Raw genomic sequence first — 137,902 nt, forward strand, 5'->3', positions numbered from 1 at the left:
CTCCTACCACGTGGGTTCCAGAAAATCAAACTCAGGTTGTCAGGATTGGTGGCAACTGCTTTTCCCTGCTGAGGGACCTCAGTGCCTTTATACAATTTTATCTTAAGATTTATTTAGGCTGGGTATGGTGACACACATCTTTAATCTCAGCACTTGGGAGGCAGAGGCAGGAGGATCTCTCTAAGTTTTGAGGTAGGTCTGTACCTGCCTGATGCATACAGAAGCTGGAAGAGGGTACCGAGAAGGTACAGATAGTTGTAAGCCACTGTAAGGATCCAAACCTGGGTCTTCTGCAAGAACAGCCGGTGTTCTCAGCCATCGGGCCTGCCCTCTCTCCAGAGCCTCCACGGTGATTTTAAACGAGTGTATTTCCTCTCCTATCCATGTCTACAAATCATGACTTAACTTTTTCTATTAGACATAGTTTGAAATATAAGGTGCTTGTTTGTTTCTTGTAGTTCGAAAGTTCTTTCACACACACACACACACAAACACACACACACACACACACATGAACAGGAAGAAATTGAGGGAGGTATGCAGGCTTGTGTCAGCTGCCTGGTGATATACATAGGCAGCTCTCTAGGAAACGGAGGGATATAATTTTACAAGCAACTAGCGGTTATGTCTGCCTGCCTCTCTTTTCCTCACCTCCCATTTTTCCTCTTCTCCTTCTCCCTCTCCCTCTTTGTCTGCCTCTCTCTCTCTCTCCTCTGTCCGATCAATGAAGGGCAGGAGTTTGTCAGTCATTGGCATTTCCCGTAGACAATGTGCCACAGGAGGGCGAGCAGGTTCTTCAAGGAATGAAGAGGACAAGGACTGAATGTGCCACATACATCTGCTGCTCATCTGGCTGGACTCAGAGTCAGGAAATCCTTGAGAGGGTAGAGCTGGGCCAGAGAAGGGGCCCTCTCTGGATGTGAGGTCACATAACTGGAAACAGCCCAGAACAGTTGGATATTTGAACTGAGCGAGGGTGGAGCAACGTTGTAAGTAGGGGACTTACAACAGCCTGTTTGTATTTTAAATCGAAAGACCGTTTGTGCATTCTTGGGAACTTTTTTTTTTTTTTTTTTTGAGCTTGTATGTAGCAGGTATGGGAATAGGGAAACTGAGGCAATTGTGAAGATACAGAATTCCCAAACTCACGATTGACAACTATGAGGTGTGAGGCTTCACATCAGTTGATCTTGAGCCTCTGAGCACACGCAGGTCAGGGGTGTGGAGACAAGAAGGGAAGAAAAAACGGAGGTCTAATTTTTCACCGAGGAAAGTGCCACCAATCAAGAGAGGAAACTCAGGCAATTTCAGTTCGCTTCTGTTTGAGACTCCACGGAGCACCAAGGCAGGGAAGAAAAGGAGCTGATCTGTGTGTGTGGACCTTAGCAATAAAGCCAGTGCTAGACCTTGGGAGTTGCCAGTGTTCCTGTTATGTGGTGGGTGGGTGGGACTTCAGCAGACATCCATGATGGAGCGATTGAGGGAGACTGCAGCAAAGAGCCTATAGAAGTCACCTGGAGGGACATCAAGCACCGGCCCTTCCTTGTTATTCCTTTGTAAGTCTTTAATTGCTAGGTCAAGTGCGTCTTTGTCCATTTTCGCTACCTGCTTATTTTTTTCTTTACTGGTCCCCTGGATCAGCCATGGTCTGTGTGCTGTGTGAAAGCTGTAAACACACTGAGGTTAAGTGTACAGCGGTCGCCTGCAGGAACGCCAACAGCAGCCTGAGTGCTTCTCTAACATTCTAATTACAAATTGCAGGGGTTGGCTGTGGGCAAAGAGGCAGGCTGCAGGCCTGACTCTACCAGCTCAGTGGGGAGGCGTGTGATTAGCATGTACAAAGTCCTGGGTTCAATCCCCAGAATGACCATAAAAAAGAAAAAGAACAACAACAAAAAAAAAAAAGAAAGAAAGAAAGAAAAAGAGATGGTTGAGGGGCGGGCTCGATGGCTCAGTGGTTAAGTCCACATACTGAGCTCACAGAGAATCAAAGTCAGAAAGGATTGACAACCACTTGTCACTCCAGGTCCACATCTGTGACCTCTTCTAACACCTGTGCTATGTGCACACACTCACGGACACATAAATAATTTAAATAATTTAATATATATTTTTTCTGAGATAGGGTTTCTTTGTGTAGCCCTGGCTGTCCTGGAACTTGCTCTGTAGACCAGGCTGGCCTTGAACTCACACAGATCTACCTGCCTCTGCCTCTGGAGTGCTGGGATTAAAGGCATGAGTTCACCACCAATACCACTGCCTGGCTAAATGAAACAAAAAAAAAAGGTGGCAGCTTAAAACAGAGATCTAGAATTGCGATGTCCAATCTGGTAGCTGCTAGCTACTACTTAATTAGGCCTGATGGTATAACTCAGTGGTCTGAGCCTTGATCAGTATGTACTAGACCCTAAGTCTGACCTTCTGCACAGCAAAAACAAATAGCAGAACTTAAATACATAATTCATTTTACTTTTTAGTGGAACTAGCCACTCACCCCACTCTCTCTTGAGATGGGGCCCCATATATGTCATTCTGGCCTTAAACTCCCATGATGAGTTTGGGTTCCTGACCTTCTTTCTTTCACCTCTCATTACTAGTTTTAAGCATGTCACCTACCACACCTGGTTTATGCAGTAAAGAATGTTAAACTTGGGACTTCATGCATGAGAGGCAAAACGCGTTATAACACTGCCCAGCCCACAAGCTAGCCGTGCTTTCAAGTGCTAAATAATCACGTGCTTATTGTATTGAACGGATGACCGTTTCTCCGGCTAACAGTGTGGGTCCATGGGTCCGATCACCTGGTCTGCACAGTGCCGCATGTTCCGAATGTAACGCTATCAGAGTGTTTGTGTTTCCGATGCAGAGCTGGGAGACACCTCTAGATGCTCTCTTTCCTGTGGATTTTTCTGAATGTCTATAACGGCTTTTTGAAGAGCAAATATGAGGGAGAAATAGAAATGGTAGCAGAACGTTAGACCAGGGTCAGCTATTCTAGGCGCACATGTGAAGGGGAAAGCAGAGGGTGTGCAAGGCTTGGCGGGCACACACCTGTAACCCCAGCATTCCTGAAGCTGAGACAGAGGGATCACCGCAAGCTAGCCCCTGCCTCAAAATGACAGCCAGTTTCGAGTTCTGAAGAAGTGTAACACTTCACTAGGGAAAATGTGCAGAAAACAAGGGGGAAGCGCTAACATCCTCACAGTACAAAGCCAGCCTAAATATAGCGAAGTCAGCTACACACAAAGTTCAAGGCCAGCCTAGATGACTTGTCAGAACCCTGCTTCAGACAATCGAAAGCAGGCTGGTGCTGTCGTTCAGCACCTATGAGTCCTGGGTTCTGCATAAAAATGGTCTTGGTGTTGACTCTGTAGACCCAGCACTCAGAAGGCGATGGATCAAAAACCTCATCATCTTTGCTACATATGCAGGTCGTCCTGGGATACAAGAGACTGTCTCAAAACAAAACAGTCAGGAATATAACAGTGTTATGGTACCTCGAGTTTATTCTCAGCAAACACAAAGATAAAAACATAACTCTTATACTTCAACAAACTTTAGTACACCTCTTAGTAGCTAGTAGGGACTGTAGTCTACAATGAGAGACAACGCTGAAGACAAGACATGGCCACTGCCCTGAAGGATTATAGATCAAGGGCTCTTCACATCTAAGTACAGCCTAGGGGCTTGGGGAGATGACTCAGAGGCGAGGGCCAGTGGCTGCTCTTCTTTCAGAAGACCTGAGTTCCAGTCTACATCCGCAGGACGGCTCGAAACCACCTGAAACCCCAATCCCAAGGGCACAGGAACCCTCTCCTGGTCTCTGAAGGACTATAGGCAAGCGGTGCACAGACACACATGCCACACATAAAAATAAAAGATTAAAAACGGTTTTCTTTAAAGTACAGCTTAAAAGGGATGTGATCTGATTATCCACTGATGGGTATCTTACCAGTCGGCTGCAGAAGGTTTGTATTCCGAGTGTCTACCATCGTGCCTGAGAAAGCATGGCGGTACGCTTCTTTTAGACTTAGCACTCCAGAGGCAGGGACCGGCACATCTCTGAGTTTGAGGCAACCTCAGTCTACTGGACTACCAGGGCTACACAGAGAAAGAAGCCCTATCTCAGAAGAAAGAAACAAGCGAACAACCCTAAGCTTAATATAAAGGCACAATGGAAATTTAATTTTTCCTCAGCTAAAACTGACATATCAGAATAGAATCTTGATGGTGGATAAGACCAATAAAAATAACTTTAAATTTACATTTTATTTTCATCCTCTTTCAACCAGATTAATTACACTCAGTGTGACTGTGTTTTGAAGGTGATTTTTTTTTTTTTAAATCATTTTCTTGTGACAGGGTCTTGGATTAGGTGGCATGGTGTTCACTAGGTAGCCCAAGCAGACATTGTATTTGAGGTAATCTGCTCTTCAAGTTCCAGAATATTGGGATTACAGAGATACATTATCTCATTCTGCTTTATGAAAGTTACTTTTCTTGTTTGCCTGCTTGTCGGTTGAAACAGTCTTAGACAGCCCAACCTGGCCTCACCTCCAGCTCAGTAAGTAGCCAAAATTAGCATACACACACACACACACACACACACACAATATATATATGTATGTATTTTATGTATGTTAATGATATACAATATGTAATTATATGTAATATTATATATATTAACATTGTTGCAGATAAGACCTAGACATTATTAACTGGAGTCCTGGACTGAATAAAAAGACTAGGCAGGCAGCAGCTTGAAGAGATGGCTCAATGATTAGGAGCATTTGCTGTTCTAGCAGAAGGTCTAAGTTCAAATCTCAGCACCCAAGTCCAGTGGTTCACAAATGCCAGGAACTCTAGCTTCAGAAATCCAAGTCCTCTGCAGACTTCCAAGGGGACCTGAATATGCATGAGCTCGCGAGCGCGCTCGCGCGCACACACACACACACACACACATACACACACACACACACACATACACACACACAAGCACGTGCACATACACAGGTGGTAGTGCATGCCTTTAAAACCCACAATGGAGAGGCAGGAGCAGGAAGCAGGCCAGCCTGCTGGTCATCATAGTGAGACTCCTCTGCCTCAAAAAAAAAAAAAAAAAAAAAAAAAAAAGAGGAAGGAAGGCTCCGGAGAGATTGCTCATCTGTTAAGAGCACTAACTGTTCTTCCAGAGAACCTGGGTTTTATTCCAAACGGAGACTCACACTCTAGTTCCAAGGTTTCGGACACCCTCTTCTGGACTCCTAGCGGGAACCAGAAACACAGTAGTGCAGAGACACTCACCGGCAAAACACTCAGACATAAGAAAAAAAGGATGCCACGCGCTGCGCTTGATTATGCTTTGCTCCCTCCTTTGAATTTAAGGAAAGCTGAGGCCTCTTGCTCTGCTTACCAAGACTGTCTTCATCACCTCCACAGCCTGCATCACTGTATCACAGGGAACTCTAACAAAATAATAACAAAAGCCAGAGACAGGGGCTTGCCTTCAAGCATGCTGATCTGAATCTGATTCCCAGGACCCATATGGTAGAAGGAAAATACCAGGTTCACACTTGTGGTCTGTCTTCTGCTGGAGTGCACCAACACACACGAAATAAATGTGTATAAAAATGTGTGTATATATATATATATATATATATATATATATATATATATGTACACACACACATACATACGTATGTATGGCTTGGCAAATTTTTAAGTGTCTATCTCCTCTCTCCCCACTTGAAGAGTTTTTGTTTGTTTTTCCTAAGATGAAGGGAAAAATGGGAAACACAAAACCAGGGTCTCTGGGAGTGAACTGAAGATTTAATAAAGGCTAAGGGAGACGGCCTAACTCTCAGGACTTATGTGTCCCACGGCCTGGACTGATAACTGGCTCTCCTTAGCCCTCACCGGAGGTGCACTTACACACCGACAAAAGAGCCGGAGACCTCACTAAGAATGAGTCTGAAGCAATTAGAAGGGAACACCTTCCACAGTTAGAGTAAGAGCAACTTCCAGGAACTCGGCAGATGTCGGAGCTTCCGGGGGCTCTGGCCTTTCTTGTTCTCACCTTGGTCTCTCCTTTTTTCCACTTTCAGAAAATGTGTAAGCACAGTTTTTCCCCCACTCAACTCGTGGGAAATGTCTCAATTGCACTGTAGAGTAAGAGAATTCTAGGAATAGGCAGGCCTCCACAAAACCTCAAGAGTACTTCTATGGAACGGAGCAAACCTTGGCATTTGACACCACTGACCCGAGGCATAGAGACAGATCTTAAAGGGCCACTCTGGTGGGTTTTCAACATCCCATTTCCCCTAAATTCACCTCAAGTCTCCCAGCTGCTTTCTCACAAAGCAGAACTTTAGGAGACTGGTCTGTGCTCTAACCAGATAAAAAAAGATTAATGGGTGCTTCCTCCATTATCCTTAGGAGGGGATTTAGTAGCGGTCGCCCGGCCCCGTAGAAGTCACCCAGCAGTCCCTGCAGACCCTAACGTCCAAGCTCTTAGATTTCTATGCACTCCCTTGGGCCTTGGGGCAGAATTCCCATTCTCTGCCTCGCCATCTCCCTGGAATTTTCCACTGCAGCTGCCTCCGCTCCCAGACACCCCTCCCTGGGCAAAATTCCCGGCTCCCTCCGCCTCCCCTTCCCTAATCACACCTCATTCCCACCCCCAGCCTTGAGGCCCAGCCCACAGTCCAACCCACTCCCCACGGTCCGTCCCACACCTCTTTGCCACCCTGGTGGTCCCATTTAGAGAAACGGGAAGTTTGGCCCTTTATGAGAGGGTAAACTAGAGGGTCCCAATCTCCTTCCTAGACCAGAGTGAAAAGACAGTGGTGGGGTTCGTCCCCTGTGGGGCGGGAGTGGGGGGAGTGGCCCGCTTCACATCCCCTTATAAGGCAGGGCAAGCAGTTAGGATCTTGGATTGGCTGATTCAAATGAGCATTCCACCTGGCAACAGGGTTTCTATTGGCTCTCGGGAAAAACAGGAGGAAGGTGGATGGAGGTTGTTGGTGGCGGTGATTGGAGGGGGGAGGGGAGTGGAGGTGACCGGAGTTGAGGGCGGTTACCAGGGCAACAGGGTAAGAGCCCAGCAGGGTGTCCGAGACAGCAGGCGGGGCTGGGAGGTGGAGTAGAAGGCAGAGGAAAAAAAGAAGGCGGGAGGCAAAGGAAAGAGACCAACCCAGAGGGAGCGAGATGAGTGGGGGAGGGCTAATGGGGGGGTGTAATGGGGGGATGGAGATAAATGAATCAAGAGAGGGTACAGAGATGGAATATGGTGAGAGATTGCTAAAGACATCAGTCACTGAAGTCTGAGAAGCACATTGAAAAGGGGAAATGGAAAGATCTCAGAGAAAAGGTGGACCGAATCCTGCCAGGAAAAACCAGGGTGGGGCGCCAAGATTTAAGAGTCCAAGAAACCGAATTAAGAGTCAGAGAAACCAGGAGATGTGTACAAGGGACCAAACGACGGTGTGTTGACATGCTCACATGCTAAATGATGATGGAAGATCAACAATGGCTTTTCTTCTTTTCTAAATTTTTTTTTTTTTGGAGGGGGCCAAGATGTTGGCCAGGATGTCCTCAAACTAATGGCAATCCTCCTGCCTCAGCTTCCCAAGTGCTGAATAGGTCATCTGACTAAAGGTGATGATTCTTATTAAGGACATAAAAATGATTTGGAAAAGGTGAGGGATAATGATAACAGATAACACACGTACACCAAAGACAATCTTTTCCCAAAGCCCCGCCTTCTTCTTCATCCACCCTCCAGGCCCGTCTCTTTCTGAAATTCCAGGGTTCTCAAAATGATCTAAAGATGCCTAACCTAGGGGCGAGGCGCTGAGGATAAATGCAGTAGGGTGTGGCAGGAACTGGACCGGTGTGTGCCAAGAAGGCCAACTGAATTTAGAAAGACTGGGAGAAGACAGCAGCCTAGGAGGGAGAAGAGCAACCGGAGGGAAAACGTGAAAGGACGAGAGAGTTGAAAATAAGCTAAGTTTACAGGGCCAGGTGACTGAGTCAGGTAAGATAACAGTGTTGTCTGGGAAAAAGTAAACCGAGACACAAGAGATGTAGATGGTTGTAAGGGAGGGGTCTCGGTCTTTATGAAGAGAGGTGAAGAGAAATAGCAGGACCAAGGCAATTGAGTGAGGTGAGACAGGTAAAAAGAAGAGAAGAATAAAGAGGCAGAAGAGACCATCAGAGGGCCCCCCTCACATCATAGGAAAGAGACGGGAAGGAACCCGCCAAGGACCACAAATGTCAAATCCAGCCGAGAGGCCCAGGCTGTCCTTTGTACTCTCACTTTCCTCCTCAAGGCCACCTTAGAGCAGGCGGACAAGAGCGAGAAATGGAAATGGCTCAGCAAGCCTTCTTCCCCTTCTTTTCAGCTTTTGGTTTCTCAGATACCTGCCCAGCCTCTACATCTGCTCCCCCACCCCCACCCCGCCCTTTAGCAAAATCTCGGGGCTTTGAGGAGGTCAGCAGGAGTCTGGCCACCTCTCCAGCCCGCCCCCAGGAGCCAGACTCCAGCTCGCAGGCAGTAGGCTGGCATTTGGAACGGTGTCTCCCCGCTGGAACCCCACCCCTTCCCACCTCCTCGCCCCACTCCGCTCTCTCCCGAGCCGTCAGTCTCTCCATTTCCCCCCCTCCCGGTCTCGTCCTTCCTCCCGTCCCGCTCGCTCTCCCGCCCTTCGCTTTCATCCTCCTATCCCCACCACTCCAACCTCCTCTTTCATCCCCCTCCCCTCTCCTCTCCTCCCCGCTCCCGCCTGCCCCACCCCTGGGAAGCCCCTCCCGTCGGGCAGCGCCGCCTTAAAAGCGGGTTCCCTTCCCGGGGGCGGCAGCGGCTGGTCGGCGGCAGCTCTGCTGGTGCGGGGGCGGCGAGCAAGACCGAGCGACCGCGACCGGAGCGCGCCGGCCACCGCCCGCATCATCCTCCCGCCCACCCTCCGGACGGCCGCAGCCCTGCGGGTCTCCGCTCGGGACCCACCCCCGCCCCACCCCGCGCGCCTCTGTCGCCTCTTGCAGCGAGCCAGCTTGCCGAGCGGCCGTCGCTGCCGCTGCCGCCGCCGCCACCGCGCCAAGTTCCGGCCGCGGCCACCCTCCGCCGTCCAGGGCTCCTCCGCCTCGGCTCCGGGACCCCGGCTCCCCGCCAGCCCCGGCCCCGGCACCATGTCGGAGAAGAGCGTGGAGGCAGCGGCCGAGCTGAGCGCCAAGGTACGGGCAGGGGCGGCGGCGGCTCGGCACCCGGGCGGCCCCGGGATCGGCACGGTCCTTCGCGCCCGGTCGCCCCCGACGGCCCCGAGCGGCCTTGGCGCCCGGTCCCCGCGGACCCCGCTGCGCCCTCCCCCCCGCTCGGAGCCCGGCGCTGCCTACCCCGCTCGGCCCCGCCGGCGCCCTCTAGCGGCCCAGCGAGCCGTGGCTCGGGGCCTCGCCGCCCGGCCTGCGCCCGGCCTCGCCATCCCCACCCCTCTCGTGCCCCGCCGCGCCCGCCTCGGCCCGGTGCGCCCTCCCGTCGGACAGTGGCGCCTCTCGCTTCCCGGGGCCCCATGTCCGAGCCGCGGCTCCAGGTCTCTTTCCACTATGACCTCACCTTTCCTCTGCTAAGCGGTTTGGGATCCTCAAGTGTAAACAGGACTCTCCCGGGAGGCTACTCCTCGGCTCCTCCCCTCGCCGCCCGACCGTCTGTCCTCGTCCCCGGAGGGCTGCGCCTCTCCTGCACCCCCCTTTTTTTTTTGTGCCAGTTCTCATTTGTTCTTCCTCTCCTACCGACTTCCAATTTTCTCCTTATCGCCTCCCCTTATGTCGAATTTCTAAAAAAAAAAAACAAAACAAAAAAACCAGAGAGGTGGCGAGAATAGCCTTCGAAAAAGACCGAATCTCATCATCGCCTGACCATACGTCAAGCTGTCTTTGCTCTCAGCAGCTGCCTTTCCCGGCCTCATCCCTTTGCCCTTGTCTCTCTTTCAGCCTTCCTCTAATTTCCCCAGGGAAACTGCTGAGTGTCGCTTAGGGAAATTAATGCGGCCAGGCTTGGGGGCTGGGAGCCCAGTCTGTGGGGGGGGGGGTCAGTATAGTTCTCGAGGTCCAAGTGGAAGGGGGGAGCTAATAGAATGAAAGTCAGTGGGAGAGGGGACATGTGAGATCTGATAAGGTGTGCCTGTGTGGCCCTCCGGTGGGTTGTGCGGTGGTGGCATGTGACTTCACTGAGTAGGCGTCTTTGTATGTCTGAGATCCAGCGAGTGTGTGGGACTGCCCGTGTTAGTTACATGTGTGCGTGTAGAGACTGAGATGTCCTGGAGGCATGTTGTTGCTTTGTGAATACCGAGTGGCTACACTGTGCTCCTAAGAGAGTGTGCCAGAATGCCCAAACATTGGGCCATGCGTCTCCAGTGTGTGGGAGGCCCCCTGCAGAGTCGGAGTTAGCCCTGGGTCAGCTTGTGTACCCCTGTAGAGGCCAGAGAGCTCTGTAGCAGCTCGGGGCAGGTCACATACCCTCTTGGAAAAAGATCAGGGAAGGACAGTGACCAGGACAGGACCCAGGAGGAGAGGGGCCAACCCTGTGGACTTTGGTCTCTGGTATTCTCCCTCCCTTCACCCCTCCATCAACCCCAATAGAAAACTCAGGCCAAGGCCTGGATCAGGCTAAGCTGACTTAGTCCCTGCCTGGCCTGGGATGTAAGAGAAAGCTCACCTGGGAGTTCAAGTGCCAGACCCACCATGTGACAGAGAAGTGACAACAAATCAGAATGAGGAAACCGGCCTGGTGTGAAAGGGTCAAGTGTTTTGTGCTCTTCCTGAAGGGAGTGGAGTGTCTCCAGGCCAGTCATTTGGTACCAGATCCCTCGTCTACCTCAGTCTTGTTCTAGAAAGGACACATCCTTCTGGGGTGATCTACTTATGAAAACTCCGACCCAGTTGGGATCGTCACACAAGAGTTGCATACTAAGAGTAGATAAGATTGTAGGAGAAGGGGGCCCCTGCCAAGGAGGAGTAGAGTCTGCACCAGGAAGGCCAGTGTGTCCAGTGGGTAACACTGCGTAGAATTTGACTTCAAGCACCTGCTGGGCTTTTGGAGTGAAGGCAGACAGGCTGGTGGGAGGGGCCCTGGACAGGTAACTCCTTCCTTCCGCTGCACGGAGGTCCTACATGCAGGGGACTCTGAGACTAGTTAGGTTGGGGCTAGAAGCCGGTGGGGGAACACAGGCTGATATCTCCATATCCCTGTGCTGTTCATCCAAGTAGGAACCGGTGGATGAGGGAGACACCACGGGGAAACAAAGACCTTAGAAGAAGAAGGAGAAGCTGGGAGGGATGCCCAGGAGAGAGAGTACTTAGAGTGAGGTAGACAAAAGGCAGAGCAGGGCAAGCAGAGAGGCTGAGGAGGTGGGGCATCCAAGCTGCCAGCAGATGGGGGATTTGCTTTGTGGAGCTGAACTCTTAAGCCAGGGGACGATTGGAAGAACTTGATGGGGTGGGAGCCCCAGCTACTCTGGCCATTTTATCAGGGTCCTGGGGACAAAAGTCTCTGGTATCGGCCAATCTAAGGACCCGAGGACTGTTGTGGTTCAATCAGTGGCCACCTTCACTTAATACCTTTGACCTAGCTGACTTGGAGGGACTCAGGGCTGTGTATCATCCCTGCTGATAGAAAGGTGACCTTCTGTCTTGCAGGACCTGAAGGAGAAGAAGGACAAGGTGGAGGAGAAGGCCGGCCGGAAAGAACGGAAGAAAGAAGTTGTGGAGGTGTGATGGCTGCAGGGGGCAGATGACCCACACTTTGCCCAAACGTCCTTCCTTCCCTCCTACCTTCTGGGGGTGCTGGGGTCCGGCCATTCTCTTGACCTCTTCTCATTCCTTCCCTACTGAGGCCCCTAAGGCCTTTTATCACCCAGTGAGTAGCAGCACAGCCTGCTTGACGCTGCTCCTTGTCTTGGTCCCCACAGGAGGAGGAGAATGGAGCTGAAGAGGAGGAAGAAGAAACTGCTGAGGATGGAGAGGATGATGATGAAGGGGATGAAGAAGGTAGGGATAGTCAGGGAAGGCTAAGGCTGCAAAGTTGAGACTCAGAAAAAGCAGAGTCAGGGAGCCGTTGAAGGCTGGAAGCTGGGATTGGGGGTGGGGGTGGTTCTGTGCCTGGAGCCTCCCAACCTTCCTCGGTGACTTGTTTCTGGTTCCTCAGATGAGGAAGAAGAGGAGGAGGAGGATGAAGGCCCCGTGCGAAAGAGAACTGCAGAAGAGGAGGTTTGAGCTGGGTTGGAGCCTGGGGGGCTGTCAGGAATATAGCAGGGACTGGGTGGCCTTGGATTTGGACCTGGTACTTGTGGGTGGCATAGATGGGCAGGGGTTGGAGCAGCGCCAGCAAGAACAGCGAGGTCCCCTTTATACAGCTACTTCAACTCTTACCCTCTCCACAGGATGAAGCAGATCCCAAGAGGCAGAAGACAGAAAACGGGGCGTCGGCTTGAGCCCCTGCCCGTGGGCTTGGGGATGGGAGGCCCCTCAGGTCCTGGAGGTGGGGCAGGAACACACAAATCCAGCCCCACTTCTGGCTCCCTGCTCTGGCCCTGCCCCAGAGCTGTGACCCTTGTCCTTTGACCCCGCCTCTCATTTCCATCTCTTCAGACACTGCTCCTTCACCCTCACTGCCACTGGTCCAGCTCCCTACCCGCCTCATCCGAGCTCCCCAGCCGGCCCTCACTTGCCCTAGCATTCCTTGTTCTTCCCTGCCTTCCTCACCATCCATCTGTTCCAGTCCTTGCGAAGCCTCTCCTTCCCCTCTGCACCCGGAGCCTCTCAGCCTGCCCTTCTCTCTCCTGCCTGACCCCTGGGTCTCCCTCAGATTCCCTCCTCTCAGACAGCGCCAGGCCGGGGTGGGGCTGGGGTTGGGGCCAAGCCCCGAAGCTGCCCCCTCCCCTTTTTGTATAATTTAATAAAGAAACGGTCGCGCTTCTGTTTTTAACCGGTCTCCTGCTTTCCCACAGTCCGGTCAGTGCACGAAAGGGTGTAGAGGGCGTGGCTGACCTCATACCTAGATTAGAGAAGACATGGCCAGTCCTCAGAGTGGGAGCTCAAGGTCTTCCTCTGGGGGCTGACATGCGTCCTGTTTCGGGTTTGTGGGGATGTTTCTCCTCAGCCATGCACACTGTCACGTTAACTCGTTAACTCGTGTAAGATCTAGACACTGCTGAGCCCAGTGGAAAGCTACCAGCTCCATCGTGCTGAACCAGGCAGTCAGAAACAGGAAGTCCTGCCCCCAAGGTGGGAGAGGCTGGTAGGTCTAGGTCTCAGAGTTTGGAAAGAAGTCCCAGGCATGGGCAGGAGTGGAATCCTCGTTCACAGGGCAGCAATAGGCTCCAGAGTTATTAGGCCTGTCTCCTTGCTTCTGTCTTCATTTTCTCAGCTGGGCTGAGCTGAGGAGCAAGGTATTGGATTCCGCTAGTCTTCTGCCTCAGTTTCTCTTGTTTTGTGATAGTCTTACTATGCAGCCCTGGCTGGCCCGGAATTCATATAAAGCTGCCCGCCTCTGCCAACCAAGTACTGGAATTAAAGATATTTTTTCCTTTTTTTTTTTTTTTTTTTTTAAGTTTTGCTTTGTTGGCATAGGGTATACCTTTGTAGCCTGTGATGACGCTGAACTCACTGGCCCAAGCGAGCGAGCTTCAATTCACTCCACCTTCCAAAATCTAGACTTGCAGATACGTGCCACTGTTGGTGTCACCTTGGTCCCCATCTCCATAAACCCCCGGCCTTCATTGTTTTTTAGTACAGAGTCTTGGGGGGGGGGGTCTTTGAAGGTGGGCTGGAAAGACCGTTTAGCTGTATTAGTGCTTGTTGCTCTTCGGGAAGACCTGAGTTTGGTTTCCAGCATCCAGATCGAGCCCACCCTCCAGCTCCAAGAGATTTGACACACTCTTCAGAGCATTCACACGCTGGTGGTGAATTTATGTTTACAGACACGTAAATAAAAACAGACATTTCACACAGGTCCCCCATTGTCATCTTCCTGGAAGATGAAAAGCCACCCCACAATGCAAATAGCGCTAAGGACTAGGCAGCTTTTGCTTCAGAACCTTGGCAAGTTATGTCATGCTTGTGAGCCTCAGTTCCCTCATCTGTACAAAAAGTTTCACAAGTTGCTTTGTGGAAAATGTATATGGTTTGTAACAAGGTTAGCACCATGGGGCTACTATACTCCCACCAAGCCCTCACCCAGATCTGGTAACTTGTGGTATGTAGTATGGTGACACTTTTTGTGTACCTGTCCAAGAGATGCTGAACGCCTAGGGAGGCAGTCTGAAGGGGCAGTGACATTTTTTTTTTTTTTTTTTTTTTGCGAAGTTAATGGAAAAGAGCGCGAGTCAAGAAGAAACTGTGAGGACAGTAGAGGAAGCTTAAAGTTACAGCTGTAGTTCAAGGCAGAAATGCTTGGCAGAGGGGGGTTGGGGGGAAGGACAGGGGAAGAGGTGAAGAGGGGGCGGTGGGGAGACCCGAGTCTGAGGAAGTAAACAAGGGGAGCGCCACCACAGAGATGGAGGGCTCGGCTGCTGGGAATCAGCCCCCTCATACTTTCCACTGCGAATCGAAACCCCCCTGCGCCTTGGGCTGGGGGGGCGGGCAGTGGGGAGAAGTAGAAGGGCTGGCTGGGCCTGGAGGAGCCGCTCAGAGATCCCAGCTGCCGTGGGCTTGCCTACACTCTGCTCTGGGCCCCAGCCCTGACCTCTGATCACTGCCCTGCTGACCCACTCGGGGTCCTCTTTACCCTGCATTCTTTTCCTCTGCCTCACCTCCCTCCTGTGGACCTTCTCTCTCTCTTTCTCCCAGGACCTTTTTCTGACCTCCCTTGGAGGGCTGGGGAAGTCTGGGTCATAGAGATGAGGGAGGATCAGTTCCTTGGCCTTTTGCTTCTGCAACTGTTTTGGGAAGCTCCAGGTAAGATGGGGAGTCTTGGACAAGCCAGCAGGGACCCCTGTGGTCTTTCTTTTTAGCTCTGTGGTGATCTTCAAATGCCTCTTATTGGGGGCGTGTGACGGGAGTTGAGATAGTGTTTCTTTGTGTTGCCCTGGCTGTCCTGGGACTGGTTCTGTAGACCAGGCTGGCCTTGAACTCATAGTGATCCACCTGCCTCTGCCTCCCTAGTGCTGGGATTAAAGGCATGCCCACCACTTTTTATAAGCGCAGTCCCTCCAATCCCAAAGGTGCCTCAGTCTCCCCTCAACAGGGAGAAATGATGTTTCTCTCTTAGGAATACCAAGGCTCTTCTCTGTTCTCAAATCTCTTGGCTCAATGCCCTGGCCTCTCTTTTGCTCCACTAGTTGTGTCTTCAGGGCCTGGGAAAGAGCTCTCCGTGGTGTGGGCCCAGGAGGGAGCTCCTGTCCATCTTCCCTGCAGCTTCAAATTTCCCCATCTGGATCCCAACTCTCTGCGAAGAGGAGGGGTCACCTGGCAACATCAACCAGACAGGTAGGAACTCCAAAGTTGGACAACAGCACTTCCCAACCCTGTCCTAATGGATAAAACCCTGTCCAAACTAGTTTTGTCCTCTTTGTCAGTTCCTCTAAAGCCAGTAGCTCAGTGTCCTCTGAAATGACATGGCCTTCCTGTAGATTTCTCTGAAGTCTGTTCCTCCCACATCAGCATCCTGTAGAACTCCACCGCTCCAGTAGCAGATGGTGATGAAGATCAACGGAAATGGGGACAGGGGTAGTTATGGGGGAGAGGGGAAACTGCTGACGGTCAAGAGATCTCTTAGGCGGGTTAACTTTATCCTCAAAGCAGGTTTGGAGTGCATCTTCTTCGTGGCCTTTTTCAAATTACCCCGGAACTCCTCAATCCTATTCTCTATCCCCAACCAGTGACCAACCCACTCCCATCCCGGCCCTTGACCTTCGCTCGGAGAAGCGGTCGTCTAGGAGACCCGCACCCAGGCTCTACACGGTGCTGAGCGTGCGTCCGGGAGGCCTGCGCAGCGGGAGGCAGCCCCTGCATCCGCACGTGCAGCTGGAGGAGCGCGGCTTCCAACGCGGGGACTTCTCTCTATGGTTGCGCCCAGCTCGGCGCGCCGACGCGGGCCAGTACCACGCTACCGTGCGCCTCCGGGACAGCGCCTTCTCCTGCAGTCTCCGCCTCCGCGTCGGCCAGGCCTCGAGTAGGTGGGGCCAGACAAAGAGAGAGGGCCTGGGAAGCAGATCCCTGCTTCCCTGGGGTAGGGAGAGCAGTGGTTAGGGTTGTGCTTTAGACACGGCCTGAGGACCTCCAGAAGCATAAAGAAAGGGACGACCCCCTGATGGCAGGATAGAAAGGCAGGGTGGAAAATGCCCCCTGAAACGGGAGCCTCTAGGTGGGGATGAGGGGGCTATGGAGAAATTGTGCCACCCCCCCCACACCTCCCTTTCCCCCCACCTACAGCGGGAGTGCTGTCCCTGGTAGAGGTAAAGATGGGGAAGCACCTCTCCTTCGGAGGGCTAGAGTGATTCATTTAAGACAGATGTAGCTCATCCTCAGGCCATATCTGCCCTAAAAAGAATAAGTCAAGCCAAGTAGAGGCAGGAGACCGTGGAAAGGAGACCCCGGTCTCTTTGGAGATCCACCCTTAAGCACCCTCTGTTTTCAAGAACTGAGTTGGAATGGGCGGCTGTGTGGAGAATCTGAAAGCAAAGTCCCTATTTCCTTGAGTTTTCAGCTTGGTTTGGCCGGCTGTGTTGAGAAAATATTTCCATCTAGTGGACTGATTTTTTTTTTTCTTTTTAAACTTCTGCGCAGTGATTGCCAGTCCCCCAGGAACCCTCAAACCGTCTGATTGGGTCATTTTGAACTGCTCCTTCAGTCGTCCCGACCGCCCAATCTCTGTGCACTGGTTCCAAGGCCAGAGCCAAGCACCTGTCCACAACTCACCCCGTCATTATTTAGCAGAAAGTTTCCTCTTCCTGCCCCAAGTCACCCCACTGGACTCGGGGACCTGGGGCTGTGTCCTCACCTACAGAGATGGCTTCAATGTCTCCATCACGTACAACCTCAAGGTTCTGGGTAACTCGTCTAAGCAGTCTTTACTCTTGACCACAACCTTCCTGCTCACCACCTCCCCTGACTCATGGGCCCCCAAAACGGTTTCTCACCTGCATGCTGTGTCAGTCACTCCAGGTGGCTTTGTCTCAGTGTCCAACCCATTTTCTCTCTGGGCATCGTTTAGCTGCTGTCTCTCTTACTTTTATTTATTTATTTATTTTCATTTTAGCGTGCCTTGGTGTTTTGCCTACATATATGTCTGTGGCAGAGTGTGGATCCCATGGTGCTTGATCTACAGACGCTTTGTGAGCCACCATGCGGGTGCTGGGAATTGAACTCAGGTCCTTTGGAAGAACGGCTGGTGCTCTAAACTGCCTCTTTTCTTTGTTTATCCCTTGGCTGTTCAGCCTTCTGATGGCCTTTGGGCTCTTGCTGCCTCAGTTTCTCTAGCTGGTCTGCTTTGTTCTGTTTCTTTCTGTGTTACAGCCAAATCCTTCCTTCACCCTTCTGCCTTCCTTCCTTGATGTCCCCACCTTCTATGACACTGCGTACCCTTGGTAATGACTTGGCTTTTCCTTTTCTCTCCAGGTCTGGAGCCCGTAGCCCCTTTGACAGTGTACACTGCTGAAGGTTCTAGGGTAGAGTTGCCCTGTCACTTACCCCCAAGTGTGGGGACGCCTTCTTCGCTCAGTGCCAAGTGGACTCCTCCTGGGGGAGGTCCCGAGCTCCTGGTGGCTGGAAAGAGTGGCAATTTTACCCTTCACCTTGAGGCTGTGGGTCTGGCGCAGGCTGGGACCTACACCTGTGCCATCCATCTGCAGGGGCAGCAGCTCAGTACCACTGTCACACTGGCAGTCCTCACAGGTCAGCCACAGGTGGGAATGGAATAGCTTCCATCTCAGAGGAGAAAGAACAGGGTGGGAGTGTCGGCTGGTCAGAGATGGTGTGTGTGTGTGTGTGTGTGTGTGTACGCACACACAAGTGTCACATGTGACGGACAGGTACATGTTTCTCAGCCTGTGTGTCGAGGTCACTGGACAAAATCTGTGGAGTTAAGCTCTCTCTGCCTACCTTTCTCTGGGTTCTAGGGTTTGCAGAGCAAGTACCTTCTTTCAGGTAGCTTAGGATGACCTTGAACTTCTGACCCTGTTGCTTCCAAGGCCCAGGTGCTGGGACTAGAGACATATAATGCACCTGTCAAATTATGAGTTGTTTTTTTTTTTTTTTTTAAATTTACCCTTGTGATAAAACAAAACCGAAACTGAAAATCTCCCCTTGAGTCACAAAATAAAAGTTCCGCTCTTCTCTCAGGGACTCCCCTTCTCTGAATTGCTGGAATGTCTGAGAAGCTAGAAACAAAGATGACAAATATTTGAAAAACATTGTTTTTTTTTTGAATAGCTAAAAGAATGAGGCATATATTCTCTAACCTCTGTCTGCTCTTGGCCTGGGGCTCAGTTAAAACTGAGGCAGTCGGCCTGGGTTTAGAAGGAAATTGACCAATCAATCCCTTGTCAGCAAATTATTTAGTGAATAGGGACTTTTTTTTTTTTTTAAAGACAGGATAAAACAAATAAGGCAACAACAAAAACAAACCAACCCCAGATCAGAAAGTAAATGTTCATTGATTGGCAGCTGTCAGCTGTGACGGACACATTTGCAGATAGTTACCTTCACCATTAACCAGCACCTTGTGGCAGAAGCTTAGCAACGTACATGGGAGCCAAGTGGGATGCTGCTGTAATCTTAGCACTTTGCAGGAGGACCAGAAACTGAAGCCTAGCTCCCACCATACATGGTGAGTTCAAGGCCAGCCTTGGCTACATGAGCTCCTGTCTCAAAACAAACAGACATTGGATACAGGAATGAGTAACTGACCTAACAAATAATGTTAACCCTTAACCCCCGACACACTGTCTTTTTCTTTCTTCTTTTTTTTAAAATAAGATTTATTTATTTATTTTATGTATGTGAGCACACTGTCTCTCTCTCTCTTCAGACACACCAGAAGAGGGCATCGGATCCCACTACAGATGGCTGTGAGCCACCATGTGGTTGCTGGGAATTGAGTTATTTTCTATAGCTCTATTTAGATATTGCATTGACTCAACCCCTCAGCTCCACAGGGAACCCATCTTTTCAAGTCATTCCTTGGCTGGCTTCATTTGGTGACTCCACTGCAACCCCACTCACTCCAAACCCTTTGCACCATTCAACAGTCACCAAAGCCCACCCATTCTTCTGCCTCTAGTGCTTTCGAGTGCGCTCGTGCTTTCGAGGCAGAGGTGGGTAGATCTCTGAGTTCAAGACCAGCCTAGTCCGCATAGTGAGTCCAGGACAGCCAGGGCTACACAGAGAAACCCTGTTTCAAAAAAAAAAAAAAAAAAAAAAAAAAAAAAAAAAAAAGACTGTGTGCAGGTGCTCAGGGGGAGAGGGACTGTCATTTCTGCTCTACAGAGAAGGAATGTTCAAGGTCACACCACCGCAAAAGGCTAGACTTAGGGTCTAAATGTGAAGGTTGGATACTTGTGTCACTAAGCGCCCCCCATACCTCAGTAGGGTCAAGGTCCTGCTACATTTGTCTGTTCCTACTGTCCTATCTCTAGTCAACTTGGAACGAGTTCTGTCAGTGGATCAATCAGTCGCTTACTTGTTCTGTAAACATTCAAGAAGCCATTGGAGCCTTCACCCAGAGGCACCACAAAGCTGGGGACACTGGTGTGAGCTAAGTGTTGGAGACAAAGGTGTCGGGAATACCGGGTGCTGATTCGCCTGACTGGGCGTTGACAGGCTGAGCAGTTTAGAAGAGAATATGCCTGTGAGTTGTGTGTTTCTGTGTGAGTATGCACACGTGGGTTGTCGCAAGGGGATGTGAGAACAGAGTGTTGGATCTCCTGGAAGCAGCCAGGTGTGGGTTCTGCGAACTGAATGTGGGTCCTTTGGAAGAGCAGTAAACCCTAATTTCTTAGTAAACCCTGATCCACCTCTCCATTTTATTTTATTTTAAAAATATATTTAATAAGCCAAGTGGTGGTAGCACATGCCTTTCACCCCAACACTGGGAGGCAGGGGCAGGCAGTTCTTTGAGTTTGAGGCCAGCCTGGTCTACAGAGTGAGTTTCAGGACAGCCAGGGCTACAGAGAGAAACCCCTTCCTGAAAAACAAACAGAAAGTATTTTATTATATATGTATTTTGCCTGCTTGTACATCTGTGTTCTGTACCTACAGAACTAGAAGAAGGCATTGGTCTCCTGGATCTGGAGTTACAGATAAGATTGAGCCGCCATGTGGGTGCTGGGAATCAAACCTGGGTCCTCTGGAAGAGCACCAAGTACTCTTACCCACTGAGCCATCTTTCCAACCTTATTTGATGTTTTAAAACAAGGTTTCATGTAGCTCAGGCTGACCTTAATTCACATCTTTAGCTCCTGATTTTCTTGTGTCTACACCAGTTTATGTGGTGCTGGGAACTGAACCCAGGGAGGGACCCATGCATTCTAGGAAAGTGTTCTGCTGGCTGAGGTACAACTCCAGCATGGATACTGTTTTTTCCTGTGGCCTTCAGCACCAGTCTGAGTTTGAATAATGTCTTGGGGGGCTGGGAACCTCTTGAACAGGGACACAAACTAGAGCGCAGGATTATAATGACTGTGGCCCGGTGGGACACTCCTGTAATCTCAGGATTTATGAGATGGAGGCAGGAGGGTCAGGAGTTAAAGGTTATATTTGGCTACATAGGAAGTTCAAGGCCAGCTTGAGCTAAGTGTGTCTCAAAAACACAAAACCAAACCAAAGATAAATGTAGTTGTGACCTATGACCTCTGCCCCCAAGGTTTCCCCAACCTGATCCCAAGTGAGAGTGAAGTGACAAGGGACGTGGATTACAAAATCGGTGACGGCTAAGGGGTCAAGGCCCTCATGAGTTCTCTTCCGTTTGATTATTTTTTCAGTGACTCCTAAAACCTTCGAGTTACCTGGCTCCCCAGGGAAGCTGTTATGTGAGGTTGTCCCAGCATCCGGAGGAGAGAGATTTGTGTGGCGCCCCCTGAACAATCTGTCCAGGAGTTCCCCGGGCCCTGTGCTGGAGGTGCAGAAAGCCAGGCTCCTTGCTGAGCAGTGGCAGTGTCAGCTGTACGAGGGCCAGAAGCTTCTTGGAGCAACAGTGTATATCCCAGAGTCCAGCTCAGGTCTGAGGTTTCAAACTCAGAACCTTCTCAGAATCATGTCCCCAACTCAGAAGCCTTCCAACACCCCCCCAACCCCCTGCTTATCTCCTACCCCACCTTACCCCTTCCATCAGGGACCTGATTTCCAGCTCTCTAGGTCTGACTTATTTCTGTCATTAATTAGCTGAATGATCCTGGACAAGTCCCTGGCCTCATTGTATCTGTAATGGATGAGGGTGTAACAAGGTATCCTTTCCTGTCTCCAACCCTGGATCTAATCTAATGCTTTCTTCACAGGTGCCCAGAGTGCTAGGAGAACCTCAGGTGACCTTAAAGGAGGCCCTCTCTTCCTCGTTCTCATCCTTGGTGCCCTCTCCCTGTTTCTTTTGGTGACTGGAGCCTTTGGCTTTCACCTGTGCAGAAGACAGGTGAGGTTCTCTGTCAGGCCTCAGAGTGCTGTGTGGGTGGGGCTGAAAGAAGGCCATGGGCCAAATGGGGAAGTCTGGAAAGGAAGCAGCAGAGCTCCGTGATTCTCCTGATTCTCCTTCGTCTTCCATTGTCCATTCTGTCTTTCCCCCACAGTTGCTATGGAGAAGATTTTCTGCCTTAGAGCATAGGATTCGTCCATCTCCGGCTCAGAGTAAGATAGAGGAGCGGGAGCGAGAACCAGAGACGGAGATGGAACAGGAGCCCGAGCCCGAGCCCCAGTCCGACCCCGAGCTGGAGCCAGAGCCCACACAGCTCTGACCTGGAGCTGAGGCAGCCAGCAGGTCTCAGCAGCTCCGCCAGCCCGAATAAACTCCCTGTCAGCAGCAAGCTGGAGTCTCTGCGTCTCCTTGTCTGGAAAGGTTCCTGTCTCTCCGAACCACTAGGGGCTCCCTTCTCTCTCTCTCCAGCCTCCCAACCTACTTTCTCCAGCCAGTCTTTCTCCTCATTCCCTTTTCTGTTGCTTGCCTCTTTGTTTCTTTCTCCGTTGTCCCCTTTCTATTAAGTAATCCGCCCCTCACCCCCAGAAAGCTCCAAAGAGCCCTCACGTCTGACCTTCGTAGCCCTTTCCCCATCTCGTACCCACATTGTTCTGACTCTTCTGGTCTCCTTTATGTTCGGGTCCCTTTGGCCCACATCAAGCTCAGCTGCACCCAGACCCCTGGTTACAGAAAAGGAAAGCCAAGGCAGGCGCGAGTGCTCACACAGGCGCGCGCATACACACACACACACACACACACACACACACACACACACACGCTCTCGAGCTTGCACCAGCCATATGAAGTCCAGGAGATGGGAGCCTCCTAATCTTTCTGGATAACCAGCTGACGTTGCTACCTCTGCCCCATCCCCCATGTTTGTCATCCGTGGGTGACTTTTCTGGCCCCAGGCATGACAACACACTGCCACCTAGTGGTCACTGCTCGTCACACCCCAGAGGAGGTCACTGGACCAACTGCTACAGTGCAGACATCTAACACACTGCAGCAGGCTAGGTGGGGCCAGGATGCAGGTGCTTCAGTATGGGCAGCCTTGACTGTGCTCCCAGCATCTGTCACGTGTCTGATGTAGCCTGCAGAAGAGGGACTAAATAACACACGCTTCAGGAAATAGTGCCCTGGTACTGGCAAGGTTATAATCCAAGTAAGACAAAGGAGAGGGCTTCAAACAAAGACCACATGCAGGGGGAGAAAAACCCCACAAGGACAGCTGTCTTGCCTGTGGGAGTCCTAAATCCTGGATTCTCATTCTATTTCTGTTGACGAGGCTCTTCCAAACCTCTTTGAATCTTTGTTTTCTAATCTATTAAGTGGGACAATGGCCAAGGCACAGAGGCGTGCAGCTGAAATCTCAGCTACTTGGGAGACTGACGCAGGAGGATTCCCTTGGGTTCAGGAGTGTTGGACCAACATGGCTAACATAGTGAGACCCCCATCTTTTAAAAGTAAAAACTGAATATGGAAGTACCCGTCTGTAATTCCAGCACATGGAAAAGTCACCTACTTAGTAAGTTTGAGGCCAGCTTAGATCACACCAGATCCTGACTCAAGAATATACTATACGGTGGGGGACTCCCAACACTCAGGAGGTAGAGGCAGGGAGATCTCTGTGAGTTTGAGGCCAGCCTGATCAACCTAGTGAGTTCTAGGATAGCCAAGGCTGCACAGAGACCCTATCTCAAAAACAAATATTATTTTAATAACTAGGCCAGTGGGTTGGAGCAGAGGGTAAATGGGCATGCCACAAGAGCTTCAAGAGCTTGGTGACCTGATTCACCAATGCCTGGACCGCAAGTAAAGGTGGAAGAAAGAAACCACCAGTTTTGCAACGTTGGTCCCTGAACTCCAAATGCATGCCCCGGCACCCATTTACATACACATCAGGCAGGCTCGTGCAAGTGTGTGTGCGCACGAGTGCACATGCTCAGCAAGCACAAGGACCTGAGTTTAGATCTCCAGCACCCTTATAAAAGTTAGGAGACTTCCGAAGACCCTTTAGGATGTTACTTTGCAGTGTGCTTGTCTCCGATCCTCCTTCCAGGGCCACTGGGTTTCCGCCTGTGACAACCCAAGAGTTCCAACTATGATTCCGAACCTCAGAACATCAGACTGTCTTAAGTGGCTGGGTATTCAGGCTTCATGGACTCCCATTTCCCTATGGCTCGGCACAAAATAATGGTGTCGCTTTTCATTCTTTGTCACCAAGTCTCTGGCCCCTGTGTCTCCATAGAGACAAGGATCTTCAAACCTCCTGTTTATGCTCAGGCACCAGTGTAGGGTGTTTGTCACAGCCGTGTCTCACCATGAGACTCCTGCAGGCTCCCTTCCTCTTGGGGGTCACTAGTTTACTCTCCTGTGAGAGCTAAAGCTCTCTGATAAATAGCAAAGGTCCAGGCCCCACATTCATCACAGCGTGAGGCCTCAAGTCCTAGTCCAGTCTTGAAGGTGCTTTTGACTGAGGCCTAGTGTGTTCTGCAGAGACATCTGCTGAGGAGGCTTCTCAGCAGCCCTGCCTCAGGCCTTCTTTCCATGGCCTCAGTGGAAGCCACCATGTTTTCACAAGGCAGGGGTTTCCTGGAAAGATCTGTGGGTGGCATTTTTTTTCCTTTGCACTAGATAATAACCCATGCCCTTTGGGCCTGTGAAAGGTGATGTCACAGGTTCACCAGGGCTCCTGCAGGGACTTCCCCGAGCTCTTTCATGAAGGGAACAAAGGCAGAGTGGAAGACCACCTTGTTCTTCTGTCTCACACAGAAGAGATGTGAGGCCAGTAGCAAAGGACAGAAGGGAGAGGGGCTGGTGGCTTCTGTAGAACAGTGCCACACAGTTCACACAGAGCCCCACCCTCTTGCCTGCAGGATAACTTCTAGCCCTTTCTGTGTCCTTGTAAGGTCTCTGGGAGTTGTGTTAATTCACTAGGTGTGTCCCCAAGTGGTTGTTTTTTTTTTTTTTTTTTAAATTTGTTTTTGTTTTTTATGGCACTGGAGTTTGAACCTAGGCTTACGTTTGTAACAAACATTCTACCACTGGGCTCCTCAGCCTGTTGACCAGTTTATCTGTAAACCAGCACTCTGGACTGGGAGCTCAAAGGAGAAGGGAGCCTGCAAGGAGGCAATTTGCTCAGGGAACTTTAAGGGTTGGCGGAGGAATCATCTCAACTATCCATTGCTGCACCTAAAAAAAAAAAAAATCACCCCAGAATTGAGTAATCTTCTCCCAGCCAGAAATCAGGCTAGCTGAATAGTTCTGGTACAGGGCTTGTCATGAGACTGTTCGAAGGTGTGGCCGAAGCTGTGGTCAAGGGAAAGCTAGGCCTGGATGGAGGGATCTGCCTCTGAATATGCTCATTCATGTAGCCGAGGGCCAGAGGCCTTTGGTACCATGGCAGCTGGCTCCTCTGTGGACAGGATGGATAAGACAAAAGCAATCCAGTCTCATCACCCAATCTTTAAAGTGATAGGCCATCATTTCTACCCCTATCTGTAGATCATACAGGCCACTTGTGACACAGTATAGGAAACACAAGATAAGGACATGAGCCAAGGAAGAGGGATTGCTGGGACCTCTTACAGACTGGCTGTCACAAGCTAGACAGCCGAAGTTCGAGGAGGAGCATTTGTGATTTTCTGACATCCATGGCCTTCTCACGGAAATGGCAGTCTCCTCCACCGCCAACCTTGAAGAAGTGCTGGAGGCTAATTGAGGCCAAGCCCGTGAGGTAGAAGGCTATCCTTCGAACATTCAGACCCTTGGCTACTGCTCCTTCCACACCTAAACTTGTTTACTGGGCTCTATGGGTCAGAGCCCACCCAGAGAATTTTCGGTTCTACATCCCCAACCAAGCCAAGGTGTTGGGGTTCAAATTTGAGCCCCAGCTGTTAGTCCGCTGCAAAAAAAAAAAAAAAAAAAAAAAAAAAAAAAAAAAAAAAAAAAAGAACAAAGGGCCTAGATTTCCCTTCTGAGCCCCACCCTAAGATGGAGTCTTCTTTAAAGGGAGTAGGGTTGGGGTGGTGGGGGTGGATTCTATCTGCTTTGCTCTGTGGCTGGCAGTTTCTCCAAAGGGTAACAGGTGTCAGCTGGCTGAGCCTAGGCTGAACCCTGAGACACGATTCTCATGGCTAGAGTCACAGACAGTGACTCAGGAAAAGGTAGCCAGGGTGGAGTAGATTGTTTCTTCTGTTGCAGCTTCCAAGGTGCCGCCAGGGTCCGGGGCACTTCATCCCATATGGAGGAGAAGCCTTTGTAACCCAGCCCAGCCACTGAGCTAAGCCCACCCCTCAGCTATCTTGCTGGGATGTCTGTGCTCCAGCAGATGGTTCCTGTAACAAGGTCACCACAGGCCTGCACCTGGTGCTCCACTTCCCTCTAATGCACTGGTCTCTAGTACCCTCGTAGTGCTGGGGCCCCTGCTTCCTTTTTCCCATTCTCTGTGTTTGGTTACCCCCCCCCCCCTTCTAGCTAGGAAGCACAGAATATAGCCATTCAAAATAGCTCCAACCAAGAACTAGGAATAGGCAAAAACCAGGCTCGAAGCTTAGCTTCAGGGACCGGGGCAGACAGTCTGACTTCAGTTTCCTTTGTACAATGAGGATTGTGTGCCGACCTGGGTGGTTCCTGTATCCCACTCGGAGGCTGAGGCAGGAGGGGCTCTGCTTCTGGGCCAGACAAAGCTACTTAGACTCTCTCAATAAAGCAAACAAAATGATTTTACTTCTTTTTTAAAAAGAGTATTTATTTATTTTATATATGAGTACACTGTAGCTGTCCTCAGACACACCAGAAGAGGGCATCAGATCTTATTACAGATGGTTGTGAGCCACCATGGACTGGGATTACGGGTGTGAGTACAACATCCAGTTTCTAGTTCTTAGCTCATATATCAAAACATTAAATGCACTTATTAAACTAGGTGTGGTATCACAGTCCCCCCCTTTTAAAAATATTTACTTATTTTATATATGTGAGTACACTATAACTGTCCTCAGACACACCAGAAGAGGGCATCAGATCCCATTAAAGATGCTTGTGAGCCACTGTATGGTTGCTGGGACTTGAACTCAGGACCTCTGGAAGAGCAGTCTGTGCTCTTAACCACTGAGCCATCTCTCCAGCCCGTTATGTAATATTTAAATCAGGACTGATGGAGTTATAGAGTTGGCTCAGTGGTTAAGAGCTCTGGCTACTTTTCCAGTAGGCCTGAGTTTCATTCACAGCAATCACAACCATCTGTGGCTTCAGTCCCAGGGATCTGAGGTCCTCCTCTGACCTCTGAGGGTACCAGGCATACACACATTACACAGACATATCTGTAGGAAAAACTCACACATAAAACAGTAAAAATAATAAAACTAAATCAAGGTAAGAATCTGTCTACTCCAAAAATATCATTTCTTCATAGGAAATGTTATGTTTGCTTGTACCTTTGCTGACTTGATATTTGCTATCCAGGCTTTCTGGTATTGGCTTTTCAGGACTTGGGGCTAGGGGCACTATGCTGATATTTTGAGTCTCACAGTGTTTTTGGAGGCAGGGAATCTTACTGAGTCCCAGGCTTGCATCTTGGATTAGGCTAGCTGACCAGAATCTGAGGGGTCATCCTCTCTTTGTCCATCTAGTGCTGGGATTAGATGTGTGCACTACTACACTCACTTTTATTACATGGGCGAGGGGCCCAAACTCATAGCCTGATGCTTGTTTGCAAGCTTTTCATTGATATCTCTCTAGGCCCCTTCAGCCCTCATTTTAAAAAGAATTTTGTTCTGCCCCAGTTTCCTTATCTCTATGCCTGGGGAATGGTGCCCAAGCCCTCCTCTTCTTGTGAGGATTAAATAAAAACATCAATCACATAACACCCGTAGCTAGGCCATCTGCTCACCGCAAACCCTCTCTCTCTTCCTCTTTTCTTTTCCTCTCTGGAGATCCCCTCAGGAGGAGCCAGGCTCGTGATGCCCTTGATTTTTCAGGGGCCAGTCCGAACAGGCAATCACAGCCACACACATACACAGTCAGAAGGCTGACTAGGTTCCTTTAGCCCATCGTTTACAAACTGGTAGGTATGAAGCTAGAGCCAGATCGATTTGTTTGATCTACCCAGGGGCATTACCAAAACAAAAACAAACTGAAATTAAAAAAGAGATAACCCAGTCATGGCACCCCCTCACACGGGGCACCAATGATGTATATATAAAAAAGGAAAAGATGGTGTCCCGGGTTTCAGCACCAATGTTAGTTAAAAGATAGGGTGGGGTATATGACCCGTAGAGGTGCAGTGAGGCCTGGGGGAAAGGGGGATGCCTCCTGGGGACCCATGTTGGGAATCCCTTCTCCCTCAGGGACCAGCCACACGATGAGGGTATAGTACCGAATAGAGTTTATTTGGGTCATGGGAGAGTTAAGAGGGTGGTAGAGAAATAAAGAAAAAAAAAAAAAAAAAAACATATATTTACAAACAAGAAGACTTTGACTGTTTCCATGTTGCGTTTTGTTTTGCATGTACTTTACGCTTATTGTAACTATTGGGTTTTCAATGCGTACTGTCGGGCCCTTGAAAAAAATCAAGTACTGACTAAAAAAAATATATTCACATGGTTTTATGTGAAAAATTATTTTAATGTCTGAAAAAACAGTACTGACAAAAAAGTATAATTTTAAGCAAAAAATGTTTAAAATCTGTACATTTATCTTTGTTTTGTAAAATAAAGTCGTTTAAAAAAAAAGAGGGTGGTAGAGGCAGAGAGAGAGAAGAGAGGAATAGAGAAGTAAAGGAGCAGAGGCAGGCCATGAGCAAATGGAGGGGGGGAGGAAAGGGGGAGGAGACAGGGGGATAGGAAAGAGCAGGAACACAAGAGAGAGTAAGAGAGAGAGGAGGGGGCAAGCATCACCTTTTATAGTGTCAGGTAACTGGGGCAGAGCAGACCTGGCTGTTGCCACAGGTAACTGTGGGGTGGGGTTTACAGAGTACCAACACAAACAAACAAAAACCCATTTCATTGCCCTCATTAGAACAAGGAGCAATTACATAATCTCTGGTTTTCTATTCTTTCCCAACATCCTGGCAGAGATGGGAACTCTGGGCTGGCATCCTGTCATTCTGATACAAGTCCTAGGACTGAGCAGGCCATGGTGCTGTGAATCTCTAATCCCAGCACTTGGGAGACAGAAAGCAGGACAGTGGGGAGTGGAAAGCCATCCTGGTCTGTGGAAAGAGTTCTGTCATCCCAGGCTGCATGAGACCTGTCTGAAATAACCAAACATCTATCACTGGCTCCACTGGATCTAAAGGTGGCCCCTGCCTGTCCTAGATGATGCCGGTACCCTCTGGCTTTCCAAAGTTCCCACCCCTCCCTGACATCACAGCACAGCCAGCTTTCTCACTTCACTGGGCACACTCCTAAAGGAATTTAGGTCTGAAACCTGCTGCTGTAGGCCAGGCCTTTTCATTCATTCATTCATTATCCAATAGCTAGGAGCTAGCAAGGTGTGCCCCCAACCCCAGGCTGCTAGTGTGTGTGTGTGTGTGTGTGTGTGTGTGTGCATTTTGCTCCCAACTTAATCAATCAATCAATCAATCAATCAATATCTGTTCTCCTCATGGACCTTCCCATTCCAGAACCAGAACTTTCCCTGTTTTGCTGTCTCTTTTCAATGAGAAGCTTACATTTTCCTTCCTCAACTTTTGTTCTAAAAAAAAAAAAAAAAAACGCTCTCAAGGCCTAGTGTGGTGATGCATACCTTTGATTCCAGTCCTTCAGAGGCCAGGGCAGGCTGATCTCTGTGAGTCTGAGGACAGCAGTTCTAGGCCAGCTACAGAAACAGAAAAACCCTGTCTACAAACCAAAACAGAAACAAAAAAAACGAAATTAAACACCTGCACTTGGACTCGAAGCAGTAAAGAAGGTGTGTGTGTGTGTGTGTGTGTGTGTTTGTATACTCTGCACATGCACATGTGTAAAAATGTCACGGTGAAGCCCCATTATTTTGTATATTAAAATTGGGGGTGTGTACTTGTGTGAGAATGAACACAGGTGTGCACACATTACAAATGAAGACTACCGGATGTCTTCCTCTGTGGTACTCTACCTTATTTTTTGAGACAGGTCTCAAAACTTGCCATGTTTTAGGTTAGTTTCCAATGAGCTTCGGGGTTCTGCCTCTGTCCCCAACACTAGGGCTAGAGGCAGACATGGTCTGGCTCTGCAAGTGCTGGTGACTTGCACTCACTCTGAGCCATCTTTCTTTCACTGAAAGTGCTTCAAATCATCTCCCAGGGTAAAAGTTTTCATTCTTTTTTTCTTTTCCCTCCTCTTCCTCTTCCTCAATACGGCCCATGCCTGCAATCCTAACACTTGGCAGAGACAGGAGGATTCCTATAAACTTGAAGTTATCCTGGTCTACACAGTGGATTCCTGGCCAGCAGCACAGCTGCTCTAGAGGCTCCAGGGTTTGATTCCCAGCACGCCAAAGGCGTTTCCGGTCCAGGGGATCTGATGCTCTCTTTTGGCCTCCTAGGAGACTGCCTGGGCATCTATGCAAGCAAAGCACCCACACATATAAGATGCATCTTGAAAGAAGAAAAAAGACCCCCCCAAAGCAGAGGTGTGATTGACACATCTGTAGCTTTAGCACTTGGGAGGGGGAGGTAGAAGGATCAGGAGTCTAAAGCCAGCCTTGATTACAGGAGAGTCTGAGGTCAGTCTGTTAAACAAAACAAAACAAAACAAAAACATGAAAACAATGTTTTTTGTTGTTGTTTTTGTTTTTTGTTTCTTTTTAAAGTTCTAGTGACTGCATTTTGAAGCACTGTTTAGCTTTCAGCCAAAGGTCTTGGGACTGTCCTCTTCCTTAGCAGGAGTTGGTAATGTTTCAATAAACGTTTTTTCTTTCTGAACCTCTTGGTCTCAAGGGTTTTGCTTTAAGGTTAAACCAATATAGCGTACCTGTTTATAATCGCAGCACTTGGGAGGCTGGATCGAAAGAGTTTAATCTTTTGTCTTGCTGTGCTTTTCAGCAGGGTCTCCTGTTCAGGATGGCCTAGGCGTTACTATAGGACAGGATGACCTTGATCTTCTGATCTTCCTGCTTCTGCCTCCTAACTGCTGGCACTACAGGCAACCACCATGTCCAGCCTGGCAGAAGAAACTTTGGAGTTAGATGCCAGTACAGGCTATGCAGTGAGACTGTTTAAGCTCAACATGGTGACTGAATCCCACAGAGGTGTGGATTTTTAAATGTCTTCAATGTGGGCAGGGATATAGCTCAGTGGTGGAGCTCAGACTTAGCATGTGTTAGTCTTTGTATTCAATCCTCAGAGCTAGTAATTAATGTATAATTTTTAAATGGTTTAGGGTTAGGTATGGCAGTGTGTGGCTGTAATCCAAATCATTTGAGAGGTAGAGAAGGAGGGAAGATTAATATATGAAGGCTATCCTTGGCTATATTATAAATTCAAGACCAGCCTGGGCTACATGAGACCCTTTTATCTTCAAAAAAGTCATTACCACCACAAGAAAAAAATGTAAATGGATAAAATGGTATGTATATTTTACCACAAGAAGTTTAATACCGGTTTTATGTCAACTAATTTTAACATATAAAAGTATATTTAACATATGGCTATATGGGTATAGACCAGGAGTTAGGAAATAGGAATTGATAAAAACAAAGATCTGGACAGTGGTGGCATACACTGGAGGCAGAGTCAGGTAGAGCTCTGAATTCCAGACTAGCCTGGTCTACAGAGCAAGAAATTGATAAAATAAAATAAGACACTATCCTGGTCAGAGTCTGCAATGGTCCTTGTCCCTGTACCCCAGGGTCAAAACTCATCCGCCTGACACAGAGACACATCTACCCAACACAGAGAAACATCTACCCAACACAGAGACACATCTACCCAACATAGAGACTCATCTACCTATTGATACTTGGACTTGATTCTAAGAAAATAACTCCTGATCCTAGAAAAAGCCTGTTCCTGTGAGGATGAGACTCCAAGAAAAGTTTAGACTCCAGCACCAGGGTGACAGCTTAGGCTGTGAAGAGCTTACCTCGAAAGTCTGAAGACATATGTTAAGTCACCAGAGTGAGAGCCTGGCTATTCACAGTGTCTTGGATGTATGTGCTGTTCTTCTTTTGTTTGTTCCAAAAAGCCTGTCTAATCTTGCTGAATCTCTTTATATATGGACATGTATGTGTATATGTGTAATGTGTGTGTGTGTGTGTGTGTGTGTGTGTGTGTGTGTGTGTGTATACACATATATATATATAAAAACAAGGCCATCCGATGTAGCCCAGGTTACCCTAAACTTATAGTACTCCTGTCTTAGTCTCCAATGGCATAGATATGCACCACCTTTGGATTTCTTTCTCCAAGGACACACACACACACACACACACACACACACACACACACACCCAAACCCATAGACTGTAGTCTGGTAACATAGGTACTAGGCATCTTTGCTGGGACCCTAGGGGTAGAGTTCTAAGTAAGGCACTAGCTGCCGCCACTGTGTTTAGTGAGATGGACACCCCCTAATACATCTTTGATTTTGGGTGGAAGATGGCTACAGAGAAGAGGCACAAGGCACCACCCATTTCTTCCATTAGGGAAGTGTGTCTCATCTGAAGAACCAGAGTGGCTATGGCCTATGGACAGAGGTCATGAGATAAAAGAACAAGGATATCAACAGTCTAGACCCTGGCATGGGAGTAGCTGGCGCTCCTTCCCACAGAACCACCACTCTCGACCTCTTTCTTATGAGGAATAAACTCTCATCAAGCCAAACAATTGCTTTGAATTTCCCCCACTTGCTGCAGCACAGATGCTCCTGGCACTTAGCAATACACTTGTGGTTGACATGAGGCTACTTTGTGGTAAGTTCTCTCTCAGCTCTCCACGATCTTCCTTCTGTCATGCATGCCATTTGCAATAAGATCATTCTTTATGGACAGGTCCCAAGCCAAAGCTTGTGCAGCCTGATCTGCTTTGATATTCACTATTACATATTCACACTCCCTGCCACACCTCAGCACGAACTAAAGTGGCTTGCGCTTAACATTCTTTGAATATGTAGATGGATGGATGGATAGATGGGTGGATGAATGGATGGGTGTATAGATGGATGAATGGATGGTTAGATAGATAGATGGGTGGGTGTGTGGGTGGGTGGATGGGTGGCTAAGTGGGTAGGTGGGTAGATGGATGAATGAATCAATAGATGGATGGATAGGTGAATGGATGGATGGGTGGATGGATAGATGGGTAGATAGTTGGGTAGATGGACAGGTAGATGGGTGGATGGTTGGGTGGTTGGGTGGGTGGCTAAGTGGGTAGATGGATGAATTGATTAATAGATGGATGGATGGGTGGGTAAATGGGTAAGTGGATGGATGGGTGAATGGTAGTTGGGTGAATGGAATGGTGGGTAGATGGGTGGATGGGTGGTGTAATGGTTTGTATAGGCTTGGCCCAGGGAGTGGCAGGGTTAGAAGGTGTGGCCCTGTTATAGTAGGCGTGGCCTTGTTGGAGTAGGTTTGTGACTGTGGGTGTGGGCTTTAAGACCCTCATTCTAGCTGCCTAGAAGCCAGTATTCTGCTAGTAACCTTCAGATGCAGATGTAGAACTTTCAGCTTTTCCTGCACCATGCCTGCCTGGATGCTGCCATGTTCCTGCCTTGATAATAATAGACTGAACCTCTGAACCTGTAAGCCAGCCCTAATTAAATGTTGTTCTATATAAGACTTACCTTGGTCATGGTGTTTGTTCATAGCAGTAAAACCCTAAGACAGGTAGGTGGATGAATGGATTGATGAATGGGTGGATGGATGGATGGATGGATGGATGGATGGATGGATGGATGGATGGGTGGGTGGGTGGATTGATGAATGGGTGGATGGATGGATGGATGGGTGGGTGGGTGGGTCTAGAGCACAGTCACAAATTCGTCTGCCTACAGAAGCCTGCTAAGTAATGCAAATGAGAAAGGAGGGCTGGCTATGTGTTCAAGAGAAGGGTTTGCATAGCAGTCTGTAAGAAAAGAAAGCCCCAGGCAGGGGAATCAACACCTAGCTGCTTTTAAAGAGCAACTCAGAGGTTTTGTCTGACACGTTCGCTTCACTTCATTCACAAAACTGAGTCACTTGGCCAGAATGACTGCAAAGAAAGCTTGGAACTGTGTGTTGTATCTGGTTGCTAAAGGCAGCCGTAGCTCCAGCTGCTTGAAAGGAGACAGGAGGACTGTCTGAGCCAGTGGCTGGATGTCAGGCTGAGCAATATTCTAAGATCCCATCTCAAAATACATAATCAATAAAAATTGAGCCCAGCTAAAAACTGTGAGTTCTGGGGTTAGAGAGATGGGTCAGTGGCAAATATACTTGCAAATGTGAGGGCTGGAATTTGGATCCCAGAACCTACATAAAGCCAGCTAGCTGCAGTAGTGAAAGTCTGTTATCCCAGGAGATGAGAGGCAGAGGTCCTCAGCAAGCTCCCGGGTCCAGGATATATAGCAGAGGACAAGAGACCCTTGTTCACACGAGGAGGAAGGTGGAGACCAACTTCAATCAGGATTGTCCTGAGACCTTGCACCTTTACCCATACAGAATAACACCTCTCTTTCTCTTTTTCTCTCTCCTCCCTTACACACACACACACACACACACACACACACACAGAGAGAGAGAGAGAGAGAGAGAGAGAGAGAGAGAGACATACACACACACATATACACACAGACACACAGACATACACAGAGACACAGACACACACGTAGAGGGAGAGAGAGAATTAAAAATGGGGAGTCTATTAGTAAGAAAAAAGAGAAAACCAATTCAAGACATAGCTAAATAAAAAAGTCAGCTAGAACCTAAAGAATGAATAAAAAGTTCCCTAGATTTGTGGTTCCCAATGTATAAGTGTGGCCCATGGACCCCTAGGAGACCCTGAAATCTTAAAGGGCAAGCGAGCTTTACTAAAGCCACAGGATGCGGGGCCTGCAAAATCGTGCAGGTTGAAACTGCTGCCTCAGCACAAAGCAAGGTAGTGTCAGGAAAAGCACTGCGGTCCTTCACTGCCAGGCACTGGTGATTTTAAAAACATGCCCATATTTTACTGAACAATGTCTTTGGTGAAACAATAAAATTTAATTTTGTTAAAGTGCAACCTTTGGGAACAGCGTGTTATGAAACCAGAAGCTGCAGAGAGCGCTTTCAGGGCAGACGAGGTTTCAAAGGCTGCCGAGAGTAGAAACACATCTGTCATGGGGGCTACAAGTCAAGCTATACTTTCAATCTCTCCTTTTTGCTTCTTATCATTTTTATTAATGCATTTATTTTAGCAGCCAGTACTCTTCACTGCAGAGCTATCTTCCCATTCCATTATTGTTTAAGGTTAATGGGCAGTAATGGGTTTCACACATATATGTCGTCATAGTGATTGTGTGTTCATACGTATAGCTTATCATATGTTGTTCTTTTCTTATCTTCACATGTCCCCATGCCCATCTTGCTGAAGCAGCCACTTTATTTTAGTTGTGTGTGTGTGTGTGTTTTGATTTTTGTTTATTGTGTATGAGTATTTTGCCTCTCTGTACATCATGTGATGTGCCTAGTGACAGAGGCCAGAAGCAGGGGCAGATGTTGGGGTTACACACAGTTGTGAGCCACCAGGTGGGTGTTGGGAATCGAAGTGGGTTGTGAGCCACCAGGTGGGTGCTGGATCCTCTGGAAGAGCAGCCAGTGCTCTTAACCACTGAGCCATCTCTTTAAACCCAGAACCAGCCACTTTTTAGAGTAGGGGAGTCTCTAGAACATATATGTACCGTTTAGTGATCACTCTGGATGCTGTGTGGAGCACAGCCTGGAGGAAGGTAGAACATAGAGTGGGTACCCACCAGCCATGGGTATGAAATGGACCTAGCAGGGAGATGGTAGACAGAGACCCAAGACTCTGGGTTCACTTCAAGACTAAACAATTTTGCCAGGTGTGGTGGTTTAATGACTCTAATCCCAGCACTCAAGAGGCAGAGGCAGGAGGATCTCTATGACTTTGAAGCCAACCTGGTCTATAAATGGAGTTCCAGGATAGCCCGGGCTGATATACAGGGAAACCTTCTCCCAAAAACAAACAAACAGACGTGAACAGATTTTATTTTTTCTAACACTGTTTATATATTGTTTCTCTAGCTACTAGCGATTGCTGCAAGCTTTGTTTTGCCCCAGAGGACATTTCTTCTAGGTTTTATCTCTGTCTGAAGCTTTCCAAAGTCAGGTAGTCATGGGGCCACATCTGCGTCAGGATTTGTGCCCAAGAAAGGAACAGCAAACCATCTGGACCCCAACAGGAGAGACCAGGACATGGGAGGGAGGGGCAGGAACTACCATGCTATTAGCATAGGATGGCAAGGTCACGATAGACTGGGGTGGTGGTATTAGTGCAGTGACCTAGAGAGATTTTAAAGACTTTTAGAAGAATTCATAAATAGATCCATGAGAGGGATTGGGGGCTAAGGAAGTAAAAGTATTTGGAACTCGGGTAGCTTGCCCTCCCTCAGTGGAAAATTTGAGACAAAGGCATTCAGGTGCTAAGTTAGTCTGGAACTAGTCTGAAATTTATAGAAATTGTTATGTCTGTATCTTAGTCACGGTTCTATTGCTGTGAACAGACACAATGACCAAGGCAACTCTCACGAAAGAAATCATTTAATTGGCGACTAGCTTACAGTTTCAGAAGGGGTCCATTATCATCATGGTGGGAAGTGTGGTGCTGGACCAGTAGCTGAGAGCTACATCCTGATCGGTAAGCAGTGGGGCAAGAGAACTGGGCCTGGCACGGGCTTTTAAAACCTCAAAGCCCTCCCCTAGTTGATGTACTTCCTTCAATAAGGCCACACCTCTCAGTCCTTCTAATCCTTTCAAATAGTGCTACTCTCGGGTGACTAAGCATTCAAGTCCATGAACCTACTGGGGCTATTCTTAGTCAAACCACTGCACTCCTGGTAAACACTCGAATGGCGATATCCAGTGGGAAGGTGTGTGTGTGTCCACAGAGCTTAGGTGAGATCTGGGCTAGAGGAGGATATGGAATGTTAGCAACAGTGTGTTGTTTCACAGTCATTCCTGTCCTCTCAGATGTCCACATTGCAGTCCAGGCCTCTCTGCCACAGCGGGCCAGATATACTGCTGACCCCAGCCCTGGAAGAAGCCACATGACACAGATGTGCTCAGAGGTGTGTGATGAGAATTCCCTCAGAGGGAGCACCACCACAGCTGCCCTCAAATTGTCACTAAAGCGAGTGTAGTGTGTTTGCTTACCCATCCAAAACGGTGACTGTACTCTTCCTGTAAAGGGGGCACGCAGTCTAAATGGTGTCTCCGTGCCTTCTCCATAGAGGACACACACAAGGTTCTCATCACGCATGCTTTTGCATCTTGGCCATATGCTACCCACTCAGTCTCCAGCAATGGAGTAACAGAAAATCAGACCCCTATGTCTTTAGCTGCCATGGAACCATGTTGACTCTTGATGTTTCCTCTAGGCTCGTTGTCACCTCTAAACAGCTGACTTAGTGGATCTGTTGGGCAGTGTAATCTAAATTTTCCACTGATGAAATTTCTTACTAACTTTTTTTTTTTTTTGACGTGGCATTAACATACACAGGCAGCCTAATCTGGCCTTGAGCTTGTGATTCTTCTGCCTAAATCACCCAAGTGCTGGGGTTACAGTTACGTGCCCCTAAGCCTTGCCTCACGCCAGCCTGACCAGGCTGAGTCAGCCTTTTTACTGCCCCAAACAGCAGTGACGTACCAGACTCCAGCATGATTCTGCTCGGGTATTTTCAATAGCTTTGGCATTTTTAATTTGTCAACTTCCCCAACAACTGGGGGTGGGAGGGAGGGACTCCTGAGGGCTGGCTCAAGTCTGCCGTCTGCCGAGCTGTATAGAGGAGCCTCACTACCAGGCTTCCTGTCTTTTCGTTTGTGAACATCTGCGAAGAGACAGCAAGACTCTCTTCATCACCAGGCACCTGTTTGCAAAGACATACCTGTGCAAGAAGCAGAGCGAAGAAGGAAGGACTGGCTAGAGGTAAGAGGGACGTGTTCAACTTCACTTTTTCCAGGAGCTGGAAGGGGCAGCCGATGCGCTGGAATGTTCTGGATGCAGTTCTCTGTTTCCAGTTGTTGCCTGGAGTTCTCCTGTATTTCTCTTAGAGCAGGTCACCAACAGTGATCTCCCACTGCAATCATGAGCTTCAAAAGGCTTAGCAGTAAGCCATACACATCTTTGCTATCCCCTGCCCCCCCCCAAGCATAGTTTAGTGCTTAGAGCAGCAGGTGCCCCCTTGATGCACCCTAGCTAGAATGCAGAGTCAGAGGGGTAATGGCTGAGAGCTAAAGGAGACATGGTGGGGAGGGTAAAGCTGGGGAGAGAGAAAAATGCAGAAATAGTTATGCAGAGGATGGAAGATTAGAAAGAAGAAACAGATATTGAAAATGAAGGAGACACTAAGAAATGGAGGAAAAAAAACAGAAAACACAAGGAAAGCAAGTAAAAAGACTGCAAAGTACAAAGGTGGACTATATGCAATTAAAAAAAAAAAAAACTTCGATAAACACCTTCACCAAGGGTCATACACTTAAGAACAATGTAAGCCACATGGTCCGTTTTAGCCTTGTTCAGTTTCTTTTGTGTTTACTTGAGCTGTTAAGCTCTTGTTTTCTTCTATGAAGTTTTAGGATTTGGGTTTGTTGTGTTTTGTTTCTGAGGTCTCACTGTGTCGCCTATGCTGGTCTCAATATCCTGGGCTCAGCTTCCCTACTAGCTGGGACCAAGGCACAGGCCATTGTGTCTGGACTGATATTTAGGGTTTTTGAAATGTTCTAAGAGAATGAACTCTGTTTTAGTTACCCTGAGTTAGGAAACCGGAAAGGTATTTTATCAGAAAATGTTAACGCTGGCCTCTTATCTTACGAGGGGGCTTGGTACGAAGTGGGCATAAGGCGGGACTCTGTTTCTCAAGATGGGGTGAGCTATTCAACTCTAGCCCCTGTCTCCACACCCTCAGACCTTTCTCCTCTCCTAGAGCCACATGGTCTTGGAGTCATGTTGTGCCCCTGAAGGACATTCAGTTCATAGACTTGTTCCCGGAGAGTGGTCTCCTGAGGTTCAGTCTGATCCTTCAAAATAGAAAGGTTCTCTTTTGATAATTAAAAAACTCCATTGAGTAGAGTAGTGGAATGTCCTGGTCTTGTATGGAACTTTATTATTTTATTTATTTTTTTTTTAAAGCAAGGCCGGGAAAACCTGATGACGGAGACCAGTGCTATATAGTGTTCTGACCATTTCTGGTGCTATCTTAGATTTTGTAGGTTGATACAAAATGGCCGCCCTTCTAATGAAATATCCTCTGAGGAGCCAGATACTCAGAACCAGATTTTCCCTTTCAACCCCGGGGCCCTCATCGAAGAAACCTGCCTTTAAGTACAAAATTTTCCTCACCATCAATCAATTCCAGGCAGAGGTTCCAAGTGGCTTGGGTCTCACTCTCGACCACAGTGGTGAAGCAGCAGTGATTAGAGTTGGGAGACCATGTCTGGCACGTTTTAGACACTTAGTAAACGTTTGTTGGGTTCAATAACTTGCACGGAGATGGGAAATGGGATGACAGAGGGGAAGATATTTATGTGAGCATCTGTAGGGTGTGAATGCTGAGTGCTGCTCACAGCACTGTTTAGAACTTTCTTTCAGAGACAAGAGAAGTAAGGGGTTCGGATCCCCCACCCACTGCCACCCACCCTCTGCGTGTGGGCATCCGAGGCAAAGGAGAGGGTGGCAGAGGTTGCAGCCACTGAACCACAAGGGTCGCTTAGAGGGTCACATCTCTAGGAAGTTTATAGGAAGCTAGTCAGCAGAGGAAGGCTGTGTGGCGTGGGGCACATCCCACAACTGGGCTAGAGTGGGCTGACTGGGGGGCACCACGAGAAGAAGATGAAAACGTCTTCGGGACCACAGGCTGTCATTGTGGTGAGGCTGTGCTGGGACTGTGCGCCCTCCTCTCCCATCTCTGGGGGCCCTGTGAGGGTGGCAGGAACCCCAAGCACCCTGAAAGGCGTGCTGTACGCATTGTCACTGTAGCATCCCTTGTGTGGTCCCTGTCTGTGTTCTTTTGGTGTCGTGTTCTCTGCACACGTCTTGCCTTCCAGAGTCCCTTCATTTCTGTGCCTCTCCTTTGTCGCTTTTCACAATTTCATGTGGTGACGGGTCCCGTGAAGGGTGATTGCTGTTTTACTGACCTTTCTGAGTCTCTTTCTCCTTCGCTCCTTTCTTCCTTTGAGGCCTTTGTTTTGTTTTCTGTTGTTGTTTTGTTTTTTCCAGAAAACATGTCCACCTTCTTTGTCAGCTGTGTCTCTCCCACTCTGCAACCAGTTCCTTTCACACTCACCCCTCAAGTCCAGCCTGTGCTCTGCAGTTTCCTGTCAGATCAAAGCTCCTGGAAGACCCGCTGGCCTGCCGGAAGCCAGGTTGCTTGTTTACAGGGTAGAAGGAACCAGAGAGATGTGTGTGTGTGTGTGTGTGTGTGTGTGTGTGTGTGTGTGTGTGTGTAGGGGAAAAAGGAGAAAGACAAGATAGGGGGCCCTCCAAGGGGAAGAGAACAGTAAAGGCTGCAGCTCAGAGGAAGACACACACCCAAGGAGCTGAAGGCTGAAGCATGAACATGGAAAAACAGATTGAGAAATGTAGACATGAGCAGAGACTGGGGGAGGGGGAAGGGGCATTGCAGCCAGTCACCCAGGGGTGACGTCCACAGGATGCTGCTCTTATGCTCTATGAGATACAGCGCCTCTGGGGAGGCTGAGGATGTGGGAATCAAAGGCCAGGCCTCTGGGGTAGGGGCAGAAACCCAAAGCACCAAAGCAGGCTGTGGCTGGAAACCCGCAGCCTCCTCCACTGAGCCAGTTCCCAGGGTGTGTTGGTGAGGTGCCAGGGGCTGGAGACAGACTCCAGGACTGTGGAGTGGAGGAGAGAACGTGTCTGCCATCTGGGGAAGAGCCAGGAATGCCCTCATTTCTCCAGCATCTTTACCAGAGCAACCTGCGTTTAGACCCTGAGGAGGAAGAGCACAGTAGAGATTTAGTTTCTCTGTTAACTTCTAAACTACCAGGGACTGACACACCTGCTCACCAAAGTTCTCCATCTAAGGTAGAGACAGTAGGAAAACTTTTGGGGGCTAGGCTTCCCCTTCAGCTCTTGTCACCCCACACCCTTCCTTTCAATGATCTGCAAACCTTGGCCCAAGCCAACTGTGCCAACTTGTAACCTACTCCATAATTAGAATGACTAGACTCATGCCCACCTAACCCAGAAACCTCTCTTTTGGCCATTTCTCTTTCTAGCTCCTTGTTTTAAACAAAATTTATTCTATCCCTATCTATCATCTATCTATCTATCTATCTATCTATCTATCTATCTATCTATCTATCTATTATGTGTGTATGTATGTATGCATCATCTATTTTCTATCATCTATCATCTATTTATCTATCAATCTATCATATATCTATCATCTATCGTGCTTTAGGTTCTGGAAGATTCCCCTCTCAGCCAGTGGAGGAACTGGACAGAGCTATTTCTTAGTGTCCCCCGAGCCATATTGTTAGAACAAATCCCCCACACCTCCTCTCTGAGTGCTAAGTTCCCCTCAAGAATTATGTACTTGGGATCCAGATGGCCCAGTGGATAAAACCAGCGAGTGTCATGACCATGACCTGACTTCAAGGGATTGACAGGGCTAAGGAGACCAACCCGTATGTTGAGAGACACAGGCACTAAGCAACCACAGTGAAGTGTTTTAAAAGGCAAAAATCATGTTTCTAGGAACCAGGAAGAGCCTAAGTTGTGGACAAGGGCCGACAGGCAGCAGTTGTCATGGGGCAGGGCAGAGGGAGAGGAGACACACAGCTATTGGCAGCAAACACACCCAGAGCATGGATAGAGAGTAGGGAACACGCTAGTCTCTGGCTAGGACACTTCCCTCTCTTTTTGACATTTCTCATTGGCAGTCCCAAGCAGTCACTAGAGGGCCAGAAAGCCTAAAGGACACACAGACAGTAGCAGCCAGCTCCTTTGGTGGACTTTGGCCATAGACAGAAGCTGCATGCTGGGGTGACTTGGCTCCGTCCAGGCCAGGGCTGGACGTGAATATCCACTTAGTGACTGGCCCTCCTTCTTAGGTTCCCTCTCTCCCCCTCTCCCTTCTTTCCTTGAAGCTACACTTTTGTAGTACTGAGGATGGAACCCAGGGCATGCAAAGCAAACCCCGTCCCCCTGAGCTACGTCCTCAGCCTTCAATGACCCGTTTAAGGAACAGAATTAATGTACTGCGTGTAGGAAGACGCACCAATGAGTTACCTGCCTCTGTTCATCCTATTAGGCTTAAGTTAAATAGGGACATTATCCACTTCTTCTGGTGCTAGCCTCTGTGGCTTAAGGTGGCAGCCTGAGACTGTCACCCCTGTCCTTGTGGCATTTAGGCTATGGGGAAGGGATTCTGTGAATCACTCTCTCTTAAGGTGGCAGAGGGGACATGGTCAAGAGAGCATCAACAGAGAGCTGACTGAGTTCAGAAAGGGCAGATTGCTACAGAGCAACACAGCAAGGGTTAGCCAAGGGGACAGAAAAATCAGGCTTGGGAGAAAGAATAATAAACCTGCTGAGACTTACCCCTAACAGTCACATACCTGAGGCTCACTCATAGCCTGGGCTGCATTACATGTGTGTGTGTGTGTGTGTGTGTGTGTGTGTGAGAGAGAGAGAGAGAGAGAGAGAGAGAGAGAGAGAGAGAGAGAGAGAGAGAGCGTGTGTAAACAACGGTGACTCCACTCATCACCAGAACCAATCTCAACTTTCTTAGTTTGCCTGCTAAGATTTATTGTCAGTCCCCCAATACTTCCTATATCGGCACCTATGCACCATGTTTGTCTTTAGCATTTCCAGTTCATCCTACACCGTAGCCAGCAAGGGACTGAGAATGGTCCTCCATCTTCTCCTGTCTGCTTGCTGAGGATAGCCTTGAACTCCTGATTTCCTGCCTCCTTCTACCTTCTGTGCAGGGTTGTTGGTATGCACCACCACAGCTCGAACCGCTTCACATCCGGTGCTCCTGAACCCATAGCCACATACGCCACTTAAATTTTTTTTTTAATTTATATTAGAACATTGCCACTGTCGCCACAGACACTTAGTGGTAGAGCACTTGTCTAGTGTCTGTGAGACTCTGAGTTCCATCTCAACAAAAAAAAATGTACCAAAAATGAATATACCCGGCTGGTGAGATGGCTTAGCTGGTTAAGGTGTCTGCCACGGAGCCAAACCATCTGACTAGAACCTTAAGCCCCAAAATGGTGGAAGGAGAGAACTGACTCCAACAAGTTGTCTTCTGACCTCCGCACGAGTGTAACGTTTGATAAGCAAATAGACAAATAAATAGATGTTTAGATAAGTAAATAAACAAGTAAATGGGTGAGATTGTTTTAAATCAATTACAACCTCCCCCCACTTCATTAAGAGACATGTTTTGCTTTCAGTTTGATGCTTTTCTCTTTCTTTTTTAAAAAAACGTTATTTTGAGACAATTTTGTACACCTGTACAAAGCATTCTGATAACTCACCTCCCACCCTTCTCTTTCTCCCAAGTTGTCAACTACCTTTTCCTTCCCAGCAAGCCCTGCTTCCGCTTCTGTGTCTTGTTTGGTTTTGTTCTTTTGTAGCCCCAGAGCATGGGTACAGAGCGATCCACTGCACGGGCAAGACACCAGTGGCTGTGCCACTGAAGACCACGCCTGTCCCTCTTCCAGCAGCTGCCTGCTGTCCCACAGTTCTTCAGGGAGAGGTGGGGCTGTGGCCTCATGATCTCCCGCCCATCCATGACTGGGCCCAGTCTTGTGCAGGTCCAGTGGTTTAAGGTTGATGTGGGAACCACAGCTTTCAATTGCACTCGGTCTTGGTGCTGCCTTGCTTTCGGCAAGCAGACAACAGATACATCAAAACCTAAATAAAGGGCTGGGGGTCCAGGTCAACGGTAGAATGCTTACCCAGAAGGTGCAAGGGGGGGTGCGTCTCTGGCACCAAGAGATGACTAAGCCAACTATGCAGCCTTGGTGAAAGGTCCATCTGTAAACCTAACATATCAAATGTCTGAAAATTTAAAACACATATCTGGTGTGTGGGAATCTCCAGGTTATAGGTCCACTATTGGGGAAAAACAAACAAAAAATTACAGTACCAGTAAAGTTGATATGGTTTATAGGTGAAATAAAGCTATCTGAAAATGGTTTACTGAAGTTTCTGAACCTGGGCCTAAACATATGTGTGTGTGTGTGTGTGTGTGTGTGTGTGTGTGTGTATGTATGTATGCTGTGTGTAGATATATCTATATGTATATATATGTGTGTATGTGTATGTGTGTGTGTATGTTGTGTATATATATCTATATGTATATATGTGTGTATACATATATATATACTTTTTATTTACATGAAGCGTTGTTATTCTATGCTTATACTTTAATTTTTTTGTCTATTTATTTTATGGATATGGGTGTTTGTCTCCATGTGGGTCTGTGCAGCACGTGCATACCTAGCCCTGGGACTAAGTTCCAGACAGACTGCCAGTAAGTGTTAAGAACTGAACCCAGATCCTCTTAAGGCTGAGCCATTGTTCCAGCTTATGTTTATACTTTAAAAAAAAAGATTTATTTATTTATTATAAATAAGTACACTGTAGTTGTCTTCAGATAGACCAGAAGAGGGCATCTGATCCCATTACAGATGGTTGTGAGACACCATGTGGTTGCTGAAATTTGAACTCAGGACCTCTGGAAGAACAGTCAGTGCTCTTAACCACTGAGCCATTTCTCCAGCCCCATGTTTATACTTTTAAGGTCTAAGTCTAACCAGACAAAAATTTAAACTAAAAAGAGATGTTTTTCTATACAGTGTCTAATAGATTTTTATGAACTACTTTGTCCAAAACTTCAAATAATTAACAAAGCAACAAAACCCATTCATAATATTGTCTCTTAAAACTAGATTTGAATGTATGTGAGTATGTATGTTTGAGTTAACATATTTGTATCGTGTGTGTGTGTGTGTGTGTGTGTGTGTGTGTGTGTGTGTGTTTGTCTGTGTGTCTGTGTATCTATGCCAACTTGCTCCATATTTTTTCTTCCCAAAATACTGGGATAACAAGTGTCTGCCTGGCTTTTCAGTAAAGGTTGAGGTCTAAACTGTAGACCACACAATTGCATGGTAAACACTTTATCCAGTGACCATCTCTTCAGTTCAAAATTAGGTATTCCTTAAGTAAAGACGGCAGTAACTCTCCTCTCTCTCTCTCTCTCTCTCTCTCTCTCTCTCTCTCTCTCTCTCTCTCTCTCTCTCTGCTTTTTGGTTTTTTGGTTTGTTTGCTTGTTTTTAATTTTTAGAGACAAGGTTTCTCTGTATAGCCCAGGGAGTTCTAGAACTTATTATGTAGACCAGGCTGGCCTTAAACATAGAGATCTACCTGTCTTTGCCTCCTGATTGCTGGGATTAAAGATGTGTGCCACCACCACCTGGCTATAATTTTATTTAAAAAAAGACTAGTGTGTTCCCCTCCCCATTCTTGAGATAGGGTCTCATATAACCCAGGTTCACCTTGAGCTTCTTATATAGCAGAGGCTGGCCTTGAACTGTCTTTTTTTTTATTAAAAAACATTATGTGTATGGGTGTTTGCTTGCATGTATGTATGTGTACCATGTGGTTGGCTGGAGCCTGCTGAGGTCAGACAAGGACATTGGATCCATGGTACTGGCGTTACAGACATACCATGTGGGTGCTGGAAATCGAGTCTGGGTCCTCCACAGGACGAACAAGAGCTCTCAACTGCTAAGTCGATTCTCTGGACCCTTTAGTTTTATTTTTGAGATAGGGTCTCCCAGTATAGTCTTTGCTGGCTTTGAACTCATGGTCCTCCTGCCTTGGCCTCCTGGCTACTAAGAGTATACATGTGTGCCTCTGTGCCAGAGTAGGAGACAGTAACTGTTCACGTGAGTACCTAAAACTGTGGTTCGTATTTGACACCCACGAATAGTATTATTGCTGTGTCTACGTCATATGCTGCTGCTATTTCTCAGGATGTTAAAATTGCTCTCCGGCATCCCAGTCTTAATTTGGCATGAAACTCTGTGGTACATTACTGCAAGGCGTCCACTTTTGTGTATACAAACAAGGTCCTCTGTGTAGGTTATAAAGGTCCTGAGGGAGACAGAGAGCTCGTGTGTGCCCCAGGGCCAAGGAATACCTGAAGACTAATGATTTCTATCTTCCTCTGCCCCTGCCATTTTTGCAGACTCAGATCCCCGTCGTCTCAGCGAGGCCACCATGCACCGAGGCATCTCTTTTAGGCACTTGCTGCTGCTGCAGCTGCAGCTGTGTGAGTTCTCTGACTTGGGGACCAGTGGCAGATGGGGCAGGAGGAGGGGCAAATGGGAAACCTCAAAGGGTGGGACACTGAGGGAGACAGCTGTTAACCTCTTTTCTGTGCAGCACAACTCCTAGCTGTCACCCAAGGGAAGACAGTGGTGCTGGGGAAAGAAGGGGATTCAGTGGAACTGCCCTGCGAAGGTTCCCCGAAGAATACATACATCATGTGGAAGAACTCTGTCCAGGCGAAGATTCTGGGTCTTCAAAACAAAGTAATGATTAAAGGTAGGATTCCCTGTCTTCCCAACCCAAGGAGGAAAACAATGTGTTGAATGGACTTGCTGTCAGGAAACCTGGTCCTAGAAGTCCAAAGTCCCGTGATGGCTAGGTTCCACACAATCTCACTGGCCCTCTTTTCTGGGATTCCCTTTTTCTAACTGCTGATGACACATGGCTTCTAAAATCTTTTTAAAATATTTATTTATTTTTATTTATGTGAGGACACTGCAGCTGTCTTCAAACACACACCAGAAGAGGGCATCAGATCCCATTACAGATGGTTGTGAACCACCATGTGGTTTCTGGGAATTGAACTCAGGACCTCTGGAAGAGCAGTCAGTTCTCTTAACAGATGAGTCATTTCTCCAGCCCCTGGCTTCTAGAACCTTAATTTTATTCTTTTTTTAGATTTATTTATTTATCATATATAAGTACACTGTAACTGTCCTCAGACACACCGGAAGAGGGCATCAGATCTCATTACAGATGGTTGTGAGCCACCATGTGGTTGCAGAGATTTGAACTCAGGACCCCTATAAGAGCAGTCAGTGCTCTTAACCACCGAGCCATCTCTGCAAGCCCAATTTTATTCTTTTAATATTTATAACTTTCATGGACATTGCAAAAATTATCGTATAAAGTATATGATTTCAAGGGTATTATTACTACAGACTGTGAAGATGATGTAACACCCTGTTTACTCCTGTTAAAAGCAACAGCTAGTGATATAGGGTGCTTGTCTGGAGCATGTAAGGACCCCGGTCTGATTCCCCAGCAAAAAATTAATCAATCAATCAAACAAAACAAAACAAAGCCAGGTGGTAGTGGCGCACATCTTTAATCCCAGCACTCAGGAGGCAGAGGCAGGTGGATCTCTGTGAGTTTGAGACCAGCCTATTCTATAGCATGACAGCCGGAACTATGTAGAAAACCCTGTCTTGAGAAACAAACAAACGACCCCCACACACACACCCCACACATGTTCTATGATCCGAGCATTAGGAAGCTAAGGCAAGAAGGTGATAAGTTCTGTGGTTGTACATCAAGATGGTCTCAAAAATAAATTTACTTACTCTTAAAAATGAATACATTCTAAGATGCTGTATAAAGTAGATGGATTTGGTTAAACTATGTGCAATGTCTTTGAATGGCTGAAGTTTGAGAGACACAGCTCCAGTCCAGCCTCTCGTCTTCCCAGAGAAGCATCTGAGGCCCAGCCCCAAGATTTCATGCTTCCTTAGAGGCAGAACTGGCTCTGGAGTCCTGGCTCAGGGTCTCCTCTAGAAAGTTTTGTTCTGGACAATCAGATCTTGCTTGATATCTAGAAATATATATATATATATATATATATATATATATATATATATATATATATATATATAATAAAAAATATATGTTTGGTTTGTTTCATTTATATGAGTACACTGTTGCTGTCTTCAGACACACCAGAAGAGGGCATCAGATTCCATTACAAATGGTTGTGAGCCACCATGTGGTTGCTGGGAATTGAACTCAGGACCTCTGAAAGAGCAGTCAGTGCTCTTAACCACTGAGCCATCTCTCCAGCCCTAGACATATATTTTAAAGATGATTATATATTCCTATGTGTGTAAATACATATGCTTGGGGAGGTGAGATGGTTAAGCAGGTTAAAAGTGCCTGCCACCAAATCCAACAACCTGACTCTTGTTCCAGGACTCATGTGGTCCCCAGCTTGTCCTCTGACCCCATGTGTGCTCTGTGGCATGTGGAAGTAAGCATGCTCACACACTCTCTAAATAAACTAGTAAATGTAGTAAAAAAAAGAAAAGAGAAGTATATCTACTTATCTGAAATAGGTATGTATTTCTAGTTCATTTCTTTTCAGTGAATAATAATTTTTTATTCACCTATATTATGATTTATTTGACCAATTCCATATTGTTGGGCATCTTGGCTCTTTGCAGTTTTGTAGGAGCACCAGAGGATAATTTTTCATCCTTGAACACATTTTGAAAATACCCTCTTTAAATTAAAAGGTATTTTAGTATTTTATGTGCATGGCTGTTTTGCCTGCATGGATGTGTTTGCACCCTGCGGTACCCACTGCCTGAGGAGGATGGAAGAGATTGTCGGGTCCACTGGAAATGGACCCCAGATAGTTGTGAGCCACCGTGTGGCTGCTGGGACTGAACCTGGATCTTCCGATAGGAAAGTCAACACTCCTAACTGTTATGAAACAGAGTTTGGTGAGGGGGTACCATGCCAAGGGATGCCCCTGAGTAGCTACACTATACAGCGGGTCTGTTATAAAGGGGGTTTTCCGGGGAAGGATGTAGGAATAGTAGGCCTGGGCAAGGAGTAGAGGTGGATGAATAGACATAGAGAGGCAGACAGACAGATGGATGGGAACAGAGCCATGAGAACACAGAAGGAAGGACAGAGAAGGATCTGTGTGTGCACTTGTCAGTGAGTGCAGGAACATGCATGAAACGGCAAACACACGGAGCTCAGAGGTCACCCTCATGTGTTGGTTCTCATCTTTCACCTTATTTGAGGCAGGTCCCCTGATTTTTGTCACTATACTTTCATGCTACACCCCTTGTCATCCGGCCTCCCTCACAAGTTTGTGGTAGGCATTTGCCCACCGATCCACCATCTTAGCCTTGGCGGCTTCTCCTTCTCTTCCTTCTCCATCGTCTTTATTTTCATCCTCTTCTCCATTTGATAGTTTAAAAATATGACAATGTTCTTTTAATTTGCATTTATTTTCTTTACCTGTGAGATTAAAAACTTTCTAAAAATTTCTAATCTTTTGTGCTAATGCTTTTGTTCTGTGGGAATGGTTCCCTTTCTAACTTCCTGGTTGTGTGTGTGTGTGTGTGTGTGTGCGCTCACCCTGTGTGTCTGGGTGGAGACCAAAGGTCAATGTTTGATGTCTTCCTCTATTGCCCTCTGCTTATTTATTTACTTACTTATTTTTATTTTATGTGCTTTAGTGTTTTCTCAGGCCCCCTGGCAGAATAGGTTTATTATTATTATTATTATTATTATTATTATTAGTAGTAGTAGTAGTAGTAGTAGTAGTAGTAGTAGACTGTAGCTGTCTTCAGTCACCAGAAGAAGGCATCAGATCTCATTACTGATGGTTGTGAACCACCAGGTGGTTGCTGGGATTTGAACTCAGGACCTCTGGTTCAGCAGTCAGTGCTCTTAACCACTGAGCCATCTCTCCAGACCCCGCCCCCCTGCAAAAAGTATAGCTGCAAACAGGTGCGAGCTGCCATGTGGGTGTTGGGAATTGAACCCAAGTCCTCTGGAAGAGCAGCCAGTGCTCTTAGTTGCTAAGCCATCTGTCCAGCCCCATTTCTGCTTTTTTTTTAAAAAAAATATTATTTATTTAATATGAGTACACCATAGGTATCTTCAGACACACCAGAAGAGGGCATCAGATCCCATTACAGATGGTTGTGAGCCACCATGTGGTTGCTGGGAACTGAACTCAGGATCTCAGGAAGAGCAGTTGGTGCTCTTAACCACTGAGCCATCTCTCCACCTCTGCTTTATTTTTGAGGCAGGCTTTCTCACTGAACCTGATGTTCAATTAGGTTAGATGCTCAGCTAAACAGTTCCAGTATCTACCTGTCTCTATCACCCATAGTGCAGGGCATGTGGGCTTACATCTTCACAGTTGGCTTTACATGGCTATAGGGAATTTGAACTCAGGTCCTCCTGGTTTTGCAGCAGGCTTTTTTCGTATTAAATTGATCCCCTCCCCCTCCACTTCCCGACAATTAACAATGACAGTATCACCCTCTGGTTGCCTTGACTTGTGGAAGTCAACCCCTCTGCAATGCTGCCTTTGGAAAGCTCCTGCCTCATGGGTGTGGGGTCTGTTTTATCCTTCCCTCCGCATTCCCTTCCTATACGTATTAAGGAGGCTGTAGGCCTCCTCTTTCAGTCTTGCATTCTTTTCCTATTGCTACAACAGGACATCCTGACAAAAGCAATGTAAGAGAGCAACTTTCACGGTTCAAGGGACAAGTCCACATTGCAGAGTGTACGTCCCAGGCCTGAGATTTAAGCTCCACCTTTTACAGGTGTCAAAAATTTGAAGGCAGAAAAAGGGTGTGTCAGAGGAAAGTGGAGTCCTGAGTTTAAGGCTAACCTTGTCTACAAAGCCAGTTCCAGGACAGAAGCACAATATAGAGAAACCCTCTCTTGAAAAACAAAACAAACGACAACAAAAGCAAAAAACAAAACAAAAAAAAAATCATTGTGGGGTGGGGGTTGTTAGGGGATGACTTGTGGGAGTTTGTTCTCTCCTACTGCATAGGTCCTAGGGATTGAGCTAAGGTCACCAAGTTTAAAGTGTCTACTCTGAGGCATCAAGTATGTTTTTTAGATCAGGTCTCACCATGTAGCCCAAACTGGCCTTGAACTCTCAAATCTTTCTTTAACCTCCCGAGGCCTGGCTGGGATTAGCAATGTGCACCACCACACGAGACTGGAGTATAATGTACCTAACCATCCTTTAATGGGGGAGGTATTTAGTTCCGAATGTGCATTAATAACTCTAATTCATGGGACAAGATACTAAGATGTATGAGTCCGAGCAGTTATTTCAACCCTGAGCAAGTGTCCACATCTGCATGTCCGAAAAACAGTCTGTATTCTCTGGGATTTTTGTAAAGATTGCTGGAGCTGGTGTGTGTGTGTGTGTGTGTGTGTGCGCGCAGCATTTAGTCTGTGATTTGGAGAGTGGGTGCTCTCCAAATCAGCATTGTGTCTTACGATATTTTTTAATTAATTTATTTATTTCATGTATATGAGTACACTTTCACTGTCTTCAGACACACCAGAAGAGGGCACCAGATCCCTATTACAGATGGTTGTGAGCCACCATGTGGTTGCTGGGAACTGAACTTAGGACTTTTGGAAGAGCAGTGCTCATAACCCCTGAGCCATTTCTCCAGTCCTTTATGATATGTTTGAACTACCGTTCCCACCATGTAAATAGATATGGTGGGGCTTCTTGTCAGTCTGGAGTTCCTGATAGGGATGAAGTAAAGACTGTAACTCAGACCAGCAGAGTTATGGGAGCTCTTCTTGGCAGGGGTGCCAGGGCACCTCAACTTTACTTGTATGGCTTCTATTCACAGGTTCGGTTGGGATGCATAGTCGTTTTGACTCCAGAAAAAGTGTATGGGAAAGAGGATCATTTCCTCTCATCATCAACAAACTTAAGATGGAGGACTCCCAGACTTACACCTGCGAGGTGGAGAACAAGAAGGAGGAGGTGGAGTTATGGGTGTTCAAAGGTGAGTCGGTCAGCCTGGGATGTAGATGCCGCCCTTCTCTTCCATTCTCACACCAAAAGCAGGACCTGAACTAATGACATTTCAGACCACAGGTGGATTAGAGTGTTCCTCTTGGTTAGTGAGGGAGGGACAAAGACTGAGAGAGAGAGAGAGAGAGAGAGAGAGAGAGAGAGAGAGAGAGAGAGAGAGAGAGAGAGAGAGAAGGGAATTAGAGGGGGGGCAGCTGAAGGAAGAAAGAAGACAAGGAGGAAGGGAAGGCGAAAGAGTGGTAAGAGTGGACAGCTGGGAGTTGGAAGGGGATGATGGAGAGACACTGTTGAAAGACAGGATGGTAGAGAGACTCTGCTGTTCTTTCTTCCTTAGTCCTTGGGATTGGTGTATATGATGCCGGTGTGTGTGATACCGGTGTGTGTGATGCCAGTGTGTATGATGCTGGTGCTCTGCTTCCTCTACAGTTACCATCAGTCCGGGTACCACCCCGTTGCAGGGGCAGAACCTGACCCTGACCTTGGATAGCAAGTTCTCTAACCCCTCGATAGAGTGTAAAAGCAAAAGGAGTAAAATTGTCCGGGGTTCCAAAGTTCTCTCCATGCCTAACCTAAGGGTTCAGGACAGTGACACCTGGAACTGCACGGTGACCCTGAACCAGAAAAAGTACTCGTTCGACGTGAAACTCTCAGTGCTAGGTAAGAGGCTATGCACCCTGCGGCGTTCTTCCTGCTCAGGAGTTCCTGGGCCTCAGTCTGCTCTTCTGCTGGTTCCTGGATCGCTTGGAGGGAAATGGGATGGCTCCAGAGCCTTCTCTAGCTGAGGTTATCCTGAGGGCCCTTCCCCCTTAGGGAGTGACAGAACAGCAACAAGCCTGAAGTATACAAGGGAAGTAGGTGAGAGCACAGGGCACCTGTTGTCCTTGTCTCCTTCACTCCTACTAGAGGACAAGTCCGTAGACTCAGGAATACTAACTTCAAGAAACAAGTCATGTAGGCACCTGCATTGCACCTCTATATCCTGAGCTAGGCCCCGTGGGAAGACTGAGGACCCTGCACACAGATCCCGTGTGTAGTATTAAGTCCCAACTCTGCCACAGCCATTCACTCCTGTTTAATTATTTTAATTTTGGAGAGATCATAATAAAATTACATCATTTCCTTTTTTTTCTCTCTCCAAACCCTAACATGTACCCCAGCCAACTCTTTTGCAAATTCAAGGCATCTTTTTATATTTTTTATTTGTTTAACACACACACACACACACACACACACCACTTGCTCAGTCTGTATAATGTTGCTTGTATGTACATGTTTTTACAGAGCTGAACTTTTGTTATTGGATAACCTATCAATGTGCTTTTCCTGTGGAAGGCATTTGTGTGTGTGTAGTCTAAGGTTGAGGCCTCCTGAGTTCTCCCTCTTTCACATTGCCATGTCTACTGTTGTCCTGGTTCATGTCACGTGTAGGCAACCATGCTGGTAATGAGAATTTACAAGTGTAGTTTCTGACATCCATAGGCGATACAGTCTCTCAGCAGACTCTCTGTTCCTCTGGCCCTTACAATCTTTCCCGTGGTCTTCTGAAACGATTCCTGATCCTTGGGGGCAGGAGTTGTGTTCTAGATGTATCTGGTGGGATTTGGGCTCCACATCTCTGCACTTCAAAAGTCTATATCTGTCACAAAATGTCCTTGATGAGGAGTGAGGACCAAGGTTATCTGTGGGTAAGAGGACAAGTTTAGAATGTCCTCGGGGATTGCAATGCTTTAGTAAAGTGATAGTTGTAGGGTGCCGTGGTTTGAATAATAATGGCCCTCATAAGATCATCTATTTGAATGCTTAGTTGCTGGGGAGAAGCACAATTTGAGAAGGATTGAAGGATTAGGAGGCGTGGCCTTTGAAGTGGGTGTGTCATTAGGAGTGGGCTTTGAGGTTTCAAAAGCCCACAGCAGGCCCCGTCGGTCTACCTCTGTGTCTTTGGAACTAGATGTAGCTCTCAGCTATAGTTCTAGCACTGTCTGCATGCCACCAAGCTTCCCTCCATGATGATGATGGACTAAACCTCTGAAACTGTAAGCCAGCCCCCAATTAATTGCTTTCTTTCATAAGAGTTGCCATGGTCACGCTCTCTTCACAACAGAACAGTGACTCGGACACAGGTTCTCCTCCAATACCCATGACTTCAGCAGCCCTGGGTGGTTGGCTAGCTTGCCACCACCAGGAATGATCTCCCTTCCTGTGGAGTGACAACTCCGTACTCTGGTCCTGTGGCCTCTGCATTCCTAAGCTGGAGGTGATGCTAACTGTGATGGCAGCAGCAACTTCCTAGTACCATAAAGAGAAGTTCAGTGCATAGCACGTACATCGGTGCCCAATACATAACAAGCTTTAACTTGGTGCTGGCTCTTAATTTGTGAAGGATGATAAGCAAAGGTCAGATAGCTTCTGGCCTTCAGGAGTCCCAGGAGAGAGAAATGACCACCTTGGTGGGTACATGGTCCCTGTGCCCCCATGCCAAATGCTTGCCCCGCCATATGCTTCCTCACCTTCCTCTCCCTCTGCACCCAAAAGTGATTTCTGCTTACTTCACACTCCTAGGCTTTCAGAGAACATCTATCACGGCCTATACACGTGAGGGGGAGTTGGCGGAATTCTCCTTCCCACTCAACTTTGATGTGGAAATCCTAGAGGGAGAGCTGTGGTGGAAGGTAGAGAAGGATTCTCTCTTCCAGCCCTGGATCACCTTCTCCCTAAAGGACAAAAAGATATCTGTGCAAAAGTCCAACAACCACCTCAAGTTCCAGCTGGCGGAGACTCTCCCCCTCAACCTCAAGATACACCAGGTCTCACTTCAGTTTGCTGGTTCTGGCAATCTGACCCTGACTCTGAAAAAGGGGACACTGCGTCAGGAAGTGCACCTGGTGGTGATGAAAGGTAAGGGGTGGGCTGAACAGGGCAAGTGGGGTAAAAAGTAAAAGGGGTGGTCTAGGTCTCTCCATGGCTGGTCAGGTCCCAAAAGGGGTTGCTTGGACCCTGGTTGTCTGGCTAAACAATGAAGCACTCTTCAGATCTTGAGACAGTTTTGTTTCATTTTGGTTTGGTGTGTGTGTGCGCGCGCTGGGGATGGAAACCAGGGCTCTGCACAAACTCTAATACTGAGCAGTACCTAGTTCTGAGCTGGCTTTGAACTGAGGCTGGAATCCACACATTCTCCACCAATATCTATAACCTACCCAGGGACTGGCTTCACAGAGTACTAACGCACAGGACTTAGTTCTTCCTCTGATTGGCCTTGTGTGACCCTCGCTAAGCCCCTCCCGCATTGTGGACCTTCTTGCTCATTTTAAAAAATAATTTATTTATTCATTTTACATTCTGATATCATCCCCCTCTCTCCTTCCAGTCCCTCTCCTCCCCTCTGAGAAGGGGGAGCCCCACCTTGGGCCACTCCACTCACCCACACTAATCACTGCAGGACTAGATGCATTCTCTCCCACTGAGGCCAGACAACATGGCCCAGTTAGGGGAACAGGATCCAAAGGCAGGCAATAAATTCAGGGACAGCCCCCACTCCAGTTGTTAGGGGCCCGCATGAGACCAAGCTGTACACCTGCTATGTGTGTGCAGGGGTAGTGGGGCTAGGTCCAGTCCATGGTTGGTCTTTGGTTGGTGGTTCAATGTCTGGGAGTCACCAAGGGTCCAAGTTAGTTGACTCCATTAGCCTTCTTATCTTTTTCAGATATCTCAATCCTTCTCCCAACTCTCCCAAAAGACTCCATCTAATGTTTGGCTGCTGGGTGGAGCCTCTCAGAGGACAGCCATGCTAGGCTCCTGTCTACAAGCATAACAGAGTATCATTAATAGTGTCGGGGACTGGTTCTTGCCCGTGGGATGGTTCTCGATGTGGTCCAGTCATTGGTTGGCCGTTCCCTGTGTCTGTGTTCTTTGTCCCTGCATGTCTTATAGACAGGACACATTTTAGGTCAAAAGTTTTGTGGGTGGGTTGCTATTCTTATCCCTCCACTGGGAGTCCTGCCTGGCCACAGGAAGTGACTACTTCAGAATCCATGTCCACCACTGCTAGAAGTGTTAGCTAGAGTCACCCCCATAGACACCCTGAGACCTCCCTCGTCCCAGGTCTTTGGCATGTTCTGGAGATATCTCCCGCTCCCGCCATCACCAATTTCTGTTCTCTCTCTCCTGTCACTGTAACAAAATATTTATTCCTTTTACATCATTTATCTTTATTTTATGTCTGTGTGTGGGTGTCAGAAGCCCTGGAGCTGGAGTTACAGACAGGTGTGAGCTGCCATGAGGGTGCTGGGAATTGAACCTGGATCTGCTGGAAGGGCAGCCAATGCTCTTAAACACTGAGTTATCTCTCACTCCAGCCCCTTAAGATTTGTGTGTGTGTGTGTGTGTGTGTGTGTGTGTGTGTGTGTGTAACAGAGGAGACCAGAAGAGAGTATCAGACCCCTTGCAGCTAGAGTTACAGGTGGTGTGCTGTTATGCGGGACCTCCACTTGTAAGCTCTGAGCCATCTCTCCAGCCCCATCATCTTTTTAATATGGAACAAAATCTTTGCACATAGTAGTGGTTATGATGTCAACCTTGATGATGAGTTATTTGTACCTTTAACTCCTCATCAAATTGACTCCACAAATCACAGTGACCAACCCTTCCTACTTAGCACATGCCTGGCCCCAGGCAAACACTCCAGGCATTCTTACATCTCACCGAGGTCAGTGTTGCGTGCTGTGGCTGGGAACCCCGAACAACAGGACCCAGGGCTCTGCCTCTCCTTCCCCTGCAGTGGCTCACCATGACAACAACACTCTGACCTGTGAGGTGATGGGACCGACCTTGCCGAAGACGAGACTGACTCTGAAGCAGGAGAACCAGGAGGCCGCTGTCTCCAGGGAGGGGAAAATGGTTCAAGTGCTTGCCCCTGAGGCAGGAATGTGGCAGTGTCTACTGACTGAAGGTGAAGAGGTCAAGATAGACTCCAAGATCCAAGGTAAGGATCCAGTTCCTAAGGTCTCATGCTAACTAAGCCTTGGCATCTTCAACTGTGGAACTTCCCAGGGATGAGCTATAGAATCCCAGCTCCCTAACTCCTCTGCCATGGAGGCATTTTGTAGAGGCCTGAAAATAGAAGTGAGGAGGGAGAGATGTCCTGGGCTCTGGGTTCCCACTTGTACCCTCCAGAGTCCAACTTCCAGACAGCTTAGGAACGAGGCCTTCCTGGCTGAGAGCCAGCCTTCTCCTTGTCTTCCCCCTAAACCCAAACCAACACACATGGGGCTTGGCATTAGGCACCTGCTTCTCTTTCTCTAGAGAGCTCTATAAGAAAAACAATCCCTTCCCTGGTCTGTACCCCCAAGAACCCTTTGCACTCAGCTATTTTCTCTGGCCTGGGACCACAGTGTCTCTCTCTGTTCATAGTGCCTGGGGTGGACACAGGGCTCCCCTCCACCAGAGCTATATCCCCAACCGAAACACCTCCCCTCCCTCTTCTCCCAGTTTTATCCAAAGGGTTGAACCAGAAGACGTTCCTGGCTGTCGTGGTGGGGGTCGCCCTCGGCTTTCTGGCTTTCATTGTGCTCTGTATCCTGTGCTGTGTCAGGTGCCGACACCAGCAGGTGAGTGAGCACCCATCACTGACCACCTCAAGCACCATAACCTTGGCTGAGTACCCCCCGCCACAACAAGCTTCCGGGTTAGCGTTCTCTGCCTCGCCCCTGAGGTTCCTCATTGCAGACCAGACCCTTCTTCTGATCCCGTCTGAAGGGAGACGCAAGGTGGACAGGACAGGACCGGTTGCTTAAGCCACAGTAAATGCTTCTTCTCTGCCAGCTTCCTCCCCTCCCCCCTCCAAGGGGCACCTCCCTCCTGGAGGGCTGGGACCCTCACAACTACTCTCCTTGTCCCCGGGCAGCGCCAGGCAGCGCGGATGTCTCAGATCAAGAGGCTCCTCAGTGAGAAGAAGACCTGCCGGTGCTCCCAGTAAGGATCTGGGGTTGAGGGGTCAGAGGGAGAAAGTGGGGGGATGAGAGGGAGGTGGGGGGTCCGTGGGCCTGGGGCGCACCTGAGGTACCGCTGTGCAGGAGAGAAGCGGGTAACACACCAGAGGGGCTGGGCGAAGGGATCTGCTCCCCTGTTCTTCTCTCTTCCAGCCGGATGCAGAAGACGCATAACCTCATCTGAGGCCTGGGCCCCATCTGCAGCCTACCACCTGTGTCCTGTGGACCAGATGAATGTAGCAGACACAGTGCCTCTGGCCTCCCGCTCTCTTCCACAACCACGGCTTCTCTCCCTCTGCTCTCTGCCATTCAGACACTTAAGCACACCCCACCAGCTTATTTATTCTTCGCAGCTGCCTTTACGCCAGAACCCGGCCCTTCTCAGACTTGCGTCCTGGAACCTCTTCCCAGCTGCCTGCTTGGATCTAAGGGCAGTGCCCCTTGCCTGGCAGGGACCGTGGGCCCGGTGTCTGGAAATACACAGCACAGTTTTCGAGAGGGCTCTGGGACCACGCTGAGTGGGGGACCTTGTGCATGTCACACATCCTCTCAGGGGCATATGCAGACTGAAAGGCTGCCAGGGTCAGCCTCAGCCTCCCTCCCGTGCTGCCTGCTTCTTGTTTGAGGTGGCAAGACCAGACTCACCTTCTGACCAGTTCACCGACACATATCCAGGCCATACGCCCCTGCACACAGTCACACACACCTGTCCATATATCCAAACAGCATATCTTAATTCATAAGCCAGTTTAATGTCCTGGGTACTCGACCCTTACAAAAACCTTACATGTGGATGAGCAACATGGCACTGTAGTAAAAAGCCCCTGCTGCCAAGCCTCAGGACCCGGGTTTAATTCTTGAAAGTAGGAGAGAATTGACACTTGAAAGTTGTCCCCTATATGTATACTGTGACCCTCATGTGTACACCACACACACACACACACACACACACACACACACACACTCACACACTCTCTCACACTCACACACACATTCACACACTCACACACACACACACACTCATACACTCTCTCACACTCACACACACACTCACACACACACTCACATACACACTCTCTCTCTCTCTCACACACACACACACACACTCACACACACTCACACTCACACACAAGCCGATAGTGATGATGATCAAGATGGCAGAGATGACCAGAAATCCCTGGTAAAATGGAACTTGGGTTGAATGACTACCCAAGGTTGCACAGCTAACAAGTACAGATGTCGGTCGGTTGGGACCAGCCCAGAGCTTCTGATTCCTAGAGCCACTATGTGTGACACAGGGATGAAGGCCACACAGATCTCTGGAGCTAGTCCCAGGCACGGAGGACGCATGGGAGCACAGCACCCGCAGAGATCCTGAGAGGATGGAGGAGCACTTCTATCTACAAATCCCTCCCTGACCACCACTGTTTCCCCCAGTGCTTTGCCAAAGGACAAAACCCTAGTTCTCTTAGAGCGATGCACAGAGATCCCTGCTCAGTGTGCGCAGAGCCTGGGAAGTGAGCTGTGCTGAGTCCTTCACCCAGAGCATTATGGCTGGTGGCTCTACCTTCCACCTCCCCACACATCCCGGAACAGCAGGGGTCTGCGGACTCTCCCTGACAGTCATGATCTGTTCCTCTCAAATTCTTTCCTCTGCCTCTTTCCTGTTTCCTGCTTTAGCAATCCCCCCCCCCCCAACCTCTTTCCCTGTTTTCCTCTCTTCTTCCCAGCTGGCCTCTTCTAGAAACATCCCCTCCCCATCTCTGCTCACTTCTTATTTTTGCCCACTCCCCACTCCTGCTTCCTGAGCTGACAGAAAAAAATAAAGGCTATAAATAAAATGCACTGTGTGGGGGGGGGTAGCAGAGAGACAGACACACACAGAGGAGGGAGGGAGCAGACAGACAGACAGAGAGAAGGGGGAGGGAGCAGACAGACAGACAGACAGACAGACACACACACACACACACACACACACACACACACACACAGACTGCACCTCTCTGAGGACCCAGGAATCTTTGGGGCTTTAGTTGCCAGGCCTGGGCCAAGAAGAAGATGAAGTTGCCCAGAGAAGGGGAGATTTCCTGGAGGCTGATTGCCCACCTCCACATCCCAAAAGCATCGTGTGCAACTCTGTAATTAAGAGAGAGACTACAAGGTGATGTATGGGAGAGAAAAGAGACTATGAGAAAGTGTGTGTGGAAACTGTGTGTGTCCCCATCATAGGTGTATGCTTGAATTCCAAGAAGAAATAGAGGTGTATGCTGGTGCAACAAGAGCCCACTTCTTCTTCTTCTTCTTCTTCTTCTTTTTATGATCAAGCAAGCACTTCCAACTTCACAAGCGGTCTCAGCTGGCATCACAAGCCCCCTTAGCTTTTAGCAGGCCTTCAGTCGGGGCTCCTCTTGAGCTCTCCCCAAGAACAGCTCTCACAAGGATGCACACAGTGACACACGGTGACACATGCACGCTTCCTCCTCCCTGAACAGCTAGCTCCTCAGTCCCTAACAACACCAGCTGCCTCTTCGGGCTCATTCGTGTGGAAAAACCGGGATGGGGTGGGGGCAGGACACCAACCGCTTCACCAATGAAGCCCGCTCCCCGCCGTCCTCCTCGCCCCCTCCCTCCCGGCGCCTTCCTTGCCCCTCCTCCTCTAAGTCACCGTCGTCCAGTTTCCCCGCCCCACCCTCGCCACCCCCGACCCCGAGACTGGCCAGCAGCTCCCTAACCCCGGGCTCGCAGGCCGATGACCCTGGGAGACGGGCCTCGAGGGGCCGCAAACTAGCGCGCCGCGGGCTGAACCCCAGAGGCCGGGCTGGGGGGGAGGGAGGCCCGGAGGGAGGGAGTAAAGGAAGGAGGAGGGCTGGCGAGCTGGAGCCGGCAGGCGGCGGGAGCCCGGGCGAGCTTCGTTGGGAGTGCGTCTCCTCAGCCGAGCAGGACGCAGCCAGAGGTAAGAGGACCCCTGCCCGGTCCCCCGAGTGTCTCCACTCCCCCACCCCACCCCGCCCCGCGAGCTGCCTCCGCGCCCCTCCTCCCCAGCCACCTGCTGTTTCTGCCCTGGAGAACACCCTAGGTGACTGGAGGGAGGAGCCGCCTGACCTTATCCCATCAAGGCGAAGGGCGAGGGACCCCTGTCGGCCAGAAAGCCCCCAATCTTCCTCCTCCCCTTCTCTTCGCTCTCTGTCCTTCACCTCCTTCTCTCTGTCCTTCACGTCTTTCTTCTTCCCTCCCTTTATGACTCTCCCTCTCTTTCTTTCAGAACCACCAACTGAGTCTGGGAGTGGGATGAGGGTGAGTGGGAAGGGGTCCAAAGGCTGTAAGGGAGGGCAGTGGGGGGACCAATTCCCTACACCTCCTCCTGGCTGTCCATTGCCATGGCAACTAGGATGTACTGGGCTGGGGGGGAGAGACAAAGGTGGGGGTGGACTGGGACCTTTTGGGGGAGAGCTAGAGGGTCTAAGGTTCTTCGCAGGAAATAGACGGTGTCACAGCTGTGCCCCACTTCTCCCGTCTGCCCCAAGCCATCATGCCGGTCCTTACAGCCTCTGCACTATTCAGTGCTGCACTTGCTTTCCTAGTGCCTTCCCCGGGTCTCCCTGAACCTTGTCACTAAGTCCAGAACCCTCCTCCTCTCCTCCATCAGAGGGAAACTGAGTTTCTGAGCCAGGGGGAGAGACCCAAGATCTCCTAGTGAGGTCAGTGAGCCTATTTAAGGTCTGGCTTTCCCCCCTCACGTTCTCTGTTCCCAGGTTCCCACCTCCATCGTCCTTGCCACCCACCTCTGTCCAATATCTCTGCCTCAGGGGCTTCTGAACCTTCCCTTCTATTTTCAGATACTACCACTTTCCCCCTCTTTCTCTCCTGCTCAAACTCTCCTCCTTCTCCCTAGTCCCCCCTCTTTCCATTTCTGGATGCTTCTGATGTCAGTGGCTTCCCCGCCTTCAGGTTTCCTAGCTCACCGCCCCCCCCAGGTCTTCTTTCTCCCATTTTCCTTAGGTAGCTGAGGGGGTAAAGACCCAGGCTTAGATAAGGGAGCTGAGCACAAAGACTACAGAGTCCAGGAGAATGGCTTTAATGTGAGTCCCCCGAGAAGGAACACAGCGCACGTCTCCCATTAGCAACTGAAGAAAGATCTGGGGACATGGAGACAGGGGTGGGTAGTTCTGAGCATGGGCTATTATAAGAAGGAAACTTGGAATTCTAAAGCAGGGAGAAGAGGCTAAAAGGAATGGATCAGGGAGCCTTTCCCATGTAGTCTGGAAGTATATAAAGTCTTATCCCTGTGGGTAAGCGGGCATCTGCTTAAGGCAGGGGAATGCTCTGAATGACCCCAGTGACCCTCAGCAGCCATTTCTATAGTTTCAAGAGAAAGTGAGCTAGAGTGCGACACAGGCCTAATTTTTGCTCCTCCATCTCATCTTCCCTCACAGCTTGTCCAGGTGACTGAGCTCCACCCCTGTGTACCAAGACACCCACTCCCACTGGTCAAGCCTCACTGGAGAAGGAGACCTGGAAGTCCCAGCATGCGAATCAGAGCTCCCCAGCCAGCTTCATAGATGGGGAAGCAGCCTGCTTGCCTCTTCCATCAGTTACAGGGATAATTAAGAAAAAGCCCCACCCAATATGGAGGCAGAGGACTACCACCTCTATTGATTCTCTGCCTTCTCCCCTGCCCCACCCACCTGGCCTTAGCAGGGTCACTCATGCAATGCTGAGGAGGAAGGAAGACTTGGGGTCAGCTTGCCTGGCCACAGGGCAAGGATCGTGGGAATCATGGGGGTGTGTGTGAGTGGGGCTCCAGGGTGAGACCTAGCCCCCGCCCCCAGGAATTCAAGGGGGTGGGGGTGGGGCCAAGTATAGAATGGCTCGGGGTGGGTTGGGGGCAGAAGAAGCCTCCCTACGCTCAAACGCCCTGTCCTGGCTGGCCTGTGGGCTCCTGGCCCTGCTGGCCAACGCCTGGATCATCCTTAGCATCTCAGCCAAACAGCAGAAGCACAAGCCGCTGGAGTTGCTCCTCTGCTTCCTGGCTGGTACTCACATACTGATGGCGGCTGTGCCCCTCACCACCTTCGCCGTGGTGCAGCTCCGGCGCCAGGCTTCCTCTGACTATGACTGGAACGAGAGCATCTGCAAGGTCTTTGTGTCCACCTATTACACGCTGGCCCTGGCCACCTGCTTCACGGTTGCCTCGCTGTCCTACCACCGCATGTGGATGGTGCGCTGGCCTGTCAACTACCGCCTCAGCAACGCCAAGAAGCAGGCGCTGCATGCCGTCATGGGCATCTGGATGGTCAGCTTTATCCTTTCCACGTTACCCTCCATTGGCTGGCACAACAATGGGGAACGCTACTATGCCCGAGGCTGCCAGTTCATAGTCTCCAAGATTGGCCTCGGTTTTGGTGTCTGCTTCAGCCTCTTGCTTCTTGGAGGCATTGTCATGGGGTTGGTCTGTGTGGCTATCACATTCTATCAGACACTGTGGGCCCGGCCCCGGAGGGCTCGGCAGGCCCGGAGAGCGGGGGGCAGTGTGGGAGCCAAGGCAGGTGGGCTGGGGGGCTTGGGTACCCGGCCAGCCTTTGAGGTGCCAGCCATTGTGGTGGAGGACACTCGAGGGAAGCGACGCTCCTCGCTGGATGGCTCCGAATCTGCCAAGACATCCTTGCAGGTCACCAACTTGGTCAGCGCCATCGTCTTTCTCTATGATTCACTCACAGGGGTGCCCATCTTGGTGAGACTGAGGTCCTTCCACCCGTTTTTGATATTCAGGGCCCTCCAATTCTACCAGCTGTGCAGAAGCTCCATCCTCTCCTCTCCCTGTCTCCTAACATTTGGGGTTCCCTGTCTCTGTCAGCAATCCTCACCCCCACCCACTTCTCCAGCTCCATCAACCATTCCTTGCTCCCACGTCTAGTCTTCAGTTCCACTGCCCCCCCCCCCACTCTTCAACCTCTCACCGGGCTAGCTGCCCTGAGCCTTCATCGATTCCCCGATTCTCTCTGGAGAATCATTCTCTGAGCACTCCTGAGTGGAAACCCCAGGCTCACCCGACCACACTATCCAGGCCCGATTTCGGGGTTTCTCCGTCTCTGACTTTCTTGAAGTCTCGCTCTTCCCCTCCCCCCACCCGACTCAAGCCCCCAATGTCTGTTTATAGCCCGCCTCGCCTTTCCTCATTCAGCCCCCTCTCAATGCTCACCCACCTCCCTTCCTAATCACTTGCATTAAGGGTGGGTGTCAGGCTTAGGTGGGGCCTGGTCTCACAACCCTGACCAGCCATTCCCCATTCCCCGTCAGGTGGTGAGCTTCTTCTCCTTGAAGTCAGACTCGGCTCCGCCATGGATGGTGCTGGCTGTGTTGTGGTGCTCCATGGTACAGACCCTGCTCCTGCCCTCCTTCATCTGGTCCTGCGAGCGCTACCGTGCAGACGCGCGTACAGTGTGGGAGCAGTGTGTGGCTATCATGTCCGAGGATGATGGTGACGACGGTCAGAGGAGGGATGGGGCCTTTTTTCTTTCTTGGACACCTCTGTCTTCTGTCCTTTCTACTGCCCTTCTCCTTGAGGAGATGTGCTGCCCTGGGGTGCCCCCTGCTGGACTAAGCTGGAGCCAGCTCCAGGCTCCCCCTAGCCTGGCCATGTGCCTGGCAATCCAAGGCTTGCTTCCTGCGCCTTTCACCAGGCCCCTGCTCCTAGCCTACACTGCCCAGTTTGGTCCATGCCAAGCAGAGTTCCAGAGAAAGGGTCCTCAGTCCTAATGAAAAGAAGGTGTGGGGTTAAAGGGCAGCTAAGCTTCCCGAAAGAGATTCCCTGCTCTTGGGAGAATTCTTGGAGAACAAGCAAAAATGTTTGCCTGTATGAAAGACCATGGAGTCAGTGAAAGAAAGAAAGCTAGCCACAGATCCTCCTGGGGCTTACGGACTAATGGGAACCAACGGTTCACCCTGGACTTTATGAAGGGGATGGGTGGGTGTTCTCTGCCTGTAACCACATGGTTCCTTCTCTTTCCTAGATGGTGCCTGTGATGATTACACAGATGGCCGAGTGTGCAAAATTCGCTTTGATGCTAACGGGGCCACAGGGTCAGGGAGTCGGGACCCCACGCAGGTGAAACTGCTACCTGGACGGCACATGCTCTTCCCACCCCTTGAGAGAGTTCACTATTTACAGGTATGGGGCAGAAGGACTCACCTCCATTCTGGTCCCCTGCACCACGACTCCATGGCTGTAGACTTCAGGGTGCCCTAGGGGTCAGGTGAAGGAAAGATGAGAGGAAGAAAGGTTCCCTCAGATCTCTCAGAACCAGGTTTGCCCACTAGAGTAAATGCTTTGGAGAAGAGGAAGAGTATGAAGCCATCTTGTGGAGTCCCCACTTTGGTTCCTGTCACCTCTACCTTTGTCTCTGCAGCACCTCCAGGTCTCACCTGCTCCTCTTCCCAGGTCCCCTTGTCCCGCCGATTATCCCACGATGAGACCAACATCTTTTCTACTCCTCGGGCACCAGGCTCCTTCCTGCACAAGTGGTCATCATCCGATGATATCCGGATCCTCCCAGCCCAGAGCAGAGCCCTTGCAGGCCCTCCAGAATACCTGGGACAAAGGCACAGGCTGGAGGATGAGGAGGATGAGGAAGAGGCTGAAGGTGGGGGCTTAGCCAGCCTTAGACAGTTTCTAGAAAGTGGGGTTCTGGGGTCAGCCGGGGGACCCCCACGAGGTCCTGGTTTCTTCCGGGAGGAGATTACCACCTTCATCGATGAGACACCTCTGCCTTCTCCAACTGCATCACCAGGACCCTCTCCTCGTAGGCCTAGGCCGCTGGGTTTTTCACCTCGACGACTCTCCCTAGGGTCTCCTGATAGCCGAGCTGTTGGACTTCCTTTAGGGTTAAGTGCAGGAAGACGCTGTTCCTTGACAGGGAGCGAGGGGAGTTCAAGGGCTTGGGGAAGACCCTGGGGGCCAGGCAACCCTATCTTCCCCCAGTTGACCCTGTAAGGCCACATGGGCCAGCTTAACTTAGAGGAGGGGGCCGTGAGTGAGTATGCCTCATTCTGGCCCTGAGTCTATGGCAGCTGCCTCCAGGGAGATGGGGGGCTACATCCGGGCTCTAGAGCCCCAGCTCTCTCCCATCCAAGTGACCAGATACCCAACTCACCCGTCTTCACCCCTAGCAAAATGTATTAAAAGGCTGAAGTGTTGCCATGGAAACCTTGGTGTTCAGCGTCTGCGGTGGCAAATGGTCAGTGGCTTGGGCGAGGGAGAGTGGCTCATTGAGAACAAAATGGAGAAAGTGAAAGGTATAGAAAGAGCCGGCCCAACGTGCAGACAGAAGAAATGGGCTTAGGAGCGTATGGTCCTGGGGTAGCTGGCGCATGGGACACTTGAGTGTGTTTGAGGTGGGAAGGATCTATGTTTAATTTAGTAAAAGCGCACAATTCTCATCTCCCCTAAATGCGTCAGGGTGCTCACTTTCTGGGTAAAAAGTCTTGGTGACAGAATTGGTGTCCTAAGCCCAGAGTCACCCTCTTCCATGGAGCGTTTCGAAGATCCTTCTTCATACGGTGGGTTGACAGAAGAACGTGTGAGGGGCGTCCAGAATCCTTTCCCAGGACCCCAGGATAGACGGAAATGAAGTTAGCCCCACGCCACCGGCGACCCCTTCTTTCTCCATGTCCCTTTCTTACCCTCGCTAGACCCATGTGTCCCTCAGAATTCTCACGTGGTCTCACATTGGTTTCCCCAGCGGCAGGCCTAAACCCAGCAGGTTTCCTCGGCATCACCCATTCCCTCTCTCTTCCTCTCCCTCCTCCTTTCCATCTCTCCTTCCTTCTCCTCCCCCTGCTCCCCCTTCCTCTCCCTCCCTCCGGTCTCCGCATTTCCCTTCGGCGGTGGGCCGGCGGCTCTGGGCAGCATGCTCCGGCTCCTGAGGCTGTTGCTTTTGCTGCTGCTGCCTCCCCCGGGCTCCCCCGAGCCTTCCGAGCCCCCGGGCCTGGCCCAGTTGTCGCCGGGGGCGCCTCCCCAGGCCCCGGACTTGCTCTATGCGGACGGGCTGAGAGCCTACTCGGCCGGGGCTTGGGCGCCCGCGGTGGCTCTGCTGCGAGAGGCGCTGCGGAGCTGGGAGGCGCTGGGCCGCGCGCGCCAGGACTGCGGGGCGAGCTGCGCGGCCGAGCCGGGCGCCGCGCTCCCCGCCCAGCTCCTCGGAGTCCCGCAACCTGTCTCGGGGCCCGGGACCTGGGAACCGCTGCTTCTGCGCGCCACGCTCCGCCGCGCCGAGTGCCTGACCCAGTGCGCGGCGCGGAGGCTGGGCCCGGGGGGCGCGGCGCGGCTCCGCGTGGGGAGCGCGCTGCGGGATGCTTTCCGCCGACGGGAGCCTTACAACTACCTGCAGAGGGCCTACTACCAGGTGCGGGGGGACTGGCCAGGGTGCTACCCCAAGCTTAGTGACTGTCATACTTGGAGCTGACCAGGAGAGGGCGGGATACTCGCCGCCCGGACTCGGGGGTGGAGTCGGGGAGGGTTGAGGGGGGCGTCTAACGGACTTCTATTCTTGAGTGGGTACCATCATAAAAAACGGTAGCCAGGACTTGCGATGGCCGCAGAAGGGGAGAGAGCGGGGGGATCATGGTAGGGAGGAGTCAAATCGGAATGAAAAAGAGTGGGAGAAGACCGAATATAGAGGGAGGCCTCCACAGTTTTATTTTAATGGGTCTATGTGAATGAATACAGCCTGTTAGATACCAAAAGCAGATGGTGAAGGGCCCCAAACCAGCCACACACCCAGGCACACACATACACACACAGAGAGACAGAGACAGACACAGAAATAGAGACAGAGACACACGCAGAGAGAAAAACAGAGACAGAGAGACAGAAAGTGTTCGTTCAGGAGTGGGAGTTTGAGCAGGAGCTTTCTCTTGGGGCAAAATTGAGCTTCGGAGAGGCTGAAGGGGCGGGGCTGGTTTGGAGAAGGAAGTTCAGCAGCTGAGGCTGGCGTCTGGGTCTGTAGTAGTAGACAGTGTGCGCTTTCCAGGATGGTAGCTGATGCCTACGTGGACGGAGGAGGGAGGGGCTGTAGTTACACACACCTCAGCTCAGGGTCCTAGAGGCCTGCAGATTCTTGTCATTCAAGATCTATCCCCCCCACCCCACCCTCGCCTCGTTTCGTTGTTTCCAAACCAGAGATCCTGAGGTCCTTAGCCCATGGCCCACCACTCTGAGCGTCCAGATCGTCTTTCTTTCTGTACCAGAGTCCTGGGGATCCCAACATTCTGGCTTCCGAGGGACTGTGTGTGTGTGTGTGTGTGTGTGTGTGTGTTTTCCAGTTCTGATTGGCTAGGCTTCCATAAGGCCCTGGGGGAGGCTGGTGAAGGGATAGAGGTCTAAAACTCCACCCGCCCATCACACACAAACACATACACACACACATACACACACACACACACAGAGAGAGAGAGAGAGAGAGAGAGAGACAGACACCACCCCAACCCCCCCCACACACACACACACATCCCTCTGAACTCTCATATCTCATCTCTCTGGATCCTTAGTTGAAGAAGTTGGACCTGGCAGCTTCTGCAGCACACACCTTCTTTGTGGCAAACCCTACACACTTGCAGATGCGGGAAGACATGGCTAAGTACAGAAGGATGTCTGCAATACGACCCCAGAGTTTCCAGGACCTGGTGACGCCCCGGTATTGGGTGAGATCCTCAGTGCTGGTGGGAAACTGCCCTGCGTGAAAAGTGTTTCCCTAGCACTGAGCTTCCTCTGTGTTCTGTTCTAACGGTCCGATTCTGAGGCCACACCTGTTCTTCCTCTGGGTGTATAGAATAGGATACTGATGTTCCAAATAAGCTCATTTCTTTTCCACCTTCCTATCTTTTTGAAACAGGGTCTGGCTGTATAGACCTAGCTGGCCTGGAACTCGCTCTGTAGACCAGGTTGGCTTCAAAGTCAATAAGATCCGATCTGCCTCCTTTGTGCCAGGCTAAAAGCATATGTCACCATGCCCTTTGACCTCCCAGTTTTACTTGATACCTCCCGTCCACCTCGAATCTCAAGGAACTAAGTGCTCCGGTTTCCCCACAGGCAGCTTATGACACTGGCCTGGAGCTACTGCAGCAACGGGAGGCAGCATTGGCTCTACCCAAACTAGAGGAGGCCCTCCAGGGGAGCCTGGCCCACGTGGAGAGCTGCCGCGCTGGCTGTGAAGGACCTGAGGAGCACCAAGGGGCTGAAGAAGAGGAAGCGAGCCAGGGGGGTCTCTATGAAGCCATTGCAGGTGAGGGCCTGGACCGCGTGCTGTGGGAGATGATGTTGTTGCCAGAGGAGCACGGCAGCCTAAGGCTCACTTGTGTTCTCTGCAGGACACTGGATCCAGGTTCTGAAGTGCCGGCAGCGCTGTGTGGCAGATACAGCCACCCGTCCTGGTCGCAGCTTCCCTGTCCAGGACTTCCTCCCCAGCCAGCTGAGACGGCTGCATGAGGCCTATGCTCAGGGTCAGCTTGGGAAGGACGGAGCCTGGGGGTGAAGATTTGTCTCCGATGCCATTCTGAGCCGCATCTATCTCTGCTTTCTGTCTGACTCTGCATTGCTAGTTTCTCTCCAGGATGGTGTCCTTTGGCACCATTGTGCAAAGCTCAGGAGATGGGTTACTGGCTCCTTCAGCCCTGGTTGCTTCTCCCCTCCCTTTCATTTTCTCCCTGATTCCTCTTCTTTGAACCCTGACATCTGAAGGTATGTTTGAGGAAGCTCTTGAAAGAAGTGCTGGGTGGGCGCACCCCAAAATCGGGCTGGGACTTCCTGGAGCTGCCGGTCTTCCCAGGTGACCTTCAGTTTCTTTATTCTGTCTTGTTTCTCACCCCTTCTCACCTTCCTCCAACTCCAGTGGGGAATGTGTCCCAGGCCATGGAAAATGTCCTGAGTGTCTTGCTCTTCTACCCAGAAGATGAGGCTGCCAAAAGGGCTCTGAACCAGTACCAAGCTCAGTTGGGAGAGCCGAGACCTGGCCTGGAACCACGAGAGGTAATCCCTCCCCCAATACTCACTGACAGGTAGGGCCTGGAACAAGGAAAACACCCAGGAGTGGCCTGGATTCTAGACTTCACTTGGCTCCTTTGGTTATTTCGTTCATTTTCTTGTGTATTTACTTATTATTTAGTTTCTTTTATTTGCCTGCACATATGCGCTCTCAAAGGTCAGGGAGGGTATGGAGCCATTGTGTGGTGTGCACCTTTAATCCCAGCAGTTCGGGAGCTGGAGACAGACTGGTGTCTGTGAGTTCCAGGCCAGCCTGGTCTACACAGTGAGTTCCGGGACAGCCAGGGAGGGCTACATAGCGAGATCCTGTCTTAAAACAGCAGCAACAGCAACAACAAAAGATGGTGTGGTGTGGTATGGGGTGGAAATTCCTGAAATGGAGTTAGGATGGTCGTGGATCACCGCGTAGGTGTGGACAACTGAGCCTGAGTCCTCTGCAAGATAAACAAGTGCTCTTAATCACTGAAAAATCTGTCTGTCTGTCTATCTGTCTGTCTATTTATTCATAGACAAGGTCTCAATATGTAGCTCTGGCTGGCCTAGAACTCACTATATACTCCAGGCTGGTCTGGAACTACAGTGATCCGCTTGCCTCTGCCTCCTGAGTGCTGGGATTTAAAGTGTTCAAGACCACACTCAGCCCATTCTGGCTTCACAACCTCTTTAGCCACTGAAGAGGTACCCAATGCTAGGTTCTGACTTCTGCCTTAGCTCCCTGCCCCCACGTATCAGGTTTTGTTTACTTGGGAGTCTATTCCCAGAAGAATTCTCTCCCCTTAACTTTATGTCTGCCTTCGTACACAAACGTGTACACACAAAGTCTCTCGCGTCCTCTCTTCCTTTGAACCCAGACACTGAAAATTGAACCGCTGCAGCATCAGGCCTGTGAGGCTCTCACAAGCGTGCAAATGTCCCACACAAGCCAGGTCGCCCCCTTTCCCAGCTTCCCTTCCATCTTCCTTATCTCTCCCCTCTCCTCTGTCTCTGCCCTGCTCAGGACATCCAGCGCTTCATCCTCCGCTCCCTTGGGGAGAAGAGACAGCTATATTACTCCATGGAGCATCTGGGCATCAGCTTCAAGGACCCGGTAAAGATCTGTGTTGTTCATCTCTGTGAGGCACAGTGATGCTTGATGGATACGCACCTGCAGCGGTCCCATGTGCCCACAGCCCTGCAGACCTAACTCAGGCATCGCAGGTTCCCAGGGACCTACAGTTAGAATGGACATGGGAAGGGCTGGAGAGATGGCTCAGTGGTTAAAGACAACTGGCTGATCTTCCAGAGGGCCCAGGTTCAATTCCCAGCACCCACATGGCAGATTGCATCTGCCTGTAACTCCATTCCAGAGGATCTGACACTTTCGCACAGACACACATACAGGTAAAACACCAATGCACAGAAGATAAATGTTAATAAATCATTTTTTTAAATGGTCATGGGATCATGCATGGCTAAGGACCACTCTCTGCCACAGATCCCTTCTGGTTACCTGTTTGCCTTTATCCCAGTTTCCTTACCTATAAATGGCAAAGATCACACACATTCCACAGCCCTGTTGTTGAAACCATGTCATCTGGGTTGAACCCATCACCCTTCTTTAGCTGTGAGGACCCAGTGCCATCCCAGTGAAGCTGGGACTTAACCCAGGAGATTTTCTGTTGACTTTTTGAGAGCTTGGATGGCTTAGTGATGCATGTTTGCCTAGCACACACAAACTCCCAGGGTTCTATCTTCATCACTGCAAAAAGAAAAAGAAAGGAAGGAAGAGGGAGGGAAGGAGGGATGAAGGGAAGAAGGAAAAACATTTTTGATTTGATAGTACTTTGTTGGGGAGGGATGGGCTATCCCTCTGCGTTGATGAGTATTTAGATGTTATCCTGACTCCTTCCCATTAAATATCAACAGCACACTGATAGCCCCTAATTCACGAAATCAATAGTTTCCAGATGTTGTCTAATGTCCCCTGGTGGGGTGGGTCAAATCACTCACTGAGAACCGCTGGCTAAAAGTGAGGGTTGTGAGGCTGGTTTAAGTCCTACTCCACCACTTATCAGCTGTGTGAAGTCCACCTTTCTGTGTCTCGGAACTGTCGCCTGAGAAGTGATCACATCGGAACTTCCTGCTTCCTAGACCACTACAAACTTTAAACCTCAAATCTTGCTGCGAGTATAAAGCCTTAGCACCTGGCAAACTGTGAGGGAAGTCATTGCTCATTACAGTCTGGTCTAGAACCTGAGGCGCTAGGCTGTTGAAGGTGAGCTAGCTCCGGCACTAAGCCCAGGCTCTCCCTCCTTTGCCTTCCTCCCTGGAACCGGGAAGGCCATAATAAAGACCTTCAGATTCTAAGGTCAGGAATCCCAGGAGCTAGTCACGGAGGGTGAGGGTGATTTTCTTGACTATCACAGGATTCTTGGACCCCAGTGGCTTTCATCCCTAAGGCACTGAGAGAGAAGCTCAGGTAGGGCACATCCTATGATGGGGGCCACTTGGCCCAGGCTGGGAGGCGAAAGGGTAGGTTTGCACTGTCTACTGAGTATGTCTCTCACCCGAGAGAGGATCAAGAGAAGAAGCCCTGGGACCATGAGCCTCCACAACAGAAGCCCTTGACTTACTGGAAGGGTGAGTTCCTTAATACATATGGGGGAGGGGGGCAGGAGGTGACAGTGGGAGTGGGAAGATAAAACAGCAAGGTGGGGAAGCTCGGGAGGCAGAAGCCTGAGGGGCTGGAGTCTGCCAGCTGATCTTGAATTAAGCCCCAGGGACATCTGCCCCAATCCTTCTTCTTGTAGATGCCCTTCTCCTGGAGGGTGTGACCCTCACCCAGGATGCCCAGCAGCTGAACGGGTCGGAGCGAGCTGTGTTGGATGGGCTGCTAACTCCATCCGAGTGTGGGGTTCTACTGCAGCTGGCCAAGGTATGATGGTGTGAGTTCAGTCACCTGGTGAGGCACCCTCAGGTTCCGCCGCCTGCCCCTTCCTCTTCCCCTATGTCCACCCTGTGTCCCTGTGTCTCAAGGTCTCAAGTTTCTTACTTTTTTTTTTTTTTTTCAAGACAGGGTTTCTCTATCTAACCTTGGCTGTGTGGAGCTCATTCTGTAGACCAGGCTGGCCTTTCTGGCTTTGAACTCTTAGAGATCCACCTGCTTCTGCCTCCCAAGTGCTGGGATTAAAGGCAGGAGCTTTCTCTTCCATGGGTGCCATTTGCTAGCTCTGTGGGTGTGGATGGACTGCTAATGCCCACCAGTGACTGCAGCTTCCAGAGCTTCCAGAATGGTCCAGGGTTCCATCTGCAGTGAAGGTGCTATGTTCCGTGTGTGTGTGTGTGTGTGTGTGTGTGTGTGTGTGTTCTTAGTTTTTGGTGTTTGAGACAAGGTTTCTCTGTGTAACCTGGTTGTCCTGGAATTCACTCTGTAGACCAGGCTGGCCCTGAATTCACAGAGATCTACATGCCTCTGCCTCGGAGTGCTGAGATCCAAGATGTGGGCCACCACCACCCAACTCCTTTGCATCTTAATGAAGCTGATATAGGGTGGGTGTTCTTACTGAGACAGGATCTTGCTATTTTGTCTAGGCTGGCCTAACAAATTCAAGATTCTCCTTTCAGCAACCCACCTAACCTTCAGTGCTAAAGGACAAAGACAGCCTTGTAAGTGTTTGTCTCACACCTGGCCAGGGTGGCTATGCTTTAACAAAGGTTAGGAAGAAAAGACAAGATGAAAGTGTCTGGGTACACATGGAAGGCTCCCTGGTTACCTGAGAGATCCGATGCGATTCTGGATTCCCTTCCCCGGTGCTTCCATCCTTACTCATTTTCAGTTGTCCCAGCTACTGGGGAGGCCTAGGCGGGAGAACTGTTTGGGCTTGGGAGTTTGAAGCTAGTGTGGGCAATGTAAAAGAGACCCCTTCTCGGCGGCGGAGAGAGAAAGGAAAGGGAGAAACAAAGAGGGAGAGGGAGAGGGTGGAGAGATGGCTCAGTGGTTAGGATCACTGATTGCTCTTCCAGAGGACCAGGGTTTGGTTCCTACCACGTGGTGACTCACAAACATCTGTAACTCCAGTTCCTGGCAATCTGCAACCCAGACCTACATGCAGGCAAAATACCCATACATATAAAAAGAAAATGATAAGAAAGATTTTAAAAGAAGGAGGAAGAGAAAAAGGAGGAGGAAAGAGGAGGAGGAGGAGGAGGAAGAGGAGGAAGAAGGAACAAGGCGCTTTCCGGGAACTGCAGTAAAACAGTTGAGAGTGCGGACCAGGCTGGTGGTACACACCTTTAACCCCAGAACTCAGGAGTCAGAAGCAGTTGAATCTCTGAGGTCTAGGCCATCCTGGTTTACAGAGTGACTTCCAGGACAGCCAAGGCTACCCAGAGAAAGCCTATCTCTAAATAAATAAATAAATAAATAAATAATAAATAAGAATCCCCACCCCCACCCCCCAAAAAACAAGCAAAAGAGTATGGTCCAGACCCAGATCCAGTTCTGTGACTTTGAGCAATTTACTTAAATGTCTGTGAGTTTGTTTCCCACTTGTAAAGTAAGACTGATCATAATGTTTCTATCGTAGCGTTGTCCTGAGGGTTAAATAAGGTTAGTACTTTAGGAAGCCTTCAGGTGAATGAAGAACACGGGATCCACTGCTGCTGTTACTCGGCTATTATCACGCCAGTACAGGGAAGAGGGAGAGAGCCTATCAGCAGAGAGGGCCGTCCGCTGCCAGGGAGCGTCAGCTTTATTGGTAGATGGTGGACAGTTACTGGAGGATTTAAGCGGTTCACTTCCGAGTGCAGACGACCCAAGAGCCGCGTTCTGTGGACTCAGGCGCCCCCTCTAGTGGCAGACTTTAGAAGGCATGGTAGAAACTTGGGTCTGAGGTTCGAAGACAAGAGGGACGACGCAGATGAGACCGGCAAAGGAATAAAAGTGGGAAGTTAAGGACTAAGTCTGCAGAAGACCGAGAGCGACACCGAGGGGAGCCTCAAGTATTAGACATCTTTCGGTTTCTTAACTCAATCTGGCCTCAGGACCTCTGCTCTGGTTTTCCCTTTCAATAATCCAAGTGGCAGCTCTGCATTAATTTCAATGTGTACGGCACCTCTTTAAGTATTTTGGGGGCAAACACATTTAAAACCGTAACCCTATTTAATGTTCTTCATATGACTTACCCCCTTATGAGCTGGTTTTTCTATGTATTTTATATCTTAAAACAAATCCTGGGGAATGAGGAGGTTACCTTATTCAATAGAGGGCTTGTCCAATTCAAACAAAGCCCTGGGTTTGATTCCTAGCACCTTATGAACCAGGCTTGGTGGCACAGATTCGTAACCAGCACTTAGGAAAGCAGAGGCAGGAGAGGCAGGAGTTCAAAATCGTCCTTTCTTAGGTATCAACTTTAAGGTCAGCCTGGGCTACATGAGATAGCATCTCAAAAGGCCGACCGTGTATGCAGTTTGGTGTGGTGGAGATTGCTTAGCATGGGTTAGCCCCAAGGTTTGATCCCAGCACTGCAGAGGAAGGAAAAGAGGCAGCTTGGATGTCTTGTGTGACCAGGTGGACTCTCTGAGGTAGATAGATAGATAGATAGATAGATAGACAGACAGACAGACAGACAGATATTGGCAAGTATACAAGTAGGCTGGAAAATGAATGTCTGCAGGGTGTGGTGGTTCACTTGGGAAGGGAAGGAGGAATTCACTTCACTGCAAACTCGAGGCCAGACTGGGCCAACCTTCTCTACAGAATGGTACCTGTCTCAAAGGGAAAAAGAAATTTCACAGGGAGACATCCAACATGAGCGAGCCTGGGCGAGGAGTCATGGGAGGCAGGAGGGCAATAGGGATCCGGTGTTAGAGGCAGTGAAGCCATGGAGCCATAGGTTCTCCAGAAAACTATCAGTGGGACAGGATCAGCGATGTCTCAACGCCTCACACTTCCTGTCTGAAGTGGCCTGCCAGACCCTGTGTAACGGTCCTGCTTGCAGAACTCCTGCCTCCCGGGGGAGGGAGGTATACTTCCTTCCCACACCCCAGCTCTGTTCTTCTGCCACTCTCTCTCTTCCTTTCTTCCCACTGCGGATCCTCTCCTAATAGCCACAGGGTCCCTGGGTCAGTAGCATTCCGCAGCTTTTCTTTGAGAGTGACAGCCTGGGACAACCGGGACAATTGCCGTTCTCTGGGGAAGGACCTCGGCTCGGGAAACAATCACAAGGGAGTTCTGGAAGTTTCTATTCAGTTCCAGGCACCTGAAAGGCCTGCAGGAGAGCCTGGCCACGCATGGCAGGGAGGTGGGTCCGGAGTGACTCAGTGTAAACCCCTTCTCTTTCAGGATGCAGCTGAGGCTGGAGCCAGGTCAGGCTACCGTGGCCGCCGCTCCCCTCACAGTCCTCATGAACGGTTTGAGGGGCTCACGGTGCTCAAGGCTGCTCAGGTAAGAGGAAGCCCCGTGACTGGCCTGGTGCTCAAGGCTTAAGAAGAGACTCCAGGTCAGGAAACTGGATACCAGGCCTGGGCTTCTGAGGAGGAATTCTCTGGGACCTAGATCACATATCCTAAGACTCGGGACCCTAGCGTTGTCATGGAGTTGCTGGAAGAAGCTTGGCCGACTGGACAGACAGTAGACCCACACAGAAGATTAGTATCAGGGACACACAGGGGCTAGAACTAGGCCTACCTTTTCCATGGACCCTCTCTCTGCATGCAGCTGGCCCGGGCTGGGACTGTGGGAAGGCCAGGCGCTAAACTACTTCTGGAGGCGAGTGAGCGAGTTCGCACCCTGACCCAGGCCTACTTCTCCCCGGACCGACCACTGCATCTTTCCTTCACCCACCTGGTGTGCCGAAGTGCCATAGAAGGTAACCACCAGGGTACCCCACCGTGCCTGCCCAGTCTCCGCCCCCATCTTCACTGCGGGAAGTCCCCTACTGGCCTCACTGGGAACAGAGAACATCTCTGCTCGTTTGTTATCCCAGGAGCTACGGGCATCTGGGTGGGGTGGGGTGGGGAGGGTGGGCATGGTAGGGACCCTGGTTCATTCACTAGATCCATTTACACCCTAGGTGAACAAGAACAGCGCATGGACCTGAGTCACCCGGTACATGCAGACAACTGTGTCCTGGACCCTGACACGGGCGAATGCTGGCGGGAGCCCCCAGCCTACACCTATCGAGACTATAGGTAGATAGTCAGTTTCTCTGGGATAGGCACACAAAGGCACAAGGGCTGTCTAGCTGCAGGCCTGGGCCTGGATGGGAGCCTCACTGCCTCCCTCCTGCCTTTTTTACTTCCCAGTGGACTTCTCTACCTCAACGATGACTTCAAGGGAGGCGACCTGTTCTTCACACAGCCCAACGCCCTCACTGTCACGGTAGGGGGTTGGGGCAGAGGGCCCAGCTGTGGGGACAGGATTCAAAACAGAAGCTCTCCAGAGGCAAATGCAGGGAAATAGTTGGGGCCACCTTCACCCTGTCTCTCCCTGACTCTCTAGTTCTACTAGCTCAAGGCTTTCTGCTGACGTCGATTGAGTCCCCACAAATCTCTAAGTGGTCCCCCACCCTGCCTTCGTGGTATGCCCTATCTCCTAAGGATTCTTAAGCATAGGTAGGTAGTAGTTCAAGCTTGTAGTTCAAGCTGTTGGAGAAGCTAAGGTTGGGGGAGACAAGGCTAGCCTGAACAATGTACTACGACACCTTCTAACAAAAATGAAACACTGGCTGGTGAGGTGGTTCAGTGGGTAAAGGTGCGTACCCCTAAGCCTCACAACCGGAGTTTGATCGCTCTAGAACTGACATGGGAGAGGGAGAGAAGCAATTTCCACAGTTTTCCTCTGACCTCCACACCATGCTGCAACATTCACCCTGGGGCCCCAACAAAAGCAGTAAAAACTCAAAACAAAACAAGGAGGGACTGGAGAGATGGCTCAGTGGTTAGGGGCACCAAGCTGCTCATCCGGAGGACCTGGTTTGGTTCCCAGCATCCACATGGTGGCTCACAACCATCTCTAGCTCTAGTTTCAGGGACCCAACCCCCTCTTCCATCCTCTGAGGCACCAGGAATACATGGAGACCAAACATGCACATAAATACACTAATAAAATATATATATATATTTTAAAAGCCAAGGGAGAGTGAAACACAACCTTTGGAGCCCCACAGAGCCCTGTGTCCCTGCTCTAGGGACCTGAAGGTTTAACCCCACCTCCCCACAGCGAGGCCCCAGTGGAGCTCATGGTACAGGCACAGCCAGAACCATTGGACTAGAGTTTATATTGGGGTTCTTAGCATATCTGAGACTCACTTTCCTAACTAAGGGTAACGATAGTACCTATTATTATTGACATTGGTATTATTTTTATTTATTGTTTGTTGTTATTTACAGTCTTGCCACATAGACCAGTAGACCAGGTTAGCCTTGAACTATCACCGGCTACTCTTGAATTTACAGCTATCTTTAAGTGTCCCGAGTGTTAAGATTATAGAGGAGCACCGCCTCAAGTGACTGACTAGCTGGTCTTCCCTTCTTTTCATTTTGGAGACAGGGTCTCACTGTGTAGCGGGGGCCGGCTGGAGCCTACTGTGTAGACCAGGATGGCTTTGAACCACAGAGACCTGCCTTTTCTAATCTCCCAAGTGCTGGGATTAAAGGCGTGTGCTACCATGACTGGCTTTGCACACACATGCTGTGTGGCATGCAGGTGTGCGCACATGCTGGGGCATGTGCACGTCACAGTGCATCTTCTTGTCACTATGTCCCATCAGAACCCAGGAATGCTGGGATTATAGGCATGAGCTGCTTTATCTAGCTTTTATGTGAGGTCTGGGGATCCGAACTCGGGGCCCCATACTTGCACGTCAAGCACATTATTTACTAAGCCATCTTTCCAGCACTAGGAGAAGTGATTTTTTTTAATGTTTATTTTATATGTGCATCTGTGTGTGCATGTGTAAGGAGTGGGTGTAGGGCCGGGTGCACGCTATCACAGCACGTGTGTGACAGAGAACAATTTGTAGGAGCTGGCTCTCTCCTTCACCCGTGTGGCTTCTAAGGCTTGAACTCTGGTCCTTGGTCTTGGTGGCAAGCATCTTTACTCCCGAGCCATCACTTTGACCCCCTAAAAAGTAATTTATATAATATGCTTAAAAGAATGAGCAGTCCCTTGTACTAATAAACAGTCGATGAATGTTCATTATTCTAGTATTTATTATTTACTATTTGTCCATTCTTTGATCATGGAGACTTCTATTCCTGGTCCTAGAAATGGTCAGGAAGAGGGGCGGGCATGGTAGTATGTAAATACCTGTAATCCAAGCATTAGGGAGGCGGGGACAGGAGTTCCAGGCTAGCCTGTGTACAGAGGAATTCTGACTTACTCATCACCCTAAAGCATAAACAGGAAGGAACACACTCACGAAGTCTAGGGTTTCCCTAGGGTGGAAATGCATCCATCCAAGGTCCCCCTGGCTCCTTCCATCCCTTCTGGTGCTGCTGTGGGATCCTCAGATCTCTTCTCTCCAGTCCTATGGAGTCAGTCAGGGAAGGTCAGGCTCTAGAATAGGGAACTAACAAGAGACCCTCCAAAAGGCACCTGCCCCCTTTGGCTTCCACGTCCGGCAGCCTTGGTTTAGCATTTTTCTTTCCTGACTTTGGGCCAGCCTCTCATTTGCCCCAGGCTAGTTCCGAGTCAGGGAGTGAGGAGTAATAGAGAGACAGGAAGTCTGATGCTGTGTTCCTGCACCCCTCAGGCTCAGGTTCGTCCTCGATGTGGGCGCCTCGTGGCCTTCAGCTCTGGGGGTGAGAATCCCCATGGTGTGTGGGCTGTGACCCGGGGACGGCGTTGTGCTCTAGCGCTGTGGCACACGTGGGCACCTGAGCACAGGGAGCAGGTAGGGCGGATGAAGTGAGGGGGGTGGGAAGACGGGCGAGCGGTCACTGGAAGCTTGTGAGTGGGTGAGGCTCCCAGTGACGCTCTTGGGTGACTGAGATAGCCCAGGAAAAGTGGGTACAGAGGACTGAACCCCAGTTCTCACCATTCTCAGGAGTGGACAGAAGCCAAAGAGCTGCTGCAGGAGGAAGCAGAGGAGGAGGAAGAAATCCTCAGCAGAGACCCTTCCCCAGAGCCCCCGAGTCACAAGCTTCGGTGGGTCCAAGACAAAGCTGGGAAGCCACTCCGGGTCCGAGAGGAACTGTGAATGGCCAGCTTCTTAGGATATGGCCACTCGACTTGTGAAGGAGCCAGTGAGAAGGCCCTGGGTGACATCAGGGACATAGTGGCACGCCGAGTCTACCATCTGGGACCTACGAGGGCCACCAGACCCTGGACTCACGAGCTTGCCACACAGACTTCGCCTAGAACACATCAGGCTGGGAGCTAGGCCTGGCCCCAGCTGAGGGAGTTGCAAACTCCCTGGGACAGGCACTAGGACAGGCAAAGATCACTCTGCCTCTCTGAAAGGCATGGCGAGGATTGAAGACCAACTGTTCCTAATAAGAAACACACAGAGGAGACAGTCCTATCCTCTCCCAACCTGTGCAATAAAGAACATGAAGCCCCCTAGCCAGGGCCCGGTCTCTACATCCTGGCTTTGGTGTCTGCTGGAGGTGGGGTTGGCTAGGACTGGCCGGGGAGGAGACAGGTGGCGTCTTGGGGCCTCCCCGAGGTGGAGCCATGGCAGCCTGTGATTTGTCAGGGAAATCTCAGTCACCTGCCGCTTCATGCAAATAGACCCTGTGCCCCCATCACCACTGCTGCTCCTTGGGTCTCCAGCTCTAAGCCCTGTCATCCCTTCCTGAGAGAGGGGTAGTCTGATCCTTCTAGCTCCTACCTCACAGTCCACTGAGACCCCAGGAGCTGTCTGTGCAAGCATGAAGACATCTCTCAGCCTAGAAGCAGGACACAGTGTTCTGTTCTCTTTTGGAGTCATTTTTTTGCCCACAAGGCAGGGACACATGGGTCCACCCCCCCCCCCCCCCCCCGCTCCCCTGTCAACTCCCCCAGCCAGGATCAGGCCCAGGGGCAGCTGGTCAGGGCTTGTCGAGAAAAAGGATTATCCAGTTCAGTCCCTTCTAATCTCAGCTTCTGCCTGTACCCTCTTCCCCCACAGCCCTCGACTAGGAAACATGGTTTGTGGTGTTGACAACAGGGTCATCTATCACCCTCCTGTCCTGGCTCCTGGCCTGCTTGCTGAACAGGCCCACACTGCCAAGATCATGACCACAGGTTGGGGTTAGGGCCTGGGGGCCACTGGAGCTGTGGCTGCTCCTGTTTTACTCCCCAAACCCAACCAGTAATCCTCACAGCTTTTCTCTGATCCATGGGCTGATGCTCTTATCTCTGCTGGCAGACTGACCGTGGAGGCACCCCTTAACCCCCCCCTTCTTGTGGCAGGATAGGGGGGTGCTGCTCTTCTCTGGTTCACAGGCCTGTTCCCCATCCCTCCAGGCTGGCCCAAGTCTCTGGAAGCCACATACCTCCCTCTCTGGCCTCTCCCCTACCCCTGCCAGCTGATTTCATTTGCCTGGCGTGGTTGTTGCTGGCCTTACCCTTCCCTGTCAGCACCCCCCCTCCCAGTCAGGGCCAGGCCAGGCCAGCTCCTCTGGCAGCAGAGGGGGGCAGGTGACAGGCAGGCATCGCAGCTGAGACGGTGAGGAGGCGCCTGAGAAGCGGAAACCTGGGAGAAGTCCAGCCAGAGCCCAAGTAAGAGGGAGCTGGCCGGCTCTGCCCTCTGGGATAGGGGGCCCACAGGGAGGGCTCAGGCAGGGCTGGGATTGATGCCCAAGAGGGAGAGCCCCCTATCACAGGAGTAGGGCAGGATGGAAAGAACAGAAACATGGTCTGACGGGGACTCCTAACACCTATTCCACGTCCCTGGCAGGAGCCAGAACTACCCCTCGACCTGTGCGCCATGGGGGAGATGGAGCAGCTGAGGCAGGAAGCGGAGCAGCTCAAGAAGCAGATTGCTGTAACCCCTGAGCCCTTATCCTAGGGACCTTGGAGAACAGAACTCAGGACATGTGGGAGTGTGGCCTGGGAGGGATTGGGTTCACTCTTGGGTGATACTTTAGAGACCTCTGATCTAGAAGGTTTCAGAGACTTTAAACTTGGACCTCACATTTGAGACCTCCTCCCAACTGCAGAGCCCCATGCCCTCCCACGTGTGAGGTGCATGTGTATGCCCCCTACCATACCATAGCCTCCCTGATGCCCGCTTTCCCCGCAGGATGCCAGGAAGGCCTGTGCGGACATCACTCTGACTGAGGTGAGACCTTCTGCCCCTCTGAGGCAGGACATGATAGGAGGGGAGAGACTGAGTAAGCGCTTCAGGACCAGCAACATACTGCTGCCTAAGCTTTTAGCACATTCTGTCCTTGAAGTGAGGAAAGACATTCATGAATTAATTCAACAAACGTCTGTTAAGAGCTGCTCTGGGCCAGCCACACTGGTCTTCATCCCAAGTAGTGAGGACGGAGGGGGTGTGCAGGACTTCTCTTAACAGTTGTCTAAGGTGACATTTCATCGATTTTAAGATGCATGTTTTGTGACAGGTTTTCCTAGAATCGAGATGCATCTAACAACACACGATACCTCATTAGCCTATGTTTCTTCCTTGTTGATACAGAAACTACTACTATTTCTTAGAATTGATAGCCCAAGCCAGGTCAGAAGGCAGAGGCAGGATTGGAAGTTCAAGGCATGCCTAGGCTGCAAGAGTGAGTTTAAGACCAGCCTGTCTCAAAGTAAAAAGTTGAGCTAGGAAAGACAAATTCAAAAGGAAGACATAAAGTTGGATGGAGGTAGGAGGCAAAGGGTGGACATGGGAGGAGTTGGGATGAGGGGGGCAGACATGACCAAAATGCCTGTGCAAAATCACCAGACAATTAATGGAAATATTATGTTAAAAAAGAAAAAAGCAGAAAGGGCCTGGGAATATATTTCAGTGATGGAATTCTTAGCTAGCAGACTGAGGCCCCAGATTCAATCTACAGTACTGAGGGGCAAGAAAGATAATAGAATCGATCGAATTAATTATGTACCTAAGAGCAAACGTGAGAAAGGTGCTGGGCTAGACGCTTAACTACATAATTCTATATGACTTCCATGGCAACTCTGTAAGATAAAGGCTCAGGGGAAGGTGTGACGATCTCCTGAAGGTGACAAAGTATGGCAGACCGAGTCTGCAGACTCCATAGGCTTAGCAGCTAGGAGGCTGCTTGTGGCTGTGTGGAGTGGAGGACCGGATTTCAGCAGGTGCAGACCCAGGTGATGGTAATGCCACAACTGTGTGCCACCTGTGTGTGAGAACGGGCACCTACCAATGCGATACCACCTGTGTGTTTCTTTCCCCAAGTTTATGTTTAGTGACCTCATACTAGTAGCTTGAAGTGGATCAAGGTGGGACTATCTCAGCAGAAGTTCCTCTTCCTCCTCCGTATGGAGACACCTACTAAACTCCCACTATACTGTTTAGCAACTTGCCACAGTGCTATCTGAGCACCTGTCTACCAGGAGGTAGACAAGTCTCAGTCTCTCTAGATCACTCTCTCTAAGGTTGGGGAATCTGTTCAAGTGTCTGGTCCTCAGCAGAAGCTCCTCCAGAGCAGGGGCTGTTGCAGACATGTGAGACCCAATACCCCTTTCTCTGCAGCTTGTGTCTGGCCTGGAGGTGGTGGGGCGAGTCCAGATGCGGACACGGAGAACATTAAGGGGACACCTGGCCAAGATCTATGCCATGCACTGGGCCACTGATTCTAAGTGAGGATCCAGAGGGGTCTAAAAGGGAGGGGGAGGCAGGGAAAGAGGGATGGGTGACAGGCACCTTTTTCTCCAGGCTGCTAGTAAGTGCCTCACAGGATGGGAAGCTGATCGTGTGGGACACTTATACCACCAATAAGGTACCAGCCCTTCCTACCCATTCTTCCTGGGGATGCCATGCTTAATCTCTGTCCTGTTTGGCTGAAGCACCGGTCCCTCCTGCCCCAAATCTACCCTACCTTGCAGGTGCATGCTATCCCACTGCGTTCCTCCTGGGTCATGACCTGTGCCTATGCACCATCAGGGAACTTTGTGGCATGTGGGGGGCTGGACAACATGTGTTCAATCTACAGCCTCAAGTCCCGTGAGGGCAATGTTAAGGTCAGCCGGGAACTCTCTGCTCACACAGGTGAGAAGTTCTCTTTCCCTATGCAGGGGGTCAAGAAAGTCCAAGCCCCTGGCCAGTTATGGGCAGGACCTTGAGGCAGGGCACTCTCCTTCTAACCACATCCAGGTTATCTCTCCTGTTGCCGCTTCCTGGACGACAACAACATTGTGACTAGCTCTGGGGACACCACGTGGTAAGGGTTGAGTGCTGTGGGTGCTGAGGAAGGTCACCCTGTCCTGGGCAACTGTGGCATTTCTCTGCGATGGGCTCCCTCTCTCCTGGCAGTGCCTTGTGGGACATTGAGACGGGGCAGCAGAAGACAGTGTTTGTGGGACACACTGGTGACTGCATGAGCCTGGCTGTGTCCCCAGACTACAAACTCTTCATTTCGGGAGCTTGTGATGCCAGCGCCAAGCTCTGGGATGTGAGGGAAGGGACCTGTCGTCAGACTTTCACTGGCCATGAATCAGACATCAATGCTATCTGTGTGAGTGCCCCACCATGCGTGCCTTCCAGCAACTACCTGAAACCCCGAGACATGTCTCTGACCCACTTCCGCAGTGCCCCTGAGCCCTTTCCTTATGGTTTTTAAACATAATTTTACCTTGTAGGATAATTTCAAAGCCAATGACAAGGAATCCTATGTTTACTTCTCCCAGACTCACCGTTAACATTTTGCCACACTTGCTTTACTGTTGTCGCCAGACACACATGCGTACACACACTCACTCACGCTTACATCCTTCCCTGTCCTGTGTGGAGCTGGAGCTCTAACTCAGAGCTTTCACATGCTAAGCAGGTGCCTTACCACCAAGCCACATGCTAGGTCCTCAGTCCTGGGTTCTTTGAGAGTAGACTACATATATCATGGCTCGGTGCTCCTTAAATACTTCCTGGAGGGGAGAAGAGGATGCTGGATTCCCTAGGACCAGAGTCACAGTTATGAGCTGTCATGTGGGTGCTAGCAACTGAACTTGGGTCCTCTGCGAGAGCAAGTGTTCTTAGCTGTTGAGCCATCTCTCCAGCCCTAAGTTGTTTAAAAAACAAATTCCCCTTAAGAGAAAGTATTATATACCTCTGGCTGGCCCAGAACTAGCTCTGTAGACCAGGCAGGCCTTGAACTCAGAACTCACCTGCCTCTGCCTCTCAAGTGCTCGTGTTAAAGGTGTGTTCTACCACTGCCTGGCAACATTACATCTTTTTGATGAGGGTACACTGGTTTTCTATAATTCCCCTCCAAGTATACCTATTATTCTTTGTGATGACTTTCAGGTTATATGCCTGGACCTTGTGTCATTCTCACACAACCTGATCTAGGCATTTGGGTAGTAGCAGTAGGAATCTGATCTTTCTCTGTGTATGACCCTGGGAGACCTTGGTTCTCTTGCCTGCAACATGGGAGCATGCAACATGCCTGCCTATAGTGCTGGAGTTTTGGACAGAGAGAGGTTTAAGAACAGTCAGTGAACAACTTTGATGCAGCTGGCTGCCTCACCCTAACAAGAAACAGACCCAGATGCTAAAAGAGTGGCTTATACTCTCACAGTAGGAGCCAGGAAGCAGGCAGGAAGGCAATGCTGCCCCAGGTCTGAGCCCTAACCACTTAACTGTATCCTCAGTTCTTTCCCAATGGGGAGGCCATCTGCACTGGCTCAGATGATGCCTCCTGCCGCCTCTTTGACCTGAGGGCAGACCAGGAGCTGACCGCCTATTCCCATGAGAGCATCATCTGTGGCATCACGTCTGTGGCTTTCTCGCTCAGTGGTCGCCTGCTCTTCGCGGGCTATGATGACTTCAACTGCAATGTCTGGGACTCTCTCAAGTGTGAGCGCGTAGGTAAGGGTCTGCCCCAGCCTCACCGGCCTTCCCTCTTTCTTAGTTCTCTTCAGGGGACACCCTCCCCCACTACTGATCCCTAACTGTTGCCTGTCAGGAGCCTTGGAAACCAACACCCTTTGCTTCTGAAACTAAGACCACGTTCCCTGAACAGAAGGTGCTCTAAGCAGCCCATCCCCTGCCTACTGCTGTGCCTGCTCCTTTTGTTCACCCCAAACTGTATACCTTAAAACCCGTACTGTGGTTTCAGGGCCACACACTTAGGAAGTGAAAGCCTCAGGGAGGTGTAGTTGAGAGTAAATCAAGATGTAGAGAGCTCCAGAGTCCTAGAATAGCCTACAGGTTTGTCTAGAATTGGTCTACTCTAGAGTGGAAAAGGACAGTCGGACCAAGAGCTGAATGAAAATAAACCCTCCCCTCCCCAGTCAGGCCCCAAGGCCTATTTATTTGCTTACGTTTTGAAGTCCCTCATACTTGTCACTTCCCTGGGCCTTTCTTTTTTTCTTTCTTTTTTAAAAAACTTAGAAACAAAGGACCCCTTTGGGCCCTTCAAAGTGGCCCTGGCCTTCTTCATAACACACTGAATTACTAATCAGTTTACCCTTGCCCCACCAGAGACTCAATCTCTTGATGGAGGAACTGGCCCGACAAGAAATCCTTCTCCTCAGGGCTAATCCTCCTTCAGTTCCTTAGTCTCCATCAGGAGCAGTCTAGTTCTCCGAAGCCAGGGCTTCTGTGCTGGCACAGACCCTTACACAGCGTGGCAGAGTGGGCTGACTTTTTCCTCCCTTCCTCAGGCATACTCTCTGGCCATGACAACAGAGTAAGCTGCCTGGGGGTCACAGCTGATGGGATGGCTGTAGCCACTGGTTCCTGGGACAGCTTCCTCAAAATCTGGAATTGAGGAAGCTAGAAGAGGTGGGAAGCTGTGAAGGTTCTCGGCTGGCTCCTCCCATCCCCTTCTCCTTAGGGTCAGTCTGCTATAACCTGGGGCCATTCCCAGTAAACTTCCTTTTGAGAGCAGGTGGGATTATGGGAGTGTGCCTTTTGAAGCGGCAGGGACTCAAGGGCAAAGAACAGCCCCATTTCCTCCATTGCCTCTCCTCTCCACAGTCTTCACAGTTACTCCCTTCATAAATGAACAGAATCCTTCCCACCCTAGAGTCCTCCTGGGCTACCAGTAGCCTTTGTCTAGACCAGGAATGGCTGCAGTACCCAGCCTATGACTATGGATGTCAGACCTAGTCTCCCGGCTCCCTTCCTGACACTTTCTCTCTTTCTGTCCTTTCATTTTCTCTTATCACCTAATAAAATGTAGCATCCTGGTACCTCTGTGATGCCTGGCTTCCATGCCCACTGTGCTCCAAGAAGTCCGAGGTCCCATTAAAGGGCAACAAGCTATTACATGTGCTGGGAATAAGGCTAAGGTAGATGCAGGCAGGAAGGATGGGGCAGAAGCTGAGGCCTCTTAGGGAGGCCGAGTGGTGGGGGGCATCTAACAGAACGCTACAGACGAAAATCAAAATGTGTGCAAGCCCGAATAGAAGTTGGATAATAAAGGGCCCTGGGGGCCATTAAAGAGTTTCAAGTGGGGTAGTACCATGATCATTAAGCTTGTCAGAAAAACTGCCCTTACTGTAATGCAGTCTCTAAAAAGAGACTAGATTGGCCCTCTAGAGGCCCGTGGAGGGTGAGGCAGGTGTTAAGAGATTTAAGGGGAACCAGACTCAGTAACAGAGTCCTCATCTGACATGAGCAAAGACTCTGGGCTCAATCTCCAGCAAAGCACACACATGCTCAGGCAAGACAGGGGAGGAGAAGACATTAAAAACATACAATCACCAGAATCTAGTGACAACCTCACAGATGTCATATTCACTATGACGACCAAAGGCGAGATTTAGGCTTGAGCAGCTGGATAGGATAGGGAATAGGCGATGAGGAATAGCTTTTAGGGAAAGAATTTTATTTTACGGGAACTAATGCTGAGCATTTATGTAGAGAGGGACCTGAAAACTACAAGCAGGTAAATAATAATTAAACCCAGACAAAAGGGGAAGAGGAGAGGACGGCCAAGGGCAGAGCCCTGGGAAGCACCAGAACTTAGCCTACAAAAATGAGGCTCAGGAATGGGGAGAGCTACCTAAACAGTCTCACAGGCCCCCCGGGCTGCCATTCTATACATAGAAGACACTGAAGCTTTGGTCTAACTTCTTAAAGCATCATTTAAAATCATCTACTTTAATATACAGGAAACACGCAAAGCATAAAAGAATAATGTCCAAGTACCAAAGTTGGTAGCCTGAGAGGAATCAGAAAACAGGACTTTCATCGGTACCCTTGGGGAAGAATTCATCACAGAGCTAGCTCTTCATCAAAGCGAAATGCTGATTCTCCTTGTCATGGTCCTGGTTTTGTTCCCACGTTCCTCCTCCAGTTTTCAGAAACCTTCCAGTTCCGAGAATGACTCCATCCTTTAGGTCTTTAACATTTTCACTTAGGGCAGAAGGCCGCTTACCCTGCAAAAGGAGGTGTATGAGCTGAGGGGCCAAGGGGTGCTGTTAGGGAGAGGCAACAGCTGGGAAAACGGCCTCCCACTTTAATGAGGGATCCTTTTGTTTATATGTGTATGCCTTATGACAAAAGGCATCAGATCCCCTTTATAGATGGCTGTGAGTCACCATGTGAGTGCTGGGAATGAATCCTAGTCCTCTGAAAGAGCAGCCAGTGCCTCTTAACTGCTGTGCCATCTCTCTAGCACACAATGATAGATACTTGGTGACAATTTTCACCCCCTCTTCCTTTACCTGTCGCAGTGCCAAGGTCCCAGGGGAGTTGTCATCCTGCAGGATGGTGAGCGGGGACCTCCCTAGAACCTTGCTGCTTGCTTTCCGTCTACTGCGCTTAGAACCTTTGGTAAGAAAGGTTTTGTTAAAGTAAGGACTCAAAGTTGAGGGCTCACAGTTTACTTTCTCTTCCGTCCATCTTGGTCTTCAGTTTTGTACCTGAGGCCTGGGGTGTCTCTGGGTCTCTGGAGGGCTTGTCTGAGTTCTGGCTGGCAACTATGGTTTCTGTGGATTGTTTTGCTTCCTCCTTGGTAAATGCCTGTTTGGAATCGAGTTCAGGCTGGCTCCAAGGCAGCAACTGGTCCTCGAGGGATAACTGAGGATCCAGAGGCAGGTCCAGTTCAGAAGATAAAGGAGTTTCCTGGGGCAGAGCAAGCTCTGGGGAGGAAATCGATTTGGACGCTTCTGTCTCAAATACTTCGCTCAGCTCTTTCACCAGGGGGCACTGAGGGTCTAGAGGGAAAAAGGGAAAGAAGCTGCAGCTTCCTGCTACAAATCAAGCAGGGAAAGATAAAGAAGCATTGGGGCTCCTGCTCGGAGGGAAGGGGAATGGGAAGAATGAACCAGGATGGGAGGAAAAGGTGTGGAGAAGGCTGAGGTGAGCACTGGCTGGTATCCCAGCCAGGCTAGGGCCATGGCAGTGCAGGCAATCTGAGCGATTCTAGCCCTCCCAGTACTAAAGCAGGAATGCCTCCAGTTCCAGGCCGGCCTTGGCTACAGTGGGAGCCCTTGACTTAAAAAGAAAGAAGGAAAGGACAAAAATACCAGATTAGTGGACAAAAGGAGCTTGTGGCCAAACCCCTTGGCCTGAGCGGAACCCCAAGAAGCTGCATGGTAGAAAGAGAACACTGACTCCCTAAGTTATTCTCAGACCTTCACACATGAACTGTGCCAGGTGTGTGCTCCACCCCCCAAAATCAATGTAAGAAAATGTCCAAAACAGGAAGATAGAGCCCCTGGCATGCTTAAGACCTTTGGTTCAAACCCCGGAGCAACAAAAATTAAACAAATAAACAACAACAAACAGTAAAACAAAAATGGTCATGACAACACCCTAGAATAGGTGTCAATTTCACAGGCATCCCCTGATCCATCACTTACCTGTACCACTGATCTTCATGGGTGTCCTTGCAATGCCAAGGGTCGGAGAGCGGGGATCTGGGTCTTGTGCCTGTTTAAGACTGTTCAGCTGTTCTGCTGGTAGGCTTGGCTGTGGAGAACTCTCCACCTGTCAATACCATGGGTTAAAATAAGTCCCGGCCCTGACCTTCATCTCCTCCCCATATTCCCAAGCCAGACCTGGCACTGACCATGCAGCCTGCCCAATGCAGACTAAAGAATGCAGAGAATTGCCAGGCATGGTAATGGCACCTGCCCTTTATCTCAGTACTTGGGAGGCCGAGATAGGAGGATCTCTATAAATGTGAGGCCAGCCTGGTTTATGTAGTGACAGGGGCTACACAGTAAGACCCTGTCTCAAAAACAAATAAATAAATAATAAAAGAGAGAGGAATGGAGAAAGTTAGGCTCCAGTGGCTGTGGGGATGAGGACTCATATAAACAAGCTAGGAAGAGGCCCATAAATCCAGACAGCTTCCCAGCATTCCCCACCCCAGCCCAGCATACCTGAATAGGAGTGCGCTGGATGCCAGCAGTAGGTGAACGAGGGTCTGCTACTCGAGCCACATGCTTGTTGCGTGGCAGAGGAGTACCTGAGATGCTCTGAGTAGAACCCATCTCCACTAGGGCTGGGGACGGGGCCCGTCTGTGCAGATGCAGAGGAAGGGATGTCCGTCAGAAGAGACTTACTGCTTCCGTGTCGGACCTCTGACCCCAAACCCACCCGATCTTCCCAGTTTCCAGCAAAGGAACCTCCGGGTCGCTAGCTCAGAGACGTTTGCGGGGATAATAGGTGGAGCTTTTTACTGGCGCATCCAGGTCTGCCGGAGCCTTTGGACTTAACCATTAATCCATTCACATCACTTACCGGGCCCCAGCACGACCTCTGGGCGAACAGCAGCTCGAGAAACAACTCCCAAAGCCTGGAGTTTCAAACTTCCCGCCACGCCCCCTGCCCTGACCCTATTGGCTGAGCCGAAGCCGACTCCCATAGGTCAGTTATGGAAAACGCGTCCTCCAGAGCAAAAAGCCATTGGTCTGAAAGGTGTCTATCATGAGGACTGGCCAATGGGCTGAAGACTAGCTTGCCCTCCCGTTGTGTCTTATTGAGCTGGGGACTTTTGTTTTGTATCGGCCTGTCAGCGGTCGACGTGATGGGTGCCACTCAGCTTTTCTGTTTTATTAAACAAAGTAGAACGAATTATTACACTATAAGCACACCAGCTGGAGACGGAGTTACTATGGTTTGCCTCAAGCAAGACAGCCATCCTTATTGGTTGACGGAGTTATCACATGTCTCTCAAAGTCGGCTTCATTGACTACTGCTTTTCAAATACCAAGAAGACAAGTGTCTCTCTGCTTTCCGATTGGACGAGTCCTTGATAAAGTTTCAGTAACCAATGAGTTTAAACAGCCGACAGGTTCTGCTTTACACGTAAGACATTCTTCTAGAGTCCTTGAATCAGAACACCTAGGACTCAGAGCCCTCCTGGCGCCTCCACATGAGCACTTGGCCTGGAAGAGCAGGATTGGTCCTTTCGGCCATCAGTTATACCGACAGCGCTTCTTATTGGCAGTCGCTAAGTGGGGGCAGAGGGCAGAGCGCCAGGAGGCAGGCTGAGTCCAACTGCCGATCTCGCGCGTCTTGCATTGAGCGCATGCGCACGGCGAGTCGCGCTCATTGGACGCGAGAGCAGGAGGGGTGGGTACTAGGTACTGTGGGAGCTGCTGTGTGAGGAGCTGCTGCCGGTGTCATGGCGGAGCTGAGTGAGGAGGCGCTGCTGTCAGTGTTACCGACGATCCGTGTCCCCAAGGCGGGAGACCGGGTCCACAAAGACGAGTGCGCTTTCTCTTTCGACACTCCGGTAAGACCATTCCCCACGCCAGCGGCAACCACGACTTCCATCGCCCTGGTCATTCGGCCAGGCCTGCAAACCTTGGGCTACCGCCTCCTTGCGATGCACCCTGGGATTTGTAGTTTTCTTCGTATCTCTCTGCTTTTGCTTTCCATTATCTGTAGCTGTAGTATGACTACCACTCCCGGAAGCTACGGCTCTCGCCCTGCCCATACCTGATCTCGTGAAGCATTATGGACATTGTAGTTGTCGATGTCTCTTGTTCCCATTCTAAGCTCGAACTGGAACCCGACCGACGAACTACATTCCCCAGGCGACTCTCAGAAAAGGCCTTGGAGGTGGCCTTGCGCAGGGCTCCCCGGGTTTTGTAGTTTCATGTAGGAGAGTAGGGGCGACTCCCCACTGTTCTGGGCAAGGGTTGAGGTTGGGAAGGTATGTATCCTGAAACTTCTAGTCTGGAAGAGGATGCCAATCTGTGAAGAAGTCCGATTTGGAGAAACACTGAGTTAAATAGCCTCCACTCGAGGTTAATATGGACAGGGGATGGGGAGGTGGGTCATTGGTCAGGAGGAGGAAAAACACCCAGTGAAGAGCTCTAGCGGTTTTTCCTTTGAAGTGAACTATAGCCGCGACCCCTCCTTTTTCCTCCGTCCTTCACAGGTTGCCGAGACAATCCCCCTTTCAAGTGTTCCTAGAGAGGATGCTAAGGCCCCCTTCTCATCTTGCTCCCACTCTTGTCTGGTTAGACAAAGCCGCCACCCACACTGTGCTTCACGTTTTACAGGCTCCACCTTGTACCTCCCTTCCTGCCGTTCTGCCTTCCTGTGTCATCTTCAGCTGGAGACAAGCCTCCAGGCCCTAACTGAAAGGGCTGCAGTTTGGTTGGGATCCGCCCCCCTCATTACCCCTCCCCTCTAGCGGTTGTTGGGCCCTGCCCAGAGCGTTGGGCCAGACCAGCTCATGGCCTGAAAACTGCAAGTCAGACTGGAAAGGCTTCATTAATGCATCCCCAGTGCCGAGTATAGCAGCATGATGTGATGCCCAGTTCAGGACCAGTCCTGTGATTTGTGGTTTGCTTGGTTGCCGGGCTTTGATTAAAGCCCCAGATAATGCTCTGCTTCTAAGTTGGCCTTGGTAGAAGTAAAGGAGGATTGCCGATCGGGGTTTTCTATCCGCGCTGAAGCCAGCACCTCTTATTTTTATCTGAAGACCTACTTGAGTGTGTCTACCTTCTTCCCAGGAGGGGAAGGTAGATATCAGTGCGTCTGTGTTTACACATAAAGCAAGACATTTGTTTACTCTTAAAGACAAGACAGTTGTTCTTGTCTCTCCTTAGTATCTTATATGACTGAAAAATAATGGTTTCGTTTGTTTATTTGCTTTGTAATTTTTCCAGCATCTTTCTGAGGCAAGGTATCTCCAGCCTACTTTAGTAACAGACGGAAGCTCATCGGGTCATTTTCTGATTCTTTTTATGGAAGAAAGAGAGTGTAGCTAAGCTTTTTGGTGAGAAATGCCTTATTAATGAACACTGCAGTCTACACTATTCTAGGGAGTGGCACAGTGCAGTTTACTGGTCCACTAAGTGCCTTAGATACTGTCCTAATTTTACTGTCACAGTGGAGAAAATTTCAGGGCCTCTCAGACTTGTATTCCAGGAAGAGGGTGTCTGTTGCTGAAAGCCTTGGATCTGAGATAACCTTTTCCAGCATCTCTCACCTTCTCTATCACTGTTAGAGTGGCACCCACACTTAAAAACACACTGGAAGACTGCTTTCGTTTTAGGGGAGCCTGTCTTTTCCCAGCTGTGATTCAGGATGGGAACTGATCTTCCCTGTTCTTGAATTTTGTGTTGTCTGGCTATCTCAGCAAGTGTTTTGAGATTGTTCATAAAAGGGATCTCTCAAATGGGTGTGGTGGCAACAAACCTGTAACCCCAGTCAGGCCTGGGAGGCTGAAACAGAACAAAAGTTTAGGTCATCCTGGGCTACATAGTGAGTTCCAGGCCAGCTCAGGTTACCAGAGGAGAGCCTGTCTCAAAAATAAACAAATGAAAGTTAATAACAAGGGGTTGCTTTGAGGTGGCAGGTTGGTGGGGCTCTTACAGGGGAGAGGGCTCAGGCAGGAAGTGGCTAGTGGCTAAATGATAGATTTCATAGCCTAAACTAGCTTCAGGTTCAGCTGTGAGTCCCAAACAAGGTATTTTCCCCCGAACCAGGGTTTTCCTGTAACAGAGAGTGTGACAAAGGAGAGGTGTGACCACTGTCTTGCTTGGTGCCGCCATCTCTGCCTGTGATCTAGGAGTTTTTTTCTGAGTTACGGACATTAGGTAGGTTTGTCTGGCTGGGGACCATATGCAAGTGTAGATCTTTTTTCTCCCACCTCTTCTAAATGTAATCCCTGACGGTGCGAGCCCCTTTACTTTCTGGAGCACCTGAGCCAAAGAACAGGTGAAGGGATCAACCTTCTCGGTTGATTAGTGAGTGTCAACATCCACTCAAAGAATCGGTGTCTGAGCATTGGTCAGCAGCCTCCAGAACTTGTTGGCTGTTTTCAAATTCAGGTTAGAGAAGACCTTCAGCCATATATTATGTCCCAGAAGTGCTAAAAGCTGCACAGTATTAGGAAACAAACACTTTCTGACTCTTGATCCTTGGTTTCCCCACACATACAAGCCTTTTCCCTCTTGTGTTTCCCCACTTTGACTGCTCTGCAGGAGTCCGAGGGTGGCCTCTATATCTGCATGAACACATTCCTGGGATTTGGGAAACAGTATGTGGAGAGACATTTCAACAAGACAGGCCAGCGTGTCTACCTGCACCTCCGGAGGACCCGGCGACCGGTAGGCACAGGGACTAAAGTATGGGCTGGGAACACCCAGACACACTTCACAAGGAGCCTGCTTTGAGTGTCTTCCTTCTTAGGGCTATTGCCCTGGTGAAAAACCATGACCAAACAAGTTGGGAGAATGGCTTACACTTTATTTGGCTCACACTTCCATACCATACTCCACCACTGAAGGAAGTCAGGACAGGAATTCAAGCAGGGCAGGAATCTGGAGGCAGGGGCTGAAGCAGAGGCAATGGAGGGGTTCTGCTTACCAGCTGGCTCAACCTTATAGAACCTAGGACTGCCAGCCTAGGGATGGCATTTACAGTGGGCTGGACCCTTCCACACCAGTCATTAATTAAGAAAATGCCCTATAACTATGATTCAAAACCTTTGTAATGCTGTAACTGCAACCGTTCCTCATGTTGTGGTGACCCCAACCATAAAATGATTTCTGTTGCTACTTTATAACTGTCATTTGCTGCTGCTGTGAACTGTAATGTAAATGTCTGATATGTGACCCCCGTGGGGGTTACAAAGCACAGGTTGTGAATTGCAGTCCTACAGGTTTACCTACAGCCCAATCTTATGGAGGTACTCCTCAGCTGAGGCTCCCAGCTCCCCGCTAACTCTAGCTGTGTCAGGTTGACATAAACTGGCAGCAGTCCTCTGACTTGGTATTGCCCTTTGCTGTCCTTCCATGCTCTTATTTGTGTCAATAAACATGACTGTTGATTGGCTGCATTGCATGGTACAGCGACCTGTTCTTTCCTCCCCATCTCCCTCCTTTCTTCTGCCCCTGAGGCTCACTGCTGGTCCTGACCTTTCACCGGGTAGCCTTAGCTAGCTTGGAACTCTTAGAGATCTCGCTTCTGCCTCCCAAATGCTAGAACAAAGTCATATACCATCACATCAGGCCCTCTGAACCTCCTTTTGTTGTAGAAAGAAGAGGACACCAGTGCAGGCACTGGAGACCCACCTCGGAAGAAGCCCACCCGGCTGGCCATTGGTGAGCTATCTGCTAGGAGAACCCTAAGCCTGACCAGTGGCCTCAGAATTCTGGAGGGGAAAATGGTAGCTGCCCTACTTTCTTCCTCATTCTCTGTCCTACCTAGGTGTTGAAGGTGGGTTTGACCTCACCGAGGACAAGTTTGAATATGATGAGGATGTGAAGATTGTCATTTTGCCGGATTACCTGGAGATTGCTCGGGATGGGTTGGGGGGGCTTCCCGACATTGTCAGAGATCGGGTATGCATATCTTACCACCCTTACCTGAGATTCTAGGGCAGGAGGGGCTGCTAGACTTGGGGTCCTGGCTGACTTCTCAGTTTTTGTAGGTGACCAGTGCAGTGGAAGCCCTACTTTCAGCTGATTCAGCCTCTCGAAAGCAGGAGGTACAGGCTTGGGATGGGGAAGTCCGCCAGGTGTCTAAGCATGCCTTCAACCTCAAGCAGTTGGACAACCCTGCTCGGATCCCTCCCTGGTGAGACCTGGGTCCTCTCATCTCTGGGCACAATCCCTAAAGCAAGGGTAAGAGGCCATCTTTGTATGGGAGCTGGTAAGAGAGAGGGTAGAGAGCAAGCCCAGAAGAAGATATGGAGGAGATATAGAACACAGGGGACATCCAGAAGAGAGAAGATGGGCTCTTGGACTGGCGGGGGGTCTGCAGACTCCCCTCTCACTGCCACTCCCATAGACCCCAACCCACAATTCAGCTAATTTTTTTCTCCCTGGGCTAGTGGCTGGAAGTGCTCCAAGTGTGACATGAGAGAGAACCTGTGGCTCAACCTGACAGATGGCTCCATCCTGTGTGGCCGACGCTACTTTGATGGCAGTGGGGGCAACAACCATGCTGTGGAGCACTACAGGGAGACTGGCTACCCCTTAGCTGTTAAGCTGGGCACCATCACACCCGATGGAGCTGGTACTTACCTGCCCTTCCCCACTTACTGTGTTCCAGTTACTCAGGTCATGTGACAGGAATAACATAGATGCATTCCCGATACATCAGCGAAAGACTTTCACAGATCCTGGCCATCGTGATCTGCTTAGTAACTGTCTTTCCAAACCTGTCTTACTGTTGTAGCTAATGGTGCAGGGGTATAATCAGAGTCAGAATCAACACTGGGTGTGGGATTGCACTAGTCATATCTGTTATCCCAGAACTTAGGAGGTGGAGGCAGGGGGATCGGAAGTTGAAGGTTATCCTCAACTATATAATGAATTTGAGGTTAGCCTGGGCTATTTGAGACCTATTGTCAGAAACTAAGAGGTGTACACACTGAAACATACATGTATTAAAAAAGAAACAGTTTCACTTCTTATCCTGTTTGACCCTGTTTCTTCTAACAGTCAATCCCAAGGGGCTTTGTGCCTCGCTAATAATGTTCAAGTGAGTCAGGAGGGTGGTCCTGCTGTCTGTCTGTCTGTCCTCTGGGCAGGCAGTAGAGCTGGTGCATAGGCCAATGCCAAGCTTTGTCCCTGCTACCCTGTGTCTGCCTTTTCCTCTAGATGTGTACTCATATGACGAGGATGACATGGTTCTGGACCCTAGCCTGGCAGAGCACTTGGCTCACTTCGGCATCGACATGCTGAAGATGCAGAAGGTGAGGGACGACCTCACCCCCATAGCTTCAGATTCTCATTCCTGCCTCTGTGGCCCTTTTGTGCCTGAGGCTGAGGTAACCTAGGCCCCAAAATATATGAAATTCTCTTGAAGAGAACTCTTATCATTTGGTCATGCAGCAAATACTACCAAATATTTGTTATATGCCAATCACCATGTGAATAAAATAGACATGGGCATTGGGCAGTGGTGGCACATGTCTTTAATCCTATCACTTGGGAGGCAGAAACGGGAGGATTTCTGTGAGTTCAAGTCTAGCCTGGTCTACAGCGAGAGTTCCAGGATAGCTAATGCTATATAGAGAAACCCTGTCTCATGAGAAAAGAAAGAAGATAGGAATAGTTCTTGCTTTCATACACATGGTGTAGTATCATGGCAGGTCTTAATCATGTTCCCAAATAAATGACTATTTGTAAACTCCTGACAAGTAGTATGAGAGAGTATGAAAGTATGGTACTACCATGGTGTATGGCAGAGCCCTGACCTGGCTAGGGAACCAGGGATGCTTCTCTGATGAGTGTTCTTCAGTAAAAACCTAAAGGTAAGTAGAAGGACGCCAGAGCGGGAAAGGACATTCTGGGTAGGGAGGAACTTGGTCATTTCGCTTCCCCATTCAAGTGTAGTTTTGGGTCTAGGATGATTCCCAGTCAGAGCTTAGAGATACATGATATTTAATATGCCCAGGCCCCTTATTCCATAAACCCTGGGCTATATCTGGGTCTTGCCCTAGGCTCTGGGAAACTTCAGGATTTAGCTTCCTGCAGTGTCTTAAGTCTCTCTTCCCTGCAGACGGACAAGACAATGACTGAGCTGGAGATAGACATGAACCAGCGGATTGGTGAGTGGGAGCTGATCCAGGAGTCAGGCGTGCCACTGAAGCCTCTGTTTGGGCCTGGTTACACGGGCATCCGGAACCTGGGTAACAGCTGCTACCTCAACTCCGTGGTTCAGGTTCTCTTCAGCATCCCTGACTTTCAGAGGAAGTGAGTGATCCTTTGTCTTTTCTACTGACCTGTGCTGGGTACCTGTGCTACCCAAGTAGGGTTTAGTTTACCACATTTTTGCATTACTTAAGGAGTGCCATGAGAATGGAGGCGATGGAGGGGGAAAGATACAGTGGCTGAGAATTATTAGTTGGCTGAAACCAAATACTTTTTAACATCTTCGCTCCTTTTCCGGTTGCCAGTCTCTTTGCTTACTGTCCTTCAGCTGTCCTTGGTGTCTGTGAGCTTGCTCTCATTCTTAGACTAGCTCTGTTCTACCATCGCAGGCATGCTATGAGGGGAGCATGTTAGAAGCTTCCCTAGTCACCCTTCCCAGTGTAGAGCGGAAAAGAACAAGAGAATGAGCTGTGTTTGTTCTGACCCTGGGCTGCCTTGGGAGAGAAGCCTGGAGAGTGCCTTGAGTGCCTTGGGCACACTGTATGCTGTCTTGACAGGTTGCTATGGAGAAGTGTGCTAGAACTCTAGGGAAAGCATGTTCATGTGATTGGTAGATAGTGTATCCTTTCCTTTTTCCTGCTACTCTTCTTTTGCCTCGTAGATATGTGGATAAATTGGAGAAGATATTCCAGAATGCCCCAACGGACCCTACCCAAGACTTCAGCACCCAGGTGTATGTAGCCTACAAAGGCTATTGAGAGTCTCACAGCTTTCTACCTTTCTACACCATGACCATCTGGGGTGGGCCTGAGTAGAGACCCTGAACACTTAGAAGCTGTGGACTGCCTCTTGTGCTGAGTTCCTATGCAATCTAAGGTGTCCCCATCCCTACAAAGCCACACACAGAGTCTAAGTTGGGTCATGAGCAAGATTGAAGGAAAGAGAAAAAGATGCAGCTTCCAGGATCATCAGTTGACCAGCTAAATGATTTTCTTGGATATTATTACTACAGGGCGAAGCTGGGGCATGGCCTTCTCTCTGGAGAATATTCTAAGCCAGCAATGGAGTCAGGTGATGGGGAGCAGGTACCAGAACAAAAGGTGAGTTTAGGACTTTATCCTTTTCAGAGTGTAGAATTATACAGAGAAGCTAAGATCTAGGGGGTGTCTAATTAGGTCATTTGGTGCCTACTGAATCTCTGCCCTGGCTCCGTCTAGGAAGTTCAAGATGGCATTGCCCCTCGAATGTTCAAGGCCCTCATTGGCAAGGGCCACCCTGAGTTCTCCACTAATCGGCAGCAGGATGCCCAGGAATTCTTCCTACATCTTATCAACATGGTGGAGGTAAGGATGGGACAGTGTCAGAGAAGCCACTACTGGTTCTCCCGTTGGCACCCACTTGCTCCCCCACCTCAGTCCCTGTCACTTAGCTGTCTGTTTGCACTTGCCTGCTCTGTGCGTAGTAGTTGCACAGAGGAAAATAGTCAAGACAAGTGATCATTTTTACCTGTGATTCCTACTTGTGGTAAATCCAGTTAAGCTTAGAACAGTAGAAACCTTAAGAGGGCTGGGAGGTGGGACACAGAGGTAGAGCACTCGCCAGCAAAGCACAAGTCTCTGGGTTCATCGCAACAGGAGACTACTTAGCACTTCTGCAGAAAAATACAGGTACAGTCCTATAGTGGCCAGAAGTGAGGCTTGAGGGTGGTTAGTTAGGGAAGGCTTCTACTCTGTCCTGCATCCCTGTGTACCTGAGTGGCATCTTCCAATCCACTGCCATTTCCTACTGGCTCCCTAGTAAAACTTTTTGAACCTCAACTTGTTCCCCGGCTGCCCAGACCTTCCATTCCTGCCTATTTCCCATAGAGGAATTGCCGGAGTTCTGAAAACCCAAATGAAGTGTTCCGCTTCTTGGTGGAAGAAAAGATCAAATGCCTGGCCACAGAGAAGGTTAAGTACACTCAGCGAGTTGACTACATCATGCAGTTGCCTGTGCCCATGGATGCAGCCCTTAACAAAGGTAGCTTGCTCATTCGGCAAGGCCTTGGTATGAATGGAAACCCAGATCTGAAGCTGAACCACAGTGGGGCTGGGCTAATCCTTCCTGCAGCTTGTTAGCATTGTTGAGATGGGAGGCAAGGTACATGAGGCGCATGTGTCTAGTGGGCTTTGGGGGCTAGGGAGATGGGAATAACTTAGGGTGCAAGGCCAGCCAGCAAAGTTGAGTAGAGAACAAGGGGCATCCTCTAAGACTATACCCCCTGGTATTTTCACCAGAGGAACTTCTGGAGTATGAAGAGAAGAAGCGGCAAGCCGAAGAGGAGAAAGTACCACTGCCAGAACTGGTTCGGGCCCAGGTGCCCTTCAGCTCCTGCCTAGAAGCCTATGGGGCCCCTGAGCAGGTGGATGACTTCTGGAGCACAGCTCTGCAGGCCAAGTCTGTCGCCGTCAAGTATGTCCTTAGACCTTGATGGGGTATCACCAAAAACATTCTGCCTCTTGGCTGTTTGCTCATCTTTTTGGTGGAGAGCTCAAGATTATCCCTTGGGCCTCAGGGTTCGGTTTGTCCTTGAGGGTACCAGGAGTCTGTAGCAGGGATAGACATGGGTGATGACTTCATTTCTGACGTTATCCTTTCCTGACTCTTCTGTAGTGCGAGTTTGGTTTCCACTATGGCCTCTGCACTTGCTCTCCATTATGCTAAGCCCAGGCCCTTAGTGTCATCTGAAGGCATAATCTGGCTTCTAGAAAACAGCTGCTTTTGGCCTCTGACATGGTTTTGAGACCTGAAGAGGTGCTTCAGTTTTAGGGACCAAGTCCTCAGCCCATTGCTGCTCCTGCAAATCAAATACATGGCTTCTGCAGCTCCTTGTGCACACCCCTGATCTCTACCCAGGCAAGAAGAGAAGGGAGTATCTTCTGAGACACTGGACTTTATCTAAAAGAGACCAAGCCCAGTGTAGAGAAAGGAGAACTCTGGGGTGCCAGCACATTTTCTCTCTCCAGGACCACACGGTTTGCCTCCTTCCCTGACTACCTGGTCATCCAGATCAAGAAGTTCACCTTTGGCTTAGACTGGGTGCCCAAGAAGCTGGGTATGCTGTTCGGGATGAGGGTGGTGATATAGAAAGTCCTAGGAAAAGATAGTTTAACATGTATCAACTAGTGTTCCTCAGATTTTTCTCTGAAAAGGGAAGCATTTGTGTATGTTTCAAAATGTATCTAATTTGAAAAGATACTGACTAAAACTTCTTTGGGTTTTTCCTTGTTTTTGAGACTATGTAGCTCTGGGTGGCCTGGAACTTGCCACGTAATTCAGTTGGCCTCACACTCAAAGAGCTGCCTGGCTAGAACTATTTTGATAGTCATGACCAATTGTATTGTTACAATTTTTCTACTTGATGTCAGTGCTTTTTTTTTTTTTTTTTTAAGATTTATTATATGTAAGTACACTGTAGCCGTCTTCAGACACACCAGAAGGCATCAGATCTCATTACAGATGGTTGTGAGCCACCATGTGGTTGCTGGGATTTGAACTCAGGACCTCTGGAAAAGCAGTCAGTGCTCTTAACCGCTGAGCCATCTCTCCAGCCCATGACAGTGCTTTTATTGGGTTAATCTTGAAACAGGTCTTACAGGTCTCTGGCTCTAACCTGACACTACTGATTTATCTAGATTTTGTGGAGAAGGAAACTGAGACGTCCTGACTGTAGAGACCCCTTGCCTGTCTATCACTTGTGGTAGATTTAGAACTGCAATATAGTCTCTTGACTCCTACACGCCCACATATTTCCATGGTTGGAACTACTAAGAGCAGATCTAAAACATGGCATAGGAGCTTAAGACTCTGCTGTACTTTTGCAGGTCAGCATCAGGAAGCTGCTGAAATGACCTTTTCACCGTTCCAATTGCAGATGTGTCCATTGAGATGCCAGAGGAGCTAGATATCTCCCAGTTGAGGGGCACAGGGCTGCAGCCAGGAGAGGAGGAGCTGCCTGACATTGCCCCACCCCTGGTCACTCCGGATGAGCCCAAAGGTAGCCTTGGTTTCTATGGCAACGAAGACGAAGACTCCTTCTGCTCCCCTCACTTCTCCTCTCCGACATGTTAGTGATTCTTCTTCCTGCCTGTCTCTCTCCCTTGCTGATGGGGGAGGGCTTCTCTGTATTACTTCCTTCCCATCCTTTATGTTTCTCCTCTCCTCCCTTCCAAATGTCCTCTGTACCCTTGTTAGATGTGAAGACTGGCTGGAATTCCAGCTGCATTCTTAAGATGGATGTCAGTAACACTGGCTAATCTCCTCCATATCTTTGTTATTTCCTTGGTTTGGGTTGGACAGGGAAGGGGTATTGAGCTCCATAAATGGCAGAAAACTTATCACCTTTGGGATACCAGGTTCACATTTGCTTGTGGTTATTTTAGTTCTGGTATGAAATGCTTATCTATGAAAGCGAAAAGTGCACACTAGGTGATGGGAAAGGCTAGAGGCTTGGCATGTGGGAGGATGAAGAAACCAATGGAAACAGCAGCAGGAAGTCACCGTGCCGATTCTGCCACAGCTCCCATGCTGGATGAGTCCGTCATCATACAGTTGGTGGAGATGGGCTTCCCCATGGATGCCTGCCGGAAAGCCGTGTACTATACAGGAAACAGTGGGGCCGAAGCAGCCATGAACTGGGTCATGTCACACATGGATGATCCAGGTAGGCATGTGTGGGTAGCAGGATGGGGCAGGACCTCCATCCATCCCCCAAACACTCATCCCTTCCTCATCCACAGATTTTGCAAATCCCCTCATCCTGCCTGGCTCCAGTGGGCCTGGCTCCACAAGTGCAGCAGCTGATCCCCCGCCAGAGGACTGTGTGACCACCATTGTTTCCATGGGCTTCTCAAGGGACCAGGCCCTGAAAGCTCTACGGGCCACGGTATGCACTGCCCCATGGGACTTGGAGTCCATGGGGGAAAGTGGGAAACAGTGGGAGTAAGGTTACATTAACACCTTTTGGTTAGTGGTACCAAAAGCCAGTACAGTGTGGTTGAAGCTGGCTGCTCTTTTTGTGACTGTGATAGCCACAGTGTCGGTGTGCCTGCCTGACTCTTTAGGAAAAATAACACTTCCCTCCTTTCCAAGAACAACAGCCTAGAGCGGGCTGTAGACTGGATCTTCAGTCACATTGATGACCTAGATGCAGAAGCTGCTATGGACATCTCAGAGGGACGCTCAGCTGCTGACTCCATCTCTGAGTCTGTGCCAGTGGGACCTAAAGTCCGCGATGGTCCTGGAAGTGAGTGTCCCCAAGAATCAGGGTAGACCTGTGGCTGTCTGCTGTGCAGCCCCTCATTCTAGTGCTGTGTGTTTCTCAGTCTGAGGGGTCAGAAGCTCCGTCTCTCTGATGGGTCTTGTGAGGGTGGAATTCGAGGAGCTGAGGTGCCTTTTGCCTGTGCTCCCTGAAATTCTAGTTTTGAGTTTGAGCTGTTAAATACCGTCACACAGGAATCCCTTGTGTTTTCTCCTCTGCTTTATCTTTCTCTTCTCCCCCAGAGTATCAGCTCTTTGCCTTCATTAGTCACATGGGCACGTCTACTATGTGCGGTCACTATGTCTGCCATATCAAGAAGGAAGGCAGGTAAGTGGCTAGCAGTACTCACTGTGAAAGAGGAGGTGCTGGTGGGAATGGGGAAGGGCGACCGGGAAGCCCCTACAATATTTGTGGGAGAAGATTTAAAAAAAAAGCCTCCTCACAGGAATAGTTAAGCCGCATCCCAGGGCTAAATCTGTTTTTGTAAATGAAGTTTTACTGGCACATAGTCATGCTTGTTAATGGGTTGCCTGTGGCAGCAGTAAAGTTAAGTAATTGTGGCAAAGACTAAATACTCAGTGAAAATGACAGTCAGTAGCTGTGTGTGGTGGCTTATGGCTCAGGGTCAGCACTGAGGTGGAGACAAGGGAGCCAGCAGTTAGCGCTCATCTTTGGCTATGTGGTGAATGAGTTTTAAGCTGTCCTGTGCTCTGAAACCCTGTCTCCAAAGGGGCTGGGTGGGCTATAGAGATGCATGTATATCTGAGCGCGCGCGCACACACACACACACACGCACACACACACACACTCACTCACTCACTTTAGAAACAAATCCTTAAACACAAGCGGGGGGGGGGGGGTATAGAAGAAGATAGTGGTCTCTTTGGCTCCCAGCTTCATAGGAATGGATGGAAGGTGAGTGTAAATGCTGTCTAGGCTGACAGGACCCCAGTGAGGAAGGGCACCTGCTGCCAGTCTGGACAGCCTGACTTGGATTCCCAGAACCAGAAAACTTCCCTCTGATCTCTATACACACCATGGTTCAAGTGGTCATTAGTGCAAAATAAATATGACTTTTGAAAAATACATCTGGGCATGGTGGCACACACTGTGCTGAGATTAATCCCAGCACTTGGGAGGCAGATATATGAGTTTGAAGTCAGCCTGTTCTACAGAGTGAGTTCCAGGACAGCTAGGACTACACAGAGAAACCCTGTCAACAAAAACAAATACAATCTGGCTGGATGTAGTCATACACACATTTAATTCCAGCATTGGGGATGCAGAAGTAGCTAGATCTCTTGAGTTTGTGGCCAGCCTGGTTTACATAGGGTTTCAGGACAGCCAGGTTTGTTGGGACCCTGCCTCTAAATGAACAGTCTGAGGACATCAAATGGAAAATGAGATTTCAAAGCTTTATTCAGACTGCTAGCTGGGTGGTAGATTTGGGGATGTAGGCATGGAATCAGAGTCAGGATTATTCCACATGCTCCTCAAGGGCCATGCCTGAGAGAGGGACATGATGCACTGTGAGGACCTACTGTGTTCATCCCTCTCTGTTCTTTCCTCATTTCCCAGGTGGGTGATCTACAATGACCAGAAAGTGTGTGCCTCCGAAAAGCCACCCAAGGACCTGGGCTACATCTATTTCTACCAGAGAGTAGTCAGCTAAGAGCCTGCCCTCAACCCTTACCGCTCAGGTGGGGGACAGACCATCTGGCATGAGGGACAGGGACCGAGGGATGGACTTGATCCCCCTGCTCTGTACCCTTTTTCTTTTTGTCCCCAGAAGCAGGAAAGAGCTGGAGGCCATAGGAGAATGGCCAAACAAAGAGGAGGGGTACTCATTAGACTTTGGGAATAGAGCAGGGGTGGGACAGGAAGGGGCCAACTGCCTGTCCACAATGGGACCTTGTTGCTTCTTTCCCCTGCCCTTTGAATCCACAGTGCTCTGCTTCTCTGTGATGGCCCAGCCCCTGATATGGGGAGGGGTCTTACCTGTGTGTGCGTGGATGTGGCTTTATGCATCTTTCCAGGGGAGGGAGCGACTGTGCCTCCCCTCCCCTTATGTGTTTGCTCCCTTGTGGTGGGGCAAAGGAGGCTATGAGGGAGATAGGACCCTCCCCCACACCTTTTGCCCTCCTGCCTCAGCCTCCGTTCTGTCTTTATGGTCCTCTGGGAAATGCCAAAATACACGATGTGAATAAAAGTACGATGGCTGGCTGGTCTGTAGTTCTCTTGGGGAGACTTGTGCCGGAAAGGCTCGCTGGAAGGGGCGGGTCCAGAGAGGCCCAACTGGGGTTCTTTGTCCTGCCACCACCCCCAGGCAATTCCCTTGTCTCTAGCTCTAGAAAGGTTCAGAAACTGTAAGGTGGGGGATGGGAAATAAAGGAAAAATCCAGAAGAGTGGCTGCACATACATCCCCCATTGACCATGCGCTTGGTCTAGCCCCATTGTTCCTGGACGGAGAACCTGGAGCAGGGGGTGGGCAGCCCACACTGATATCAGCTGACGGGCTTGTATAAGGCTGCGGCTAATCTGCCTCCCTCCCCTACACATAGTATCCCACTCAAGGCTTGACAAGAACTGCAAGGACCCCATAATCACCAGCGACGTTTGTGAAACACTTGGGCCCCTTCCTTGTGATTGCTGGAAGGGGTCCGCAAACCATGGCTTTGCTTTATGCTATGAGGGAATGGGGCGCTTTCGGAGTTGGAAAGGTGCCCTCAAACCCAGGGTCCGAGGCTTGTTGGCTGCCAGCTCCACAGGGAATGAATGCCCTTTGGTCCTCTGAAATCGCAAAAATGTTTGTTTCCCTGAGCGCGAGGCTCAGCATCTCAACTGTCGAGTCACCGAGTCAACGTTTGAGCCCCCGAACCCCCTAGAATATTGCTACAAGAAACGTCAGAATATCGCAACACCGGGAGGCGGGGAGGCGGACGGAGGGGAAGGCGGAACTGCAAGGGGCCGGCCTAACCATGGCGGAGGGCGGGAAGAAGGAGGAGTTCTGCTTCACAGCCATCTATATAAGTGGCCAGTGGCAAGAGCCGAGCGTTTGTACTGACCTTCAGAGACAAACGCATAGTGCAATGGCGCCTTCCAGGAAGTTCTTCGTTGGGGGCAACTGGAAGATGAACGGGAGGAAGAAGTGCCTAGGAGAACTCATCTGCACCCTGAACGCAGCCAAATTACCGGCAGACACCGGTGAGCTCTGTTTGGAAGCGGTGGCCGGACGTGGGGGTGGAGGGTCGGGCGTGGCACCACCTGCTCAGTGTCTGAGTGGACCTAGATGGTGGCCTGGGGACAAGGGCCATTTGATGTCCGGGCAGTACAGAGGCTTATTTGCTGAGGAGGAAAAGCATTTAAATGCTGCCCTGGGCCTGTGGGGCCCGAAAGGGGTTCTTGAGGTGGGGGGGCAGGGGTGCAAAGAAGGTCGCCCTTGGGGAGTGGACGGGAGCTGCACCAGCTAGGGTTTAGGTTCAAGAAGAACCAGTATCCAGTTGGATAATCAAGAAAAGTGGCACGTGTACCCCCAGATCGCGAGAAAGGAAGCTGAGCTTGCGCGGGCTCTCAGCTACCTGCCCCCTCGGCCTCTGCTCCGTGCGTCTCTGCACGTAGCCCGAAACTCCTCCCCGCGCCGCCGCATGCTTCGGCCTCTGAGCTGGGGGCTTCCACATCCCTACATTCCACAGCATGGGCCACTCCTGCCTTCCACCTTGGGCACTGAGTAAATGCCAAACATGCCGAGCCATTGGGGAATGGAGAGGAAAAAAAAAAAAATCAGACAGCTCTTCTCAGACTGGAAACAGGAAAACACAACGTCTCTGTGGGCTAGTCAAATTCCTGCTGCTCACCCTTCATTCATCCTTACCCTCTTCTACGCACCTAATCAGAGAACCTTGAGAATGACCAAAGTGATCATCTGTTTCCCAAATACAAACTCCCGCGGTTGACCACTTCTCCTTATGCTAAAAATCCTTACCGGCATGGATATGTGGGATGGGCTATTTTAGAAAGGGGTTACCCCCTGTAGAATGCTGAGTCTAGGAGATGCCCATTCCCAGAATAGCCCGAGGAAATTAGAGCCACAGCTGTTAAAAGAGCAGAGGGCAGGGTAAGGGCCGCAGCCTATCAGCGGTATTAGGAAGGCTCTGGGATTGGTAATAGGCCCAGCCTGGGCTGTGTAGTGGACAAAGGTCAGCTTTCTGGACTGAAAAAAAAATCGAAGGAAATTAGAACCGAGGAAGTGAATGCAAGCCTGACAGTGAGGGCTGTCTCTGATCTCATTCTCAGAGGTGGTTTGTGCACCGCCAGCCGCCTACATCGACTTCGCCAGGCAGAAGCTGGATCCCAAAATTGCAGTGGCTGCACAAAACTGCTACAAAGTGACCAATGGGGCCTTCACTGGGGAAATCAGGTGAGGAGGAGGCAGAAAGGGATATGGGGGGAAAACCTTTCTTATGGGCTTCTTGCTGAGCCTGGTGTTTATCTGTTTTAGCCCTGGCATGATCAAAGACTTAGGAGCCACCTGGGTGGTGCTGGGGCACTCGGAAAGAAGGCACGTCTTTGGAGAATCAGATGAGGTCAGTAAGCAGGAGGGAAGATAGGGGATGCTTTCATCCTAGGAAGGTATCTTACCTAATATTTATTTGTTCTTCAACAGTTGATTGGGCAGAAAGTGAGCCATGCCCTGTCAGAAGGACTCGGAGTGATCGCCTGCATCGGGGAGAAGTTAGACGAAAGGGAAGCTGGCATCACCGAGAAGGTCGTTTTCGAACAAACCAAGGTCATCGCAGGTATCTCTGGAAACATGGATCGTTGAGTCTAGCAGAGGCCACAGAGATGGGGGGGGTCAAAAGCCAGGGAACCTGCCTGAGTCATACTGAGCCAGGGGAAAGAGGGTGGCCTGCATGATTCTTGTCACTTCTGTTCCTACAGAAGGCTCAAACCCCACCTTCATATGCCACTAGGGGCTGGTGAAATGGTTCTGTGGGTAAGCCTGGGGACCTGACTTTGATTCCTTTGATGTGGCAGGAGAGAATCCCCTTCTGCAAGTTGTCCTCTGGTCTCATGTGTGCCTTGGCTTGTACGAGCCTTGGTTTTTAGGTGGGGGGAGCCCACCAGGGGCTGTAGGCCATAACTATTTTGGCAGGTCAGCTCCTTCCTATTCACTCTGCTCTTTGCCCACAGATAATGTGAAGGACTGGAACAAGGTGGTTCTGGCCTATGAACCTGTATGGGCCATTGGGACTGGCAAGACTGCAACCCCTCAACAGGTAAGTGCCTAGGAGCTCTACTTTCTATGGAGCCCACCCAAAGGGCCAAGCCCCTTTACTTTAGAGACTGGGGGCCCCCAAACTCACCAAGGAGTGCGTGACTACTCTGCCAAAGGTGTTCATTCCAAGCCTGGTGGGATTTTTTGCCTTGCTATTCTCTGATCTCGGGACTTTTCTGGAAACTAAACTCTCTATATAAGAACCAGTGGGTTTTTACTCTTTGAGTGACAGGAAGGATCTTGCTTACGCTGCCTCCTCCTTCTAGGCTCAGGAAGTCCACGAGAAGCTCCGGGGATGGCTGAAATCCAATGTCTCTGATGGGGTGGCTCAGTGCACTCGGATCATTTATGGAGGTCAGTGGCTTTGGCCCCAGCCAAGGCGGAAATGGGCTGAGGCAGACTGAGGCTACCTTGCACAGAGAGGTGGGGCCTAAGTCCTCCCGCTGTAGCCCTCAACAAACCGTCTTCTTGTTCCTGTTACAGGTTCTGTCACTGGAGCTACCTGCAAAGAGCTGGCAAGCCAGCCTGACGTGGACGGCTTCCTTGTGGGCGGTGCATCTCTCAAGCCTGAATTTGTGGACATCATCAATGCCAAACAATGAGCGCTCGCAGCTCATTCCCCCTACCTGCCTGCATAGCCTGGACTAGGTTGCCCGGAAGTTTAGTAACTGCTCCCACCAGTCACGTGCTTCTGATGACATCATCTACCCCATCTTGTGACCTAATCCACACAGTACCTTCCTGAGCCTTTTACACCTCCCCATAATGATTGGGACCAGGCCAATCCCTTTACTGGTTAGAATCAAATATGTCACCAAGGTGGCTTCCCGAGGAGGGGAAGGAGTAGAGCTGGCTGTCCCTTTGGGCCCTAATGAGTGGAAACGCCTTCCATTGGTTTGGGATGGAAACTCATGGCTGGACCATAGGAAGTAGGCCTCTTGTCACTTTGGCCTGTCACTGAGATTGGCCTTGGCTCTAGCTTTCACTCCCAAGCCCTACTGGTTGTGTGATGCAGAAATTCAGAGCCTTTGGGTCTGAATAGCAGCATCCATTAAGGCCAAGATCCTCGTACTCTAAGAGGTCCCTCCCCACAGTGCGCCGAAGCCCTAGTATCATCGTGTTTGTGAACCATCCTACGTGTAAGGGAAATAAACACCTAGGCCTGAGCTTTGTGCTTTGTCTTAATTTAAGACAGCGGTGGGGCTCTAGTCTGGGGGCGGATGGTGAAGTTTTTTAAAAAAAAAAACAAAACACATGTGACAATACATCTCATTTTTTTACTAAAAAAAAAAAAAAACTCTTGTCCCAGGCTACACCAGCCTTGAGTACCACTTCTTATGTCTTGCTCCTGTGAGAAGGGGTCCAGCCTCCTCCCCTCAGCTTCACCAGCTTTTAAGTTGTCTAGACCAGTGGTGCCTCTCCACTTGTCCCTACCATAGGGTGCAAGCACACCCCCATGCTTCATTTGTAGAGCAGGTAGCGCTTCATGGCAGGGGGCAAAGGCAGACTGGATATTTGACCCAGCCGGGTGTTCCCCAGAGCCTGGCGCACACAGAGGCGGCTCAGGTGCAGAAGGGATTGTGGTTCTTCTGCTGAGAGAGAACAGGGAGGCAAGGTAAGTAAGCAACTCCACCCAGACATCCTCAAACTCCTGAGCTCCCTTATCTCTTCCTCCATTTCCACCTCAGATGAGGGCTCTGAGTTTCTGCATCACACATCCAGGAGGTCTTGGAAGTGAAGCTAGAGCCAAGGAAGGCCATCTAAGTGACATGAAACCCACTTCCTGTGGTCCAACCACGAGTTCCCACCCCAAACCATTGCCAAGAGTGGTAATCCCCTTCCCACCCTTAGTCCAGATCTCACCTTTCTTTTCGCCCATGTAGCGGATGCGGACCTGGCACTGTCCCCAAACAGCACTTACAGAAGGATAAAGGGTCCTCCCCTTCAGTCCATGGAAGGCTGGACCAAGGTACGTGCCCCCAATAGAGTAGCCCAGAGTCCCCTCCTCCATGTCCAGAACCACCAACAGTCTCTCTGGCACCACTAGCTGCTCACCCTGAGGTCCGGCTGGGTACTGGGGGGCCTCAAGGTCCTTACTCTGATGATACAGTTTTCCCCGCCCAATATCCCAGCCCCATGACTCGCTGTTGCTGCCCAAAAGCGCCGCATAGTGGTCAGCCTGCAGCGGGGCGAGGGCGGTGGCCACGCCCACCACGGCATGTGTGCCCCTTTGCTCCAGTGGCCAGCTGATCTCCCAGGCATGCAGGCCTCTCGAATAGCCCCTTTTGCCCCGGATCCCATCGGTGCTCTGGGCCACAGGGCGCCGCTCAAAGCACAGACCCCCTTCCTTGACATCGATGTTCTCCGAGCAATCCTTGGGGTTCCAGCCGTGGCGTCGTTGGGCCCCTAGGTCAGGAGGGGGAGCAGACAGGAGCTCCTCCAAGCCCTCAGGAGGAGAGAAGTCAGAGTACAGTGTCTGCGAGGTAGGGGTGCTGCTGCTGCCCCTTGCTAGGGCTGTCTGGCCCATGAGGTGAGCAGCTGAAGAACTTCTCAAAACTGGCTTGTTGGGGCGTCTCTCTTTTGAAAGTTGAGCTCCGGACCGTCCCCTGGAGTGGTGTGGAGAAAGAAACGAGTTAGGCGCAGCATCTTCCCCTAGGGCTCCCATTCGTTCACCGGTGTATGCCAGCCAGCCCGATCGTCCCTTGGTCCCCCAACCTTTCCAGGCCCATCACTCTGTCACTACATCTGCGTCGTCCCCCCCAACCCCCCAGTTTTTCGCAAATTTTCTCCCTCACACCTCACCATGGACTGTCTCTTTGAGGTCTCTAATGCCCGGCCCCTACCCCGTACCTCACTGGGCTCCCCCTAGCCCGCAGAGATCTCTGAGGAAGCACAGATAGGGAAGGCTAGAAGCGCCCCTGACCAGCAACCGCTTCCGGCTCCTGCGGGGCCGCAGGACGCCCGCCCGCGCTCCGCCCCTGGGCTCTGAAGACGATTAACCCTATAGTCACCTCCCGGACCACGCCCGCCACATCACTTCCCGCCATGGGAACTCACCGGCTGCAAAGGATCCAGGCAAAGGTTGTGTCATGACTCCAGATGTGGAAAAGCGCGCATGCTTTGTGGAGCACACTCTGGTTGTCCTCTTGTCCCTCCCAGGACTCCCAGCAGTTTATTTTTTCCGAAGCCACCTGACAGTTGCGTGCCCCTCCCTCCTCCCATCCCAGTCTAGAATTATCCCTTTGATGACGTCATCGCCTTGGATTCCGCGTGTGGAGACTTCTCTACTGGAGACCTTTGCGCTGCCTGAGCAAGTCAATCCCAAGATTAGTAAGAGGCCTTGACACCCTGAATTACTGCTCCGTTCAGGAGAACCTAGGGATTAAGATTGTTCCCTGCATCTCCCTTATGTTGCTGAAGTGGTAGCCATTCATCCTCCTGCTTCAGCCTCCTGGGTAATGAGACGACTAGGGGCCACATTCTCTAGTGGATGTGTGCTCCAAGGGTTAGTTCTGAGTGAAGTTAAATTGCTTGCTGCATTATCAAGGGGAGGTTGCCACTGAAGTTTGACCTCGAATGCCTATTGATAACAGTTCAAAACTCCCATAATGCCCCAGGTAATTTAAACGGGGAGGGGGAGCAGGATTTTACTCTAACCTCTGGTGGCCTAGAACTCCCTCTGTAGACCAGGTTGAACTCAAACTCCCACTGATCATCCTGCCTCTGCCTTCTGAAAGAGTGTTGGCATTAAAGGTGTGTGTACCCTGTGCCCAGCCTAATTTTAACGTTGTTGTTGTTGTAGTTGTTTGGATGGGTTTGGAATGGTCTCTTGTAGCCCATCATAAGACAGAAGTGACTATGTAGCCAAGAGCTTGCCTTGAATTCCTGTTCCTCTTAGCTCTACTTTCACACGATAGGATCATAAAGACATGAGTCACACACGGCTAATTTTAACTTTTTAAAGTTCTGATGTGAGCCTGCTGCAATGCCTTGGCAGTTAAGAGCACCGGCTGCTCTTGTAAAGTACCCAGTTCAGGCTCTCGTACCCACATGGAAGCTCTCATACATCCGTAAGTTCCAGTTGGGGGTGGGGTTGATGGTTTTTTCCGAACTCCACACAAATGTGGCATAGGCACATTTCGAGGTCTAGTCTTGTGCCAACTTGACCCACAAACCAGAGAGGAAAAAAACTTTAATAGAGAAAAGGCCACCATAAGATCTGGCTGTAAGGCATTTTCTTAATTAGTTATTGATGCGGGTTGGGAGGTAGCTCATTTTGGTGGTGGTGTCCCTGGGCAGGTGATCCTGAGCTCTATAAGAAAGCAGGCTGAGCAAGCCATGATTGTATATATTTAAATCCCATACTACTGGCCCTTGTGTAGTAAGCCAGCTTTTTCTGCCAGATTGGTCCCCCCCCCCTTTTGGTTGCTTTTCAAGACAGTACTTCTCTGTGTAACCCTGGCCATCCTGAAACTTGCTCTGTAGAGCAGGCTGGCCTCGAACTCAGAGATCTGCCTCCACTTTCCTCTGCCTTCCAAGCGCTAGATCCAGCTTCTTCCAGATTATTTTCTTGGGTGGCAAATGAAGTGGTTGGGCTACCTTCTGATGGGTCCTGCTGTAGGGAGACATGGTAACCTTAGAGCGATACAACCTAACTGATAAAACACATCTAGCCTTCTGAGGCACACAGAGAAAGCCTGGACCAGGCTCAGTGGAACAAAGTTCAGTTTTCATCTGACAAGCTGGCCACACTCTGCCCTATTTAACCAGGCCTTTGTTGAGTTCATGTTTGTTATAAAACTAAACCTTTTAGTCTCAGAATAGAGAGTATTCCAGCGGTGCAGAGGGGAGAGAGACCAGAACACATGCAGAACACATGCGCCGGTGAAATTTCAGGAATATGGTTTGCCTAAACAAGGCCTGAACGGTGACAACACCAGGTGACATGCCAAGGTGGAGTCAGAAAATCTCACAAGGCCCCGCCCCTAGATGGAGATCTGAAGGCGATTCATGGCTGCTGAGAGAGAATCAGTATTCCTCAGGAATGAGCTCTCTTACTTGGGCTTTCCAACACCAAGTGGTCAGTCCTAAAAACATATACATTGGAGCAACACTGAATGAACTCAGCAGGCTGCATTTATATGTTTATATATATATATATATATATATATATCAACAATTAAAGACAAGTAGTATTATATAATATGTAAAGCAAACCAGAAAGGATCAAATCCAGAAAGGAAGCCTATTTTCCAAACTCACCAATAAGAATGAAATGGCAACTGGGCTGAGGGTTGAGAAACCTGGATTACTGGTCGCTCATAGGCCCCGCCTCCGGCCCCGCCTCCACCCCGTACTAGTCCCGTAGCCAAGGCAACACACTGGCAGGGTGGGGGTGGGGAAGCTGACTCATGCAGGCTGACGGTCGCGCGTGGGCTCGTAGTGTGCGCTGCGGCAGCATGGGGGGGGGGGTCTCTCACGCCCCACTGCGACTGTGCATGTGCTGACTCCTCAGCCAGTCCTAGTGGTGCGCCACTCCGGGCCTTCCCCTTGCAGCCTGTGCTTCAGGCATAAACACTAAGGTCTGGAATGTTCCGCAGGAGGAAACCTGGATCTAAAACTGGGAGAGGCTGGGGGTGGGGGTGGAGGGCTTGAAAGCCTGTGGCTAAGGGGAAGCTGTAAGTCGGGCTAGGGAAGGTGTTTTGGAGGAAAGATGAACAAGGAACGCCAGAGGGGTAAGAAGAGTTACAATAAGCCTGCCTGGTGTGGTGACGCACGCCTGAGATCTTAACTATTTAGTTGGCGGGAGGAGGAACTTGGAGTCAGTCTGGGCTATATATACTAAACACAAAACAGAATCACACCGAAAAGTTTTTATTTATTGCAAGCTGGAGAAAGCTTGGATGTAGGGAGAACGGAATCTGGACCCAGAATGGTAGAAAGGAGGGGGAGTTAGGAGATCGCCTTGATTGAGGCTTGACTTACCCCAGTTTGTTTCTAAGACTCCGTTGTGGCAGCCTGATAAAATGTTCCCTAACTCCTCATCTGCCCACCTTCCTGAATTAAGGACTTTCTCTGGCAATGTTTGTTGTTTTGTTTTTGCCCCAAAGTCTGAAGTAGGAAACAGTTCAGTTTGTGCTACAAATCTCCGGGGATGGGGGGTGGGGGTGTGGATCAGTGGGAGAAGGCTTGTCCAGCATGTACTAGACCTGACACTGGGGGTTAGGGGTCGGAAATAAAAACTCAGGAAAAGATCCTGGAGACCCCACCTTCCTTGAGGATTTGTAGGCAGTTAATGCTGGGCAGGAACAATGGTTTCTTCAGTGATATAGACCCTGGGAAACTGCAAAGGTCCTTTTACATATTTTCTCATGTTTGTGCCTATGAAGTAATTCTAAAGAAACTCATTAGATCAGCAACCACCCAAATTCTGAAGTATAAAGGAACACGGCCATTACAATAGCTACACCCTCTTAACTCTGACAACTCCACTAAGATTAGTCACCAAAAATCTTAATTTACCTAATAAAATACTTTATAATCTTAGCACTGGAGATTCAGAGGTAAGGGAGATTCAAGAGGCAAGATTCAGAGATTCATCACCAAGATACAATACAGCCTGAGGTATTTGTCTCATGGTAATTGTGGGCTGGAGAGATGGGTTAAGAGCACTGGCTGCTCTTCCAGAGGTCCTGAGTTCAATTCCGCATGGTAGCTTACAACCATCTGAAATGGGATCTGATGCCCTCTTCTGGTGTGTCTGAAGACAGTGACATTGTATGTGTACACATGAAATAAATAGATAAATGTTAAAAAAAAAAAGAGGGTGATCTTATTTATTTTTATATATGTGAGTATTGTGAGTATGTTTAATATTGTGTAGACAGCATCCTGCCTGCATGTACTCCTGCAGACCAGAAGAGGGCACCAGATCTCATTGTAGATGGTTATAAACCACCATGTGGTTGCTGGGAATTGAACTCATGACCTCTGGAAGAGCAGTCCGTGCTCTTCTGAGTTGTTTCTTCAGCCCCAACTCATACATGTTAAAAAAACAACCCCCCCCCCAATATTTTAACCACATTAAAAAGCCAACTAAGTGTGGTGCAGATTTGTACCCCAGAAGATTAGAAGGTGAGTTTGACCTACAGTCTGGCAGTCTAGCGAGACCTTGCCTCAAAACCAGAATGAGCAAAGAGAGCAGGGCAAGGTGCTGTGGTACTCACAGTTAATTCTAGGACTCAGGAGACAGACAAGAAAATCAATCTCTGTGCATTTGAGGCCAGCCTGGTCAATATAGCAAATACCAGGACAGCCAGGACTATATAGTAAAACCCTGGAAAGGGGGCTGGCGGGGGTGGGGAGAGAGAGAGAGAGAGCTCACACACTCATAGCTCACTGGTAGAGAATACTCACCTAGTATATGCAAGGCTCAAGTTCAGTCTCTAGTTGTCATGTGACAAACTTTTCCTGGGGAGAGGCAACACACATATCTACTCACCCCAGTTAGGGAACCCGCAACAGACCCAAGTATAAATACCATCAAAATTCAATTTAGTGAACCAATGCATTTTATTGTAGTTACTTAAGGGAGTATGGGTGAGGGGCTACTTACAGGAAGAGAAATGACTCAAAGACATCTACATCACCAAAGCCCACCCCAGTATGGATGACAGATCACAAAAGCTGGGAACCTAGAACACACTGAACAGCCTGCAGACAGCTCAAAGGTTTGTTGAACGTTCTTTCCAGCCACTTCAGTTCATTTAAACCTCTTCAGGCAGCCCTGTGTCTCAGGGTCTTCTTTTTAAAGATTTTATTTATTTTGTGCATGTGAACACACCTTCGCTGTCCTCAAACACAACAAAAGAGGGCATTAAATCCCATTACAAATGGTTGTGAACCACCATCAGTGCTCTCTCTAGTCCACCCCCTCCCATCTTCTTTTCAACTCACCCTTCTTTCTGTCATCTGAAAGTAAAGCTCAGCTTTTATAGTTTACTCTGCCAGGGAAGTTCCTAATGAATCTGGTCAGTTTCAGGGACTTCTTCAAGCTAGTTAGAGTTGTTTACAATATTGACCAAGGAGTTTCCTTGTTAAATGAAATGTTTCAGTCTCAAAGGAAACTGTTACAAAACACTGCTCAAAAAGAAAACAAAGTGTGCTGTCAAGATACTTGAACCTGTTTCTAGTTAGGGTGTGGCTCAGCCCTTAGCACACACCTTTCATCCCTCTGTCTGGAATACAGATACACTCTTGGTACACACCTGCCCATGACCACTAAAAATATGTATGCAGGGACATGATGGGTAACAGAGGAATTTAAGGAAAAAAACAAAACACCCAATACATTACTTGCAGGGGAGTAATACAGGACTTTGATCCTAGCACTTGAGTGCAAGAGGTGGGGAAATCTCAGAGTTGGAGGTCAGGCTGGTCAGAACAAGTTCCAGTGTGACCAGGGCTACACATAGAAACATTTTCTCGGGGGCTGGGGGTAGAGGCAGGGCACAGTTTGTGGGGGTGGCTTGAGAGATGAATCCACAGTTAAGAAAACTTGTTTCTTTTTTTATTTTTTATTTTTGAGAACTTGTTTCATAATCGTGAGGACTCCAGTTCAGATCACATGTGCTCTTCTAGAACTCAGGTCCAACCTAGAATGAATGTTTTCTTTGATCATTAACTCGTCCCAAGCCTGTTTTTATTGCTAAGACAATGAAATGCTTGTAACACATGAAAGCTCACTGTACTTCTCCGCAAGCCTATGTGTCAGGAAGGGGCACACTCTATTCTTGATTCTGACTTTAACTTCTTAAATTTTTTGTCAACACCCTTACTTTCCAAAATTACATAAACTAACTTCCTAAACCTACTTAAATCAAATTAGGAATTCAATAAAATCATTCATTCATCTAAACAGCCTTATCTCTTAAAAGTCATCATTTTGTTGATCTGCAGGAAACTTGCCCAACAGAGTGGGCTATCACCCAGAAGTAACTACACCAGGGTATGCGCAGAGGGTCTCCCATTCCCAATCACAGCATATTTCTATACATATATATATATATATATATATATATATATATATATAAGACACATCAGTAGCAAGAAGCAACCCTGGGATATAGTCCCTGTATCCCTGGGGCTGTGCATCTCCTGGATATGCCTGAAGCTGAACAAAATGCTGGGCTGTTTCCAGAAAGCTCACTTGTCCGCTGCGGCTCCTGCATCTGCTGCTTCTTTCTCTCTTGTCTAGTGTTGGGAGAGAAGCTGGGGAAGGGATAAAATGACAAAATGGGGAATAATGGGATGAAAGGGGAAAAAAGGGTGAATTATTGTATCTATTTTTAGACTAGAAAGCAGTAAGTCTCAAATACTTTAGATTGGTATGGATTTTTGGGCATTGATATAAATTTAAGATGATCTTTGCTGCAGTATATTTTACATATATGCTTCAACTCTTGTTTAAAGCATTGTAATTATGTAATTCATTAAAAAATATAATGTAAAATTCTAGTCCAATAAAAGCTACTTTGTAAGCTGTTTAGAATAATGAGGAAGTACAAGTTAGCAGTCAGTCAAATTCTCAAACGTATAGTCATGTTAAGTACTAGTTTAGTTAATTGTAGAAATAAGCTTTGTTTAGCCTACTGTAGATGTTTTCAAAGTTAGGCAGATAGTAAGTAGCTAGAAGCAAGCAATGCTTGCCTATTTAGATATTCTTTGGATAGATAGGTGGTCCTCAGATACATCAGAGATCTGCAGAATGTGGTATTTAAGGTGTAATAAATGGCTTTTTCAACGGAGAAACACATCAGCTCCTGGCAGCACCCCCATTCTACTCCAAACATGATGATGAGCACCAAAGAATCTCTACCTGGAGTTTGCTTCAAATGTTCCAGTGATGGCCATTGGGCAAAAAACTGTCCCTTACCTCAAGTGCTGACAGCATGCTGTCCTAATTGTGGACAAGCAGGACATTTGGAAGGCAATTGCCCAGCTTTGCAAAGACTAAAGACAAGGTTAAGACAGTCCTTAAAAATTTCTGTTTCACAAAAAAAGGCTGTCAGATCATCTGGGCATGGTGGCGAATGACCAATGCGCTAGTGACACAGTGAAACCTTTGATGACTATCCAGGTAGCCAGAAGTATCTGCCATCTCTATGGATTTAGAAACTGCTTGCTAGGCTGGAGAGATGGCTCAGCGGTTAAGAGCACTGACTACTCTTCCTGAAGTCCTGAGTTCAAATCCCAGTAACCACATGGTGGCTCACAACCATCTGTAATAAGATTTGATGCCCTCTTCTGGTGTGTCTGAAGACAGCTACAGTGTACTTACATAAAATAAATAAATAATAAATAGATCCTTAAAAATAAATGAATGGGAAAAGAAAAGAGAAAGAAAGGAAAAACCAAGTGAAGCAATCACAACTCCCTCTACCAGTCACCCCATTATTTAATAGAAACTGCTTGTTCTGCACTTCCTGTTTAATCCGATAGAATTTATCCTTCTTCAGTCTCTGATGGGGTTGAAGACTAGATAGTTATAGTTTTACTGTTTTCCTTGCTATCAAAAGTAAAAAAGAAAACTCACAAAAGAGGTGGAAATGTATAAAGACATAAAAGTTTAAGTTGTTTGGGATTTTAAAAAAATGTTATAGGGTTAAAAGAAGTTGATACACACAAGTTATAAAGGTTAGGAGATATAAAAACCTAAATGATGATACACCGTGATGAAGCAGTATTTCTAACCTCTGAGCCATCTCTCCAGCCCATGAATGTAATTCTTACCTGATATTTCTCTTCCTTTTTAAAATCAATTTATTTATGTATATGAGTACACTGTTGCTGTCTTCAGACACACTAGAAGAGGGCATCAGATCCCATTACAGATGGTTGTGAGCCACTATGTGGTTGCTGGGAATTGAACTCAGGACCTCTGGAAGAGTAGTCAGTGCTCTTAACCACTGAGCTATCTTTCCAACCCCTGATAGTTTTCATAATTGTTCTTATTGGATATAGTTTTCTGATGTTAGAGATAAGGCATTTTCCTGGACTAAAACAGGGAGATATTGGGGTAATTTACTTTAAATTATGTGAAGGTGTGTCTCTGTGTTTTGAATTGTTAGTTTTGTACCAGCAGAGAGCTAAATGCTGGGAGAATATTGGTATTGTCATTTCTATGGCCCATCACCTGTCATATTTGCAAACCTTTGATTTTCCACACCTGCTCAGATGCTTGCAGTTCAGACAGCCCTCAAAGAGGAGCTAGCTGTGAGACTGTCCAAGCAAAAGGTCTAAGCTTTAAACTATATAGAATTCTTATGTCATTATTTATACTGCTGGCTGGTCAGCAAAAGTCCTGCTATACTGGTCTACGTAGTGAGTTGCAGGCCACCCAGAGCCAAAACAAAACAACCCAAAAGTGTGCACCACTATCTTTAGCATGTAATCTGAACATAGAAAGTGACAACCGCTGGAGAGATGGCTCAGCGGTTAAGAGCACTGACTGCTCTTCCAGAGGTCCTGAGTTCAAATCCCAGCAACCACACGGTGGCTCACAATCATCTGTAATGAGATCTGATGTACTCTTCTGGTGTGTCTGAAGACAGCTACAGTGTACTCATATATAATGATAAAATAAATAGTTCTTTAAAAAATTAAAAATAAATAAATAAAAAGCGACAAACATGGGACTGGAAAGATGGTTCAGCTGTTAAAAACACTGGCCTCTCTTCCAGAGGAACAAAGTTTAATTCCTAGCACCCACATCAGGAAGAGCACAGCTATCTGAAAGACTAGCTTCAGGGGATCCATCACCCTTTTCTGGTCTCCAAATGTACTATATGCATGTGATACACAAATATAAATGCAGCCAAAACACCTATACACATTAAAAACTACTAGCCAAAGAGGGGGGCACATACACATGCTTTTTAGTTGTTTAATACCAAGACTCTGTGGCTGGTCAAAATCAGAGTGTCTTCTGAGGATCAGTGATTTACTGACAGGTACACGAAATATGTTCCAATGAGACTCTGATCTTAAGCTTTTTCCAGTCCAGAGGACATAGGCAGCTGGGTGTGGGGCTGCATATCAGTAATCCCAGTATATAAGAGGTGGAGGCAGGAGGACCAGCTAGCTGTATGAGGTCAGCTTCTACTTATGAGCCCCTAGAACCACCAGCAAAATGTAACTAGATATCTAGAGTGCCTATGAGAATCTCCAAAGCACAGTGGCCAGGGCTCACATTGGCCTGGTCAAGTCCTCGTGACTGAGGAGTGTGTGGTTAAAGCCCCAGGCAAGCCACTGGGCGTGGAGACCAGTGCCTGCAATGCCAGCGCTTGGGAGCTGGAAGCTGGAGGATCAAAGGTTTGGTGTTAGGGCTGGAGGCATGGCTCAGTGGTTAGGAGCACTGGCTGCTCTTCCAGAGGTCCTGAGTTCAAATCCCAGCAACCACATGGTGGCTCACATTTATCTGCAATGGATCTGATGCCCTCTTCTGGTGTGTCTGAAGACAGCTACAGTGTACATAATAAATAAGTTTTTAAAAAATTTTAAAAGTAAATAAGTCTTTTTTAAAAAGTTTAGGTTCAAGGTTATCCTCAGCTATACGGTAAATGTATTTATTAAATTTGAGTCCAATATCAGTTATATATGATCTTTTTTAAATAAAAGGCCTAGATATGGCCAAGTCTTCTAGTTTCAAACAAAATGCATCAAGCACACTCCCCAGTTTTGACACCCGGCTGAGTGGTGGATTCACTTTGTTGCTGACTCCTAATCATTATCCTTCTGAATCCTTCTTTCTAAAAGAAAACAAAAGGGAGCCTAATTTTCTAGCTCTTCAAAAGGGGCAAGACTTAGTGAGACACTTTCAAAAGTGGAAGCAATGACGTGCGTTTGTACGTATATTTGTGTGTATGGGTGAAACCCTTGGTGTAGGAGTGTGGACAGAAGCCAGCCTTAGGCATCATTGCCAGGATACCAGCCTCTTCACCTTCTTAGAAACTAGACTTCTTATTAGTCTGGGACTCACCATATAGGTAGCCTTGTGGGCGTAGGGATCCTCCTATGTCTGCCTCCGCAGTACTGGGATTACAAACCTATGGGTTCTGGGGATTGAACTCTAGTCTTTCTGAATGCAAAGCAGGTACTTTACATGAGTTATCTCAGCAGCCAACGGTATGTAATTTAAAGATTAAGTTGTGTTTCACTGTTGTTTTTCCTTTGGTGTTTGTTCTTGGTGGTGGTGGTTGTGTGCGTGCGTTATTATTTATTTGACACAGGTTTTTACTATGTGGTGCTAGCAGGTAGCAGGCCTGGAATTTATTATGTACACCAAACTAGCCTCAGATTATGCCTTCTGAGTCACTCAGTCCTGCCTTCTGTCTTATTTGGGGACGGGGTCTCACTGAGTTCCAGACTGTATCCCTGACTTCCCTTCTATCTTCCTGCCTCACTCTCCAAAGATTACAGACCTGCACTTCCAGGCAGCATATTTTGTTTGTAATAGTGGGATTTTCTCAGACCTGCCAGGGGTATAAATAAGGACATGAAGGCTTCCAAATATAGTTGAAAGCTTAGGCCTTTTGTTTGGGCAGTCTCCTCGCTACCCTAAACTTAACCCTTAACCGGGATTAACTAGCCTACAGCCCTCCATGTGGCGAGCTCTATCCTATCCGTTTCTCTGTTGTTCTGTGGTCCTTGACTGTCCTTAGTGTCTTCTCTCTGAATCTCCCACCTCTGCATTCTTCCCCTACGACAGTCTCTATGCCTGGAAGGTCTGCTGCCCACTTCCTGCCCAGCTATTGGCTGTTGGATATTTATTACAACCAATCAGAACCTCTGATACAATTCTAGATCGCCTTTAGGCAAGTGAGGAAGGACGAATATTTACAAAATATAAAGGCCGGCAATACCAATATCCTGCTGGCATTTAGCTTTCTGCTGGCACAGAATTAACTATTGAAAATACAGAGACAAATAAAGAAAAAAGAAAACACAGAGACACACTTCACACCGTGTGAAGGAAAGGTTACCCCAACAGTTTGTTTTGTTTTGTTTTGAGATAGGGTCTCCTGTAACACAGACTAGCCTCAGACTATGTAGCTAAGGATAACTTTGAACCTTCTGATCCTCCTGCCTCCACTTCACAAGTGCTGGATTATACCACTGTGCCAAGATTTGGGGATGTTAGCGTTCACCCCAGGGCTTCACACGTTCAAGGCAAGTTCTCTACCTTCTGGTTTATAATCCAACCCTGGAGACTAAGTTATAAAAAACAGAATGACTTCTAATCTCAGTCTCTTTCTTTCTTGGGCCATTGGGTTTGTGTGAGTCAGCTGCCACAGTCTGAGGACACTCAGGTCCTAGGAGTATTGGGCTATCTTGGCAGTAGCTGTATGAGTCCACCATCTTGGAAGCTAGTCCTCCAGGTTCCATCCTGTATCCAGACAATTGCAGCCCCAGATGATAGTCTGACTGGAACACAATAAAGCTACTCTTGGACTGGGACACGCAGAAAGCAAGATAATGTTTAAGTAAATGAAATGTTTGGAGCCAGCTCAGCAATAAAGACGTTGGACACCAAGCCTGACCACCAGACTTCAAAATCCAGGATCCACATGGAGGAAGCAGAAACCAGACTCCTCAGACCTTGACACTTGCTCTGCAGAATGTTCATGTCCACAGACACCTACACATGTATACCCATATACCTACACACCCGTACATGCATACACACATGCACACCCCCCCACATACACCACATGCACACCCACACCCACACATGCACATCCACACATGCACAATAAAGAAAATTTAGTGTTAAGACTAAGTATGGTTTAATCCTAGCATTTAGGAGGTAGAAGCAGGGGGATTTTTGTGAGCACAAGGCTAACCTGGTCTACACATTGAGTTCCAGGGCAAACAAGCAAATGGACATAAAACAAAAAGAATAGACATTTACTAAATCCCACTAGAAGTTCTCCTACTGTAAAAAATAATGGAAAATGTATGGGCTGGCAAGATGGCTCAGTGGATAAGGCCATTTATTACTGAGCCTGAGAGGTGATGTCAATTTCCAGGACTTCTCTGGTGGAGGAAAGACCCTCTGATCTCCACTTGTGTGTCACAACATCAGTGGCTCCAACTTTATAAAAGCAGACCGTCCCCTTAGTGGTTGCTGTATCTGGTGATCTGTTCACCTTCTTCATATTTTTTTAAAGATTGATTTCACGTGTATGTTCTGCTCATACAGGTGCCTGTGCAACACCTCATGCCTCGTGCCTGAAGAGGTCAGAAGGGGATGTGGGAGCCCTGGAAAGGGAGTTACGACAATTGTGAGCCACTCTGTGGGTGCTGGGAATCGAACCTGGGACCTCTGCAAGAGCATCAAGTGCTCTTAACTGCTGAGCCCTCTCTCTAGCCCCGCCTCTCTCAGATTTTACATCTTGTTTTCCTCTCTTAGGTGTTTGCAGTAGCTTATTTATTAAAACCCGTGATACACTTTGCTTAAGGATGCAGAAAAGGAAGGTAGATAGATTTGTTCTCAAAATATATGAACTAGGAAATGTGGTTGAAAAAAATATATTACTCTTTTGTTTGGTCTTTTGAGACATCTTAGTATGCAGCCTGTCCTAGTTAAGGTTTCCATTGAGGTGACTAGATGCCATGACCAAGGTAACTCTTATAAACGACAACTTTTGTCTGGGGCTGGCTTACAGATGCTGAGTTCGGTCTGTTCTCATCATGGTGGGAATTTTGGCAGTGTTCAGGCAGTCATGGTACCGGAGATGCTGAGAGCTCTACATCTTGTTCCGAAGGCAAACAAGACTGGCTTCCTTATGGTTGGGAGGAGGGTCTCAAAGCCCACCCCCACAGTGACTCACTTCCTCCAACAAGGCCACTCCCTGGGCCATGCATATTCAAACTACCACATAGACCAAACTAAAGGATCTGGAACTTGCAGCAATCCTCCTGCCTTGCCCTTTCAAGTGCTAGGATGACAGACAGAATAGCCACTGGGGAAGACTATCAAGTATGTTGGGGAATCTAGCTCTCATTGCTTAGTGTAGATGTAGCCAGGGCCAAATAAAACCAGTGGCTCCCCACAGCTTCCAGGATAAAGCCCAAGTTCCTCACTGTGATCTAGCTCTGTTTTCCCTCCCATTGCAACCTGCCCCCGCAGGACACCTACAGTTCCAGCCGGGAGAACCACCTGCTTTCCTTAAGCAGGCATTGAGCTCTTTCCTCAGGTCTGTGGTCCAGGTGCCTGCTCAGTCTGGAATGTGCCCCAAATATATGATATTGTATTTACACAAACACTGTAAAATTACCTCTCTGGGCATAGGGTGTGGTTCCGTGGTAGAATGTTTGCTTAGCTCGATTAGGGCCCTGGGTTCCATCGCTAGCAAGAACAGAGCAACAATAATAACAAAACATTCCTACCCCTCAGTAAAAGCCTCATTAGGCTGATCAGGGTTATAATGGAACCTGTTTTGCTGTACTGGGTTGCCTGTGGACTTAACCCCAACACTATTAACCCCTTGGAGGCAGAGGCCATACTAGACTGTCCCTGGAGACTTAGCTCTCACAGGTTGGCCCGGAGTAAGAGTCTAACAAAAGGATGCGTCTAACATGTCTACCTATTTCTTCTCAGATAAAATCATGCCCTTTCCCACTGATCACATCTTCCCACATGTCTCTCTCCCTTCTCCAGTGAATTAATCTCTTTGTTGTTGTTTTGAGACAGGGTCATGTTATGCAGCCCAGTCTAAGTAAGGTAAGAGAGATGGGGAAGTTATGGAGCTATGGGGAGTGAAAGAAGTTCCCCTCCCCCAGAATCTCACTGGTATCTCTCACCAGCAGAGAAGAATCCTTACTCTTGTTCAACACAGTTGACAATGTTCTCTGTGGAGATTTTTCTGGCACAGAGGTAACAATTTTGGGGAGTCTCAGACTAGAGTATAAACTTTGGTTTGCAGTGGAGATCCCTGTGAAATCTTGTCTATGCAATGCCCTCAGGTGCCTGAAGGAACTACCTGTTTAGCTTTCTTGTTGACCCTTTGAAGAAAATAGCTTCAAATCAACAACATTTTATAGATGATTATGATTAAGATCATGAGGTCCGCTCTTAGGGAAAAGGTGGGGCTCTTAGGTGGGTTTAACTTTCTTTTCAAATGCCATTTTCTCTCTCCTGTATGTGTGTGTGTGTATATAAGAAGAGAAAGAGAGAGAGAACAGAGAGGACACACGCGTACTCACAAGAGGCCAGAGGTTGAGAAATGTCTGTCTCTGTTGTCCTCTACCTTATTTTTTTCAGACAGGGTCTCTTACTAAACCTAGAATTCAGGAGCTAATTGAACTGGCTAGCCAGTGAACCTCCTGTCTCAGCCTCCACAGTTCTGGGATTTCGGGTGGACTCCATACTTGGACTTTTAGGTTTTAATGTGAGTGTCGGGGATCTGAACTTAGCTCCTCATTTATGCCCCACAATCACTGTACCCACTGAGCCATCTTTCCAGACTAACATGATATTTTTTATGTGTATGAATGATTTGCCCACACGTATGTTTGTTTGTGTACCTCAGTATGTGCCCGGTACTGAAGAAGGCAAGAGGAGGGAACCGAATACATTGGAACTGGACTGGCAGTTGTGAGTAGTCACGTGGGTGCTGGGAATCAAGGCTGTGTTCTCTGAACATTGGTTCTCAGTCTTCCTCACACACACTGTGGCCTTTTAATACAGCTCCTCATGTTGTGGTGATTTCCCACTATAATTTTTTTTTTGCAACTTTTGAACTACTTTGCTACTGTTATGAATCACTATGTGTATGACTTCTATGCAGGATGTCTGATATTCGAGCTCCGTAGGGCTTTGACCCACAGGTTGAGAACTGTTGCGGTAAAGACTAACCAGTGCTCCTGATGGCTAAGCCCTCCCCTTCTTCAAAAATCTGTCAATAAAAAAGAAAATCTAACTCCATACTGGCTAGCCCTTATATTCTTTTGTAAATTAATTTTTTATTTAATTAAAATATAAAGGCTGGGGCTAGAGAGATGGCTCAGTGGTTAAGAGCACTGACTGTTCTTCCATAGATCCTGAGTTCAAATCCCAGCAACCACATGGTAGCTCACAACCATCTGTAATGGGGATCCAATGCCTTTTTCTGGAATGTCTGAAGACAGCGACAGTGTACTCATATACATGAGATGAATCTTAAAAATAAATAAAATATAACATAATTTCTATATGCACATATATGTATATATATGCAAATACATATGTAAATTGCCACCTGCTGGGTCTGCTTAATGTGACTTGTACTTGTGTTTTCCTGGACAGACCAGTTAGTGTTGGATAACCTTTTAGGAGACTCATCTTGGGAAAGACTAATTCTCTCTCAGTTCTTTACCTACGGCTGGGACATGTGAGATGTTTTTCATTCACCTTGACACATCAACTAGGCTATCTTTGTTCAGTCTGGTTTAATTTAAGCAGCCATATTGTTGAGATTTTATGAGATAGCCTGAGTTACTTCCTCTGTTGAAGCCATGAATCCTGGGTTGACTGTGGTCCCTGAATCTCTCTCTCTCTCTCTCTCTCTCTCTCTCTCTCTCTCTCTCTCTCTCTCTCGTAAAGATTTATTTTATGTAATGAGTACACTGTATATTCAGACACAGCAGAAGAGGGTGTTGGATTCCATTACAGATGGTTGTGAGCCACCATGTGGTTGCTAGGATTTGAACTCATGACCTCTGGAAGAGCAGTCAGTGCTCTTAACCTCTGAGCCATTTCTCCAGCCCGGTCCTTCTTCCGATGAGAGAGTCACACCAGGCAGCAAATCTCAGAGAAGAAATGTATTGGAGGGTCCAGGATTGAGGGACAAATTCAGGGATGACTTCGATGCTCTGCTCCTGGGACTGAACGGCAGGGAACTGAACAAAGGGCGGGGCTTATATAAGGTTTCTTAGGGGCGCAGCTTCTTAGGGCAAAGATTTCCAGATTGAGGACTGGTGGGATTTCAAGTCCTGATCTTGGGGATCTCAGAAATTGGTGTGTTTCCCTGTTCAGGAATTGGTAGATTTTCCTGCTTAGGGATTGGTGGGTTTTGTGGGAACTTCAGGATTGGTGGGTTTTCTTGCTCGGGAATTGGTAGGTTTTTTTTTCTTCACCCCCTTTTTCCTGCATTGGGCCCATGGGTTGGGATGGGAAGACTTTCCCAGCCTCAGGTGGCTTTGAATAAGGTGCTAAACTGCTTGGGGAGGCGGAAAAGGAGGGATTGTCACCTCGGACAGCTCCATCACTGGCAGTTCATGAAGGCTGTAGTGGCGGGGAAAGGAAAAGCACCACTGTGGACAGCTCCCGTGAGGGCTGCAGCCAGAGGACGTGTCGTCTTTTTGACAGAAGCCACCATTTTCAGCCACCAGCTGGGGTCACAAAGGCTGGGTTTGCGGGCTCAGAGGTTAAGAGCACTGTCTGCTCTTCCAGAGGTCTTGAGTTCAATTCCCAGCAACCACATGGTGGCTCACAACCATCTGCAATGAGATCTGATGCCCTCTTCTGGCCTGCAGGCATACATGCAGGTAGGAAGCTGTATACATAATAAATAAATCTAAAGAAAAAAAAAAAAAAAAAAAAAAAAAAGGCTGGGTTTGCCACACACCACTTAGAGACCTCAGGCATTTTGTCTCTTAGGCTAGGCTGGCTCAGTGACAAAGTGCTGGGATTACAAAACTGTGTCACTTAACACACTTTCACTTGCAAGGCACTTCCAGAGCATTTGGAGCACCTTAACATTTACTTTTTCTGCCTCTAATTCCAGTACTTGGAAGGCTGAGTTTGAGCTACACAGTTAATCCCAAGCTATCCTGGGCTACATTCTGTCTCAAAATATCATGTTTAATTTTTTTTTCTCACAACAACCTCAGTGCCGAGAATACTGAGGTGGGAGGCAGGGGCAGGAATTTGTTTACCAAGGGTCAACCAAATACAAAACCACTTGTATTGTTTTTGAAAATTCTCTGATCCTTTGAGGTGAATGCGGTTTTATTTTGAAGTAGCCCAGGATAGCCTGAAACATCCTCCTGCTTCGACTTACAGAGAGCTACTGTTCCCAGCTGCATGCTACCATGCATAATTCGGCAAAAATATTTTTAGATAATATAGGCTGAAGAACACACAGCTATTGAGTGATAGAGCTGTTTAGAACCCACTATTTAATACTTTAAGGCTACTGTTGTTAGAGCCCTGCCCCCCCTTCCTTGGCACCAAGAGAACAGATTTGTCTATAATGTTCCTCAAGATAGATTGATCCAGAGGAACACTTCCTGACTTTCATCCCTCACATACTCCATCAGACCACATTGCAATCTTTAAAAAGATTAGCTTAACTAAGTGTGTGTGTGTGTGTGTGTGTGTGTGTGTGTGTGTGTACATGAAGGCCAGAGACATTTAGATCCCCGGAGATGGAGTTGTAGATGGTGGTGAGCCACCTTTTGGGGGTGCTGAAAACCGAGCCTGAGTCCCCTGCAAGTGCCTGAGTGTTCTTAACCACTGAGCCATCTCTCTAGCCTCCGATTTGCATTTAGGATAAAGCGAATAACAGTTAGTCCCCTGTCTTCCTGTATTAAGTGTTCTCTTTTCCTTAGATCTCACCAGATGGTGTTAGCTGGGCATGGTAGCACTCACCTGCAATCCCAGCATTTAGGAGGCTGGGGAAATGAGTGACTACAAGACAGCCTGGTCTACGTAGAAAGGCTGCCTTAAAACAAAAGACCCAGAGTAACTCCACCGACTCTTCTCAGTTGTTAAAATTATGTTTTTTTCTACTGCAGTAAACTGCAGACCTGCCAAGACTCCAAGCTGGACCTTTTCTTTCTTAGATGTGTCAATTTATTAATAAATAATTGATTTAATGTGTATGCTAGTTTTCCTGCATATGTATGTATGTATGTACGTGCATCATGTGCGTGTTCTGCGAATGTAGAGGTCAGAAGAGGGCGTCAGAACTCTCGAGCAGCAGTTACAGATGGTATGTGGGTGCCGGGAATGAAGCTGGGTCTTTTAGAAGAACAGCCAGTGTTCTTAATCGCTAAGCCATCTCTCCCATCACTGGCAAAAGGGGTCGCAGGGGTCGCAAGCTGGGTCTTAAAGCAGTTTGCCCCACCAGACTACCTTGCAAGACCTTCAAGTAAATAATGAGCCGAACCCGACAGTGCCTTTCCTCCTCATCCATCCCCCTTTTGCTTCTTAGGGAGAGTCTTAAAGCACAGTTCCTTTGCATCCCGACATCTGGTTGCTTTAAAGATGTAAAGGCCAGCCCCGCCTCCCTCCCGCTTCTCAGCGCTGCTATTATAATTGGACCATTGTTTTATGTCTGCCGACAATTAACCCCGTGACACTCTATTTCTCGCCTCCTCCAGGTTCCTGGGATTAGGAATTTGGCCTCGTAACCAGGCAACCACTGAACTACCCGCTGAGGGTGGAAATAGGGGCGTTAGGGTTTGTGCTCTGCGGTTGAGGTGCGCCAGGCTCTCAACGGAAGCTGGCTGCAAAGCTAAGCGTCCCGCCTCCGTTGTCATAACAACAGTATATAACTCCGCTACCCCGTTGCGTCTTCCAAAAAACAGTCCTGACCTCTCAGCACAAAGATCCTCTCCATAACTACTTCTAGAGGAGCAGGGTCTGCTCCCACATCTGAAGGCGAATTGGGTTGGAGGGTTGAAGACTTCGTGTCAGGGAAATGGTGGTGTTAGGACACCGCATTAGAAGAGCCGGGGGTTGGGGGTGGAAGGGAACCTGGAGGTGAGGTGTAGATAAAGAAAGGGAGGAGGAGTTGGTAGGGGAGGTTTTAGGAGAACATGTAGAGCTATATCGAAGGGAATCCAGTGAGGAGGACGCTGGGCTGCTGGAGCAGTGGCAAGGGAAGGCAGCAATGGTCTGGGAGTGTGGGAAAGTGTCCCGAAGGGAGGGTGGGGGGAGGGGAGAGGAGGGCTCCAAGCAGAGACTGGAGTCCAAAGATTTTCTCCAGCATGAGGAAAGATGCGCAGGTGGGAGTTCAGAGGTGACAGAGGCTGTTTAGGGTACCCCCGTAAATGGAGTTGAGGGACTTGAGGGTTGGCGGGCGTGGGAGCTAAGACCTCCTTTCTTAGGACCAGGACTGAGTTTCGTCTGACTCCAGAGCGTAGGGGAAAGAAAGATGTCGGATGAAGATTATGTGGATGACATCGATCCGGAACAGGAACAGGATGAAGTGGAAAAGGAAGAGGAAGACAGGGAGATGGAGGAGTGGGATGACTACAGGAAAGAGGGGGAAGAAGTCTCCGAGGAAGTGAGAGCCTGGAGGAGGGCTCCCAGGGGCTCGGGACTAGAGGGGAGCTGCAAAGGGATGTTTGTATCACCCACCTTTTGCAGTGGCTGCCCACACCCCTCACGGAGGTCATGATGAAGGAAGGGCTTTCATTACTCTGCAAGATTGGCAGTGGACTGGCTCACGCTTATGTTAAGCTGGAAGTTAAGGACAGGTGAGGGCTGACCGGAGCATCTCCTGGTGCCTTCCCTCTCTCATTCCTGAGTGCGTTGGCTAGAGCTCTCCTGTCTCTCTCATCCTGAGCTGATGGGAAGAAATGGTGGGATTTTTCAGAACTTCTGGGCCTGGGCGGGGAAGTTAGCAGTAGAGAGTTTACCTAGCATTCACAGGCTCTGGGGTCATCCCCAGCACCAAAACAACATACTGAAGCTTCTGTGGGAAGCTCTGGCCTCCCTTCTTTGTGGAGTCTCTGCCTGGTAAGAGATGTAGCTTAGTGGTAAGAAGTTCTCTGGTATGTGCAAGGCACTAATTTTGATCTCTGTGCTGAAAAACAAGAATTAAACTCCACTTGCCTTTTCTCCCCCTCCCTGTCTGTCACCCCAGTAAAAGCTTATCTCTGCCTTGACAGTTCTTGATGGATTCTTATCTTCTATGGTGGCTCTTCCCCTCACCCCCTCCCCAACATCTCCTAGGGACCTCACAGACATCTCCTTACTGCGCTCCTATATTCATCTTCGCTACGTGGATATCTCTGAGAACCACATCACAGACATTTCACCGCTCAATAGTCTAACTCACCTACTGTGGCTCAAGGCAGACGGCAATCAGCTTCGGAGTGCCCGGCTGAATGAACTGCCCTACCTGCAGATTGCCAGTTTTTCCTACAACCAGATCACAGACACTGAAGGCATCTTTCATCCCCGGCTGGGAAGCCTGGATCTCAAAGGTGGGTTCTTAGGAAGGGTTACACAGAACTTCCCTTCCTTGCACGGAGCTGGCAGAAGTAGGCAGTATGTTTCTTGGCTAAGCCACGCAGCTATCTGTACACAGGTATTCATTTGTTAAGACTCGTGCTGAGCTGGGACAACAACTCAGCAGTAAAGTCTTGTCTGTGTACTTATACAGAGCCTAGCCAAAAAGGAGACTTATTAAAATTAATTGTATTCCTTTTTTAAAAGAGTTTCTTTTATATATGTGAGTACACTGTTGCTGTCTTCAGACACACCAGAAGAGGGCATCGGAGCCCATTACAGATGGTTGTGAGTCACCATGTGGTTGCTGGGAATTGAACTCAGGACCTCTGGAAGAGCAGTCAGTGCTCTTAACCGCTGAGCCATCTCTCCAGCTCTAATTGTATTCTCTTTTAAAATGTATCTTTAATTACACGTACATGGGTCTGTGCAAATGTCTGCAGTGGCCAGAAGAAAGTGCAAGCTTCCTGTGACCTGCCTGATGTGGGTGCTGGGAACTGAATCCAGGTCTTCTAAAGAAGCAACCAGGGCTCTTCACCACTGAGCCATCTCTGCATCCCTCAGAAGACTCTTTATGACAGTTCTCCACAGTGGAGATACAACAATGAGCAAAGCCAAAAGTCTCTATGCCTGTGTCTTAGAGTCCATTCTAGTTAGGGCGCTGAGCAGAAAGCAGTGAGCATTATAAGTAGATACAAGCCAGGGATGGAAGCTCACAACTGTGATCCTTACACACTAGACGTTAGAGAGGGTCAGTGAAAGTCAGAGCCAGTGTGGGTCAGCTTGGCTTGCAGAGTGAGATCTGCCCCAAAAAAACAAAACAGGAAACATAGCTCAAACAGGAGATAAATTCCATAGAAAATGGATTGGAGAAAGATTGTAAAAGGCACAGGTAGGTGCCAATTCTGCCCCTCCCCCCCAGTACAAGGGACTGAATCCAGGGTCTTGTGCATGTTAGTCAAGCACTCTTCTACTGAGCCATATTCCAGCCCTATTATCACTTTTTATTTTATTTTTTATAAGATTGTAAAAAGTTCATTTGCTTATGCAGTTTATGCATGAGTGCTTTGTCTGCATGCAGGCCTGCACACCAGAGGATGGACCCAGTGTGGTGGTTTGAATATGCTTGGCCCATGGGAAGTGACACTATTAGGAGGTGAAGCCTTATTGGAGGGCATGGGGCCTTCTAAGAGGAAGTGTGTCACTGTGGAGGCGGGACTTTGAGGTCTCACGCACATGTGTGTGTGTGTGTGTGTGTGTGTGTGTGTCTGCTGGTGTGACACAGAGTTATCCTTCTGATCAAGAACTCTCAGCTCCTTCAGCACCATGTCTGCCTTTCAGCCTGCCATGATACAGACATGGTAATGGATTGAATCTCTGAAACTGTAAGCCAGCCCCAGTTAAAGAGTTGCCTTGGTCATAGTGTCTCTTCATGAGACTACCCCACAGTCCCAAAGTGCATATTTCTCTAAACAAAAACACAATCAGGCTATCAGAACAATACCTCCGTCCCTGGTTACCTGATACCAACTTTAGTCCTAGTTAAGGTTTCATTGCTATGAAGAGACACCATGGGCCAAGCATATTCAAACCACCACAGATGGGCAGGAAGGCCCCATGGGGAGGCTAGGGATGGAACTCAGAACCTCTGGAACAACAGCCATCTCTTCATCCCCAAAATTTACTTTTAATTTTGAGAGGGGGTCTTGTAAATGTCTGAAGCTGGACTTGAACTCACTCAGTAGTAGCTCAGGAAGGTCACAGCTCTGTTACTCTGCTGCTTGAGGCTCCTAGGTAGCAGCTGGGACTATAGGTCTGAAGTACTAGACCCAGCACAGATGACAATCTCAAACTGGCTGTTTAGGGGAAGCACTACTTGACCAAAGATGTGCAGGAAGGAAGGACGTTGGCCATGAGTGTTGCTCAAGCATTACCAACTCATTCTCAAACCCAGGTTCACTTGCCTCTGAGCTCCAGAGGTCTTGGGCTGTTCTCCCTCACCTTCAGCCTCACCTTCAACCCTGCATTAGAGCAGGAGAGGATATGGGGACGGGAGGTGGGGGAGACATGTCTCCTACTTAACCTTCACAGCAGGAACTTTGAGATCTGGATTTCCTCTTTTCCAACAGGGAACCGCATCCACCAAGTGACTGGTCTGGACCCAGAAAGACTGACTAGCCTGCACACCCTGGAGCTTCGGGGAAACCAACTAGAAACCACGATAGGAATCAACCTTCCTAAGCTAAAGAATCTCTACCTGGTAGCTCGCTGGGCCCTCAGGTGGCACAGGGAAGGGAGCAGCCATGGCTTCTAGTAAGCTTAGCTAGTAGCTTCAGCACCATGATGGTGATGAGGTCTCGCATGGTGTCTGATGCCATAGAAACATAAAATTAACACAATAAGTACAAGCTGATGCTTATAATGTTAACACTTGGGAGGCCAGGTCAGAGTTAGAGGCCAGCCTGGGCTACAGAATAAGGCTCTTGTCTCTCAGAGGGAAAGGGAGGAGAGGAGGGAGGAGGGAGAGAGGAAGGCAGGGCTACAATATATGATGTGTGGTACAGGTTGTTGGGAAATGTGCTCTCCAGGTACAGAGAACAGGCAAAGAAGGCCACTTGAATATTCATTTGTTTGTCTATTGAGACAGGGTTTTATGTAACCCAGGTTAACTTGAAATCACTATGTAGCTGAGGATGACCTTGAACTCCCCTGATCCTCCTGCCTCCGCCTCTCAAATGCTAGGACTCCAGTATGTGCCATTATGATCCTGTGAGTGTGTGCGCGCACGTTGCTTTTTTCTTTTGTTTTGTTAAGACAGTTTCTCAGTGTAGCCCTGGCTGTCCTGAAACTGTAGAGCAGGCTGGCCTTGAACTCGAAGATCCTCCTGGAACTGCGTCTTGACCACTGCACTGCCCTACTACTCTAATCTAGTATTTTTGTTTTGCGTGTTTCTGTCTGTGTGCGCACACACTGTGTGTGCGTGCAGGCATGCAGCTGTGTTGTGTGTGGAAGCCCAAGATGGACTTCAAGCATCTTCCTCAGAGGCTTTTGACCTCATGTTTTGAGACAGGGTCTCTCAGAGAACCTGAAACTTCACTAATTCATTAGTTGGCCTGGCCTAAGGGCTCCAGGGATCTGTGTGTCTCTAACCCACTAGCAGGCATTACAGACTGTGTTACCCCCCTCCACACACACACAAGAGTGGCTTTTTATGTGGGTGCTGGGGACAAACACGAGTTCTCATGCTTGCATGACAAGAATTCTACCGGCCAAGCCTTGTCCATGGCCCATATCCTGTGTGCTTTTGTTCTTAAGGGTTATACCATGTAGCCTTGACTGACCTATGTAAGTCAGGTTGGCCTAGAACTCACAGCAATTCTCTTGCCCCAGTTTTCTAAGTGCCAGGATTTGTAGGTGTGTGCCACCATATCTTGTTTTTAATTACTTTGTTTAAAAATATGTTTAATGTGTAAGTGTGTTTCATCTATGTGTATGTGTATATGTATAGTACCATGTGTGTGCCTGGGGCCCTGGAAATCAGGAGGGAGATCAGATCCCCTGAAACTGAAGTTACAGGTGGTTGTGAGCTGCCATGTGATGCTGGGAACAAAACCTGTGTCTTCTAAAAGGACAATAGATGCTCTTCACCGCTGACCTATGGCTCTGACCCCAAGTTTACTTTTAGTTTTGAGACAAGATCTCCCTGCACAGCCCACCCTGGTCTGACTCCTAAGCAGAGCTTGCCCTCTTATCCATCCTCCAAGCGAGTGCTGGCGCAGCAGGTGTACACCACCATACCGGGCAGGCTCTAAGTGTCTGCCCGTGTAGCCTGGGCACCTCGACTTCTGGAACGAACTGCAGCCATGTCTCTGTTAATGAGTGGGGCTCCTGAGACAAGGGCAGGTTTAAGCAGCTCTTCTGGAATTAGAGATGGCCTTGATGGGATGAGTAGATGAATAGCAGAAGACGGCTGAGCTTTTGTTGTGGGGGCTGCCTCTTTGCTCTTTTCCTTTTTGCCCATCTTGTTTTCTGTCCTTTTGTACTGTGCTTTGAAACCAGTACCTTGCGCATGTTATAGGAGAGCTCTACCACCGAGATGTCCTCTTCAACCCAGAGACAATCATGTGTTTCTAGTTTCTATTGACAGATTTGTTGTTGTTGTTGTTCTGGGAAATCTAGCCTTTGGGCTTCTTTCTCCTAAAAAAAATTTTTTTATTATGTATATAGCATTCTGCCTGCACGTATGCCTGTAGGTCAGAAGAGGGCTTTGGATCTCATCACAGAGAGTTATGAACCACCATGTGGTTACTGGGAATTGAACCACTGAGCCATCTCTTTAGCCCTCTTTTTCTTTTTTTTTAGTTAAACTTACTTTACAGTCACGTCTTACTGTGAGTGGGGGGCAAACACAGTACAGCATGAGTGGCAAGTCTTAGTTCTCTTTCTACCCTGTGGGTACCTGGGAATGAACTCAGGTTGTTGGGCGTGGCTGCAAACACTTCTCCTCACTGAGCAATCCTGATGGCCCCTTTGTCTTTTTTTGGGGGGGAAAAGTGGTATTTGAGATAGGGTCCACCACTGTAGTCTAGGCAAGCCTGGAGACTTCATGGGCTAGCCCAGGTTTGTTTCTACACCATGACGCTTTCCCTGCCTCTGTCTCCTGAATACTAAGATTTTGGGGTACGGGCCACCACACCTAGGTCTGCATTTCTTCATTCTCTACATCACACCATCTGTCCCCACCTCCCTTCTCCACACCCACACCACTCACTACTTGGATTTCTTCTTGGCTTCACCCTTTCTCAAGCCCTCTCTCTGCTCCCCGCCCTGTGTTAATGTTACCATATGCTGGGATGTAGGCTCAAAACCTGCTGAAGAAGGTAGAGGGCCTGGAGAACTTAAGCAACTTGACCACTTTGCATCTTCGAGACAACCAGATTGAAACTTTGAATGGTTTCTCCAAGGAAATGAAGTCGCTGCAGTACCTCAACTTGAGGTATGGACGTACACCCTCTCTAAGACCCACCTCGGATCTGCCCATCACCAAGAGTGGCTTCTAAGTCCGTGGTCCTCTCCCAGTGACCCGCATCTGGGTCCCCATCTTGTCCTTTCAATCCTGTCCTCTCTTGCCCTTTCTCTGCATTTTCCTTAAAGCGAAACACAGAGATCTTCCTGGGAGCTGCAGATTTTTATATTAATTCAATCTATAATGAATAAGACTATACTGTGTTTAGTGGGGCTTAGTCTGTGTTTTAGAAACACCTAAAAGAGTCAGAAGTGGTCCATTTCCCTCTTTTTTTTTTTCTTTTTGGTTTTGTTTTGTTTTTACCCCAAAATGTTTTTCTTTTTTTTCTGTGTAGCCCTGGCTGTCCTGGAACTCAGTTTGTAGAACAGTCTGGCTTCGAAATCACAGAGATCCACCTGCCTCTGCCTCTTTGGTGCTGGGAATAAAGGCCTGCACCTCCACCGTCCACCACTACCAAGCTGCTTTTTTTCACTTTTAACTATGAGGGCCTCTCGACGTTCCCCAGGCTAGCCCCAATCCCCCAGCCTCGGCCTCCTGGACTGCTGAGGTTATAAGCATCCAACACTATGACTGACTCCAGTGCTCTTTTCCTGGCTGTATCCTAAGTAGATGTAAATGCTCCTCTCCCTCTCCTGGACCCAATTACCCTTTGCATTCATTCCTTGTCTCTTTTCTCCTCAACTGAGCACTCCCTGGAAGAGACAGCCTTTAACCCGTTACAGTTAAACATAAGATGTAGCCCGGCAGAGGGTGGCAGCAGCGGCACACACCTCTAATCCCAGAGGCAGGCAGATCTCTGTGTTCGAGGCCAGCATGGTCTACAGAGTGATTTTCAGGGCAGCCAGGGCTGGACAGTGGAAGCCTGTTTTGGAAACAAAAGAAAAGAAAAACAAAACTCCAAGTCCAGATGTGGTAGCACATGCCCACAATCCTAGGGCCTGGGGATCAATGGTGGGAGGATTGTTGCATTTGAGGTGGTGTCCAGATCTCTACAGTGGGTAGTTCCTTACCAGCCAGGGGTACGTGGTGAGACTCTGTCAACAACAGCAACAGCAGAACCAGATGTGGTGACTCATGCTTATAATTCCAGCACTCAGGAGGCCAGCCAGGGCTGCAGAGCCATTCTCTGTCATTC

General features: G+C 49.1%; 11 protein-coding genes across 17 annotated transcripts in view; 9 read left to right on the forward strand and 2 right to left on the reverse strand.

Annotated features, from left to right (window-relative positions):
- Positions 1-9,044: 9,044 nt before the first annotated feature.
- Positions 9,045-12,622, forward strand: PTMS (parathymosin). Its single transcript, XM_080914343.1, has 5 exons — positions 9,045-9,231; positions 11,689-11,760; positions 11,961-12,039; positions 12,197-12,258; positions 12,432-12,622. Exons 1-5 carry the CDS (start codon positions 9,187-9,189, stop codon positions 12,480-12,482), a joined length of 309 nt encoding a protein of 102 aa, XP_080770469.1. The 5' UTR covers positions 9,045-9,186; the 3' UTR covers positions 12,483-12,622.
- A 2,266-nt stretch (positions 12,623-14,888) lies between these two features.
- Positions 14,889-21,932, forward strand: LAG3 (lymphocyte activating 3; the record flags this gene model as incomplete). The annotated part of the gene is made up of 8 exons (XM_080914098.1): positions 14,889-14,946; positions 15,330-15,477; positions 15,870-16,162; positions 16,777-17,040; positions 17,608-17,883; positions 20,970-21,206; positions 21,483-21,613; positions 21,768-21,932. 8 exons carry the CDS (start codon positions 14,889-14,891, stop codon positions 21,930-21,932), a joined length of 1,572 nt encoding a protein of 523 aa, XP_080770224.1.
- A 15,722-nt stretch (positions 21,933-37,654) lies between these two features.
- On the forward strand, positions 37,655-57,906 carry CD4 (CD4 molecule; the record flags this gene model as incomplete). Its single annotated transcript, XM_080914403.1, has 10 exons — positions 37,655-37,754; positions 46,057-46,140; positions 46,254-46,415; positions 51,551-51,709; positions 52,165-52,395; positions 54,298-54,633; positions 56,513-56,716; positions 57,223-57,341; positions 57,638-57,705; positions 57,876-57,906. Exons 2-10 carry the CDS (start codon positions 46,089-46,091, stop codon positions 57,904-57,906), a joined length of 1,362 nt encoding a protein of 453 aa, XP_080770529.1. The 5' UTR covers positions 37,655-37,754; positions 46,057-46,088.
- Positions 57,907-62,586: 4,680 nt separating this feature from the next.
- Positions 62,587-65,712, forward strand: GPR162 (G protein-coupled receptor 162; the record flags this gene model as incomplete). Of its 2 annotated transcripts, none has more annotated exons than XM_080914631.1 (4): positions 62,587-63,453; positions 64,020-64,209; positions 64,733-64,890; positions 65,161-65,712. In XM_080914631.1, 4 exons carry the CDS (start codon positions 62,587-62,589, stop codon positions 65,710-65,712), a joined length of 1,767 nt encoding a protein of 588 aa, XP_080770757.1. The 2 variants fall into 2 exon arrangements, with proteins under 2 accessions (XP_080770757.1, XP_080770758.1); XM_080914632.1 differs by having other exon boundaries at positions 65,129-65,374.
- Positions 65,713-66,628: 916 nt separating this feature from the next.
- P3H3 (prolyl 3-hydroxylase 3) lies at positions 66,629-80,168 on the forward strand (the record flags this gene model as incomplete). The annotated part of the gene is made up of 15 exons (XM_080914778.1): positions 66,629-67,120; positions 68,265-68,417; positions 68,806-68,998; positions 69,084-69,215; positions 69,605-69,741; positions 70,754-70,843; positions 72,162-72,214; positions 72,308-72,375; positions 72,546-72,670; positions 76,079-76,180; positions 76,454-76,604; positions 76,809-76,926; positions 77,041-77,116; positions 79,491-79,631; positions 79,785-80,168. The coding sequence occupies 15 exons, from the start codon at positions 66,629-66,631 to the stop codon at positions 79,935-79,937; spliced, it is 2,184 nt and encodes a 727-aa protein (XP_080770904.1). The 3' UTR covers positions 79,938-80,168.
- A 1,190-nt stretch (positions 80,169-81,358) lies between these two features.
- GNB3 (G protein subunit beta 3) lies at positions 81,359-86,805 on the forward strand. 2 transcript variants are annotated; one of them, XM_080913851.1, is made up of 10 exons: positions 81,359-81,442; positions 81,621-81,707; positions 81,966-82,004; positions 83,391-83,497; positions 83,574-83,637; positions 83,744-83,906; positions 84,012-84,078; positions 84,171-84,372; positions 85,505-85,721; positions 86,519-86,805. In XM_080913851.1, exons 2-10 carry the CDS (start codon positions 81,651-81,653, stop codon positions 86,623-86,625), a joined length of 1,023 nt encoding a protein of 340 aa, XP_080769977.1. In that variant the 5' UTR covers positions 81,359-81,442; positions 81,621-81,650; the 3' UTR covers positions 86,626-86,805. The 2 variants fall into 2 exon arrangements, with proteins under 2 accessions (XP_080769977.1, XP_080769978.1); XM_080913852.1 differs by lacking the exon at positions 81,621-81,707 and having other exon boundaries at positions 81,387-81,442.
- Positions 86,806-88,084: 1,279 nt separating this feature from the next.
- CDCA3 (cell division cycle associated 3) lies at positions 88,085-90,633 on the reverse strand (the record flags this gene model as incomplete). Its single annotated transcript, XM_080913853.1, has 6 exons — positions 90,555-90,633; positions 90,194-90,332; positions 89,669-89,795; positions 88,727-89,020; positions 88,529-88,632; positions 88,085-88,240 (listed from the first exon to the last, which is right to left on the reverse strand). The coding sequence occupies exons 2-6, from the start codon at positions 90,302-90,304 to the stop codon at positions 88,085-88,087; spliced, it is 792 nt and encodes a 263-aa protein (XP_080769979.1). The 5' UTR covers positions 90,305-90,332; positions 90,555-90,633.
- A 768-nt stretch (positions 90,634-91,401) lies between these two features.
- USP5 (ubiquitin specific peptidase 5) lies at positions 91,402-105,375 on the forward strand. Of its 2 annotated transcripts, none has more exons than XM_080914842.1 (20): positions 91,402-91,551; positions 94,259-94,384; positions 95,314-95,380; positions 95,487-95,620; positions 95,710-95,855; positions 96,112-96,296; positions 96,884-96,978; positions 97,788-97,981; positions 98,541-98,612; positions 98,892-98,979; positions 99,097-99,222; positions 99,745-99,898; positions 100,156-100,330; positions 100,885-100,973; positions 101,793-101,984; positions 102,438-102,581; positions 102,658-102,803; positions 103,010-103,163; positions 103,421-103,505; positions 104,757-105,375. In XM_080914842.1, exons 1-20 carry the CDS (start codon positions 91,441-91,443, stop codon positions 104,848-104,850), a joined length of 2,577 nt encoding a protein of 858 aa, XP_080770968.1. In that variant the 5' UTR covers positions 91,402-91,440; the 3' UTR covers positions 104,851-105,375. The 2 variants fall into 2 exon arrangements, with proteins under 2 accessions (XP_080770968.1, XP_080770967.1); XM_080914841.1 differs by having other exon boundaries at positions 91,406-91,551; positions 101,793-101,915.
- Positions 105,376-106,157: 782 nt separating this feature from the next.
- On the forward strand, positions 106,158-109,620 carry TPI1 (triosephosphate isomerase 1; the record flags this gene model as incomplete). The annotated part of the gene is made up of 7 exons (XM_080914268.1): positions 106,158-106,383; positions 107,473-107,596; positions 107,678-107,762; positions 107,843-107,975; positions 108,370-108,455; positions 108,721-108,808; positions 108,938-109,620. The coding sequence occupies 7 exons, from the start codon at positions 106,158-106,160 to the stop codon at positions 109,054-109,056; spliced, it is 861 nt and encodes a 286-aa protein (XP_080770394.1). The 3' UTR covers positions 109,057-109,620.
- Positions 109,418-112,169, reverse strand: SPSB2 (splA/ryanodine receptor domain and SOCS box containing 2). 4 transcript variants are annotated; one of them, XM_080914265.1, is made up of 2 exons: positions 110,318-112,169; positions 109,418-110,043 (listed from the first exon to the last, which is right to left on the reverse strand). In XM_080914265.1, the coding sequence occupies exons 1-2, from the start codon at positions 111,117-111,119 to the stop codon at positions 109,916-109,918; spliced, it is 930 nt and encodes a 309-aa protein (XP_080770391.1). In that variant the 5' UTR covers positions 111,120-112,169; the 3' UTR covers positions 109,418-109,915. The 4 variants fall into 4 exon arrangements, with proteins under 4 accessions (XP_080770391.1, XP_080770390.1, XP_080770393.1 ...); XM_080914264.1 differs by having other exon boundaries at positions 109,418-110,046; XM_080914267.1 differs by having other exon boundaries at positions 109,909-111,060; positions 111,512-112,169.
- Positions 112,170-130,659: 18,490 nt separating this feature from the next.
- The window catches only part of LRRC23 (leucine rich repeat containing 23), a gene marked incomplete at its 5' end in the record, with an annotated part of 8,988 nt that continues 1,745 nt past the window's right edge, over positions 130,660-137,902 (forward strand). Inside the window, 5 exons of the mRNA XM_080914039.1 lie at positions 130,660-130,791; positions 130,875-130,984; positions 131,463-131,716; positions 133,871-134,001; positions 136,601-136,737. Of these exons, the coding sequence (XP_080770165.1) occupies positions 130,660-130,791; positions 130,875-130,984; positions 131,463-131,716; positions 133,871-134,001; positions 136,601-136,737 (764 nt within the window). The remainder of the gene's footprint in view (positions 130,792-130,874; positions 130,985-131,462; positions 131,717-133,870; positions 134,002-136,600; positions 136,738-137,902) is intronic.

The sequence above is a fragment of the Micromys minutus genome (genome assembly GCF_963924665.1).
Source record: "Micromys minutus genome assembly, chromosome: 3".
In the NCBI taxonomy this organism is placed as follows: domain Eukaryota; kingdom Metazoa; phylum Chordata; class Mammalia; order Rodentia; family Muridae; genus Micromys; species Micromys minutus.

Coding starts and splice junctions, on each gene's coding strand:
- PTMS (XM_080914343.1), top strand. CDS start 9,187: ATGTCGGAGAAGAGCGTGGAGGCAGCGGCCGAGCTGAGCGCCAAG. Junction 12,040..12,196: donor TGATGAAGGGGATGAAGAAG/GTAGGGATAGTC, acceptor CTGGTTCCTCAG/ATGAGGAAGAAGAGGAGGAG. Junction 12,259..12,431: donor AGAGAACTGCAGAAGAGGAG/GTTTGAGCTGGG, acceptor CCCTCTCCACAG/GATGAAGCAGATCCCAAGAG.
- GNB3 (XM_080913851.1), top strand. CDS start 81,651: ATGGGGGAGATGGAGCAGCTGAGGCAGGAAGCGGAGCAGCTCAAGAAG. Junction 82,005..83,390: donor CGGACATCACTCTGACTGAG/GTGAGACCTTCT, acceptor CTTTCTCTGCAG/CTTGTGTCTGGCCTGGAGGT. Junction 84,079..84,170: donor AGCTCTGGGGACACCACGTG/GTAAGGGTTGAG, acceptor CTCTCCTGGCAG/TGCCTTGTGGGACATTGAGA.
- USP5 (XM_080914842.1), top strand. CDS start 91,441: ATGGCGGAGCTGAGTGAGGAGGCGCTGCTGTCAGTGTTACCGACGATC. Junction 95,621..95,709: donor CCGACATTGTCAGAGATCGG/GTATGCATATCT, acceptor CAGTTTTTGTAG/GTGACCAGTGCAGTGGAAGC. Junction 103,506..104,756: donor CATATCAAGAAGGAAGGCAG/GTAAGTGGCTAG, acceptor CTCATTTCCCAG/GTGGGTGATCTACAATGACC.
- SPSB2 (XM_080914264.1), bottom strand. CDS start 111,119: ATGGGAGCCCTAGGGGAAGATGCTGCGCCTAACTCGTTTCTTTCTCCA. Junction 110,047..110,317: donor CTACATGGGCGAAAAGAAAG/GTGAGATCTGGA, acceptor GTTCTCTCTCAG/CAGAAGAACCACAATCCCTT.